Source organism: Lacerta agilis, chromosome 3, assembly GCF_009819535.1.
Source record: "Lacerta agilis isolate rLacAgi1 chromosome 3, rLacAgi1.pri, whole genome shotgun sequence".
NCBI classification, from domain to species: Eukaryota; Metazoa; Chordata; class Lepidosauria; order Squamata; family Lacertidae; genus Lacerta; species Lacerta agilis.
The window spans coordinates 22,135,024-22,279,202 of NC_046314.1; the positions used below are offsets into that span (position 1 = coordinate 22,135,024).

General features: G+C 42.4%; 3 protein-coding genes across 7 annotated transcripts in view; all 3 read right to left on the bottom strand.

The window, feature by feature from the left end:
* Positions 1-1,579: 1,579 nt before the first annotated feature.
* On the bottom strand, positions 1,580-88,582 carry ARHGEF10 (Rho guanine nucleotide exchange factor 10). Of its 4 annotated transcripts, none has more exons than XM_033143000.1 (29): positions 88,419-88,582; positions 77,598-77,692; positions 71,328-71,501; positions 69,822-70,112; positions 67,879-67,942; positions 65,381-65,460; positions 63,884-63,940; positions 60,233-60,396; positions 59,174-59,290; positions 57,504-57,618; positions 56,503-56,609; positions 54,319-54,396; positions 53,962-54,141; positions 52,160-52,276; positions 50,675-50,767; positions 49,166-49,336; positions 47,195-47,340; positions 43,513-43,685; positions 36,671-36,786; positions 34,685-34,812; positions 34,052-34,152; positions 32,719-32,840; positions 30,581-30,667; positions 28,723-28,946; positions 28,136-28,293; positions 24,290-24,432; positions 15,927-16,101; positions 4,728-4,850; positions 1,580-2,119 (listed from the first exon to the last, which is right to left on the bottom strand). In XM_033143000.1, exons 2-29 carry the CDS (start codon positions 77,635-77,637, stop codon positions 1,605-1,607), a joined length of 4,059 nt encoding a protein of 1,352 aa, XP_032998891.1. In that variant the 5' UTR covers positions 77,638-77,692; positions 88,419-88,582; the 3' UTR covers positions 1,580-1,604. The 4 variants fall into 4 exon arrangements, with proteins under 4 accessions (XP_032998891.1, XP_032998892.1, XP_032998890.1 ...); XM_033142999.1 differs by having other exon boundaries at positions 1,605-2,119; positions 88,340-88,582; XM_033143001.1 differs by lacking the exon at positions 59,174-59,290 and having other exon boundaries at positions 57,504-57,642.
* Positions 88,583-99,023: 10,441 nt separating this feature from the next.
* Positions 99,024-106,832, bottom strand: CLN8 (CLN8 transmembrane ER and ERGIC protein). The gene is made up of 2 exons (XM_033143003.1): positions 106,239-106,832; positions 99,024-99,382 (listed from the first exon to the last, which is right to left on the bottom strand). The coding sequence occupies exons 1-2, from the start codon at positions 106,779-106,781 to the stop codon at positions 99,059-99,061; spliced, it is 867 nt and encodes a 288-aa protein (XP_032998894.1). The 5' UTR covers positions 106,782-106,832; the 3' UTR covers positions 99,024-99,058.
* Positions 106,833-140,089: 33,257 nt separating this feature from the next.
* DLGAP2 (DLG associated protein 2) overlaps positions 140,090-144,179 on the bottom strand; it is a 157,999-nt gene continuing 153,909 nt past the window's right edge. For both annotated transcript variants that reach the window (XM_033143005.1, XM_033143004.1), the window contains exons 11-12: positions 144,031-144,179; positions 140,090-140,344 (exon numbers count right to left, since the gene is read on the bottom strand). The exon at positions 144,031-144,179 is cut by the window's right edge and continues 4 nt beyond it. In XM_033143005.1, coding sequence (XP_032998896.1) covers positions 140,126-140,344; positions 144,031-144,179 — 368 coding nt within the window. In that variant the 3' untranslated portion in view covers positions 140,090-140,125. The remainder of the gene's footprint in view (positions 140,345-144,030) is intronic.

Consider the following 144,179-nt stretch of genomic DNA (forward strand, 5'->3'; position numbering starts at 1 on the left):
ATGGCCCCATTATGCAGCAGTCAAGTATCAGGAGGGCTTCAAGACATCACAGAGGCCCACCACTTGTGAAACGGCTTGCAGCACTGCATACAGATGTCATGACTTCTGGACTAGAGGTTGAAAGCCCTGGTCTTGTAGATGGCTGGCTGCAAGCTGTTACCATTTCTCAACAGTCATAGCAACATCGGAGAAGGAGAAGAAGAAGAGTTTGGATTTGATATCCCGCTTTATCACTACCTGAAGGAGTCTCAAAGTGGCTAACATTCTCCTCTCCCTTCCTCCCCCACAACAAACACTCTGTGAGGTGAGTAGGGCTGAGAGACTTCAGAGAAGTGTGACTAGCCCAAGGTCACCCAGCAGCTGCATGTGAAGGAGCAGAGACGCGAACCTGGTTCACCAGATTACGAGTCTACTGCTCTTAACCACTACACCACACTGGCTCTCTGACTGCTGTGTTGCCTACACCTGAATCCCAAGTGTGCATTATTACAGCTAAATGGGAACGTAAGTTATAAAACAAAACAGGATTGTGAAACTTGCTCTAAACAAAATGACCTCCCACCCCTATTGCTTGTAAATAGAATGCTTCTTTCCATAGATATTAGGCACCGGGCTTTGCCTGTAGTCATGGCAAATGTGCACTTCAATTGATTTCAGGTCAAAGCTTGTATTAATAATGTGCACTTCTAGCAAACATTCAGGTATTTGGATAGTGCTGAACTCTACTGCTTTATGGATACATAATTATGGTATCTCATAATTTGTTTTCCTATCTACACCCCCCCCTCCCCGTTATTCATGTACAATAAAATGGAGCACATTCTACTGCCAGCAACAGAATATGCTATAAACAAGAGAGCACCAAAAACGAACTACTATCTGTACCTACTAACATCTGTGTTCATGTCATTTTCTTCTACCTATTGGCAATGACCAGTTTAAAAAAAGCAAACAAAAACCCCACACTTAAATAAGTAAAAAGGGTAAACCACGTAGTTTTATGTCTCAACATTTTCTGCAATTTTTTTTAATACTGAGCATTAAAAATAGTATTAGCTGTTTGCTTCAAAGGATATAAATCTAAATTACTATCTGACCCAATACACTTTTCTTTTCTTTTGGTCTGAAGAAATATATTACAAGTTTACCTATGCCCTCTGGAATTAAGCTAGTAGACAAAATGGAAGAGTTATATTGCTTTGTAAGAAGAAGTTAAGGAAGACCTACTGGTGGAATTCTATTTGATCCTTGCATTTCATTTAGTATTCTCTAGGATATAACTTTTGAATATAAATAATGGCATTTTTTTTGTTTTTTTAATAAAAGCTTACAACCCCTATTTCCATTAGAGTTTCCATTAAGAACTAAGCATTTTCAAGCCAAGGACATCTTATGATATTTTTAGGACCTTATTCAAGCAAGCAATCTCACCAATTTGAATGAAGCTAGTCATATGTGAGCACACCTCTGCAAAGACTGACACTTGGGCCCAGAACTCATTTTCACATGGCACTAGAAATCTATTTGGATGAAGGTTCATCATGATGAAGACACATTTGGATCTAAAGCAGACATCTTCCACAAAATCACAATGTATCGTGATGTTAGATCTTTAATAGTGGGATCTGCCAAACCATCACAGACGAAACCAGTTCATCCGGCCGCTGCTGCTTACACTTCTTGTTCACTCTTCTGTGTCCTTGTCCTCCAGAGATGACCAAGACAGATACTGCTTTTCCTTCTTTGGATCGACATTTTTTACTCTGGCTAAGAGAGACTTCTTTCAAAAGCTCATAGATAGCACTCTCCTCGGGCTTGTGCTCAGTTGTGTTTGATCCATGAGACAACGTCAGGGACCCAGAAGATGAGGACAAGTCACTTTTCTGAGCGATGGACCCTACTGAGCCTCCTAGCCAAACAGCACTGTCATTGGGGTTGCTCAAAGAAGAACTAGGTCTCTCGTTGTGAACAACGTTCTTTTGGTCCTCATCTTTCAATCCTGAACGAGGACGACTCAGGCTGTGCCTTGATTTGCTTTTGCTTCGCTTGTTGGTCACAGAGGCCATTACGAGGAACTTAACTGGGCCGTTATGTGCATGGTAAGAAACCATTCCTCTTCCTGCAGCCGGGGGAGAAAAACAACAACAACACCTTCATTTTAAAAAAGAGCAATTCTCATTATCTTGACCTTAATTTCACCAGCCATTCAGCCCTTAGAACAATTTTTTTAATGGTTCTCTGCACACCACAGAACAAAAACCTTGCCAAGTCATAACATTTGCATGTTGTTAAGTCAACATGAGTTTGGTGACTACTTACTTTGCAACTGCACAACATTTACTGGGGGGAACTCAATGTGATGCTCCTGTATCACATGGTAAACTCACCTAAAATGTTATAGGAGAGACCTTACTACAGGGAAGATATATATACAGCTGCTTGCCAATGACGTAGCGCGAGGGGCATAGGGGCGGTTGCCCCAGGGGCGAATCATTAGGGGTGCAAAAATTCAACATCTGGTGCTGCCTTAATACAGCTGTGTACTTCCGTTAGTGGGATCCATTGAAAATGGCTTCTCCATGAGAACCAGGAAGTGACCTCTTCAGACAACAGAGCAGCTCTTGTTTTCTGAACTCTGTGGCTGCGATCTCCTGGCAGTTGAATGTGCATGCGTACTTCATCCTTTTCCATTCCGCCCATCTACCCCCTCTGCATGGCGTCAGGCACTGGCAACCCATGCTATGCCACTGCTGGTCTTTGCTACCTTCTGTTGGGTCCACCTCTACTCATTGATTCAAGCTGCCTACAAACAGATACGTGCAGGTCTCTTTCCATCTTGCTGAGCAATATGATGACCCTGTGCTCCCAAGTACCTTCTCCCTTCCATCATTTCCCCCCTGATGTTACCCTTCCTGCTTGATTACCTAGGCCTGGATCTATATATGCAAAAAAAATAAAAACAAAAAAATAAAACAGTAAAGCAACATAAACAATTGATCATCCGCTGCAGTCCGAAATGGTACAGTCCATTCTGCTACATAGGCCTGGGGTTTCCTGAAGTCTTTTGATTGTTCTCCAAAGCCTTGCCCTCTCTCCCAAGATTAAGACAGGTGAACAAGACTAAACCTTCACAGAATCACAGAGTGGTAGAGTTAGAAGGGACCCCCCCCCCCGAGGGTCATCTAGTCCAACCCCCTTCAATGCAAGAATCTCAACACACTGTCTGTCTGTCTGTCTGTCTGTCTGTCTCTCTCTCTCTCTCTCTCCCCCCCCCCCACCATCTACTTTGAAATCGTACCAGACCCTGCTTGGCTTTATGAATATGCCAGCAGTTTTGCTTTTTCTTGTTGCTGCACAAAATGTTTTCAGAAGCAGCCTATTATATATACTGGAGTTACCTTATGATTCTAGAACAAATCAGCAAAATTGAGGACATGCAGAGCTGAAGTTGACGTACAGTTCATGCTTTGTTCTCTTGTTTTCACAACAGCATGAGTAAGGGAATCAGCTGACTTGTTTTGGTTGGCATTTGCACTATCTTAACATTACTAGCTATCTCCACAATCCGCTGCCAAAGACCCTTTTTTCCAATTAAGCTTAATACTCCACTCTTGTTGCACATATACATATTGCCTTGCTGAAATAGATAACATATTTTACTGGGGAGGCCAGATGAAAGCGTCAAACATCCAAGATCCTTAAGTGCAGTGACATTTATTCTGTAGAGTGTCCAGCTGTTATAGTTTACTGGAGTTAAGAAGAGGGGATTTTAAACCACAGGGCATTTTTCTTTACTTGTTAACATATGGATTGGCTGCTAAAAGTAGTTGATCAGTTATAACAAGAGAATAACATGTAGGGGGCAGGGGGAAGTCAGCTGCAAAACATAAAGTATCAATGCATTAGGGTTATTTGGATTTCAAAGAATACAACGGCTGTTAAGCGCAGCCTTCAAATTCAGCACATCTTACTCATGTTCAATTACCAATAGGTTCTTGGAGTTTCATATAGTGTAGATGTATTTATAATTTATTTTTACACCAGATACTCAGTTCGAAAGCTGCTGCAGAAGCCACACAATGTTCTCTAGTGCTTCAGTGTAAGTCATGCATGCATGTGAGAATAGCTTCCAAAGCATACCGTAGTTTTTGCTCCATAAGACGCACTTTTTTTTCCTCCTAAAATGTAAGGGGAAATATCTGTGTGTCTTATGGAGCGAATGGTGGTCCCTGGAGCCGAATTGCCCAGGGGCCAAAAGAGGATCATGCTTTTTATTTTACAAAGAGAAAAGGGGGTGTTGAAAGGACCCCACTCAGCAGCTGATCAGCAAGAGATCAGGAGAGAGATAAGAGTCCTGGCTCCCTTTCAGCCCCGCCCGCTTGCCCAGGCCTCCATTGTTGAATGTGCTGCAGAGGGAGGTTGTTTGTTTCCCCAGCAACATGTGACTGGCTGATTAGATTATCTGTCTGGAAACTGTAGAAAAGGCTCCCTTTCCTTTAGAAGCTGCAGAAATGTGAGTTGTAGTTATCCAACGTTTTAGATCAAATCTCCATTCAGTCATGAAGATCACTGGCTGACCTGGGGCTTATCACCTTCCCTCAGTTTAGCCAACCTCACAGTGTTGTTGTGAGGGTAAACTAGGGGAGAACCATGTTTGTCACCTTGAGCTGCTTGCAGGAAAACACAGGATAAAAATGTAATATTAATAATAATGTCATTTTACTTACCAGTTACTTTTGGAATTCCTTGCAAACGAGGAACCGGGAGTGCTACTATTATCCCAAGATTTGTCCCAACCAATAACAAGCCATGACAAACCAGAAGGCTGGTCACAGAAACACGCTGCTGCCCTAAAAGGTTGAGAAGGTATCGAATTACTCCAAAAGCAAGATATTGCATTTATTTACTTATCTATAAATTAAAATATATTTAAGGACAACAGCCCCTTCTAAGGTGGGTGAGAAGATAAAGATTACGTAGCAGAATACCTTAAATGAATAAAACCAGCAGCAAACAAGGAAACAATCCATTATAAAATTGAGCTTGCTGTAAACAAAACATTAAAAAACCCCACCCTGCTTTATTAAAACAAGGCATTTTGGTTTGTTATAAAAATGAATCAACATTGCAGGTTACAGACTTGGCATGTGAAAAAGGCTTGTGTAGCCTTTTCAGCCACTCAATATTTGTCAGATCTAAATTATCTATATTTCCAAGGTGTCATCCCATTGTAACTTACGTGGAAGCAGAACAAACAAGGTTTTTACAAATGCAGCTAAAAGGAAGAGGGTGTGTTGTAATAGATTTAATGCACCTTTTTAAATCTGCATGCTGCTTACTTTTCTTACATATTGTCTACTGTCCTAGGATAACTAGCAATAGACACAGCATTTGGTGGAGCTACTGTTTCCTACTTGGACCCAATTTCCCACATTCTTAGCATTATTCCATGGAGGAGAGTGTGGACAAGTTCCTTCAGATTACTATATGGGTAAAATGGTTAATCCAGACAACTTTAAGAATATAACTAGTTATAGACATGTGCATGGTTATTTAGAAGTTAAACCCTACTACTGAGTTTTGTAACTGATAGGTTGTATCTGGATTGCAGAGCTGCATTGCTTCTAAAAACACACTTGTTCACCTGCTCCATTCCAACACTTTACTTTTTATACCTGCACCCAAGGCAGCCTACCATAGCACTCCTCCAATTGCACACACCCCTAGATGCTTTTTAGATATTTGGCAGAAATCTAGGTTTCTGCTGAATGGTTACTTTGGCCCTTAGGCACCCACTTGGTGTCCACCAAGGCAGGGCTGTCTTAAGCATATGCGGCGCCGGGGTGCAAAGATCTGCCCAGCACCCCTCCCCCCAGTCCCAGGCACGCAGGAGGGCAGAGCCGGCTGCCTGCCTCAGCTTTTCGCTGGTTCAGTCGCCCCCGAACTCACGGCACAGTGCTACCCACAGCAGAAAAGCTCCAACCGACGGACGGGCTCTTCCCTGGACTCAACTCTCGGCCTGGTGGCCCTGAAAGCCCGGATCCTGGGTGCCCCGCACCCCTATGGGTAAGACAGCCCTGCACCAAGGCCCCTTCCTGACCCTCCAAATTGTCTGTTTTCAGCCCTGTGAAATGGGTATTTTGTCATGCCCATGACAATGTCTCAAGGTTTCCACATGTCCCCAGGCCCCAAAAGTGTAGTAGAACCTACCTTATACTAACTTTCAAGCTTTGTCACAAATGAAGACCTAGCAAGTGTGTGCTCTCTTCTCTTTGTCCAGAACTTCTAGTTCAGACTAAGACGATCCCAACCTAAGCAATCCTTTTCCCCTCATCAGATTCATAGGGTTCTCCACCCAAGTTTATTCGTTGCACAATGAAGCAATTGTGTAAATGCATAGTTCACAGTAGTATAATTCAAATGAAGTCCTTTTTTAAAAAAAAAAAATGAGATATATCCTTACCCATGCATATTCAGCTACTTTAGAAGGAGATGTATTTTTAACCCTTCCCTTCCTTAACCTGCAAATGTGTTTTGCATGATGTTGTGCAAAACAATTTGTGTAAAACTACTTATTGCTGCTCCAATCTTTCCCAATTCGTCCTCATATCTCATTTTGTTTTGTATTTAAAGGGAAATTACTGGTGCATCTCTTAAGGATGAATATCAAAACAATAAAATATTAATGAAAGGGATAATGCTGGCTCTCTCTGGTGCAGAATGCCTGAATGCTCCATCAGAATGAATCAGAGGGGGTAGCCTTGAATGAATCTGAAAAGTCTTGCCTTCTAGCCAAAAGGTGAATGACACTAAGTTGATCACAGCTGGAAAGAAGAGGAAAGTGGAAGGCATCTGTCAGGTTGAAGCCATTAGACCTCCCAAATATTGCCAGAAGCCCCAGCCTAGAGTTGTTTTTAAATGTCAAAATAAATAAACACAAATTATAATATATTATATATAATATAATTCTTAAGAAACAAAATACTTACACAGTGTTAATGCCTGGTACAACCTGTTCCCCACCCCCCTCCACTAAAAAACCCCAAACCACACTGAATGTCATTATTCTCTTGGCATGTAAATGCTTATCTAATCACTCAAAGAGGTATGAAGAGGGTGGGGCAGAGACAGGCGAGATGAAGGAACCTCAGATTGCTTGGGAAGAAATTGTGGGAAGCAGAAAGCTGGGGGGAGGTGGGGAATTTTAATCCTTGCAACTGCCTCATGGGGCAAGATCTACTGGGAACAGTTGCTGTGCTCAGTAGGCCTGAACTGCTCTGTTTCTCCGAATAAGGAGTTAACATCACTGACAGCTTGTGAGTTATTGGTGACTTGCTCACTATACCCACCCCGACATAGTGATGGTAGCTAGGATGTCAAACCAATCGTTTTCAAAGCAAACTTCATAGCTCCTACTTTTACTGCCAGTGAGCTGCTTTGTTGTAAAATTAAATGCTACTGCACGACCCTTTTGACCACGACAAGGAAGCCAAACGATTGTACAAGTGATACTAGGAAATAAATTACCTGGTCACACAATTTTTCCGCCTGAGCCATGGCCAAAGTGCTGAATCTGGTTGTATTGCCTGATAGGATTGGAAAGATTCATGGAGGACAAGGCTCTCAATGGCTACTACCCATGATGGCTTTGTTCTACCATCATTGTTGTTGTTGTTCAGTCGTTCAGTCGTGTCCGACTCTTCGTGACCCCATGGACCAGAGCACGCCAGGCACGCCTATCCTCCACTGCCTCCCGCAGTTTGGCCAAACTCATGCCAGTCTCTTCGAGAACACTGTCCAACCATCTCACCCTCTGCCATCCCCTTCTCCTTGTGCCCTCCATCTTTCCCAACATCAGGGTCTTTTCCAGGGAGTCTTCTCTTCTCATGAGGTGGCCAAAGTACTGGAGCCTCAACTTCAGGATCTGTCCTTCCAGTGAGCACTCAGGGCTCTACCAAGTACCAATTGCTGGGGATTCTGCTTATGGGATTCTTATAGGCTTCTGACCAGCCACTGTGAGAAAAGAATGCTGGACTGCATGGGCCTTTAGTCTCATGCAACAGGGCTCTTATGACTTATTAGGCAAAACAAAATCGAAAATTCTTTCTAGTAGCACCTTAGAGACCAACTGAGTTTGTTCCTGGTATGAGCTTTCGTGTGCATGCACACTTCTTCAGATACACTGAAACAGAAGTCACCAGATCCTTAAATATAGTGGGGGAGTGGGGAGGGGTATTACTCAGAAGGGTGGTGGGAATGGGTGATAATGACTTATTAGGGTTGCCATGGCGAGGGGCAGAGGATGCGGTGGCTACAATAAATCCTTGCAAAACGTTTTTGGTGGGAATGAGGCTGCAACAACTAATCAGAGAAGTGTGAAAGATGTGCTTTACCAGCTTCCAGTGACAAAACACACACACAGAAACCAGTTATACAAAAATTCATCTTATGATTGTCTGTCATCTGCCTACAGCGTTTTGAAAATATGTGTGGATATGTTGTTACGCCCTATTGCTGATCTTCAGCACTTTGACAGCATTAACATGATGGAGACAGGGCAAGAACTAAGTCCCAGCATGGCACAGCAGTGCTTCAGAAATGTCTAACTGCTGGCTTGCACCACTGAAACAACATTGTTTCCGCATGTGAAGATTGCAAGTGATTATCCAGGAATTTAACATCTTGAATGCAGAAGGAAATAAACAATCGGAGGTGAGGTCAAACGGAAATCCTCTGCTCTTGAAGCAATGGAACAACTGGGAAATGAGGAAACACCTGTTTGGGGATGTGAACTTCCAACACAATATAAAATCATCATAGGATGGCAGATGTGCAACATGATTTGTCTGTACTTCTCCATATTAAGTGCATATGGTCAGAGAGTGAGAAGCTTTTCAAATTATCGTTCTATTTGCATTTCTCAAAAATGGTTCCTGATCAATTCAGTTTATGATCATCATCAGCTCATAATGAGCTCCCTTTGGGATAAATTTATCCAACACAGGACTTGGGCAATTAACAATTGTTGCAAAACTCAACCCTACAACAAATTATTCATGTTACATTGCTTCAAATAATGGAGCTGATATCAAGAGGATAAGAATGTAATTTTTTACTCAGCAGGTCCATTGACATAAAGGTGGACATGGGCAAAACTATGCACATACATGATCTCAATTTGGAATTTTCAAAAACTGAAAAACTGTCACTTAGAGCTATATAAAAAGCACCCTTTCCAAATGAGACTCTTTGCTACTATAATTTATATAAATAAACTGAACGCTAATCAATTATTCAAAATGCTTCACATGCATAATCTCAGTAACCCTTTACAATACCAGATTTGCAAGAAGAATCCTTACAGACAAACAGAACTGCAGAAATGTTAACAAAGAAATCGACAAAAATCTGAACCAGGCTCTCCCTGGTGCACAACGCACTGCATAAGCTACTGTGCTGCATCACCTGGCATGCCATTCATTGACACCTAGGTTTAAAGTCTCTTTCGTGGATCACTGCCTTGTCATGTATAGCTAAAGCTATGGTTTTCCCAGTAGTGATGTATGGAAGTGAGAGCTGGACCATAAAGAAGGCTGATCGCCAAAGAATTGATGCTTTTGAATTATGGTGCTGGAGGAGACTCTTGAGAGTCCCATGGACTGCAAGAAGATCAAACCTATCCATTATGAAGGAAATCAGCCCCGAGTGCTCACTAGAAGGACAGATCCTGAAGTTGAGGCTCCAATACTTTGGCTACCTCATGAGAAGAGAAGACTCCCTGGAAAAGACCCTGATGTTGGGAAAGACTGAAGGCACAAGGAGAAGGGGATGACAGAGGATGAGATGGCTGGACAGTGTTGTCAAAGCTACTAACATGAGTCTGACCAAACTGCAGGAGGCAGTGGAAGACAGGAGTGGCTGGCATGCTCTGGTCCATGGGGTCACAAAGAGTTGAACATGACTAAACAACAACAACAACAATGAAGGTTTAAAGTTGAACTTTTCCTTCAGTGATAAACTTAGAGAGAGAACTGCACAGTATCAGCCTAGTTCCAAAAAGTATTTGAAGGACAATCTTAGGGCACTTCCAAATTGTCTGTTCTTGCTGTTTGATTCTTCTCACTGAAGGAAACTCTTGGACTTTGCAAATCACATGTCTGTATGTTTCATAACTGTCTAAAATCTACCCTCCTATTTAGTCATTCTTCCATTAATGAAGGCATTTTAATCTTCTGGCAGAGTTAGGGCATATTGCAATGATGTTATTGTTGTACTACTCTCCCTCTGAGGAAATGGTACACTTTCCTGTCCCCCTTCAGTTTGCAGGAAACACATGTCATACAACAAGGTAAATAATGGAAATTGCTTTGTTACATAGCTAAGCTGTCATCAGTTGTTAAAAGGAACAAATCAAGAATTTCTTCAGAGTCAGCGGAATTGTTCTCAAAGGATTATGTTTTATCAAATCCCATGTAAGCACTGGGGAAAACGTTAGCTTTAGGATATGACATGATGAATAAAAATACCATTTACTGAAAAATAAAACATTACATTGAAATGTAAAAAGCCCAGAGTTCATGGCAACATGGGCTTTATAACAAAACTCCTATAATTAAACTTGGGCTCTTCAAATCAGTGCAACAGGCATGAGTGAAAAGGAGTAAGATTTACTGTTCCAAAATCTATAGTTAAGCATCCCTGATTCTTCCGAATATCTTAAAACTCCACACTGGTGCACCTTGCTATCTGCAGCTCAGCTGAGGATAAACGGCAGCTCAAACGAAAATTCATGAAACTGCTCCAGTTATTCAAGGAGAAATGGGGTAGGGTTGCCGAGTTTTATGTAAAATTATGTCAACTCAAGAGCACTAGAGGCCAAGGAAAAGTCCAAAAAGAAAGTGGTGATTCCGTGGTATGGCTGGAGTTAAGCAGGTCTCACCCTATAAATTGCCTGGCTGAGAAGCCACCTGGAATCCATTTGTAAGCCAGTGTGTAATTATTTGAAGGAAGAGCAAGGGCACAGGTGTGACGAATAAAGAAACTCAAGTATACCACGGCCAGGTTTACGTGACTGCTTGCCCCCTTCCTTTGGTGTTTCCCCAAGAGAGAAGTAAGAATCTGTTACAGTTTAAGGATCTCTTGCTTTAGAGCTTTAGTTTAGAGGGAATTAGGCAGAAATGAGGTTCTAACCCACCACTCACCCTGTTGCACAAAAGCAAAATGTAAGCTGTATGGGTTATTTTAAAATTTTCTATTCATTCATTTAGATGCTAACAGCCATCGCACTCCACCCCTGGACACAGGTCTGCTTTTGCCAGATGCTACCTCAATGAAATATTCTCCACCTGCAGAGCAACAGGCATTTACGACAATAAAAAACTAAGCTCACAGACACTGCTGCCGCTGCATGTTTCTCTCACAATATAGGAGGATATTGGTGACACGTTTACAGCTATAATTTTTAGCCTGTTGGCTACACTAGCTGGAGGTTTACAAATATATTACCAAACAGATAATCTGATGAGCACAGTGTCTCCCAAACTTGGGTCTCCAGCTGTTTTTGGACTATAATTCCCTTCATCCCTAGCTAGCAAGATCAGCGGTCAGGGATGATAGGAATTGTAGTCCAAAAACAGCTGGAGACCCAAGTTTGTGAAACGCTGTGCTAGTGAAACAGAGCATGCCACCACTTGCATAGAGAGCTAAACTAACCCGATGGGGCAACTGTTTGCCCTGCTCACATATAAACACAGGGACGGAGTGGGTTCTCAAATTTTCAGTGAAAATGAACATGCCAGTAGGACAGAGCAAAATCTACCATCTCTCCCAACCTTCCTGCAGTAGCCTTGTTGCTTTAGGTCAAGGGTGGTTTATCTTGAGGCCCTCCAGATGTTGTTGGATTAACTGCCACCACCCATTGCTGATGGGAACTGTAAATTCAACAACATCTGGAGGGCCTCAAGATTAGCCACCCCTTGCTTCAAACAGTTCTTTCTCGCCCCAGTTCAGATACTGGAAATGAGTCCAGTTCAGAGGAACTTGGTTAAAGCAACAGAGAAAAAGCAGACTAAAGTGGGAGAGGGAAGAAGAGTTTGCTCTCCTTTCCCTAGTGCTCCTTTGAATGCAAAAATTGTAAAATCAAAATCAAAAATCAAAACTCCATTCTATATGAACAGGAAAGGCATGTGCATAAAATGAATGCAAGTATCACATTAGGAGCAAAGATTACTTCGAAGCACCTGTTTTGCATTATTGACCCTGCTCAGGCGTTCAGAGGGAGAAGCAACTGACCAAACTGGAAGGACTAAGTTTATTTTAACATGGGTTCTCACCTAAAAATACAAAGCTGGATCTTCTTAATCCCGTCGGACATCCCCTATGGAGTGGGAGTGGGGAGTGCCAGTCCCAAGGCCTCTCCATCTTGGCTTTTGGGACTCTTCCCCAAGCCACCCCACACTGCCCTCACCAGATCTCCTTTGTTCCCTTCCTGGAGTGTTTTTGCCTGGCTGGAACGTGGCCTTGAACTGCACTGATGGCTTTTGTTTGATCAAATGAATTAATAATAATAATAATAATAATAATAATAATAATAATAATAATAATAATTGTACCCCGCTCATCTGCCTTGGTTTCCCCAGCCACTCTGGACGGCTTCCAGCAAAATATATTAAAATAAATAATTCAACAAATATTAAAAGCTTCCCTAAACAGGGCTGCCCTCAGATGTCTTCTAAAAGTCAGATAGTTGTTTATTTCCTTGACATCTGATGGGAGGGCGTTCCACAGGACAGGTGCCACTACCGAGAAGGCCCTCTGCCTGATTCCCTGTACTTGGCTTCTCGCAGTGAGGGAACCACCAGAAGGCCCTCGGCACTGGACCTCAGTGTCCGGGCAGAAAAACTGGGTTTTCCGCGGTGATGTGTAGGAACCTATGGAGGAATGAGGTTTCCTATACAAAAGGGAAGAATCACATTGACTGCTCTTCCAACTTTTGCTTCTAGACATGCCCACCAGTGGTATGAAGACCCCCAGAAGACAATAATGCAAAGGGTTTCCCCGCACCCCTTTATAGAAGGTTTAAACTCTTTGGAAGAATTGAGGGATATCTTGCTGCTTTTTAATACAGACTACAACTACAGAAGATGAGTATCACCACTAAATTTTACCGTTCCAACACATAACAGCCATCTATTTCTCAAAGTGAGCAACATACATTTATAACACTAGCCTGTAAATAGGATGGGTAGTTTTTTCCCCTTCCCCATCCTTGCAAGTTGAGGCTATAGGAGATGTCCGATTTCTGCACTGTTCTAGCCCAGGGATTTTTAAAGTGCGGTCCGTGACACATGCATGTCAAGCAGTGCCCTCCTGCTGCTACCTAGCAACAGCTCCCCTCCCCTCTGCGTGTTCAGTACAGCGACAGAGTATTGAAGGAACAAGAGTTTTAATTTAGAAGCCTTTCAGGCAGACTTTAATATGATGGTCGTAATATAAGGGGATGTGGGACCCATAAAAGAAAAATGGAATATCGGTCTGCAGTATAGGAGGTGTGTTTTTTAAATTTTTAAAAAAGGTGTGCTACTAGGAAAACCATTTCAGTTCAAAAAGCTGGAGGGGCACAATTAAGAGTCCTTGTTTTTGGCCCGTTTCTTTCTTTGCCCCCTTTCCTCAAGGTAAGTTATAACCAACAAGCCCATTAACGGCACAATAATTATTTCAGATATAAATAGTCTAAAGTGAAAGAGAAGGAATAAGAAAAGGAATCACCAGGCAGCTGGTTAATTTGGGTTCATAGTCACTCCTGTGTTGCTGCAATCTGACTCAAAGTATTGATTTATTCTGACATCAGTTTTGCGCCTCCCCTCCCCAATATTTTCTGTAAATTCTTTAAAAGGATTTCGTTCTCAGAAGTTTTCCTTCCGCACTTTCATTTTCAGTCTGAAACTCTCTTGTGTGTTTGTGCATACATGCACATCATTATCCTGTTGCTTTATGAAACTGACCTTCTGCTAAAGTAGTCCCAGTCATAGCTCAGCATTAGCAAATAAAATATTATGTACAAAATACCATGTACATAGGGTCCCTGACAGAGTGATAAACACCGACACAAAAAAAGCAATACCCAGTTTACTCATTTTAAATGTTACAATTCTTCCTTTTCTCAAGTATAACACATTTGTCTCAAGCATCAATCGCAATTCTAAGAACTCTATTGAAACTTGGGCTGTTCATTTATAAGGAGAGGAAAAATTCTTCAGATAAAGTAAAGGCAGCTGAAATGCTATGGTAATGACACCAGGGCACACACACACATATATAATTAACTCAAGCTCTTCAACAGAAAAGCACAGTTTACATCATATTGTTTTATTTCCATGGCAATTGCAGCTAAGACTAAATATTTTCCAGTTAGCTTTCCCCCCCTCCATTAAAAAAACACAAAATAGTTACTACCAAGCATAGAAGGTGGTGGTGGGGAATACAGTTTGTCCCTAACACTACAAAACATTGATTCATTTTCCATAATGGTAGCAAAATGAATGGAAAGCTTTTCTGAACTCAGGACAAGCTAATGTGTGAGTATGAAATAAAATTAGGCATGGCTATTAGAAAAACTGGGGGGACCCCAAACATACATTTATTAAATTCAAAACACAGGGCATTTTGGAGCTAATAAAACTATAGATGAGACAGGAGGGCTGGCAATGGATGGGGATATTTGAGACTAGTTAAAAGCAAAATCCACACCCAGGTCCTTACTACCCACTTTCACATTTACAGGAAAAGGACAAACTTAGGAATTGCTTTGAAAATGTCTGTCTGTTTCCAGGTCATTCTATTTATTTATCTCCCACCTTCCTCCCATGGCAGGACTCAGGGTGTCTCACAGCATAAATTAAAATGGATAAAACTAAAACACACGATATAAATAGAAAGATTTAAAAAGCAATTAACCAAGTAGCCCTATTAAAAATAACACTAAAGACTCTTAAATATAAAAACAAAAAATAAACAAATTGCAGGCTGTTCACTGTAATCAAGCTGTGCAAATTTGCATTTAACGAACAACTGAATGTAAATTCCCCTAAAGATTGAGTTTTGCTAAAAGGGGTAGCGGGGAGGGGCAAAACCATCTAACAATCGTAAATAAGGGCATAGTAGGGACGCAGGTGGCACTGTGGTCTAAACCACTCAGCCTCTTGGGCTTGCCGATTGGAAGGTTGGTGGTTCAAATCCCCACGATGGAGTGAGCTCCCGTTGCTCTGTCCTAGCTTCTGCCAACCTAGCAGTTCGAAAGCACACCAGTGCAAGTAGATGAATAGGTACTGCTGTGGCGGGAAGGTAAACGGCGTTTCCATGCGCTCTGGCTTCCACCCTGGTGTTCCATTGTGCCAGAAGTGGTTTAGTCATGCTGGCCACATGACCGGGAAAGCTGTCTGTGGACAAACACCAGCTCCCTCGGAGATGAGTGCTGCAACCCAAAGTTGAATTTGGCTGGACTTAACTGTCCAGGGATCCTTTACCTTAAAGGGCTTAGTAACCACATTTTGGGCAAAGATATTGGGGTGACTTCTTCTACAGCTTGCTTCATAGTTATAGGCACATCTTAAATATAAGCAATTGCTTAAAAACGAGTATAGCAGGGGCCAGGCAGACATGAAAAATGGCTTTTCATCTTCAAATACCAACTTTTCTTGGCTGTGCACAAATTTGTTTTCTTTTAAAGCTATGCAAGATATGGACAAAAAGCTGGAATACTATGCAATTATGTTGACACCCCCCCCCCCAGTTATTGTGACTCACATATTGTGATTATGCAAAGTTCCTATTTAGCTGCCATGCCTGTGAAGCACTGGAACACTGAAAAAGTTCCACAACTTGAACAAAAGCGGACACCCTTAAATAAATGTATAAAACGCTGTTACCTGACAACATATTGTGAACCAGGGTAGCGACATTCACATCCTGGAGGTGCTTAAGGGTTTCGGTGTGGAAAAGGCGAAGCGTAGATCCCGATGTGAAGGCAATCCAGATCCCAACTCCTGCGACAGCCATATGAGAAATCACCATCCCTTCCTCTTGATGGGCTTCAAAGTGGCACTGAGTAATAGACAGAAGTAACTCAAAGTAACACAGCAGAACAAAAAACACCTGCAATCTATAGTTGTCATTGATGATGATTAGCCGGCTCTTCACCCTAAGGTTCCAGGGCAGGTTACCATAATTAAAACAATTAAAGGTTGGTTGTTTTCTCAGGGTAAACCAGGTACCCACTGTAAGCTGTGCTAAGTATTAAACTCTCTCTCTTGTTCCTACAACATACATACATACATACATACATACATGTATGGATGGAAAACTCATGATGGTTAGGAAACTCCAAATGCTTGACACTGTATTTTAACACTGGGATTCAGATGTTCCTATTATAGAAGAAAAACAACAGCACCCAACTCCCAAATACAAGGGTGTGTCTTAAGGTGTCACTCTGTTGACGGCAAGGCTACTGTCAGCAGAGAAGTGAGAGAAGCAAATTTCAAAACCTTCTCCTTCCTCTTGGAGTCTTTGCAAGTTCCTTAAATATGCACTATGAGGTCCTCTAATCCTTCCCTGTGAGCAGGATTTTTGGGGCAGTAGGGGGCAGCATATTTGAGAGGGGTGCCAAAAACCGCTTGCCTCCCTGCTCAATTGGCAGAAGCCTTGTCACCAGCTAAGTGACACAGCTACAACCCACAGAACATATCAATCACCAAATTCAACAACAGAAGGAATAGAGTAATCAAGGGTGGGGGAGTAGGTCTTCAAGACTCTCCTAAGTACTTGAAGGACTGGGTCTTGTCAGAGAATAGTTGGTAATGTGTCCCAGAGCGATGGGGCCTTTACAGAAAAGGTCTTCTCCTTTACACCCACAACAATTGACTGTTGTTCACCCTGGCATTCAAAAATCCAGATTTCCTCAAAATTTAACCAGAGTGGAACCAATTGGATGACAGAATCCTGGAACAATGATGGATCGGAACTCTGTTCACCCTAGGGATTTTAACGAGTTATAGGAAGAATAGTCTTGTTCCATTAAACTTCACAGATTTCAGCCCAACCAAGACAAGGAATGTTGACATACTGGTTCAAATATCTGCATGTAATATGTTCTATTTGAAGATATTCTGAACTCATTCGGATAAGCAAAATAGCTTATGTTGCAGATGCCTCTTGGAAAAGGATAAATTGTGACAGTTCCAGTTATATTATTCTGCAAAAACACAGCTCTGGATCCTCTCCTTCAAATATATGGGAACAGATGGCATTACCCAAGTAAAGAACAAGACTAGGAAGGGGGAGGAGGGAATATATGGCCAAGAAAGACTGTGTTAATTTTGGCAAATCAATTGACTCACATCAATCATGAGAAAGTTCAGATCAGTCAGGAACCAAAATATTCTGTTTTTAAATCTAAAGTTACGAAAGGCAATTATTAACAGCATTTTTTTTTTTACTTAACTCTATATTAAAAGGTGGGTGAAAAATTGAGCTGTACAGGAAAAAATACAAATGATGATATTAGGGATAAATCAAATATTTCAAAGTGGGTTATTTGAGGATCACTGGTTGCTGTGATACATATCATTATGTGACACCATGAAGCACTGTTGCTTTCTTTATGATTAGGATAGATTAGAGAACATTATGAATATTAGTAATTTCAAAGCTGATCTTCCAGCAGGAGGAGAAGGAAAGAGGTTGCTAGGTGCCCCTTTAAAAAAAAAGATTAAAATACTCAGAAGAGAATCAAGCAAATGCAACACTAATTTAAAAGTTTTATATCACTTGCATGCTGTGCTTCGTAGGTTTTTAAAAAGTAACAGCCGTGAAACGGATCAAAATAAAACGGGAATGCATAAATAAAACTCAAAGCCAAGTAGGCTGTTTTACTAACACATTAAATCTGCAATCTTACAAACTTGGAAGTCCCATTGAACTTAGTGCTATTTTCAGTGCATTCCCTACACATGTCTACTGAGAAGTAAGTATTGACAAACTCAAAAGCGCACACACAAAACACAAACTATGAAAGCAGCTGAAAGTAGACATTGAAAGTAGGCATTGAAAATGTATTTATTTTAAAAGGGTGCAATGTACTTTTCCTATACTCAGAGCAGATTCCTTCAAAACATTAACTCAAGATAAAATGTATTAACGCAAAATAAACAATGAAAAACCTGCAAATGCAAATCAAAGAATTAAAACTCATACAATCAAGTGCCTTTAGAAATGGGAAGATTTTATATTGTACGCAGAAGGAAGCAGCTGTGGGCTCACCGAGAAGAGTGCTGTTATTGCTCCAATGCTGTAGAGCTAAGCCCTGTTCCTTGCACCTGGTGCCCTCCTGTTGCAGAGCAAGACCATCAGTTAAACAGTGATTGAGTGAAGGCTCATACAGAGAGCATGGGTCTCCAAGGTGTGTGCATGTTTCAGGCCTTGAGGTTGTCAGGGAACTGTCCCCAGCGCAGCGCAAGGTGGTGGAAGGGCTCTCGGGATGCTACAGAGAGCCCCGGCCCCACCTGACCAGCAGCACCTCCTCTGGCAGCGGAGGGAGCAGCGAGGCTTCCAGCGGGGAGGGGCATGGTCCAGCAGCCAGAAGGGGTTTGTCACCCCTGATTTACAGAGCTACACTTCCTTCATCTTCACAATTTAATGGGGGGGGGGCGCACTTTCTATATAGTCCCATGTGGAAACCCTATAGTTGCACAAGCACTGATATATATGCAATGAAAAGTATCAGAGGTTCACAATGGCTTAAGAGACATTGCCTACTGAAAGGGGCAAGAATTACCCCAGCAAAATGATTAAGGGTAAAGAGAGAATAAGTGGTTTTTGTTATCAGCTGTGGGCTGGGACGAAGGAGCTAATAATGTACTGAGCTGAGAAAGTTTGCATTTTGCTTCCACTCGTGACAAGAGCTTAGAATACTGTAATCAGGAGGAAGACTAGGTAGATAGCCCTCCCCCTCCCCATTCTATGTTCTAAAAGTCAGGAATGGGACTAGAATTGTAGACATTTTCTTTCTTATTTTTGGTGGCTGGTGGCCTCTTATCTCACCCACCCGCTGGAATGCGTTCCCTGCTAATGTCCCCTGTGACATGAACACAGCCCACAAACCCTGCAACTATAATTTCATCCTTCTTAATTAGGGAATGATTAATTGGGGGTGGATGCCATAGTTCCCAAAGGATATTTGTGTTACAAGTTTGGAGTTATTATAAGAATGTTACCTGGTACAAAGTACAACCCATTCCCTCCCAGCCTGCCCTCACAATCTAAGTTCTCTTCCCTTTGACCCTGATGCAGAATAAGACACTCAACCCAGCACTTGACTCAGACTGAAGGTGGGGGAAGGAGGCCAGCTGTTACTTTATATAGGAATCCCTTGTGGCTGGGTGGGGGCTTCTGACAAATTGGTTAGGATCCACACCCTTACTGTTGCAACATCTATTAGAACAGGGTTTCTCAAACCTGGATTTCCAGCTGGGTTTGGACTACAATTCCCATCATCCCTGACCACTGGCCCTACTAGCTAGAGATGGTGGAAGTTGTAGTCCAAAAACAGCTGGAGACCCAAGTTTGGGAAACCCTGGGTTAGAGGAAGGGTTATATGTTTCTATTATGAATTCTTATTAATTACCTGCCAATAGAAAGTAGTAGACTAGTTCCCAGTTGTTGTTTTTTTTAATGTATTTGTCCCTTAGATGGTTAAACATTAGGTTTCTGGAGTGAAGAAGGAAGAATCCATTCTGTTGTTACAGCAGCTAACATTTTCCAGAAGTGCTTCTCTTACCACATTCTGTATTTGCCAGCTAATTCATTATACTTCCAGACAATGTGTGCTTCACTGTTGAAACTGATGCGAGACAAAAGGCCATGATCATACTTTATGTAGGCGGCAAGTCAATTAATTGTGGAGGGTGCCCCCCCCCATTTCTCATGACTTATATTATTGGCTTTGGTCACTGCTTACTCCCACATCACACACTCCAGCGTCTATCTCCGACACATGTCATTCTGCCTTGCATTACTGGGATGTCCTTGGCCTCAGTAGGTGGGCTGTGCTAGCCTGCTATTTCCTAGGTTATCATTAGCACAGGTTTATTGAAAGGAACTGTGCTATTTGGAAAAAAAAAATGTCAATATTTTAAAAAAGAAGTTACCCTTTCCCAAATAGTATAGGATGACGTGCACCATTTCAGCTATGCATACCATTCAGACCAGAGTTCCAAAGACCTTTTAAAAGCAGTTCACCAGTTCATAGTACAACATAAAAAATAGCACATGCACATCAACAAATAGTGCTACTAAGGCAGAAAAAGACAGTGCTGAACACCATCTCTCAGTTGGTACCATTCTTGAATCCAAGCTGCCACAGAAACTAACAGCCAGTTTCCAGGATTTATACTGGAAGTATCATTACTACATTACCAAAGAGTATCATTATTACATTACTACATTACCAAACCATAGTCATTAAAAAAACAAAAACAAACAAACAACAACTAACTAGAAGCTGTGTCAAAAGCACTCTGACTGGAGAAACAATGGGTATCCCCTTTAAGGCCAGCCTTGCAAATTAGTGTCAGTCACCCAACCTCTTCCCAGTGTCTCTCTTTTCCATTTTGCCGTTACTTCTGTGTATGAAGTTGTGCTCTCTTTCGCCTTTCAGAGCAAAGACACCCAAAGCTACCATAGTGCTCTACTGTTTCCTCTGCCAGGGGAGAAACAACAACAAATGCAATTCAGTACAGTGGCACCTTGGTTTGCAACTGTTTTGGATTACAACCACGTCAAACCTGGAAGTGCATGTCCCTTTTTTTGGATTACAACCAATTTTTAATTTTTGATTACAACCAATTTTTTTTTTGGGGGGGAGGCCGCATTGGCGAAAGTGCGCCTTGGATTACATCCTGTTTTGGTTCACAACCGGACCTCTGGAACAGATTATGGTTGTAAACCAACGTACCACTGTACTATGGTTTGCTACCCATTGCCATTCGTAGAATGATAGATCTGGAAGAGATCCTGAGAGCCATCCAGCCCAATCCCCTGTAATGCACAAATCTTTTGTCAAGCATGGGGCTCGAATCCACGACCCTGAGATTATGAGTTTCATGCTCTACTGACGGTCCTCTTCCAGAAGAGAAAGAAGAGAACATGCACATGTCTAGCAATTGCCCTCCAACCATTTCCCCATCTCTCTAATGGGGAAAAAAATAAAATACATTGCAGTCTTTGCTACTCTCAGCAAAACGAATCCACCCTAGCATTCTTCCAGTGGCCTCAGCAATCCATTGCATCTTCAATTTTCTCCTCCCCAAAGGAGGCCTGTATTTCTTTTCTCAAGCTCCAACTCTATGGCAACACTAGATCTACATCACACATTTTTCGGAGCCACAGCCAAATCTTTCAACATAGTGGTGCCTGTGATGGCCCACCACTGTTACAACAGCACATCACATAGTTTGCATCTTTCTCTCCCCCCCCCCACTTACACCCAGTACAAACCCTTTTGTGCTTCAGGCCTAAAGAGCTGTGCCAAAAACTGAACCGTGCTTTCTCAGGCATAGCAAGTTCTGTATAATGGGCACCATTGTTCAGGAGAAGTGACTGACTTTTAACTACTCAGGAGAAAGAGAGAATGAGCAGCATTTAGGCATCCTACCAAGGAACACAGGGTATTTCTTGTTTATCTAGCGTGTTTCGGATGGCTTTGTTAGGTTTTAAAATGAAGTTGTCATGTATTTCATCCACACAAAAAACACTGAACAGTAGGATTGTTTTACATCTCCACTGAGGCACTTTTCTCCCCTGAACACTGAAAGGAAGATCCGTTTCATGAATACTGAGCTTTCTGTGCACCAGACACCTATGAGATGGGACCTGAGACAATTCTGAAGCAGCAGCTTGTTAAGCAGGAAAGCAGCCATGCCAAACATGCATGAGAGGCAAGTAATCAAAGGCACCCTAAAACCCAATAATGCTTTTGTGAAATCCACTAGTTATTAAGCAACTCTCTTTTGCGGCAGCTAGCCTGGTGACTGGGAGTGGCCGCCGAGACCATATAACACCGGTCCTGATCTACATTGGCTCCCAGTATGTTTCCGAACACAATTCTAAGTGTTGGTGCTGACCTTTAAAGCCCTAAACAGCCTCGGCCCAGTATACCTGGAGTGACTCCACCCCCATTGTTCAGCCCAGACACTAAGGTCCAGCGCCGAGGGCCTTCTGGCGGTTCCCTCACTGCAATAAGTGAGGTTGGAGGGAAGCAGGCAGAGGGTCTTCTCAGTAGTAGCGCCCACCCTGTGGAACACCCTCCCATCAGATGTCAAGGAAATAAACAACTACCTGACTTTTAGAAGACATCTGAAGTTTTTAATGTTTGGTGTTTTATTGTGTTTTTAATATTCTGTTGGGAGCCCCCCAGAGCAGCTGGGGAAACTCAGCCAGATGGGCGGGGTATGATGATAATTATAATTATTATATCATCATCATCATCATCTTTTGGAAGGGCAAACACTTCACAATTGATGGAATTTCAATAATGCAACAGTATTAGCACCCTAATTCTATGCACTGCTCTGCTTGCATAGCAACATCTAGGAATAAGTCCTGGACTCCGGTTCTGGCTGGGGCACTACTATAACTTCTAGATTGACACTGGGAGCTGGTACTGATGAAGGTTCTGCAGCAATCACAGAAATGGAGGTGGATGTTTGCCCTGTCCAAGAAACAGCAAAGTGTTATCATGTTCAGGGCAGCTGGGCTTGCTTCTTCCTATTCCAGCCACAATATTCGTGTCCATGCTTTGTGATGAGCCACCCTTTCAAGCTCATTTGAATGACAGTGCCTTTGTTTGCAGAAAAGAATACTGAGGATTCCCTCTCTTGCCAAGGATAGCCCTTATGAGAGCTACAACGTACTGGGGCAGGGTAGGGTGGCCAGAACTGCAATTGCTAAATAAAACACATAGACACACACATTATAACCACAATGTTATAGACTGGCATGCAGCTTCCAAGAGAGCTTAGACCAAAAAGGTTCACTTAAGTTCAGCTTGTGATGAGGCTTCCAAAAGGAGGCTTCCAAGTGTCCTAAACGCACAGCAAGGAACGAACAATGGGTAGGAAGCCACAGAGATGGCGCTGCATCTCGGCTTGAAAATATTTAACACGTGAGAAAGACATTAAGTAGCATTTATTATGGAGACAAGAGTGGCTGAGCTGCAGACCAGGAAGGCAGTCTTTTGTCAATATTATTAACTGGCAATTGATCCTGAGTGTGCTTGTTGTCAGGGGCAACGCAAGCCATATTTATTTGATGGGGACTTTAGCATCAGGCAAGGATGCTGGCACCTGAAGTGGTCTTTCGAAGGGTTAACAGCTCACAGGGAGGTAGGCAGCTGAAGACAGCAGTTGTCAGCCTCAATTGACTTCTGTTTTACATAATTCTCTCCAAAAATTCTCAAGAGTGCAGTTGGGTTCTGGACTTCTAGCCACAATACTCTTTGTATATTAATAATATTGTCTTCCTGTTCTTCCCAACACCCTGCAAGTATGATTGAAGTTTGAATTTTTAATGTTTAGACAGAAGGGACAGCATACACACGTCAAGTGGTTTTAATGCTAAAAGTGCTGTATCTAAAGCTGTCAGGGCAAAAAAAAGGAAGAGTAGAGATTTCTACTGGATTTGAAGTTGTTTGAAAAACAGGCCATAGCTTTGCTAAAAAAAAAAAAAAGCCCTGGGGTATCTGATGGCCGGGGTGGAGGGTGAGTTCTCCAAAGCAGGGCTACGGTTTGGAAAAAAACAAGAGAGATACCAAATACAAAGATGACAAACTGTGGAGAAGCCATTAACAAAAAACTAATGGCTAGTGCTTCATCCACATTCAGCAGGTGAGAAGTGCGAATTCAAAGAAGGATAGACACGGGAGCCCTACTTTAATCATGGATGGTTCGTGCTGGCATCCAGCTCGCTTGCCTCTGCTCCCTAAGTGTTTAGACTGTTGTCAGGAGGAACAGCAAGCATAATAAGCCTTCTGCTTGAACAACCTTAAAGCGCAATGACTCATTTATAGCCTGAGCTATGATGCAGTGGGAACAAACCAGATCACCATATTTTCTGCAGGTGTTAAGCTGACCTGAAATGAAATGTACATAGTTCATGTAGAAAACAGGGCTATATGAAACATTTTTTTTTTAAAAAAAAAGGCATAATTGGAAGGGTTTTTTTTTTTTTTTTTTACCTCTACAGTATGAGTTTCGGTATTGATTATAAAAATTTGTCCGCCAGAAGCAGCCCAGATGGTTTCTTCCATGACAAGGAGACTTCTTACTGGAAGGACACCCAACTTTACTACTTTCTGAGGTTCTGAGTTCCAAGCTCCATCTTTAGCAAGAAGAGACGAGAGAGAGAGAGAGAGAGAGAGAGAGAGAGAGAGAGAGAGAGAGAGAGAGATGGCTGTCAATGGATGCCCAGGGAGATCATGAGACACCTATTTTCATATATAACATGATGCAGTCCTCCTTGCCCAGAATGCATTCTATTCTTTTCCTTCCCCTGTCCTGCTGTAGCCTCTATTCAAACGAGTTTTGTGAGGCTTTTGTACTGCTTCAAAAACCTCTTTGACCAAAAGACCACAGCTGGGCAGGAGGGAAAAACCCAAAAAACTCGAAGGCATCGAGCCACAGACAACAATGTCAATACCATGCAAGGAACACAGGAAGCTCCCTTATGCTGAGTCAGATCCATCTAACTTAGCATTGTCTGCACTAAATGGCAGTGGTTCTCCGGGGTTTCAGGCAGGCAACCCCCCCCCCCCATACTTAGAGATGCTGGGGATTGAGCCATTTGCATGCAAACCATCTGTGTTATAATCCTCTCAAACAGTGGTCTACATACAATACACTACAATTGCTGCAACAGGCCGAAAAGATCATTATTAAGTGGTTCGCTAAGACTCTCAGCAGTTTTCAACTGCACCAACAGCGGGGTGGAGTTTGGGAACCACTACAATACTGGTCTTTGAATTCCGGGGTGGGGCGTGGGGTGGGTGTCTATTGTAGGACCCACGTCAAGATGGAAGCAACATGAGAGCATTTCCTCCTGAAAATCACTAGGGGTGGAAGAAAGAGAGAAGGGCCTTTGCATTACAAGAAAATACCCAAGTTGTTGCTGTGCACCGCAGCTCTAATCCTAATGTTCGGTTTTCTAGAGAATGGCACTGCTCCACTAATTGGCCTTCCTTCCTTTGAACATTTGGCAGCTCTTTTTTGAGAAACACTCACAGCTGGCAAGAAAAAAAAGGGGGCTTGAATAATATATAGGTTAATTCTTTGACATTCATTCACGATTTTTTTGTCATATACTCGGTTTAATTAAATATGATGTGTCCCCTTCCCTTGCCAGTTTGCCTCGCTTCTGCTTTGATTTAGCTAAAACTAACATTCATCTTTGGGTCTGATAGCTTTTCCTCGCAAGCTCCACCACTGGTATTTCGCCAAAACAACCCTGCAAATAGGGCTTGTTAATTGAGTTGTGCAATGAGGCATAAACATTTGTACATCGCATTGTCATGAACAGTGACTACTGACCACATTTTTTTAAATGCCAGGGCAGTGAGATTTAAAACATGCACCAATGGTTGGAAGCGCCTTGTGTTTTCACTTATGAGTGAGAAGCAGCTTTCCATGAGCTTTTCACTAAGTTCCCACTACAGAAGAAACAATCCACTGTTTAGCGGCTTGTCTCTTGAATAGGCTTAGCTGCTTAACTTTAATCAAAGTTATCAAAGGATGTTTGGCTGCAGGTGTTCTCATCTACACTTTTTGGGATCATAACCTTTTAGTAGGAACATCCTAGAAAACTCTGTGCTGGGGGGGAAAAGACAGCGTTTTTTTTGTATATAAAATGAGATTTCAATGAAAGAAAATGTTTGCCTCCATAGATTTAATTTTTCCACTTAGGGCAAAATTTCCCCCCTATGTTGAGGGCCAAAGCCTCTGATGAACAGGAGAAGTAGGGCTTTAGAAAGATGGTGGGATCAATACTCCAGGATCAAACATAGGGGCCCCTTTACTTTTGGACTTAACTTCTGAGTGTCAGTGGCAAAAGAAGCAAACTTTCTGCATTGAACATGGAAGATTTGTTGCTTGTTCTTGTCAAGATAGTTGGGCAGAGAGTTAATGTTTGGCCAAAGCCCGGATAGATTATTTCTTCTTGAAACATAGAAACAGATGATCATACAGCACAATCACACAGATTCCTCTACAGCAGCGATGTCCAACCGACAGGTAGATCCCTGGATGATTGTGGTCTCTGAATCGATTGCTTCATAAAAAAATCTTTGGAATGAAAGTATCAGCCCTTCACTGCCCTTCCCACAAAAAAGCAAAAAAGCTCAACAACTGTGGCCTCTCCCCCCCCCCCCTAAAAAAAGCTGAATAACACTGGTCTCTCCCCCTAAAAAAAAAAAAAAAAGCTCCAGAACTTTGGGTCTTCCTCCCCTAAAAAAGCCCAGCAACTTTGGTCAATCCAATGGGTCGATCACTGCCAGTTTTTTTTTTTTTTTGTGGGAGTAGATTGCAGTCTTTTGGGAGTTGGATGTCCCTGCTGTATAGTGTTTCAAGAAAGAACACTATCCTACATTATATACCCAACAAAGTAGCTTTATTTCATTTTCTACCTCATTTATATTTGCAACACCGTGAACTGTTGACGAACTGAATGAACAGTTCAAGTTTTACTATTCAAGTGGTGCATTCTGGATCCCCTGTTAATAAACAACTTGTGCCAATCATTATTGGTTCAAATTCTCTGCCCTATTACTCTTTAGCCTAGATTTATATTTCCAGCGAAATAGGTCAGCACTTAAAAAAAAAAAAAGTCCCTTTCAGGGATGATTGGAAAAACAGCTTGAGCTGTACGAAGATCATAGTTACAAAAAAAGAAAACAAATGCTTGCTGGGGGGGATGGGGACCTTGATATGACTGGGCATGCTTTTTATTAGGTACAGAAAAGTGCCAAAATCACAGCAGATTTTAAATGAAGAGAGAGCAACCTAAGTCAGAGAGGCCTACAAATAAGGCTGCCACTGCAAGGGATGCACTTTGAGCTCTCTGCTTAATATATGCATTCCACCAAATCATACTAGGGTATGTGCTACAGCCAGAGGCCAGCAGTTCTGTTGCTGCCAACTCTTCCTGATGGGCAATGGAGCACTCTGCAGCCAGCTACCTGAAACAAAAGGAAGGTTGCAGAACTTTTATATTTCATGCTGGGCTGTGGGGTGCTTCCTTTTACGGGGTTGCAAAAAAGGGACGTGGGTGGCGCTGTGGTCTAAACCACTGAGCCTCTTGGGCTTGCCAATCGGAAGATCAGCAGCTCAAATCCCCGCGATGGAGTGAGCTCCGGTTGCTCTGTCCCAGCTCCTGCCAACCTGGCAGTTCGAAAGTGCACCAGTGCAAGTAGATAAATAGGTACCGCTGCGGCGGGAAGGTAAACAGCGTTTTTGTGTGCTCTGTTTTCCGTCACAGTGTTCCGTTGCGCCAGAAGCAGTTTAGTCATGCTGGCCACATGACCCAGAAAGCTGTCTGCGGACAAATGCCGGCTCCCTCGGCCTGAAAGCGAGATGAGCGGCGCAACCCCATAGTCACCTTTGACTGGACTTAACTGTCCAGGAGTCCTTTACTTTACTTTTTATTAAGGCATAAAAAGGCAGGGTGGTAGTGGCAGTGCAGGGCAAGCAAACCAAGAGAACAGGCAAGGAAAGGACCATCACAGGTCACTTACTTTGCTCCCACTACCACTGCCTCCTCCTGGCATCCTGCAACAGCCCCTCTTCTCGTTCCTTAACAGAAGGAAGAATACATGGCAGCAATCAACAAGCCACTCAGAGGTTCTAGCACATCACAGCATCCAATCTGCTGATGGGCTATAGCCACACACCTATTTTTATTTTATTTTATGTTTAATGACAGCTCAAATTGCTCCAAGTACATATTTAGCAAAAGCAAAAAACAAATCAATGAAATCCTGATTTTTGGCAAAAGATTCCAAAGGCATTGAAGGCGTTATATAGAATTTCTGTACCTTCCAGCTTTGTGTAGATGGCAATGTTACCATTGACAAGGCCAGCAAACAAATGGTGAGTCTTGTACACGAGGCTCATGACAGTAGATTTCTCAGGAGCAAAGAAATGTTGAAGTCGCACCTTTTTTGAGCCTTGACTACTTTTGTAAACAGAGATGCTATTGAGAAGCAAGGGGTGGGGGAGAAAGCATGCTTTAATGTAAGTTTATATTTTTAAGGTATCCTGGCAACTCTTAGAAAAAGAAGAAGAAAAATGCATTCAACAACAAAACTAGACATGTAATATAAGTATGTGATGCGACACAATTGGGCTATGCATCTCCCCACCCTACTTCATGCCATTTGTGGGCAGGAAAACAGTGCAATAGTCTCATGCCTCATGTTGTTTATATTAGATGTTACAAGATGAACAGACTACTGTATAGTGACATGGAGCAAAGCAGGCTGGTGAATTTTATAATACGCCAATTGGCTTTAGATTAGTCAAAGCACAACGCAAACCACACACACACACACACCTTCTACTGTAAGACAATATGATATTAAATAAAGCATTCAAATCAATGAACTAAAAACACGAAAAGCACCTTCCTTCTTCCATGCCAAGGCAAATGGTGGGCACACTGGAGGGCTTCGTCGGCGTATCTTCTGGCTCAGAAGGCATATTTGAGTCTTTGCGTTTCTCGCCTTCTGGAATGTAGACCATGCAGAGAATCCGCGATTCCACATTGAAACATTCAATAACTTTTGGACTGGAGTTTTGGAATGATACGATGGCAATTTGGCCCATTTGGTTAGTACAACTGCCAATCTGAGTTTGGAAGAAAAGATTATTGTACTTTTGTAAGCAAGATCCCTGTTAACAAAAAAATGTATGCAGGGCGAAACTAATTAAAGAAAGCTTCATCAAGGTTTAAACAGTGAAATGAAGTTTTTCTGGCAACTCAAAGCTTAGAGAGAGGGGGGGGGAAGACAGCAAGCATATTATACTGAATGAAAATACTGAGGACAGGAAGGGGGAATTCAGTTTTATTCATAACAGATGAACTGGGAGCTGAGATTGTCTGTTACAGTTGTTGTTGAAGGGTGCTATATGACTTTTAAGATCTTATTTGTACAAATAAATCTTCACTGAGTGATACTTAGAACCTCTATTTTTTAAGTCTCTGTATCTAAAAATAATTTTATTATAAGTTATGTTGGCTATAAGTCGCTGCTAGGGATGAAAGGATCTGTCAGTTTCGGTTCTCATTTTGCCATCTTCAATTCAGTTCTCCACATTTTGCAGTAATCTGCAGATTTGTTTATTTTTTTAAAAAAAGCCATCAAGGAAATTCATCAGCGTTTTAGAGCAAATTTCTTCTACCACATTTTACATGCAGCTTTTTTTCCTAATGTGCACATTGTTTCAAGTGACTTCCCCTAATATAATGCATACTTGCATGTTATTTTCACTATCTTCATTTTAATGCAAATCGATCCCTAATATGTGCAATTTTGTAAACAGTAGCTGGACAACTGAATTGCAAAATTCAGAGTAGTGAGAATTTCGAAGGATAGCTCTGTTTTCAGTTTGCATACAGTTTCAGAAAGCGCAAATTTGGCGTACTGAACCAAATTTCTCCTCCATCTCTAGTCACTGCAAATAAACAGCACTATGGATGAGCAGGTTTTGAGAGAAGTGCCTTAAGCATCTTCCCACACTGATCCTACCAAAACATATAAAATACATATTGAATGACCAAGACATGTGCCCACGATCATTTCTGCTTTGGAAAGTTGCTCCTCTTAAGTCCTTCCAGTCACCAAAAGCTCAAACTTGAACAAACTTTGGAGGACAAAGTTTTGAGAGTAAATGGAGTAAATGAATTCACTGCTCCTCAAGGCCATAAGACCCTCAGCTACCAGAGTTTAGAAGAGCCAGAAAACCCAATAACTAAATGTTTTCTTGAACTGTTAATTAGCAAGTAGGTAGACAAGATGCTGGAAGATCACAGGCTTCTTTTTTCACTTTAAAGCAGCTGCGGTGTATGTGAGAGAGATAAAAATTGGACTGGCGGAGCGGGTGCTTAAAACTTTCCCACCTTATGCCATTTCCCCCAGCCTTGTTCCTCAAGGTGAAAACTTATAGTATGATCTGCCTCACAGGACCAAGAAAAACTCTGGGGGGTGTGTGTGTGTTAATCAGGAAAATGGCTCAGGCAAAAAGGATCAAGCAACTCTTCCTCCAGCTAATTCACAGGCTAATCCTCCTTTCCACGACTGCTTTGATCTTATAAAAAGCAGAAGAAGATTTGATCAATAAACTCCCAGCGTCTCATCTAGCATGTCCTAATTATGATCAACTTCCTTAGTTACAAAATCTGGCATGACTACTGAAATAAACAAATATTCCTGTTTGGTTCCCCCCCCCAACCCCCATCATTGGGCCTTTCAAGAACTTACCCACAGAAAACCATGCTCTACAGCAAGAGAATCTGGATCAGTTTCCTCCCCCGAGTATGGTTCAGGATTGTAAGCAGCACATTCCACCTTAAAACACATTAAAATTTGTTAGTGCAAGTCATCTAGTCTTCTTAGTGTCAAAATAAGTCTGAAATTTAGTGGCAGCAGTGCATCAAATGCAATGGGCTTCTTGAGGAGCAGTAAAACAACACTTTTTATTTGTTTGTGACATATGGCCCATTTCGCATGCAACATACCGTATTTTTCGCTCCATAAGACACACTTTTTTCCTCCTAAAAAGTAAGGGGAAATATCTGTGCGTCTTATGGAGTGAATGGTGGTCCCTGGAGCTGAATTGCCCAGGGGCCAAAAGAGGATCATGCTTTTTATTTTACAAAGAGAAAAGGGGGTGTTGAAAGGACCCCACTCAGCAGCTGATCATCAAGAAATCGGGAGAGAGATAAGAGTCCTGGCTCCCTTTCAGCCCCGCCCTCCTTTGTTGAATGTGCTGCAGAGGGAGGTTGATTGTTTCCCCAATCAGTGACTGGCTGATTAGATTATCTGTCTGGAAACTGTAGAAAGGGCTCCCTTTCCTTTAGAAGCTGCAGAAATGTGAGTTGAACCCCATAAAACAGACCTTTTCCTCTTTGCTTTTCCCCCTTTGCAAAAGGAGCTTTGCTTTCCCCCTTTGCAAAAAACAACTGCAAAACTTTTAGCTGATCCTCAAAAAACAGGGTTTTTCCCTTTGCAAAAAAAGCTGCAAAACTTTTAGCTGATCCTCAAAAAACCAGGGCTTTTCCCTTTGCAAAAAAAGCTGCAAAACTTTTAGCTGATCCTCAAAAAAACCAGGGCTTTTAGAGGAGGAAAACCAGAAAAAAAAATCCCCTTGTTTCCTCCTCTAAAAACGAGGTGCGCCCAATGGTCTGGTGTGCCCTATGGAGTGAAAAATACGGCTTGAACCTAATAATAATAATAATAATAATAATAATAATAATAGCCTGCAAGAATCAGCAGAAGTGGCTTAAAATGGGCTGGGGTGCATTCAGAAACGGGGATTATTGTGTTCCTTTTCCTGATTATAATGCCAATGCTTCTATCTTAGATGCTAATCTTCCTTTTACACTGCATTGCCTGCTGCATTATGGAACTGTGACTTTATCATCGATATACCACCATGTCACACTTAAATTTTAAATGGTTGGGTAAGAACTGCACGCTCGAATACCACCTGCAATTTAATCAGGGGAAGTTACAATGCGAACTTTCAGGTTTATAGGGTTGCAAACAAATTCTTTTCCCGAAAACAAACAACATGGAAATGAGAGCTAAACGTCCACTAGATTCCACTAGTTTTCCAGAATCGGCTTTCATGTCATATGAAAAATAATATAAAATGTGGAAATGTCATGAAAACGGCATAAAGTGCTGTCTAAAAACAGCCTTGGATTCCTACAAAGTGTGGTCCATATTTCTTCTGTTTCATATCTATATGTCAGGTGCCTAGAAAATAGTTATAGTTGCAGACAAGAGCAACATACATAGAAGAGTAAATGAGTGAGAATTAACAGGCATAAGCTATTGGCATATAAACTCTATAACATTAGGTAAAGGTAAAGGGACCCCTGACCATTAGGTCCAGTCGTGTCTGACTCTGGGGTTGTGGCGCTCATGTCGCATTACTGGCCGAGGGAGCCGGCGTACAGCTTCCGGGTCATATGGCCAGCATGACAAAGCCGCTTCTGGCGAACCGGAGCAGTGCACGGAAACGCCGTTTACCTTCCCGCTGGAGCAGCACCTATTTATCTACTTGTACTTTTGACGTGCTTTCGAACTGCTAGGTGGGCAGGAGCTGGGACCAAGCAACGGGAGCTCACCCATCGCGGGGATTTGAACCACCGACCTTCTGATCAGCAAGCCCTAGGCAGTGTGTTTTAACCCACAGCACCACCTGCGTCCCGATTCTATAACATTAGGTTGGCTCAAAAATGGAACATGTCACATGGTAATTCAACTGAGGTATTTTTCACTTCACCTCAGTGAGAAACACATTAGCCCATACCCATAAAAGCAAAAGGCAGATCATGCCTTTGCATGCTTCAGTCAACATAATATCTCCTTAGCAAACAACGGTGACTCACCTTAAACTCCTGTTGTTTGGCCATCATCACAGGCATATGCTTCACAAGCAGAGGATGCTTCTCTTTTTTTATCTGATTCCCGTCATCGTCTATGCAGAACCAGCCCAGCAGATTCTCCTCAGCTATGACAGCAAAACGAGGTGGGGGGAATCAACACCTTTTTATTTAGTAAACTAGTCCGGTATGTAAAGCTTTTCTAAAATCAGTGTCTATGGACAAGGTGATAAACAAACCTATTGGGGTTTGTTTGTTTTTTAAATGATTTACCCATACCGACACAAAGGAGGTCCAGAATACTGAGATAAACATGGTGGAATGTCCCATGTTGCATTGCTTCATTAGGGTAACAGTAGTTATCACAAAGGGTTTTTAATAGGGGTAGGGAAGCTGTAGCCTTCCAGAAATTGCTGGGCAGGGCTGATGGGAGTGAAGGCCAACATGGCCAATGGGCGTTGTCAGGGATGATGAGATTCATCACTCAGCTCCATCTGGAGGGAGCTACATGTTCCTCACCTCTTAGTTTAAAGGGTAAGCAAGAGTACCAGGATATATTTTCAGAAACCTGTTAAGCCAGAGAGTCCAACCAGCAGGAGTTAAATGGGCAGAAATTATCAAATACAGAATGACTGGTTAGCCTTGTGTTAGTGAGGAAGCATGCATGATCACGTATAAAATGTAACTACCCCTACGCCATGGAAAATTAAAAAGAATCGGTGGGTTGAATTACAACAGTGTTGCAGTTCACTAGTAAAAAATAATAATAATGCAATAGACACTTTCCAGTCATCTTTAGCTTCATATGTGTATTTGGCTAAAATCTACATCACCTCTGGGTTAAGTTTGTAGTGCTTGACAATTTTAATGCGTTAAAATCATTAACAAGGTAAAATACTTGGGCTGAAATCCTGTGGTTCATGGCAAGATATCAACGGCCAATCATAGGTTTCAGATCTCCCTTCCTGAGGTAGAAAAGTCCAGCCTCAGGGAGGCAGATTCAGGCTTGTGAGGGCCTCACAGTTGCCATGGGAACCTCCGAAGCCCTTGCCTTAACAATATAGGCAGAGGAGAGCCACTCTTCTGTTCATCCACCATGTCCTCAGAAAGGGGGACAAACTACCCAAGCCCTGGACCTGGCATGGCTTATTTCAATGGGTGGAAATCATAAAATTGTGTGTGTGTGTTTGCACATGCAGGGAGAGGGGCATATATATCTAGTTTAAAAGACACAAATTACCACCTTCTAGCAAATATTAATTTGGAAGTTAACCAGAAGCCAACATACATATACTATTTATTATACAGCTGCTCGGAGTGTGCTAAAACTAAATCTTACCTAGAGCAAGTTTAGCCATTTGTAAATTATTGATCCAAGATTGCTTGATGGCAGGTGTAAATGTATTGAACACCGCTGTAAAGAAAGTAGGCCGTCCTGATCTGTAACGGGGGGAAGAAAAAGAAAGCAACAACTAGGTGCTTCAACCCGTTCTCTTAGTGGAAAGAAAACAAGGCTTTCTAGGTTATAAGTGTCGCATGAACTAAATTCTCACGGTTGAGTAACTTGAGATTTTATGTCAGACCTTTTTTCAACATTACCCCATTGCCCGCAGATCAGGAAAATCGGACTTGAATGGGTGGGAGAGGGGAGGTGCAGGCTGCCATTCGGATGACGACGAAGTCACATGGATGACATGAAGAACATGCACACATGGGATACATCGAGTCCACTTTAACTGCCATGCGTGTACACAGCCATGGTCTCTCCCCTACCACCAGAACCTGCGTTTCCTTCACAACCCAACTGCAGCTTGCTTCTTCCATCACAACTCTGGAGCAGCCTTCAGAAGGAAGAGAACACTCTCCCTCTCCCACGGTGCCCATTTTTGTTGAGGTCTCCAGAGAAAGAGAGGCAGCAGCTACTGCTACCCTGCAACAACGCCCTTGCAAACAGTGCTAGATCACTACTAACTTGTCCTGCTTTCCTGGAAGCTGAAGTTGAATCCTACAGCGGTCTGCAGCTCTGATTTCGTCTTCTTTTTTCAAAATAAGCTTTTGTAAACCTGAGGTCCAGTCATGTGCCACTGATTGATTTAAATTCTGATGGAAAGGGGGAAAGAAAAGAAGAACGCCAAGTTTATTTTCAGTTTATGCTTCCGGGTTTCTCTCTACCACTAGCACCCCTAGCTCAGCATGATAGACACTAGCAGCCTGAGCCACAAGAAAAGCAGCAGGACTTAATGGGTAGTTAGAACCTAAGTATGAACACCCCTAAGGAAAATATACTTGGAGGGAGCACAATTTGGAGCAGGAAACTGTCTTAGGCAACCCTTCCCTGCTTTTCTGCCTTCAACTTCTCCAGCTCCCAAATGGAACTCTTTGGAAGAGACACACATACGAGGCTCTTAATTAGTTATTTCCCCAAGGCAACAATCCTAAGTGCATCTACAATGGAAAGAAATAACCCCCCCCCCCCTCAAGTACCTAGGTAGCAAAAGCTGAGAGCAAAGCATTTCAGGGTTGGGGTCTCCAGAGAAAGATAGACAGCAAGGTGAGAGATTTCAGTATTGCCACCCACAATCCCTTGTACCACACTGTGGGAATACACTTTGTGGGTTCCTTTGAACCCGCGGTTATTTGTTTAATTTAATGATTATTTAAGCACTATTTTATGTGTACTTCCCCACAAAAGTCACACTTGGTTATCAATAAAAGGCTGCGGCTCCCCGCTTTAGGCAGATAGACAGGATTGAACAGCCGTTCAGTTAGACGTTAGTCTTATGTTATTTTGGGTTATGTTTAGTTGGGTTAAGTTCAGTTTAGTTTAAGGGTTTTTGGGGCTGAGGGTTGGATGGGTTGGAAGCGCGCGTAACTTTAGTTAGGGTCTAGCTCGCGGAAGATTTGGCGGTAAAGGTTAGATAGCCTTTAGACCTAGCATAGGTTTAGATTGCGGAAGATTTGGCGGTATAGTTTTAGTTAGCCTTAGCATCGCGGAAGATTTGGCGGCGCAGGGACTTTTAGTTTAGGGACTCTTAGAATAGCGGTAGGTCAAAGTCAGTGTAAGAGCCTATGCGGGTCAGCCAAAGCCATAAAAGAAACATCGGTGTCTGTCTTTATTGGAGAAAAGGTTTTGATTTAATTTTAAAAACCTTAGTGCTTTAACTTTGCCTTTAGTTTAGTCGCCTTTGCTTTGGTAACAGTACAGGAGGTCGCAAGTCATTTCAAGTTTAGTTTCGAGGCATCTATTCATTTCCGACTTACTCACGCACCTTCAGACTTTGAGGCTTGGCCGGTGCCCGTGCCAATACGCACGTGGAACGCTGGCCGCAGATCCCCCGGCAACTGGTGTCCCGTGTGTAGGTGGCCTAGACTTACACACGGGAAGCTCCAGCACCGAATCCCCGCACCACACCGAAACTACACCTTCCATTTTAGAAGTGATTAGGGCAGACCTGAATGGGATGGCATCGACCTGATACCATCTTGTGTAATTTGTGTCTGAGGGGAGCTTTCACAAATACACAAAGTATAACAAACAGCCAAACGAAAAAAACCAAATAAAATTTTTAACAGTCTTGGTTAAGTGCTTAAGTGGTGAGACAGTATAGTGTTTTGTATTAAAACAACTTAACTATCAATAACACCACTGACATGCACCATCATTGTATGGCAATTATTTCCTTTTTTTTTTAATGCAACTTGCAGTTTGGTGTGCTTCCATAGCAAACCAAAAGGTGAGAATATGCTACAACTCAAACTTAAGCAAAGTAAAACAAGATCAGTAAGGCATATAAAATCTGCTTACAACTTTGAAGTTAAAACATTTAACGGTAAACCAATTAATTAAGAGTATGAACAGAGTATATGTGCTTGGGCACACACTTTCACATCAAAAACTTCTTTAGCTAACAGGAAAGTTTATCTGAGAGTCAACTCAATCTTTATGAGTTATTATTACCTGGTAGTTTCCTTTAAGACTGCCTATTAGTTGACTGATTTGGCCAACTACGTTCAAATCATGTAAGAGATTCTGCAAATCGTGGTACAGCTGCCCTGGTCCCATATAAAGCTTGTCTGAAACACATTGAAAACATGCAGTTATATACATACAAGAGGACAGTATGAGTTGCCACAGCTAGTTTTATGGCCAAAGACACAAGAACAGCATCCTTTATTTCAACTTCAAAGAAGAACGGTTTAGTTCATTCGCCTTAACAAAATACAGACTTTCCTCTCAAGCTGGAAATTCCCCTGCAAAACAGACTGAGTTAAATTGGGTACCTTTTGTTTGCAATATTCTCCGCTGAAAATCAACAAGCATACTGATTAAACCACATCTGAAAATGAATGGATTAGTGGAAGAACCAGGCTACACGGATACTTACAGAAAACAACCCTGCCAATTCTTAATGCATTAAAGTACCAGCAACATTAAAATGTGAGGAGATACTGCAAGAGACTTGCAGATTAAGTTCCCATCACATGCTGCTTTTTCAACTAAACAGTGAACTGTTTCTTTGGCATCCGCCTACAGCAGAAATAGTAAGCAAAACGCTGGGTTCACACCAAATATATAAAAATAAAATTACCATAAAGTTTGACCAATAGATCAATTCACAGACAACATAGGAAGAGAAGACTTTCCTGAGAATATGCAGTATTCTTGAGATGTAACACAAAGTCAATTGTGTGCTTGAAGGTGATGTCAATCATGAATAATGCTGTGAAGGATGGTAGGGCATGATGCGACAAGGCGGCTACGGTTCTTGCAAGGGCAAGTGTGCATGTCTTGATTCTGCCTACTGAGCCATCTGCTTGTACTGTAATCAAGCAATATAACAAAACATGCAAGAACGAAGGGCTGCAAGGGTGAGGGAAAAGCTGTAAAAACCCAGATTAGGCCTACAGCTAATTTAGTACAATACAGAATTACTGTTGTGGGTGGGAGGAAAGATGCAGCTGTTCTAAATCTGTGCGACAGAGAAGGAACAGCAGCTACAGCAACTATATGTTGCTATTAAGATTTGGGCCCAAACTTTAACCCAACTAAAGTCCAAATACGGATCTTGATTTTGCCTAAATGGGAAGCTTAAGCAGCCAAAGAGTGATGAGCTGTTCAGATGAGAGGTTTGACGTATGTTCACAGCCGCTAAAGGAGGCAGAGGTTGAAACCCCACCACCCAAAATTATTTACAATACCTATATCTAGAGATATGTCAACTTCATTGGCAGACAAGCACAGGTAACTTGCTCAGAGTGTTTCAAAAGAGGAGAAAGGAGGGGGAAATTAAAGAAAAGGTACCATATAGAGATATCACTCATCCCCAAGTGGAGGGGTGGAGAGAAAGAGATATCTTCTTCTCCAGAGGGGCATTGTAGATCAGGAGTTGGTTGGGAACTGGGAGCAACTGCGACACTGCATATTTTATTTGCATTGATAATTTATTAAATCTCTACTTCTTGCAGAAGGCTGTTTGAGTGAACGCTTGGAGAGGGACACGCAAGGTTGTGTTTTCCTGAGACCCTGCCTCAAAACAAAATAAGAAAGATGGAGGTGGGGAAGGAGGACTAGGGGAAAGAGCAGGAGGGTGAAGGGAACCAATTAACCTGACTGCACTCCAGAACAATTAAACAAGGTGAAGTCTTCGGTCCTCTCTTAAAAGTTTTATTTGGGGAAGGAGGGGTTTTTCTGGATAAAATTTTTATTTTCATTTTCATTCTAAGTGTCAAAAAATATTAATACGGTTATTACTAATGTATATACAGATTTGCCAATTTGCATGCTTCTCTTCCTTCTCCCCCCCCCCCAATCAAGGCTTATCGCAAATTAGCCAAACAAGAGGATAATTCCAGCTTTTCACCTTATCAAGGATCTTCAAATACACTTTGAAAAAACACAACATTTTTTAAAAAACAAAGCCTGATGCTGCTTGTGAAAAAGAAACAAACAAAAAAATCCACCAGAGGCTTAGCCAAATAAGAAAGAAAAAGCCTTGGTGTTGATTTAGATGTTGATCACTAAACTCCTGGCTGTACAGATTCATTATTAATGTCAAAGCCAGAGATAAAGCAGCCAAGTTTTATTTATAGCTCCTGCTGCTCTACAAACTTCCTGCACATTTCTGTTATGTAAGCAAAGCTCTTCACATCTGTACCACCCCCAACAATAGTCATTTCACTTGTCGTTCACTCTGAGTTGGAACTAGCACGGTTGCCGTTTCCATGACTACCTCTAAAAGCTTCCCAATGCCACCCCCCACCCCCCACCCCACACACAACCCCCAAAACAACACTTGAACAAACAAACTGGGTGCAGGAGGAAGAGAAGACAACAGAGAGAAGAGCTGGAGTTTGCTTAGCACAGTGGTTCCAGATAAACCTATAAAACAGATTACACAATGCAAAGGGGTTCCAATTTGAACATATACATGGGATACATGTAAAAAAAAACAGGCTGGGCATCAGGGAGTGGGGCCTTATTAATTTACAGGTGCCATAGTTCAGCTTTCCTCACATTAAATACAGACATGAGCTCTGGAAGTATTTTGGCTCAACTCTCCATTTAAGAAGTAATTTCCTGATGAAGAGGATGTAAATACTTAAGGATGTTAATTCTGTATTTGCCCCTCTCTCCAAAATGCCTCTTGAACTGTTTTTACTTACCTTCTGCAATTTCTTCTCCCCTTCTTTTGACATTTAACTTCTATTTTATCCCTGCAATGGTAAAGTATGGGGGGGCCAGGGGCGGAGCAAGGGGGCGGGGGCGGGGCGGTCTGTCACGGGTACCGCCCTGGGGAGGTTGACACTCTGGGGGCAGGCCCCACCCCCGCGATTGACACCATCGGCGCGGCAACTTTTAAAAGGCTGCAACCCGCGAACAGCAGCACAGCGTCTGTGCTGCTGTTCGCCCGCTGCAGCCTTAAAATGTGGCCCGGCACGGCCTGGTGCCGGTCGGAAGGGGCACAAGCCGATCGCGCCCACCATCTTGGGTGGACTGCGCATGTCTGTAACAGAAAGAAATCCAAAAATACACAGTGGAAAACTAAACCAAAATAAAATCTTCATCACAGCATCTGTCTGCATCATTGCCACAAATGATATTGGAAGTTTAAATAATTCAGAGCAGCGCACTTGCTATCTTTGCCACATCTTTGAGTGCATATATTATTCCTGAAGAGCAACCAAAACAAGTTTAATATGTTTTTGTTATTTCCATACAGAGAGCCTATTTCAGTTAAAAAGGTGGGACGTTTGAGTTAACAAATGATTTTCCTTTTAAGGAGAAGAGGATTTAAGACATTAAGCCCTGTTCACAGCTAGTTAGGACAGTATTAATGGTTCCTACAGATTTGTGTTTTAAAAATCAAGCCAAGCCAATTTTATCACAATAATTCCTCTTGCTCTTCACAGGGATGTTGACTAGCTCAGCTTTAAGTTCTCACTTTCTGTTGAAGCCAAGCCAGCTACTTCTGAGCCCTAAGTGTGAAACCAATGTCTTTAAAAGCTACTAAACCATCCCAGGCATAAGGATGAACCAAGACGAAGCAATGAGCCTCTCCTAAATAAACCTCTATGGAAACCAATTATTTGCTTTCTGCTTTCTACTTGCTCGAAAGACATTTACATATAATTTATAATCCTTCTAATATAAACCAAACATGAGAGATAATTAGAATAGAATAGAATAGAATAGAATAGAATAGAATAGAATAGAATAGAATAGAATAGAATAATACAATACAATACAATACAATACAATACAATACAATACAATACAGTCATACCTTGGGTTATGAACGCTGCGGGTTGTTCATTTTTGGGTTTTGGAGACGCCAAACTCGGAAGTACTGTAATGGGTTACTTCCGGGTTTTGGTGCTCATGCAGAAGTGCCAAATCAGGTCACGCGCATGCACAGACGTGGCACTTCAGGCTGCGAACGCTGCGGGTTGCAAACATGCCTCCCGCACGGATCACATTCGCAACCCGAGGTATGTACAATACAATACAATATAAGACCACATGAGCTTGCCCTCCATGAGCCCCATCATTTGAAGGGCAGGACCTTTGCCCATGGTTGTACCAAAACTATTAAATTCCCTCCCTTGGGATGCCCACTTTTCCAAAAAGTGTTTGGGATTTGGATGGCTATTACGTAGCACACTTCCTCTGCTGTTTGGTTTTATTTAGTGCAAATGCCCTAAACTACAGTGCTCTAGTAGCCATGTGACCAAGCCTAGCAAGCACCTTGTATGCCAACCTGTTTTGTATGACAAGCAAGGCTGATGCCACTGTACCACCTGCATGTCATCTTAAGAGCTGCCTGGGGCTCAGAACACAAACTTCACAGCAACAGGGTCAGTTGCAGCTGTGTGAAGTAGTTCCTTCAGCCTTCTGAAGCAGTGGGATTTCAAGTAAATAAAGTGTTATTATAGGAAGCCAAAATTGCATATAGTCAAAACACATTGGGTCCAACGGTGGGTGCGATTGCCAAAGTCTTTTTTTACCTGCACGCCCACATCCCTTTCCTATTTTTTTTTCTTGCCAAGTGTGTAAAGCTGAAAGTGCAGAAGTTAAAAATGCATAAATTGCTGTATTTAAAAACAACAAAGAAATGTTATAAATAAAAAGGTATCCAGCTGGCCTCTTAAGAGCTGAATTTTTCATTCTTTATGTGATATTTACAGTATAAAAAAACCATAAAGAGGGACTCAAAATCCTCGAAACTAAAATCTGTTATCTTGCCATATCATTTGATGCAATTAACCAAAGGCAAAATGAAATGTAAAGTTGTAGAAGCCAGGCAGTGTAAGGACGGTATTGCAACAACGTCTCTCCCTACAAAGAAATGATTTTGTAGGGTTGATATTATTGAAGCGAAAATAGACAAATACTGTATGGGCGATTCAAGCCAAGGACACAAATCACCATCAATTAACCATTTGCAACAAGGTTGTTCGTTACATACTAAGGTTACTTTTATAAAAGACATAAACATATTTTTTTCCTGAGCTGTCCTAGACGAGGTAATCCTTAAGAACTTAATACTCTTAAATGCAATTAGAACAATTTCCTGTCTCCCATTCTCAGTTCAAGCTGGAGACAGTACAGAAGAGGACAAGTAAATGATGAAGCTGTTTACTTCCTTAAGAGTTAAGCCTAACAAGACGGCAAAAGTGGAGGAAAAATTCTCTTTCATAGCAACAGGTATTTAGGGTCATCCAGTGAAGCAGATCAGCAGTAAACTGGGAAAGTAATTCTTCGCACAAAAGAAAGTAATTCTTCGCACAGTCTATAATCAACTTAAGGAACTGACTATCACATGATGGAATACCATCACAACAATTTCAAATAACTTTTTAAAAAGGATTAGACAAATCTGTGGAGGCAGACAGTCATTTATATAGACCTATGAGTGCCTTTCCTTCATATCTGCTTGTTACCTTCCATTGTTGTCAGGTTAAATCACAGCTGAAAACAATGTCTCACCAGAGTTCCAGGATCACACAGACCAGGCTTCCTCAACCGCGGCCCTCCAGATGTTTTCGGCCTTCAATTCCCATGATCCCTAGCTAGCAGGACCAGTGGTCAGGGATGATGGGAATTGCAGTCTCAAAACATCTGGAGGGCTGAGTTTGAGGAAGCCTGACATAGACTCAAGTGTGAAGGTTTCCCTATCTCATATACCCACACAAATGAATGGATGTTGGGGGCAGGAAAAGTGATGCAATATCAGGGCAGGGCCAAAAGCATAACTTCCTTTCTATACATTTTGCACTTTCAATGTGAGCAATGCATGATGGGGGTTAGAAACCAAAGGGGTATCTGGTTTGAACCTCAGTGTTCCTATGAAAATCAGAAGCTGTCCGCATTAGTTAGTATTCATTTGTCAATAAACCTGGTCAGCATTTAAGAACTGTGATACAAGATGGGTTGAATTCCATGCCCAATAAGTGTGGAAAATTGGGCATGAATTCCATGCCCAATAAGTGTGGAAAATCTTTGCCTGGCTGCATTGTGGCCCACGGATTGCAGCAAAATACTGGGCATCTTCTCTGTGTGATGGCCGCATGGGAAAAAGCTGTCCCATGAGCCCTTGCTGATAATAGGTTAATAATACATTATTCAGGTGGTACAGTTGCAATTGAGAAGTCATAGGGTACGGGGCCCACTCAGTATTGTCAAATGCTTCTATGAAGCAGTGTGCACACAATGTAGACTATTTTAAACTACACCTGGAAGAGTGGATTTCATACAAGGTGCTTGGTATAATATAAAACGCATATTTGCTGTGGTAGATGTGAAGTGTTTACAGACCTCTAGATCTGTTCAACATGAATATGTCCTCATTTTTTTTAGCTCACATGAATTTTTTGAGAATCTATACCCCATCCCCATTTAACTTCTAGTCAGCTGAGATCAATGTGACCAAAGCCAAGTGCTTATTTATCCAAATAATCCATTGTCTGGAGACTGTGTTTAGTCCACTCACACTGGAACACAAATTTCAGAATATGTCAATATTACTCACTAGACATTTGCATTCACCAGTGGCTGCCAGTCCAACTTTGGCAGACTGGGTATTTGTAGTTTTCACACTAGGAGTGTTGCATAATATCAAATTACGCCAAGATGGTCACACTTTCTAAACATTAGAGCTAGGGAGCTATGCTTCCAAATATTAACATAAAAGCATAACTTATGGTTTGGTAAGACTACGTAATGACATAGAGGAAAGCACTCCACCAACTCATGAACAATGAGAAAGGAGTAGCCATAAGAAAATACTAGCTGATACTTACTTGGCTTGGCATTAACAGCAATATTCTCAGAGGTATGTTGCGGAGGGAATCTGCAGTTTTCATCTTGAGCTTCATTGCTCCCATACTCTATAACGTCGACATGCCCAAGGGGAACACTCCATTTTAGTAAGTACCTTTCGCCAGTCACAATGCCACTGTTTTCATGGGAAGAACTGAAAGGTCACAAGAGAATAATTTACAGTATGAGAGCTGTTTTAGCAGTCATTTAAATTCCAGCAGACACTTTCAACTGCATAGATAACTCCACACTGTATACACTGCTTTTAATGTCTTGTTTGTGCTCAAAGTTCACTTTGATTTTTGGTTATTGAGAGAACTGAAAATCTCGTGAAAATGTTTTGATATATTTTTCTTTATTCCCCCCCCCCTTAAAGGTGTTCCACTATTCTTAAGCTGTTTCTGCAAAAAAAAAAGTTTCCAAAGGAAAAGTTATTTTCCTAATTAAAGGATAAAATGATATCATGCAAAAGGAAAAAGCAGTTTTGCGGGCTTCCCTTCACTCTCCCCTTAGGACACAGTGCTTTGAGGAAACACCTTGTATAACTATTCTGAGACCTTGGTTACATATTGCTTTTATGCTTTGCATAGATATTTACATTAGAATATGCAGGGACTCGCCCAAGGCGTTATAATGTGCGAGGCGGACCAGCAAATAGAATCCTACCCCCCACCTCAAGTTTTTGTTTCTGACACCTGAGGCTGCAAATACAATACACTCTCTTCTTCCCTGATAATATTAATAAGTTAAGTAACTTAACTGTATGCTACACTTCAATGACACCCAAAATCAGCTGCCTGAGGCGGCAACCTTCATTCTGCCTTATGATACGGCTGGCCCTAAGAACAAGCATACGAATGAAGACTGATAGATTAAATTAAATATATATGTTCATAAAAATCCTACAAGAGGAAAAGACAGGAACACAGCAGAACAGGAGAAATATTAGAATAGCCACAACAACCCTTCATTTTTAATCACAAACACATAGCAAGACCATAAACTTTCAGATGGGAGGAGAGGAGAAAGTTGGAGAAATTATAAACCCCATTAATGATACAGCATCTAAACAACCTGTGGGCAGAGCTCTGTCCATTGGATGCTCTGTAGGAAGGAGGCAATTTTTGCTGGCTCCCCCTTCTTTCTACAGTCTCCTGTGTCTCTGAAAACAATGTGCTAGATGCTTGGAGGTGGACAACACAGCCTGCAAACAACGTTCAACTTGGCAATGAGAATGCAGCTCAGAAGTGGCAATCATCCCTTCTCCGCTGCTCTCCAGCAGGAGGTTTTGTTGAACCTCAGCCCCTTGCATTTGCAGAAGGGCAGTCTGGATGTGGTTCAATATGCTTAAAAGTTGTGCACAACACATATAACTATAAATCTTGGGTCAGAATTGCTTGCGTAAGTTGAGAAGGTTCCTTTTTCCTTCTAGCGTTTTTAAACTGGTGCTCAGAAACAGGGTAGGCCTGTTTTCTTCAATATGTCAAATTCAGAGGACATGTTGCAGTTGCCATAGGAATGCTGCAGAATAGAGCTTCTCTGTGATGAGATACCAATTCAGCCTACATCTGTAAATATGTGCCACCTACGCCCTCATGCAACACTCTCTCTCTCTCTCTCTCTCTCTCTCTCTCTCTCTCTATTCCTAGCAGCACTAGATGGGGCTTGAATAATGAACTGTGACTTGTCCACTTGTTTGTGAACAATGGGAGAAGCAAAAGGGGGAAGGTGTCCAACTGTGATCTGCAAAACATGGAGCAAAAAGATTTGCTGCATCATGGCCTAATTATATTATGCAAATAGTTTCTGCAATCCTCACTCCATTTGATCGGATTTGTAGGATGGGCATCGGTGACCTATTTTAAAAGATGGAATGTGTATAGGAAAATCTATGCCAGAGCTTGCAGTAAAGCTGTCCCGCATCTCCCACATTCAAAACACGGATCATTACAGTGTTAATATCTACAAACAAAAAGGTGCTTTGTAATCCGCACCCACAGAAAAAGCCAAATAGCTCACCGTGAGTTAGGTCTAAACAAACTCAGCATCCCTCAGAATGCTGCTGGAATGTAACTCTCATTATCTCCCAACACTCTGCAAGGGCTGATGAGAGTTTGAGTTAGAGTAAGTGGCCTCAGCCCAGTATACCTAAAGGAGTGTCTCCACCCCCATTGTTCAGCCCGGACATGAAGGTCCTCCTCTGAGGGTCTTCTGCTGGTTCTCTCACTGTGAAAAGTGAAGTTACAGGGAACCAGGCAGAGGGCCTTTTTGGTAGTGGCACCCTCCCTGTGGAACACAGGGATAAAAAAAACAACTACCTGACTTTTAGAAGACATCTGAAGGCAGCCCTCTTTAGGGAAGTTTTTAATGTTCAATATTTTATTGTGTTTTTACTATTCTGTTGGGAGCCGCCCAGAGTGGGCGGGGTATAAAAATAAATATAACAACAACAACAACAACAATCTGGAAGGCAACAGAAAGCAAGGTGATTTAGGCCAGATTCTCAAGCCAGTACCATAGTTCTAGCAGATATCCCTTGATGTTGGATACTGAACAAGAGACCTTCTGCATAAAAAGCACACACTCTCGCTGACCTGGGTCCCTTCCGATATTCACAGTATCAGCAGAACAGAAAAGTCATGTGTAACAGCTATAGCAACACAATTTCTGTTCAGCATAACTGCATCCTCTCTCCACGTTCTCAGATATCCTTTTCAGCCCTAAGGTAGCATTGCCCCTTGGCTTGGCCAGCCCACCAAGAACCACATGCAAAAGCGGGTATAGCCTCTTCAAAACCACTTAGAAATTAACAAACATGCACATCATGCAGCCCCACACATGCATGCGCGCGCACACACACACACCCTGCCTCTCCTTTTCTGCAGTGCATAGTGAATGAGTTTATAACTCTGCTCTGAGTTGACTAGAAGTCCTAGATAGATCTGACACTAACAAGCTGGCTCCCAAACAAGCCATTTAGAGGCACTTTTGCAGCCTGTTTTGGTGAATGTTTACTTAGACAGAAGTATCACTGAATTAAGTTGGGACTTACTCTCAAGTGTGCCTAAGACCACAACCGTAAAGATATCTTACTGGCCATCTTTTCCTTTACTGCCAGCACAGAACAGGGCACTCACTGTCAGGAGGGCTGCGCTGAAAGCTCCTGAAGAAAAGCAGCTCAGCAGAGAAAAGCAGCTCAGCCACCCCCAGGGCTCCAATGCTACTCCTTCCTTGCCACAATGCCAGCTACTCTTCAAGGTTCTCCACAGCTAAGGAGCAGCAACCAAGCCACTCTCCCTGCCTACCTGCCTAGAGAAGGAGGACTTGTTGCACTCTCTGTAGTTACATATTTTGGCTACTCTTCAGAAAGGTTATGAGAGATCGTATCTCTCCGAACCACAAAAATACAGGAAGCAGAAGGCACAAAGATTTCAGAGTACTGGGATAAAGAAGTGATATCCTGCTTATGGTGCCTGCCACTTGCAATGGTTTTTGAGGTGCTTTCTGATATCTGTCTTAGCTGTTTTATTTATTTCCTCAAACCCACAGAACACCTCAACATCACAATGATCAGCACAATTTTTATTTTAAAGACAAAACAGTGCTGCCAAATTACAGGAACTCCGCCACTCTCTGTTTTAGAGAATGCAGCTAGAATCTTACCGGACATTCACAGTCGCACACATCAGTACATCATTTAACATGAACAGTCGCCGTTCTTTGGTTTTCACGATTTCTCCTCTGTCGTTGTAAACAGTTTCCAGCATGTCATCAGTTCGCACGAGGCACCTGTTCCCACTGCTGAGTAACTGAAGTTTTGCAAGAGAAAGAGAGAGAGAGAGAGAAAGAAAGAGAGAGAACCTGAACGTGACTAATTCATAACACTTCTAGAACTGAATTTTTTATTTTTTGCTTTAAAAGCTTCTATGAATCAGGATCAGGCATGCACAACAGTTTTTGAAAATTTTATTAAAACCTTGACTATGTCAAAGCAAGTTCATCAACAACTCTCCTTGAATGATCACTTTGATAATGGGGTCAAGGGGTGGTGGTTGCAATTATTACTGAGTAACAATTATTTTTGTTTTGTTATAAACCAGGCACCCCCAAACTCGGCCCTCCAGTTGTTTTGGGACTACAATTCCCATCATCCCTGACCACTGGTCCTGTTAGCTAGGGGTGATGGGAGTTGTAGTCCCAAAACAGCTGGATGTTTGAGGATGCCTGCTATAGACACTCCCTCTACACCCTCCTTTTGCCTTTAGGTCAGCAACTCCAGCTCCAGAGGCCACAGCTGTTGATTCCTACTCTGATGGGGTGTTCTTAAGGCAAAAATGATACAGGCTCAATCCAGCCTTAGAAGGTGTTTTAGCATTTGAATGGAGACAGACATAGAATAAAAGAAGGGCTCATAGCACTGCACACTCATCAAAACAAACCAACCCACCAGTCTGACTCCTCCTGCTTGCTCCCTTGGTCGCACTTATTTTCTACTTAATGGAAACATTGTTGTTGTTGTTGTTGTTAGCAGTACTAGTATACAACAACAACAACATAGTTTTAATTTTTTAATTTATTTATTAAATTTATTAGTCACTTTGCCATGGAAATTCAAAGCAGCATTCCATATTTTAAGCAAAAAACTAACACATACATTTAAACCAGCAAAAACAAAACAAAAAAATCTATATTAAAGCATCGCATCCACGCATAAAGGCCGCAGATAGTTAAAAGGTAATTAAAAAATAATGTTTTTGCCTTTGTTTAAATCTTTCCCAATGGGGTAAGTGGGACTTAGAAGAAGTGCTTATTTTTTGGTGTGTTGATGTCATGCCCACTTATTTCATACTACAGTGATACCCCGGGTTATGTAAGTGATCCGTTCTGGGTCGCGGTACGTAATGTGGGCATGCGTATCACGAACGCACAAAAAAACCAAAAACCCCCGGAAGATGCACGATTTGAGTGCTTCTGCGCATGCGTGAAGTGTGCAGAACACTTCTGCACATCTGGGGGTCGCACGCACTCTGGAAACACATCCGGGTTGTGGGCGTTCGCAACTGGAACATCCGCAACATGGGGGGTACGTAAGCCGGGGTTCCACTGTAGTTTCCAACTCCATTGTTACAAAAACGAAAAAATTGTATTTGAAACACATATCCTACACAACATTAGGGGGAAAAGATTAAAAGGTGATTGCACTGGCTGGAGTTGTGCTTTCCAGTTTGCTTGAAGCAGAAATACATTTGTGCAAAGCATGTGTTGAAGATATGAGGAAGGATAAAGACAAAAAAAGTTTTTGACCTTGCTGGGTAAACATCTCCACCACAATTGCTCCCTCAAACTGCACAGTACGTTTCAGAAGATGGCTTGTCAGCATCACAGTGCTAGTGAACCAAACACATGACCTCGAAATGCCATATTCCAGCACAGGAAGGGAGGGAAAAATAGACACCCACGCTCTCAATGTGGAAGGCATCTGGTTTGTCTGATATCTACTTCCTCTATAAGAGAAATCAGGAAGGAGCAAAGGGATATCTGAAGAAGTGTGCATGCACACGAAAGCTCATACCAAGAACAAACACAGTTGGTCTCTAAGGTGCTACTGAAAAGAATTTTCTATTTTGTTCCAACCTTGTTCAGATAACGCTCATTCATGGCTTTTGCGATTTGTTTTATTTCGCAGCGCTGATCTGCATCCCTTTTCCTTTCGTTTAATTTCTCTGCCAACGTTTCAAGCTCTGTGAGGGCCATCTGTAGAGGCAGCCTGTCAGGGTGGCCTTTAGTCGTGTTCTTCAACATATCCTTAAAAGACCCCGCCAAAAAAACCCCAAATTATTATGGTTACTATTTCAGCACAAGTCAAGATTCCACCCCCACCCCCATGATCTCAGGATACCCAAGCAGTAATGTCAAGCCTTTTGCCTATTATCATCTGTAAAGTATACCTATAGCATGTGCCTGAGAATATGGTTGGCATGTCAAGAAAGATGCACACACAGAAATGTTCCCAGTACCCCAGATTTGACAAAGCTCCACCCACACCCAGGTTGTTAAAGCCTGAGATATCTTCTTACAACTCTTCTTCACATGGAGGGGTGAGGCAAGGGCCATATTTTAGCCAGATGCTAGTTTCCTATCAGTCGCTCATTAATCCATTAAAGCCTATTTCTATGTTGTGGGCTTTACATTACATTCGAATATATAGCCACAGTTGCATGTGCAAACACTAAGCCATGCAAAGGAGCAAACATGCGGGCTTCTCAGAGCAAACAATGTGGCTGCTGTGTTCCTCCTGTCCTGCTCTCGCCACTAATACTGATACTTTGGGTGCAAAATATCAGCATCTACCTGTATGTGCTGCATAAGGGGGGAAAAGAGGAAGTGTTATCAGTGGTTCCAGTCCATCAGATCATCACCTGATAGATTCTGTACTGTTGGGAAAGTTCCATATTTCCGTGGCAAGTTTTATGTTCCAAAGGATATTTTGCAACATGGCCCTACCAAATTCCATGTAGTCATGGCTCTATAATGAAAAGTGACCAACTTAGCAGTATCTTTTTGACAGAGATGGAGTTCATATGGCTCAGGCATTAGGAGGCTTAGCAGGGGGCTATTAATGCCAGCAGTGGAAGTGGGGGAGGACTGAGGAAGAAAAGCTTATGAAACTATATACTATAAGTAGGATCTGCAGCAATATGTTGCACTGAGGAGGCGTTCAGCCATTTGACTTCCATCCCATCCTCCCCTACCCCCTCCAATTTTCCTGAAGAATCTATTTGGCACTGGTGATATATTATGGGCATGTCAGATTGCAATATTATTCTTATGAATATGTACATTGCATAATTGCTTCTCAAGCTCGCAACTAGATATGGAACGGCATACAAAACAAAGCAGATGGAAAATTCAAAGTGCTCGTGAAAACCATTTGCATTTATTTGTATATGAAATTGGGCAATATTTGTGCCATTTCTTGATGAAAACATATACAGTCTCCTTGGCTTCAAAAATGCAAATGCATAGCACATTACATGGTAGAAATGTGCATTTAATTTTTACTTAGAATTACCCAAATAACATTGAGCTATGTAACCAATGAACAGCGCATGCAAGTACTTTGAATGATCAGACTACACTTGCCTGTAGCAGTAGGATGAACTGAGGAAAGCGTTGTATGGGTTTCATCATTAGGCCATAGAGTGTAATTCTATCAGGACTAGATTCTTGGCATTGCTGTAATGAGAAAGGGTCAAGTCTTTCTTTATATCAACCACTTTTTTTTTAAGGATGGTGTAAAAGTTGTATTCACTTGTAACGTAAAGATAAAGGACCTCTGGACGGTTAAGTCTAGTCAAAGGAGACTATGGGGTCGCGGTGCTCATCTCGCTTTCAGGCCGAGGGACCCAGTGTTTGTCCACAGACAGCTTTTCCAGGTCATGTGGCCAGCATAACTAAACCGCTTCTGGCACAACAGAACATCGTGACAGAAACCAGAGTGTTTACCTTCCCGCCGCAGTGGTACCTATTTATCTACTTGCACTGGCGTGCTTTCGAACTGCTAGGTTGGCAGGAACTGCGACAGAGCAACGGGAGCTCACCCCGTTGCGGGGATTCGAACCGCCGACCTTCTGATCAGCAAGCCCAATAGGCTCAATTAGGCAAATTAGCCAGTGCAAAAGATATGTACAGCTTTTGCTCCTCTCTTCCTAGAGTAGGGAAACAAATAAAGGAGTGGGTGATTTTGTGTTACATGCAAACTGGGACTTGTCATTTGTTTCTCACAAGCGAATCATGATAGGGAAGTGAAGCTTCTGATTGTGGTTTGTTTGGAGTGCTGGTTTGGAGGCAATGCTAAACCAACCATTCGATGGTTTGTTTCTCCACTCTGGGGGGGAGGGGGGACTGGTCAAGGGGACTGCACTAGCATGCAACTCATGCTCTGTCCAATGTGGCCAACTATGGTTTTTTGGCCAGCATCCTGTGTTAATGTGGCCACTGTTTGCACATTTTAACATTGTGCTTGGCTAAAAAGTAGATTTCTGCAAGTGGAAACCTACAACAAAATGTTGCAGCATGGAGTTCTCAAGTTCAGGATTCTAGCTTCTCTGTTCCATTTCCCCCTTCCATGTTCTCCCCTCACACTGTTAGCAAGCAATTTGTACCCTGTGAGTGTGCTCAGGCTTTGCACGGCTGTTTGGAAGGTTGCCCTGAGAGCCTTTTCTTAAGGAGTTTTTGTTTTTCTACAAACCTTGGAGCTCCCCTGAGCTCCCCTGAGCATGATCCCTCTTGCATGTGAATAGTACCATTTTGGCTGCACAAACAGTGGTACTTCCAGCCCAAGCTTCAGAGATAGAAGGGATAATCGTTCACTAAGCAATACTGCATAGATGGCTGGCAAATATTTTACCACTACTTATGATCAGAAGGTTGTGTATCCATAGAATTAAATTAATTGAGTCCAAAATCTGAACGCTGGTTATTCATAATTGCCCTGACAACCCATAAAACCAAACTACCAAAAATGAAGCCATCAAACTAATCTGCACAGAGTGAGATCCCTCCCTCAGTTTGTGATCTCCTATTTGCCCCAACTGCTTCAGAATTTTAAAAGCCCAATACACTCACCTTTAAAAATTCAAGGAAGGCAGGTTTAGTAGCACAAGTTTTCTTGAGAATCCCCACAGCAGTGCTAAAATTATTTACATACTCGCTGTAAGCATCCAGCACCATAGATTTAGAAAACTGAAATACATAAAAAGGAGAGTAAAGTTGGAAATCTTTTAGTTCCTTTGCATTATCTATGTCAGAGCACCAAGCTTTTATCGCTTCGCCATAGTTCAGCAACCACCCTCTTAATTCAACACTTAAGACTCACAGAAGTTATATGGCAGTTAAATCCAGATTATACTATACTTAAGGACTTTGACAATCAAAGAACAGAGTTTTGGGGAGGGAGAGGAAGTAGTTCAGTCACCGTCCAAACATTCCTAAATTCCCCCCATCTTCAGCAACTCAAAAAAACTATGCAGTAAACTAACAAACGTGTTGAAAAGCCAAAGAGGTCTGGTCAGTGCCTGGAGGGGAAACTGCCTGGGAACACTATGCACATGACTTTTGAGTTCCATGACAAAAAGTGGGATGAAAATGTAAATAAATATTGTTGTCATCTGTCTCAGGAGACCATGGGAGTAGTGCGCCTTTGGAGATGAAGTCAATCTGTTGGAAGGTTACAGTGACTGCTGTGGCTATTGAGAGCGATATGGGGGACACATGTTTTGTTGCAGCTGGGGAAGATGAAGGCATCCAGTTGTGCTCATGTGGGTGTATCAAGACATTTGCTCTTTCTGTGCTCCTCCCAGTGGTCATTTCTCCTCTGATCGCTGCTATGGATGCACAACCTGTCTGTCTGTCTCCAGGCACTACAGTCGTCTGCAAGGGATTCCCACACAGTGACGTTGATGTTGCCAGCCTTCATGTCATATGTTTGCAGACATCTTTGTAATACAGAGTTGGCCTGCCAATTGGTCTGGTGCCTGAAGCTAGCTCCCTGTAGAGCATGTCCTTGGGGATCCTGCCATCTCCCATTCTGTGCACATGACCAAGCCAGCATCATGTCATGTTGTTCTTTCAAAAGGCAGAAACCTATGCCATGAATACGTGGTTCTTCTGGGTGCACTCCTTGCCAGAAAAAGGAGCTGAGCTTTATGTCCCTGTGGGTTCTTCGTATCACATTTCAGTCCATGCCAAGAATAACTCATCCCTCCTGCCTTCCCACTCACCTAACTGGCGGCAACAGCAGCGGCTGTGACAGCAATTATACCTTTCTGGATATTTCCCAAGCCACTAAGCTGGCACCTGCTGGTATAACTACTAAAGCAGCACCCCAAATATAATGGAGCTGGGTTAATCTGTTTCCCTCCCCCCTAGGGTATCTGAGTACTTTGTATAGAAATGCAGGGAAAGCTGCATTTCTTAGGGCAGGGATAGCTAGCATGATGCCCTCTAGAAGTTGTTGGTCTACAAATCCCATCATCCCTTCCTACTGGCTATGCTAGCAGGGGCTGATGGGAGTTGGAGTCCGATAATATATGGAGGACACCAGATTGGATATCCCTGCCCTAGTGTCTCTGACATGCTGCAGCTACATACCAGAAGGTTCAAGGCAAGGACTTTCCATCTGTTGCCACTGCTAAGCAACTGAGAAGCAGGTGACAGGCCAGGCTGTGTGGACACACAGACAGTGGCTAATGGGCAACATGTTTTGACCTTCTTATGCTCTGGTTATCACAGAGGCGATGGGGATCTGCACTGAGCTTGGCACAACCACAGCTGTTTTCTAATTTTGTTGCCAAGCTCAGTCTTAAATCAAACAGGCAGCAGCAGCGGGGCAAGTTTGGCCACTTATATAACTGTGATGGTTTACGTACCGATGCAACGAAGACATCTCCAATCATCTCAACAGAATCCCACTCAGAGACACGACTGGCCAGTGCTATTTGAAACATTGAATGGCACTGAAGAATCTCCTTAATTCGGTAAAACACCATCTTCAGTTTCCTCTCGCTCAATAATTTGGGTTCCATTTCTGAAAGAGGCTTCTCGTACTGCTGATTTTTTTTTTTTAAAAAAAGGATAAAGTAGTTACAACCATAATTCAAATAAAGGTTTTTCATTATAAATAAACACATCAGTAAATCAATTACACATTTGCGACAACTTATTTCTAGCAAAAGAATTATCCATTTGCATTCAAAGTTATAAAAGGGCAAAAGGCATTGAGATACCTCCAGAATCCTTTTGAGAGCATCCACGTAGTTTTTCTCACTGTCAACCACGGCACCTAAAATATATCTTCTCACCACCTGTACAACAAAAAACACACACACAAGGAATCACACTCTGAGAACTGGGGTTAAGGAATGCTTCCAAATCTGCTCTGGAAGGTTGGGGGACCAGATCTGGAGGAGTGCAGGAGGAGTTAGTTCCATTGCACTTGCACAAGTTGATGAACTTGTGCAATAACTTAGTTGGATACAGCACTATATTTCACACAACCTTCTTGCTTGCAGTCAGAATCGCCTGATGGTAGCCTTAACCAAAAGCAATCTAACACAAATCTTTCTGCTGCAGTCCCACATACATAGCTAACTAGACCTGCTGCTTTCCTGAATTACAGTTTGTTCTCTCTGCATGGAAGAAGGCAGATGGCGGCATCAAAAATTCAGAACAGGTGGCGGTACCTATTTTAATGACCTTTTTGAATACACAATGATGTGTTCCTTGTGTGTATACACAATGATGGGGATAACCTTACAAGGTATCCCCGAGTACAGATATGTTATATGAGCACAAACCTCACTTTACCTGACTGGAGTTTCTATAAAACAAAAACAAACAAACAAACCTCATATACTGTGTACAAAAACTAAATCAGCCAAAGAAAACACACACACACTCCACTCATAAGTCTAATTGTATCAGCGTGACCAAATATTATTAACTGTTTAAATGTACACAGAAGATCAAAACCGAGTTTATTTTATTACTGTATTTGTGTCCATTTTCAACAGACAGAAGAACAGGCGTATATCTGGACTAAAAGGTTCCCCTCCCTGACTTACAGGCAATGGGTGCCAAGGTTGCAGAAACAGGCTGCATCCTTTATTTCTTTATTCAAGCTCCTTGAATTGTTTTGTTTATTTTTATTTAAGAGAAGCAGCAGTCAACATTGCCGCAATGTTTTTGTGGATTGTTTGGGTTGCTATATGTCCCCTTTTTTCCAGGACATGCCCTCTTTTTCATGGGTAGAGTCATCATAGCAATCCATAGTTGAAGTCAGCAAATGCCCGAGTAGCTTGATCAGTTTTTTAACCAACTAAATCATACTCTGAAATCAATACACATGACTACCTTAATTCCATTTATTTCAATGAGTATTCTCCAAGAGTGACTTAAGCTGGGTACAATTATTTTGAGTTCACTATGATTATATTTTTTACTGCGTACCATGGCCAATACTAATGGGAAACAAGTTAAGCATCTAACATTATTTTTAAGTTTTTTAAAAAACAGAGTATTGGTTCATCAAAGGACTAAAAATGATAAGAACCAAAATGATTAAGTGATCTAGCATTTATAGCCTTGGTAATCCGCAAAGTGCAATGACTGGTGGTTAAAAAAGGAAACAGGAATCCTATTATGCCACCCTGTGGCAAGCAGCAACATGTGCAGGTTTAAATACATTTCCCCCAAAATTGCTACCAAGCAGCAGAGCAATGATGGGAAATCTGGTTCCTCCCAGATGTTGCAAGACTTCCACCAGCCCCAGCCAGCATGGAAAACAGTCAGAGATGATGGGAATTGAGGTGTATCATCTGGAGGACCAAAGGTTAGCCACATCTGAAGTAAAAGCTTATACACAACTACCTTGCTTACCTATGGTAAGCACAGATTGAATCAAGTGAAGCTTCACTAAAGTTTTTAAAGCCAAAAATGGCTAACATAGCTATGAGTAGGTAAGCAGGGTGGCCCGTGAAGGGTTGTTGTTGTTGTTGTTGTTGTTGTTGTTGTTGTTGTGGCAAATAATTCTACGTTATGTGGAGCCTCAATAGCTTTATAGGGAGATGTTTAGGGCAAGTTACTTATGAAACCAATTTTGGCTTTCCTGTTTTTTGAACATAATTTTGCAGTACGCTATCACAGTAAATCAGCATACAGAATGTAGTAAGAATACAGTACTAACATGCTGCCTGCAAATAATTGAATAGAATCAATCGTAATTATTTATGCAATGAAGGTATATATTTTTCATTTCCCCCTTAAAAACAAAGCCAATTTAGGGGTGTTAACATGCTTGCATTTGAACCAACTTGGTTTTCACCCTCAGTTTTGTAATGAGCAAATACTGCACAACTCATTCTGCAAAGGACACAGAAAGAGGGTTCAGTTTCAACAGCCGCCACACAAACCTGTTGTTGCGATAATCCATCGGGCATCGGTGTCATGATTGCCTCCGTATGCATACAGTCTACATCAATAAACAGTTCCTCTTCTTCTAGGCAGGTTGATCTGTGGTCTATAGAAATATTTTAAAAGCTAGATTACCTTCACACATATATATTACAGATGCAGGCAATAAAAACACGTATTCTTTGGATGAGATTAACTGTAACATCTCTACATTTGCTTCAGTATTATTCCATGCAATGAACACTTCTTCTGAATAACCATCCACAATGAAAGACCTGTAGCTCGAAAAGACACTGGATGTCCAGTATGAAAGTCCATCACAGTGTGCATTCAGAAGAACCGTTCGCCCACGACTACACAGTAAGTGTAGTTATTAAGTAACATCCTGGTCATTGCACCAAGCTGCACTCGAGGCTGATTTAACGCTTACCTAAAAGTGGAGCATTAACAACAAAAAGAGGCAGAACATTTGCCTTGACTATTCATAGGTAACCCCTCTTTGTCATTGTTTTGTACTTTCTTCTTTCTCAATACACAAGAAGAACTGTGTAAGAAGATGTTCTTCAAAGGCTTCAAAGTCAACAGGGCTGTTTAGGTGACACCAGACCAATATCTACACTACTTGGCTTACAATGAATCCAATTTATTTGCACAGATCAGGGACAGGGAACCTCAGACCCACAGCCAAAGTGCAGCCCCTGGTCCTCCTGGACTATTTTTGCTTGGCTGGAATGTGCTACTCTGATAATGCCTTTTGCTTGCTGGGATGGAGAGCAGAAAGCTAGTTAGGCTTCGTGTGTGTGAACTTCTGAATATTGTGTGTCTCTGGATCATAGGCTAATGTAAGAGTCCCATCTTTTCACTCTGTGCCTGACCCCTTTAATCCTGACCCTGCCCACCAGTGGCATGAAGTGGCCCCACAACGAAGTGCAACCCTCGGGATGAGAAAGGATGATCGTACGCCTTTTTTTATTTATTTAGAGAAAGAGTTAATACACACCATGACTAACAAATGACTTCGTTCTAATGAACGACCGGCCTTTCTTCACAGCAGCTTTAGTTTTTTCTAGTCCATCTTTGGTTCCTTCCCTAGCTGCCCTCATTAGCTTTTGCATCTGCAAGACAGTATTAAACACATCCTACAAGTTCAGTGAAGAGTAAATGTGGAATTCAATGGCTTGTTAACGTTTGTAGCAGGTACTAGGGCATGCAAATAGTTGCTCTTAAAAAGAACACTGTCAAGTTGTGGAGGCCAAAGACCTTTCTAGGTGTGTGTGTGTTTTAAAAAACAACAACAACCCAGATAATCTATGTTTTATGGATTTGCTGTGGAAGCATACGTATATTCATCCATACAATATTTGTATGATGCTTATCACTTAATAGAACCTGAATAAATTCCATCCAAATTTTGTATCTAAATCCAAACACTATCTAATAAGTTAATAATGTGATGCCTTTTTCTCAGCACTCAGCTCCCTCCGTATCAAGACACGAAATCTACCAACATAAATTTAAAGACACACTCAAAATAAATGTATGGCGGAATTGTAAGACTGTGTTCCTAAAATGCTTTTAATGATTAACTCCATACTGTCAGTGGGAAAGGCAGGGCATAATGATAAACAAGCAGCATAAATTAGTATGATCCATTTCCTGCTTTACATGCAGGAGAAGAGAAGGGAAATCCACTGGTATGGTAATTTGCTTTCATGCATAGCTCACCATATATGAGAGAATTAAGGGAGGGAGCATGGATAATCCCCTTCTTGGTTGCATTTACACACAGTGACTTGTATTAATCTAACTTTCTCAAAGTAGACCCATTGAAATTAACAGATCTATACAAAATAAAATAAAAAATTCTTTCCAGTAGCACCTTAGAGACCAACTAAGTTTGTTCTTGGTATGAGCTTTTGTGTGCAAGAAGTGTGCATGCACACGAAAGCTCATACCAAGAACAAACTTAGTTGGTCTCTAAGGTGCTACTGGAAAGAATTTTTTATTTTAATTTTGTTTTGACTATAGCAGACCAACACGGCTACCCACCTGTAACTGGGGTAACAGATCTATATTAGTCATGGCTGTTAATTTCAGCGGGCATAGTCTGAGTAAAAGTTAGCTGAACACAACCCAGTTTCAGCATCTCCCTCCCTTTGTAGCAAACTATTTTCTTCCTGTCCTCAATAAAAGGGATAAAATAATGTTGTATAGTAGCAGTGCTGACATAAGCAGTTACATTATTTTAACTTAAAAAAGATAGAGCAAGCAATCCCATTTATTTCATCTTCAAAAATTCAAAAGGGCTAAGACCTATATGATCTTGTTAGAAGAAACAACCACTACAGCTGTCTTTATAGACACAATGATACATCCATATGGATCAGACTGCAACAGCAGAAGCTAAACAAACAAACAAAATCAATATGGAAAATAACTTTTGTATTTCACTTTTTAAGTGTTATAAGCAGTAGGGCAAAGGCGAGTTAGCTGGCATAGAAGTCCTTGACAATGTTCTTTTAAGGCCAGTGGGCAATGCAGACAGCACAGTTTGAATACATACTGTCCAGTTTTCCCCATCAGCTTTTGTTTATTAAAACACATGTTCATTGTGTTTGGAAGAACAATAATTTTAACATTTTAGCTTGTTACGAAAATCAACTACGCTACCTTCAGCTCATGTTTTTGCTTTAGTTGCTGAATCTCTACAGCTCCCACCGTGTTTGCCATCAAATCTTTCATCTTTTTCTCATAGTGCTCCTTTAAACGGGTTAGGTCATGAGAAAGCTATAGCATACAAAAAGATACAATCTTAAACTTTAAAGCACTTGAGCTGTAGCATGCATGCTGGCGGCCAGATAAGAAAAGGATTTTCAACCAGTAGAAAGGAAATCTATCTTTTGGTTTCAGCAGTACTTAAAAAAAAAAAAAAAACCAACTCAATAATGGGTTTGTTTCCAAGTTTGCTGTCAAGACAACTTTTCTGACTGGGTAGAACACAGAATCCTCTGATCATCTGAACCAATACAATGTCGCTAGGTTAAAGAACAACAGCAGTCCTTTGTACATTATTGCGAATATCGTAATTTAAAAAGTATGTGATGATTATAAATATCATTGTTTTTTTAAAATTTTTAAAAAATTGTCCAGTACCACCTTAGAGACCAACTAAGTTTGTTCTGGGTATAAGCTTTCGTGTGCATGCACACTTCTTTAAAAAGTTTTGCACACCCAAGCAGGTCTCATGATTTTAAGTGAAGCTTTAGGAAATCACCCTTACTTTTAGGAAATCCCCAGTCTTCCAAGTCTAGGTCTGGAAACTACCATTTATAAAGTGAGGTTTCCCCTTACTATATGCTTGGCAAAGAAAACTTAGTTTTAGATTTTTACAATGGTAGGGTGGAAAGAAATGTGTGCACCTTACATGTCTTATGAATACAAGCCACATCTCTTAAACAACACTGCTTAACGAATGCTAGTAGAGTTCTTTGTATCTATAAAAGACAAATAACCTACTTTAAAATTCCATTTGTATGCATTTATCAACTTCCTTTCTTGTCTTACTATGCCTGGATATTTCTCCTCTCTCATTTTTAAATTACTACGTATGTGGTTTGAAATCAAATGCATGAGGAAAAAAATGGACATCGTAAAGCTTGGGGGAACTACGGTGTTTGGAAGCATGTCAATAATGCGCTAGAAAAAAGGCTGCCAAAGAAAGTTACATACTTGTCTTCTGTGGTTGCCACGCAGAAAAGAACTGGGCATTCCATTCTTACACTCTGAATCGCTTTGCTCTTCATAGCTTTCAAACTCGCTTGAACTCCACCCATATTCTAGAGAGCTATTTCCACCTTCATCTCCATTTTCAACATCATCGTAAATCATCTCCTCTGCATGCATTAATACGCAAAATATAATTTTGTTAAGCTATGGAGAAGTTCAAATTCATTACAAGTTCTATGTGCCTGCTAAATACGTTGAAGAGGTAAAGCATTTCAGGGAACACCTGCACTTTTCAGTGCAGGAGTAAAGAATTAGTGAAAGGTTAAGAAATCAACACGTCTATTATCACGCCACAAAAAGGTAGAGTTTGCATTCTGTCTTGGAATATCTTTCACAATATAGGTTCTAGAGTAGCAGTGGGAGACCTCAGGTCCTATAGCGTTGGGCATAAAGGAGATACATCATTCTATTACTCCATGTTCCAGAAACTCATACCCTTTATTTATACTATATCCCAGGAATGAATAAATTTATGTTGTCTTGTCCTATTAACACACTTAATTCCTTGTGCAAAGTCCAGCTTTACAATTCACTTCTATTACTTTAAGCGAATAATTCCTTATTTAAAGGAAAGTCTACATCTTCCTTTGATAGATCAGACAATAAAAGCGGGAGGTGCCCAGTTAATCATTGTGAGGAAGCATCTGACTTTGGTCTAATTGCTGAATACACTTAATAGTGTGCCTTTTCCCCAGTTAGCAAGTACAGGTATCATACATTTGGCCATGCATATAATTTGCGATTTCAGGGGGGGAAACATAGCCTTGCTTAAATGCAAAAATCAAGTTATGGTATTGCATAGTGTGCCAAAGAATTATTCACTGGCATATGCAACTCCTTTTCCTATGCCTCCTGTTTTTGTTGTTTTTGTTTTTGTTGTTAATAATTATAACAACAACAACAACAACAACACCCTTCATCCGAAGATCACAGGGAGGTTGGCAAGTTTTATAAAATTATGTTGTTGTTCAGTCATTCAGTCGTGTCCGACTCTTCGTGACCCCATGGACCAGAGCACGCCAGGCACGCCTATCATTCACTGCCTCCCGCAGTTTGGCCAAACTCATGTTAGTAGCTTCGAGAATACTGTCCAACCATCTCATCCTTTGTCGTCCCCTTCTCCTTGTGCCCTCCATCTTTCCCAACATCAGGGTCTTTTCCAGGGAGTCTTCTCTTCTCATGAGGTGGCCAAAGTACTGGAGCCTCAACTTCAGGATCTGTCCTTCTAGTGAGCACTCAGGGCCGATTTCCTTGAGAATGGATAGGTTTGATCTTCTTGCAGTCCATGGGACTCTCAAGAGTCTCCTCCAGCACCATAATTCAAAAGCATCAATTCTTCGGCGATCAGCCTTCTTGATGGTCCAGCTCTCACTTCCGTACATTACTACTGGGAAAACCATAGCTTTAACTATACGGACCTTTGTTGGCAAGGTGATGTCTTTGCTTTTTAAGATGCTGTCTAGGTTTGTCATTGCTTTTCTCCCAAGAAGCAGGCGTCTTCTAATTTCGTGACTGCTGTCACCATCTGCAGTGATCATGGAACCCAAGAAAGTGAAATCTCTCACTGCCTCCATTTCTTCCCCTTCTATTTGCCAGGAGGTGATGGGACCAGTGGCCATGATCTTAGTTTTTTTGATGTTGAGCTTCAGACCATATTTTGCGCTTTCCTCTTTCACCCTCATTAAAAGGTTCTTCAATTCCTCCTCACTTTCTGCCATCAAGGTTGTATCATCAGCATATCTGAGGTTGTTGATATTTTTTCCGGCAATCTTAATTCCGATTTGGGATTCATCCAGCCCAGCCTTTCGCATGATGAATTCTGCATATAAGTTAAATAAGCAGGGAGACAATATACAGCCTTGTCGTACTCCTTTCCCAATTTTGAACCAATCAGTTATTCCATATCCAGTTCTAACTGTAGCTTCTTGTCCCAAATAGAGATTTCTCAGGAGACAGATGAGGTGATCCGGCACTCCCATTTCTTTAAGAACTTTCCATAGTTTGCTGTGGTCGACACAGTCAAATGCTTTTGCGTAGTCAATGAAGCAGAAGTAGATGTTTTTCTGGAACTCTCTAGCTTTCTCCATAATCCAGCGCATGTTTGCAATTTGGTCTCTGGTTCCTCTGCCCCTTCGAAATCCAGCTTGCACTTCTGGGAGTTCTCGGTCCACGTACTGCTTAAGCCTGCCTTGTAGAATTTTAAGCATAACCTTGCTAGCGTGTGAAATGAGTGCAATTGTGCGGTAGTTAGAGCATTCTTTGGCACTGCCCTTCTTTGGGATTGGGATGTAAACTGATCTTCTCCAAAATTATAGGTTTATTGAATTTATAGCTTTGCACTAAAAGGGTTCTCAAGCAATTTACAACCAAAGTAAAAAAATATAAACAAATAAAATCACATAAGAAGCTTTACACAATTTTAGAAGCAGCCACCTTTAATACCATGATATGCAACAACATTTGGGTGGCAAGTACTCTAAAAAGCAGGCTAAAATTCCAGGCTAAAAGTAGCCCAGAACAAATGTAATGTGTTGCAAGGAGATATAAAGAAATACAGAAGGAAGGTGAGATACACAATAACATTTCTGGAAAACAAGAAATGGTACATGAATACAGAGGCACACACAAAAATAGGCTGAGGCAAAACGGGAGTCAGTTTCTACAAACACTTCACATATAAGCCCTCTTTCAGTAATTTTTTTTTTTTTTGGGGGGGGGGGTAAATCAAAGGAGATGAAAATATATTCTCATTCCATCATTGTATTACTTAGCCAACCATATTTGGTTATGTGATATCACAGGAGGCAAATATATCCACTTCAGATGGAAGGCAAAGCTTCCTGATTACATTGGCAATCATAGGGTTAGGAGGTCATTATGTTCACTATATAATCCTCGACTGGCTGGGATTACATAACAACAAAGACATGGTACTTATATACAGCATTTCAGGAGAGCCTAAAGAGAGTCAGGAAGATAAATGGAAAGGGGGTGGTTCATGGGTTTTCTTGCAGAACATTCCCTGCTCCCTCTATGAACACCACCCCTGCTGTGAATAAATTCACATGTGAACTCTACATCAACCCCATAACACCCATAGCCTAAAATGGCACTGATAAACCAGGAACATCTCATATATTTTACATGCAAATGTCATTTCCAGAAGGGGCAGCTGGGAATGGTAAAGCATGAGTGGAGTTCCTCATCCCTTCTTTGTGTACCAATTCACTTCCCCAACTGACTTTTCCACCCTTCATAAGGATGATCTTTAAATCTGTAAATTGAAGCCCTTTTTCGGAGTAAGTCAAGTGAGTTTCTTCATGGAGGTTGATGGGATTTCCCTTCCATAAGGCTAAATCTGGTGCCCTCCACAGCAATAGTCTATTCTATTCTATTCTATTCTATTCTATTCTATTCTATTCTATTCTATTCCTGTGAGGTTCAAGGCAAGTAAGGGAGGATTTGGGGGGGGGGGCAGGACGGGAAAGGATTGATCATCAGCTCCCACTGGAACTTCAGATAGAATTATTGATAAATGGTACAGGGGGAAAAAATCACCAAATCTAAGCCTATGTTTTGAATTCAAACTCATACCTGGTTCTGAGTCTGAATTTTCTCTTGGCACATCATCATATATTACCTCATCTGGATCTGAAAGCAAAAAGAGATGGGAAAACCACAATATATTAGACAAACACCATTGACTTTTAGCAAGTCACACACTAAAATATTTCCAGTAGCACCTTAGAGACCAACTAAGTTTGTTCTTGGTCAAAACAAAATCGAAAATTCTTTCTAGTAGCACCTTAGAGACCACACGAAAGCTCATACCAAGAACAAACTTAGTTGGTCTCTAAGGTGCTACTGGAAGGAATCTTTTATTTTATTTTGTTTTGACTGTGGCAGACCAACACGGCTACCTACCTGTAACTGGAACTAAAATATTTGCAAAACAGGTGTGATAAAGTAAAGGTTAAGAATAAATAGTAGATGGAAGGGGTACAAATAATAGCAGTATCACCATCATCTGCAACATGCTTTTATATTTTTAGCACTGGCTGCATTTGCCAACCTTTCTCCCAAAGGATCCCAGGGTGGCAATATTAGCCATTACGTAATCCAGCTGTTGCCTAACTAGGTCCCGGGACCCATATGTAGTTCTTTTAACAGTCCAGTGGTGTTCTAGCTGCCTTGAGCCCCAGTTCTGGGGGAAAGGTGGTAAATCAAGCAAGCAAGCAATCCAACAAGGGTGTCCATGCATTTTGCCTACTCCCCAAGATGCTGGAAACTGGGCAATCTTTGTCCTGCACAATCTCTTGTTCTGCAGACATGCTGAAGATGAAAGAAAGAAAGCATCTGGCGACACCATATAGCAAAAAGGAAAGAGGCATATATGGTACGCATGAGCAAGAAGATGAAGGAGACTTGCTGGAGACACAGAGGGATCAACTAAAGTACTCATTAGTCCAGGAAGTGCAGATAAGATGTGCTAATATTACAGATCGAATTCGTCAAGCATATATGAACTGAAGGGGGCTTCTTCGGACTTGCGACAGAAAAGCAAGTCCAAAAAGCTGCAATTTTGCACAATTCCCCTGAGTTTACAGAATAAATTTGTCCTGCTAATTTCATCTTTTTTCCTTTTGTCTGGCCAACATGTGCGTGAGCTTGCATACCCAGTCGCTGATAATGAGGGAAATAAAATGAGATCGACTCTGACATAAGCAGTGTCTAGGATACTTGCAGAGCAATCATATCAGAGGAATCTAACCAGCAACATCCCTAGAAGCAGAGTAATTGTATGTGGAATTCCTGGACCGACCCTGAATAATGAAATTGGACCAGGTATCCAGAAACAAGGAGGGATTCATTCCAGACTTAAATAAAACATTCCAATATAAACAGCTATTTGAACGATAAACTGAGGCACACCAACTCATTATACAGAGCAGAGAAGTTGGACCCAATGGTTCTCCAAAGCCCCATCAGCCCCAGCAAGCATCGCCAATGGGAGTTATAATCCAACAATATTGGTGGACCACAGTTTCCCATTCCCTGATTTATAGAGGAACCATAATCACCAGTACTTACTCTCCATCCAGTCTGTGTTTGCAGGATCAGCAGCCCATTTGGCCAAGGCATTCTCATCTTTATTCCCCGGATTATCTTCACTTTAAAATAAGCACATACAAGTTATTAATTATAATAAATATTTCAGTTATTCACGGTGCAATACTATGTATGTTTGCTTTGTAATCTCAATGAAGTTCAGTGAAGCTTATTCGTAAGTAAGGGTGTATAGAAGCTGTAATGTCTGACATTCAGGGACTTGGAATGTAGTTTAAGCCTCCAACGTTATACATTTTTGTTACTGAAAACACATTCCCCACCACCACCTCCCATAAAGTAAAGGTAAAAGGTAAAGGACCCCTGGACGGTTAAGTCCAGTCAAAGGTGACTATGGTGATGCAGCGCTCATCTCGCTTCAGGCCGAGGGAGCTGGCGTTTGCCCACATACAGCTTTCCAGGTCATGTGGCCAGCATGACTAAACCGCTTCTGGCACAACGGAAACTGTGACAGAAACCAGAGCGCACAGAAGCGCTGTTTACCTTCCCACCGCGGCAGTACATATTTATTTATTTGCGCTGCCATGTTTTTGAACTGCTAGGTTGGCAGGAGCTAGGATAGAGCAACAGGAGCTCACTCCGTCATGGGGATTCGAACCGCCGACCTTCTGATTGGCAAACCCAAGAGGCTCAGTGGTTTAGACCACAGCACCACCCGCGTCCCTACCCATAAAGTAGTTCTGTGCAGCCGCTCTTCCTTAACATTCTTTCAGTTTGCTGCAGAATGAGAACTGGAAAGTGACCCCGGCTTTGCTTGAGGTTTTAATTACAAAATGCCGGGGGGGGGGGAGAGAACCAACACAGAACTAGGAGATGTTAAAAAACAAACAAACCTAAAATTTACCAAATATTGGCTCCTGTCGTGATCCTGATTTATGTGCACAGATAGTAGATAACGCCAGACTGTGCTGTAGTTTCTGCACTACTCCTACTAAATACTAGCTGGTGCTAAAATCCCCAGCCACAAATCTACCTTTCCAAGTGTGCTCAGAGAGGCTCTGTGTGGATGCCAGCAAACTAGATGCTGTCAAACACAGTCACTGAAGGTGGAAGAGACTGTACAATGCAGGAGAGGGGTGTTAACTGCATCCAGCTACATAGCAGAGGCAGAGAACCAATGGTTCTAGCAAACCACATGTACTTGATCACAATGTCTGCTGGGGCCAGGAAGCTATTTCACAGCTTGCCTATTCCAGCACCCTCCCATATCCGTAAGTGTTTCTCTCTTCCCACCATTCAGATGCAGTTTGATATGGCAATCACCTATGATATGGGTGCTTTCCCATGTAATGGGCTTCAGGTGGTGATGGGTCTGTGTACAGGTCCACCACTGCTGTTTGCTCACAATCGAGTAGCAAGAAGATGGTTTGCAGTGCTTCAGGGCAGAAACTGTAAAAGAAACATTCTACCTAGGCAATAGCTAGACTTTCTTTGTGTGTGTGTGTGTGCGTGCTTGGGCAAAGCAGCTATTGCATCACAGATATCAAGGGACTGAGTTGCCCTTTGCTCAAATATGGCTATATGGATGACTGCAGTTTGTTTCCACTAGAAGCCTAAACTTAGCAATCTGGCGTTGACAGCACTGCTCAAGAAATGATATCCCTTAATTTATCCAAAATAAATACTTTGGTTTGAAAATCACTGTCTGAGGCTCTGGCAGGGCAGCCACCGCCCAGAATGCTTGCATGCCGAGGAAGACAAACATGTCATAAAGGGAGATGGCCCAAGGATGACTTAATAAATGAGTCACAGAGACGGGCAAGTAGAAGCAAAGCTGAAGGGGAGGTAAAGCTCTGCAGAGCAGAGAAAGTTTGCGGAAGCATATGAAACTGGCTTGGCAGAGACAGCTGCTGTGGAAGGCAGCTGAACTGCAACAGAAACCATACAGAGAGAATGTAAAGCGTTCTGGTGGATCTGACCCAAATGTCCCTCCCATTTCTTACAGCGGCCAACCTGATCTCAGAACTACAGGCTTGGAAGGGACCTCAAAGGTTATCGAGCCCAAATCCTTGCCAATGCACTGGCCCCAGCATGCCTGGTTGGATGAAGCATTGCACACCAGGCTGTTCCTCTACCTGCAAATGGAGGCCACCTGGCATCATTGTGGAATTACATGATTGACAGGTGGGAAAGTCAAACTTGGCCAGTGGGGGGAGGGCGGGAGGGAAGGAAGATAAGGACCCCCACCCCTTCAGGAGAAGTAGACAACCTGCAAAATGGAGGAATGTGGAAAGGTGTCTCAAACAAGGTGAAGGAATCCACTCAATATCAGCATCTGCCTCATCAACCGTTCTTATTGAAGGAGGCTGTTATGAAACAAACATTTTGACCCTCAAACTCAAGACAAAACAAGCAATAGTCAAGGGGCATGGATACCAGCTCTTGCATCCAACACATGCACTTTACTCTTTACAGAAGGGTTTTTTTTCTTATAAACTGCAGTACCAGTATTTTGTTCTTACCCGTTCTGGGGATCCTCTGAACTCTGGGAATTATGGCAATCTTCAGCAACTATATGAACATTTGCTAAAGGAAACAGAAGTAGTAATAGGATCTCTCTCAGTAACAGCCATGTTAAAAAAAGACAACAGTTATGATTGAAACACTCGTATTACTTTGCAAAATAAAAAGCTGTCCTCTTAAATGCAACCAGTGTGGTTTAAAATAGCATTCTCTACCTTGGCATAGAGCAGGCATAGGCAAACTCAGCCCTCCTGATGTTTTGAGACTACAATTCCCATTATCCCTGACCACTGGTCCTGTTAGCTAGGGATGATGGGAGTCGTAGTCCCAAAACATCTGGAGGGCTGAGTTTGCCTATGCCTGGCATGGAGTATAGGTAAGAATTTTTTTTAAAAAAATAGAAAAGACAAACCTGTAGAGCTGCAAACCAGACCCAATATATTATATCTTCCTTGCATATGTTTTCTAACCTTTTCACTTTACTCCTCTTGTTAGCAAAAAAATTGAACAAACACTAAAGTGATCTAACTGCAGACTAGGGATAGGTAACACATTCAGAAATACACTGGCTGACAGATATGTTTGTGGCAACATATTTCAACTAGAAATATAAGGATTTAATGAAAGCCAGTACTCTTCAGAGCATTAGCAGTTATATATGTCAAAGATTTACAAATTACCCGCTGCAATTGTAGATTACTCTTGATGTTCAAAATAATCCTTGTAGGAACATAAGAACCTGCTTTATAAAGTACTGAGCCAGAACAATGGGTCTACTTTGTTCAGTACTGTCTAAAGAAGTTGACAGTTAGCTGTCCAGGATTTCATACAAGGTTCTTTCCCTGGAGATGCAGATGCTTAAACCTAGGACCTTTTGTATGCAAAGCAGATGCCCTGCCACTAGAGATGCAGGTGAAATTCATTTCAGTTCACATTTAAAAAGAAACCTACCCAATTCACATTTGCCAAAACAGTATGCAAACCAAAACACAGCATTTCTGTATTTTGCAATGTAGGTCTCCAGCCAAGTAATGTGTACAAAAATACATGTACTGGGATGAAGTTTTTATAAAAGTGGATATGTCAATAAAAACAACATACAAAATTGCATTTTTATAGGGGAAATTGCTTTGCAAAAATGGGTATATTGGGCAAAATCACCTACAAAAATGTGCACGTTAGGAGAGATTCGTACTAAGATTCTGATGAGTTTGCATGAGAACTTTTTTTTTAAAAAAAAAATGTAATCTAATGTGAGAATGTAGAGAACACAAGGTTGGGAAAAGGAAAAACTGAAACAGAAATTGGCGGATTCACCCATTCCATATGTATCACTGCACTGAGCTACAGCCGTTCCCTGTCAATGGAACCGATCCAGACAAATTGCATCTTGGATTACAGCGAGGAACGAACAATCCACTAAGTAACCCAGTGTGAAATAACCGCACAGAGGCAAAGAGAAGAACAGTGATAGAAGGCTGCAAGTTCCTTCCCTCTTATTGGGTGCAGTCGCCCATAAAGTATCATCTTGGCTGTGAGTTCTGGGGGACTTGCTCCCTGTCTTGCAGGCCTTTTTCCACCTGGCCTGGGAAGGCAGGACCCTGACTGACTCCAGCTACAAAAGCTGAGGCTGATGAACAGACTCTTAGGCTGCAGTAACTTTAGTGGGGTTGTCGAGTGTGTGTGCTGTTGCTGTTATTGATATTATTATTTTTTTGTATTTTGTTTTATATCTTATTGCGATTTATGTAGAAATTGTTCAATTTGTGTGCTTTGGTGTTTTATTTATTGCTTATGTTTGGAATTAGGTAACTTTTTGCATGTCGTCTTGAGCATGGTTTTAAACTATGGAAAGGCAGCATGCAAATAAAACTATGTATGTATGTAAAGTATCAGAACTATGATACTGCTTCATAAACGGTGCCTTCCAAAGCTACATTACCTTCTTCATCCACAGACACAGTTCGGATTATGACAGGACTGGAGTATGCTGGCAACAGCAATGGTAAGTTGGATGGTACAGCGTAACCACAGGGCACAGGAACAGAATATCCACTTGGGAGGGTAGGACTTATACTTCCATCCTGTGGGCTTGGCTCTGGTGACAATGATGGCTCCTTTTCTTGCATTGGAGAAATTGTTATGACAGAGTATGGGTTTACTCTTGGTGGGACCACCTCTGCTGAGCCTTCAGCTCCCGCCGTTTTCTCGGCTCCATCCACATTTTCATCCCCTTGAATGAAAACCGCACAAGTTGTTGTCAAAATGCAAATTCCCTTGCAGGAACCCTGTTGCGATGCTTCCCTCCCCCCTTGCGCCCTTCAGATGAATCCTCAAAACCCTTCTTAAGGAGATAATTCTGCAGCAGCCTCCAGAGGCAAGTGTGCTGAGCAGACGAAGAATGGAAGAGAGCAACTCTAAACTGCAGCCTGCCAGATGGAAGATCAAACTTTTGGTTTGGGTTATAAATTATAGTGAGCACAAACTATGGTTTGGCATGGTGGTTTGGATTCAGTTTAACAGTTCTGGCCCCTGTAAAGCCATATTCAGCCAATGACCTTCTTCCTACAGCATCCTGCCATGCCCAACCTGAGAGACTTTGGTGGAAGCCACGAGGGGGGACCTGAGCTTACTTGTGCTCCCCCCTTCTGTAAGATTATTGGTACTTTGGATGCAACCCAGTGCCTCTGCTGGCAGAGAAACTCAACCAGCTTGTGCAATGAATTGTACTAAATGATATAGGTATTATCTTGCATATGTTACATCACGCAAACATGTTAAAGAGGAGTGGAAGAAGATGAAGCAATTTCTTCTTTATATTTCCTAAACAGCATATCTATCTTTTGACATCACCTTAGGCCGGCCTTCACAGGTGTTCATTCTGCATAGAAATGACTTGAGATTGCACCTGCTGGCTCTGGTCCCATCACCACCCTCATGTAAACAGGACTCTACAACACATAGGAACTGTGTAGAATGTAGTGCTAAGGAGCTCGTTCCACCTGTGCAAGTATTTCAGAAGAACAACAGCACAATCTTCCTTCTCCTCCCACCATTTGCTGTTCTGAGGATTCTCCTGTCCCCTCCCACCCACCCACCCCCCAAAAAAACTAATTTCAGGAGGGGGAAGAGAGGGGGGAAATACCCCGTTGAATTAGCCATTCTTGCATGGGCTACCACTAGTGGGACCCATTAGCTGAATCTGGTCCATAGAAAGTCTATGTGCAATCTGTGCGCTCTTCAAGCACACTTATTGCATGTAGCCTCCTATGTAAATGACACCTTGAAGCTATGAGCTCATGGACAGTTGCCCATAGAAACTATCCCAATGTTCTTTCCATGTGCTTATTTCTACTTTGAATGAAGGTTTGCAATTCATTATTATTTTGAAAGGTAAATAAAGTATCAACAACACTCTCATCGCTTTATTAGGCATGGTCACACGTACCCGTAGAATTCACTTCTTCCTGTTCTGCGTTATTCTTCTTAGACTCTAAATTCAATGGCAAAGCAGTTTGCCTGTCTGCTTCTGGAATTTCATCTCCACTATCAAAGTCAAACTGTTCTCCTTCCTCCTCCTCTTCATCATCAGCAGTGCCGGTTGTTAGTTCGTTTTCTAAAACTTAAAAAAACCAGACTTTTTAAACAAAACAATGACCACCGCTAACTTAGGTAGAGTAGACTAGAGTCAATACAAGTAATATTGGACAAATAATTATTAAAAGACAATACAACTCTGGGACAGGGATGAGATGACTTCATCCTTCTATATTGTTGAACTTCTAGCTAACAGTGAAACATTGTCTGGAAATAAATTACAGGAAGTGTACAGAGATGTTTTAATTGCCATAATGCCCAAAGGAGGAAAAGATCCAATGTCACTATCATGATAAAGATCAATTTCACTTTTTGACAATGGTTATGACTATACTGTACAATTTTTAACAGTAGTTTAGCAAAGCTTTTGAATATGAACACATATATATATTATCATTAGTGTGGTATTCATCTAAATTTTTCCCCGAGTAGACCCACTGAAATGAATTAACATAAGTGAGGTCAATGAGCAGTGGGTCTACTCTGAATAATACTTGAATTATCACCCTAGTTTTGTGTTGTTTTTAACAGGCCAAATGAATGAGACACAATGCCAAGGTTTTACATCGGGGTTTCCAAATTCTGCTCCATGAGCTTCATTCAAATGGTCTGCAGCATTTTGTTGTTGTTCAGTCGTTCAGTCGTGTCCGACTCTTCGTGACCATGGACCAGAGCACACCAGGCATGCCTATCTTTCACTGTCTCCCGCAATTTGGCCATACTAATGCTAGTCACTTCAAGAACACTGTCCAACCATCTCATCCTCTGTCATCCCCTTCTCCTTGTGCCCTCCATCTTTCCCAATATCAGGGTCTTTTCTAGGGAGTCTTATCTTCTCATAAGGTGGCCAAAGTACTGGAGCCTCAACTTCAGGATCTGTCCTTCCAGTGAGCACTCAGGGCTGATTTCACCACATGCATAGCAGCGTTCCCTCTGCTTGATTACACCTCCAACACATTGTGGATTTTGTTTTATACATTTTGAATATTTCAAGTGGTCCATGGTGGGGAAAGCTTGGGAACCATTGTATTTGATCATGCATGTGAACTAAACAATTTTTTTTAACATCTCAGCTGGGAGTGGTGGTAGCTCAGCTACCAAGTTCCACACAAATACATATCTCATAGGACTGCTTTGTACTTCCCTAAAGTCCAACATCTTAAGAGAAGAACAGAAGATAAACACGCTATCAAAGCTTTGGGTTCTGCAATTCATCAATACTAATGTTGTCTTAAGTGTTTCAAAGTGTTTCTTAAGTTTTTCAAAAACAATCCTTTCAGTTCTCTCTTCTTCTGAACCTTGACAAAAAAAATCTATTTTCATCCCTTCAGAAGTCACTACTTTTCCTTCAAAAACTTCCATGTAAATATTTTCCTTTGGGAAGTGGAGGAAACCAGGCATATATTTAGAAACAAGATTATTTAACTTGAAGGTAAGAAGAGGTCAAGGGAAACCCACATAAATCTTAGAAAATCTAATTATTATGTAAGATTTTCTCAGACACTCTACTAGCTTGGACACGCTCTGAAAAATTCCTCTACAAAAATTCACACTACTCAACTGTTCAGACTGTCAAAGCAATAAGCTTTCTTGCTATATATTCTGTTTCCTGAACCAAGTTGACTCAGCATGCCTGTTATTGACACCTCTAATGCACTGTAAGAAAGGAAGGTCAATATTTTTCCACTTAAAAACTAAAATAATATTCATTATCTAGCTGGTGTGACATGTTAAATGGCTAAGTTTTCATGTGCGCTCTTTAAACACTCATTCATTCACTTGCCTCTGAACACAAAGCTAAATACCCTATCATTCACATCCTAAGGGGTTGAGGCGACAACCACAGAAGCTCAAAAGCAAAAAATTGCTGTTGACAGGAATGCTCATACGCTGCAACGGAGCTGAGCAAACCAGCATCAAGAGACCACAATGGAAAAGTGTTACAAGCTCTCAAGCAAATATAGAAATTCTCTGCTGCTTGCACAAGATACGTTATCTTTGTTCACTCTTCCCAAAATACCTTACACTGACAGCCTCACACCCGGCACTGCGTGAGAATTCTAAGAAAGAAAGAAAATCAGTGCCGTTTTGAAAGGTTCCATCAACTATCTTAATTCAACTTAAGGTCCAATCGTATCCCAGCAGAGACAAAAACCTGCTCCATTGTCTCAGGAACAAACCTTGCAAAAGTCTAATCCTGTGAAATGAGCTAAGGAAGATACTGGGGACTTCAACGCTCATGGAACTCTTTGACAGCTTTTCTGTGGGAGGTTGACCCATCTATTCATGTATCAACATGCAGGCTGATTCAAAAATCTTCCGCAATGGTTGAAGGCCCTGCCCATTATACCATTGGCTCAAATTTCTGAATGCAGGCACAACTGAGTAATGCAGTAACAAGGTATGTCTTGTGGTACTGGTTCCTTGTTTTCAAGGGCCTGTGGGCAAGGGGACCCCTCCCCCTATGAGTCCACCTTCTCACTATTAAGATAATCACCGCCACTGCTCTTTGCCATTTCCCTACAGCAAATGCCCACTATGTAGATCTTTGATGCCAGCTCTGCTTCCAGAATAGAGAGAATAACACCAAGCCCCTTTTTGAAGAAAGCTTACTCAAAGTCATTCAGACCACTGGAGAAAGTGTTGACATAACAGTTATCTTCAGCTCTTCTCCTTCTCTGGCCACATTGTCATGCAGCAAAGGAGAAATTGGAGCATTAAGAAGGCAGCAAGAGTGAAGTGCTCTGTTGCACAGAAGGAAAGTCACTCACTCTTTCTCTTGCTGAACACATCCCATTGGCTCTGCAATACTTTGGACTAAATCCTAGGGCTTTATAAGGATTTCTCAGAAGCGTTACATTCAGAAAGACAGTCAAGCAGCAGAACAGGCCTCAGACCATGAAAGCAGTTGTCTCATAGTTGTCTTTCCCTCTTATCGCATTTATCGTTTGTGCTTAATTTTGTGCGCGACCTCATTTATAAAGATGAAGCTTTGTTGCACCAAAGCAGCTTTTACCAAGCACAAGTAGCAACTGCGAATTTTGTGCCAACTCAATTAGAACTTTTGGAGCAGTGCAACTTTATGAGAAATCTATCCTTAATTTTACCGGGCCAATTTACATCCTTCACGCCTGCTACTGTTGGCACCTGTCTGTTACAAAAGACAATGGAGTGCACCTCTGGGGGTGAAGTCAAACCACTGCATTAGCAGCAATGGAGTGACCTCCTTTGGGTGCAAGCTTGGACAGTGTTTCATGCTTAATCCAAACAATATTCACTGCCCTGCTTGCTTTATCCATTTTCTCTGTCTGGGCCATGCTTATGTTTTCTTTGGTTTCCTTCCCAATGTGGTTAAGCTTGAAGGTGTCACTTGTCAGTAGCTTGTTATCTTTTATCATCACGGCTGCCTGATAAAAGGGGAATAACACGAGTCAATATTGTTATGAATGGATTACATCCAGATTGTAGAAATAACCTGGAGGAGATGTCAAGGTCTAGTACAAACCTTGTCCTTGTTTTAAGGGCAAATAGATTCTAGCGAAGAAACTTTTGTCAGACTTATGACACAGAGTAGGGATCAAAATTCCCTTCCATCCAAAACCACAAGGCAAGACTTTTTAAAATGTGCACTTTCAGACACAAATGTGAAAGGGCATTTAATGTAATGTGCAGTTTGGAGACATGCAGTTTTATGAACAAGTTACAATACAATTATCTATGAAGAAAAAACCCCCTAAGTTTTCCATTCTCATTCTCTGTTGAAAAGGACTAATTTTAAATACAGTATTGATTATTTACTTTCAACAAATTTATTTTTCCTGGTTGTTGCTTTTCTAAAAGGAAAGCCACAGGATCTGTCTCACTTTCTCTTCTGAAAGGCATCACTCTATTTCAGACACCAAACAAGCTATTAACAGCTTCCCAAACAAGAGACTATTGATAATTACAATTCAGATGCTGTTCTCATTCATCTCAAATCTTGGCTCCATTTTTACCACCCTTTGTAACCATCCTGCCTGTATGCTCAAACAGGCATTTCTCACAAAACAAATGCAGCACAGACAACTCATTTTACTGTGTCTGCTCCCTTTAGGCAATATTCTTACAACTTTCAAAACAAAGCTAGTCATGCAAACCTCTGCTCCTAGATAACACAGACAAAAATTTGCAAGTGCAGTCACCCTCTGATATACAAATGCTATTAATAATAATAATAATAATAATAATAATAATTTATTTACTTATTTCACCTGTTAATCACTTAATCCAAAAGCCAAAAGTCTAAGCAATTTACAAAAATTAAGAGCCAAGGCAGAACATAGAAACAGACCACACATTACAATAAGAACAAGGCACATTCTACAGATACATTGTATATGAATGTACTGTGGAAAAAAAACATTAAAGAGGTCTTTGTGTATCTTTCTTTAAATTATGTTTAATTAAACTGTAACTAACACATTTATACAAAACATCTCTCCCTCCATCTCTCCAACCCAATACCACCCCCTTTTTAGAAAATGCCAGTGAAACTTTTCAGGTTTCCTGTGCTGTTTGCCCTAAAACTACAATCCAGTGCAGCGCTATACTTTAAAGAACTATGACTGTAGCAGTACCTTTGTTGGATGTTGCAGTAGCAACAGTTGCTATCACTAGAGAATCAAAGCTGCTTTGTAAAAAAAAAAGGGGGGGGGGAGCAGTGACTTATCAGTATGGCCGTGGAAACTGTTCTCTGGCTTGCACATATGGTTCTGCTTGGTGCACATCATGTTGTTTCTCTTCAATCGTGCCCTTTGTCTTCTTGCTTCTGAGCACTCGTGTTTTGATTACACTTTGCACAAACAAGAAAGTCAGAGCCTCTCTCTTTCACTTTTAGGAAACTGGTAGCTAGGAGTCTCATAATTTTATTGCATTCGGATTTCTGCTTCTCTCCAAGGAAGTCAGAGGCGTGCATATCTTCACAATTATTCTGGGAGGTAGGTAATTGGGTTTAAAAAATAATAATCTAGCATGCTTCATTCCTAAGCCCTTGAAGTGGCTAGCGATTTCAAGACAATGGATAGGAATGAAACCAGAATGAAACATTCAATTAACACGATGTTATAGTTTTGCAATAATTATGCACCACCTCAATTTTTTTTATGAGTTGACTGTTTACAAATATTCTGATAAATGTTTTTTTTTTTAAGTTTCACCTAGTTCTGCATCTATCACATATGTATTCCTTTCTCTGGTTCCCTCTCAGCGCATATGTTTGAACTGCAGTACCTTAAGTAATCAGTATGAAAGGGTGCTGGAGGAGACTCTTGAGAGTCCTATGGACTGCAAAAAGATCAAACTTATCCATCTTTAAAGAAATCGGCTCTGAGTGCTCACTGGAAGGGAAGATCCTGAAGTTGAGGCTCTAGTACTTTGGTCACCTCATGAGAAGAGAAGACTCCCTGGAAAAGACCCTGATGTTGGGAAAGATGGAGGGCACAAGGAGAAGGGGACGACAGAGGATGAGATGGTTGGACAGTGTTCTCGAACCTACTAACATGAGTTTGGCCAAACTGTGGGAGGCAGTGAAGGATAGGGGTGCCTGGCGTGCTCTGGTCCATGGGGTCACGAAGAGTTGGCCACGACTGAACAACTGAACAACAACAATGAAAGGGTGAGACTGCAAAATATCAGCTCCATTTCAGAAAACAGGTTTGCTGCATTCTTGTCATCACAAAACTGCACATTCATATACGTAACCTTTCGGCATTTAGCGCATGCACACACACACACACACACACACACACCCAATCCCCTGTTACATTCCATAACAGGAACTGAATTCCAAGCAAAGCATAATTCATAACAAATGGGGAAACCATTAGAAGCAGTGCTTCAACTCTAAAGTCTGGCGTCAGTGAAGGAAGTCACTTGGTGGAATCTCATCATATTCAAAACACATGCTATATAAGTGGGCCCTTATGCCTATGCATTCATTGAGGGGATTGTGCAGCAAAAAGTTAATACAGGTCAAAATGTGAAAAGAACAGGCAGGCACGCAATCAGGACAAGCAGGTGGGCTTTTAAAATACAATGCAAACATTGTGATTTTCTCTTTCTTTCTTTCTTTCTTTCTTTTTACCTTCAGGTGCTGGCGGTGGAGGGAATCCTTCTGTTTCCATGTTTTTGTGTACTCTCTCTATTGTGGTTTCTTCTGAAAACACACAATAAATGATCCTGCAGTAAAACATTTTTAAAATAACAAACAGACAGACAAACAAACAAACAAACAGGTATTAATATTATTGAAATTCCCTGTTTGTCAGGTGCAACCATCCAGCTGGCACAAAGATCTGTACTCTAAGCAGCTGAAGTTGGGTAAGGGATTTCAGCTCTCCTGCCTCAATACTACCGATAGGAAGAGTTTCATAGTGCAGGTGCAAGTTGGCTGCAGTTGCTGGGAGACCTCCAGTTGTTTATACTGGCATAGATGTTACTGAATGGTGTCGATTGCTACTGTAGAGGCCTCAGCACAAATGCAGCATGGTGGTGCCCGATACCACTGGACAGCTCCACCTCAGCTCGTTGGCAACCACTCACCATCAGCACCAAACCCTCCCCTTAACCCTACATGTGCAGAGAATGGCTAGAGCTTATGTGCAATTAAGAGATTGTGATCTGCACAATTTAGCAAATGCACCTCTTTCTCTCTCTAAAAAAAAGGAGGGGACTCACAAGTACCACACGTCTACCATAAGTCTATCGTTCGCTTGCTCTGTATTTGCATGTTCTTTTAGTTGTAAAATCCTTTTAGTGGTGCAGCTTGCTACCAGACCGTTTACAATTATAAACAAGACGGCTGGGCAAGTCTTCAATTATTTCTCTCCGAGTTCCTTTTAGGGAGAAGACCAGAGCATACAAGAACCCTTCAGTGTAGTGTCAACGCTTCTTTCATTACTTTGCCAAAAAAGCTCTTTCTGACTTCAGACTCTGCATGCTAAGAATCACATGTGTGAATAGCACATAAGAAAAAGAACCTCCCTTTCAAAGTAAGTCATACAGCATGATGCCACATTAAAACAGGCCACTTCACATACTATTTTCATGTAGGAAAAAGTATGCACAGTGAAGTCTGTTTTGGTGTATTTATGTTCACGTCAGAAAGCCATAATGGTTTTCTACAGCTTCCTGCTTACATGTACAGATGGCATTTCAGATTCATGTGTGTGATCATTGCACATTAACACATGCAATGTTAAACCATAGTTAAGATAAGTACCGGTAACCCAACAACAAACCATGGCTTATTTTTGCTAAAACCATAGTTAATAAACCATGGTTAAGTGACTGGCCTAGGTTCACATGCAACACTAAATCATGATTTCTTATTAACTAAGGGTTTATTTAAACCATGATTTAATACTACTTGAAAACCAGGCCTATGTGACCATCTTGTGGGGAGAAATATTACGTGTACATAATTCTTACGCAGCAATGCAACTTCGCTAAAGTGCTGGTGTCTTTAGAAGACATCTGAAGGCAGCCCTGTATCAGGAGGTTTTTAATGCTTGATGTTCTTATTATATTTTTAGATATGCTGTAAGCCACCCAGAGTGGCTGGAAAAACTCAGTCAGATGGGCAGGGTATAAATAATATAATTATTATTATTATTATGATTATTAGTATTAGTATTATTAAGATCTAATGAGCAAGTCTGTTTTACTTTTGCATTTGCACCAGATGGCTCACATTAAATTTCTTCCTTTTGACTATTATTTCTTTCTAATAGGATATGCACAGTTGAAGTTCACAATGGAGTTTTTTTATTATTAAATATCTTCAACGTTGAATACGCTGAAAATAAAGAACCACTTGTTCTATATCGCAAGGGTGTTCAGATGCCTCTCTGCAAAGGCAGACAATGAGTTCCATCCAACCGCACTAATTTTTGCAACACTCTTACAAATCTTGAGAGAAAAGTGCTCAGTCGCCAGTTTCTTTTTAAAGTCACATAAAATGGCTCAGTGGCTCGTGTGGTTTGATACTTCACTGGAATACACACCACCAGCATCCTACAGATGCAACAAAATCAGGAGGGAGGTGGCATGTGTGAATGCTATTCTGTAGGGAAAGTATTTACTGGGGACAAAGTCCCACTTACCTGTATAGCACTGTAAATATGCTTAAGATCATGATGTTAAATTCTTCAGATTCTATTCCACTTGCTAATCCTCAAATCTCGGTCACTTGCTTGTCTACATTCCATCTATCTGGCTGGCTGCTACTGTGGGAATTCACTGGGTCCCCCCCCCCCGCCATCTTTCCCACATATCATGCCATGATCCTTTATTAATGCTGCAATCTTATCCAGTGGTACCTCTGGTTATGCACGCTTTGGGTAACGAGCTCCGCTAACCCAGAAGTAGTTTCTCCTGGTTGCGAACTTGGCCCCAGGATGCGAGCAGAAGTCGCGGGCCAGAGGCGCCATTAGCAAAAGCAAACAGTTTCAGCTTAAGAACGGACCTCCAGAAAGAATTAAGTTTGTAACCAGAGGCACCACTGTACATACTTACCTGCGAATAAGTTCCACTTAACACACAAGGAGATTTGTTAAGGGTTTAATAATATTTATTTCATTTATGCATTTTTTTTAAAAAAAAAAATCAATTTAAAAAGGGATTTAAAGTAAAGGTAAAGGGACCCCTGACCATTAGGTCCAGTCATGTCCGACTCTGGGGTTGCGGCGCTCATCTTGCATTACTGGCCGAGGGAGCCGGCGTACACCTTCCGGGTCATGTGGCCAGCATGACAAAGCTGCTTCTGGCGAACCAGAGCAGCACACGGAAACGCCATTTACCTTCCCGCCAGAGCGGTACCTATTTATCTACTTGCACTTTTGGCGTGCTTTCGAACTGCTAGGTGGGCAGGAGCTGGGACCGAGCAACAGGAGCTCACCCCATCGCGGGGATTCGAACCGCTGACCTTCTGATCAGCAAGCCCTAGGCTCTGTGGTTTAACCCATAGCACCACCCATGTCCCGTTAAAAAAGGGATTTAAAGCAGTCTATATAAAACTGCACACATCCTTTTCCATCCTTGCTTTCCATTGTGTGCTTTGCAAGTTGAAATTTCTGTGGCATCTTTTTATCCTGCCAGTCACAGCTTTCCAGCCGTCAAAGTGCTATGGCGCAGCACATGCAACATTTCAATTGCTTCAAATTCCTTCCGTTCCCTCTCCTTACCCTATTTTACAGAAGCTGGTTCTTCTCTTTAAGGTACCCATAGACCAACAGGATGGGGCATTGTTTAGGGGTTGCTGCTAATGTCAATCTCTAGTTTTGAAGATCCATAACTTTTTGCTGTTATCTTGATTACGTTCTTGCATTTTTATTGTAATGAATTATCAGTGGGCTGTTTAATTTTATTATGAAGCGATTAATATGAGATGCTTGCATTACCATATCGATCTATTTAAATTCTGTTGCAAACTTACATAAACTTTTTTTGTGAACTGTTTTGAGCATGGTCTAACATGGAAAAGCCACCATGCTGTTCAAATAAAGATGGCAGCACAATTATTTCAATAGTTACATGCAAGAAACAGAACTGCTGCATTTTAATAATTATACAATGTCTAGTGCAATTTAACACAAACCTGTGGATATATATCTACAGTATTTTACACAAATTGCCTGACTGCTTCAGATGGATCTGGGCACTTCACATCTACTTAAAAAAAATATAGCAACTGAATGAGTTCCTGTTATGAAAAATATGCTAAATATCCCATCCATAATATGGCAAGTACATGATATGAACTCAGCCAGTTCATACTACATTAGACTTTAATCTTATACTTTGGAATAAGTGATCTGTTACCACCTGAATTTCAGCGTATGCCGATTGTAATGGACATTACTATACCTCTGCTAAGTTCCCCCCCCCTATTTATCACAAATTGTTCATGAAAAATCTTTCATCACCTCTAAAAAATAGCTGAAAGGCTCTTTTTTTCCTACCACAACTAAGAAACAGAAAGCAGAACATAGCCTTGAACATTACCATAATATCCAGATGTTTGCCTCAAGAAGCAAACGCTTTGTACAATATACCAAATAACTGCAACATTTCCCTCTAAACATAGAACCTCTGTTCTATGGAGGACAGTGTTGCATGTGCCGTCACCCACATTTAGCTTTAGTTGTTCATCACAGTAGCTCAGTGTTTTTCGACCTTTTTTGGGCAAAGGCACACTTGTTTCATGAAAAAAATCACGAGGCACACCACCATTAGAAAATGTTAAAAAATTTAACTCTGTGCCTATATTGACTATATATAAAGTAATTTTTCAATTTTTCCCACAGCACACCAGGCAACATCTCGCGGCACACTAGTGTGCCGCGGAACAGTGGTTGAAAAACACTGCAGTAGCTAATATCTAGGTTCGAATCACTGTGTCAAAACTACTCACTGCTTCCCAAAGCCTTTCCATCGATGCTACGAAGGATAAAGCATTATGCTAATATGCAGACATTTCTGTGGCTGCATACTTCAACTTTGCATTATTCACATTTGTCCATTCTATAAAGGCAAGTATTTCTTACAAATCCCCAAGAATACGTTGAATAAGGCTGTCGTCCTATACTGGGCCAACATGAGAATAAACCCCGCTGAAGTCAATAGGAATTGTTTTCAAGATGACATGCACTGGAAGGCATGCTACAAGCCCACACATGGTTTAAGTCAGCTTTGTTTTAAATAAGCTCATATTAAAAGGGGGGGGCCTACAGTGGTTGACATAGTCATTCAATTTAATACTCTCCAGTATCATTTTGTTGTGTTGATTTGACTGTTCCATCAGTGCAAACATTTTTGCTTGCCAGATAGGATGATGGAACTGTCAAATTAGCAACCCCCCATGTGTTACTCTGGGGGTTCTCCCAACCTCCTATAGCAGATTTAGGTGAAGTGTGGGGATGCATGGGGGGGAGAGAAGAGAGGGGAATACCTCATTGCACTAGCATGAGTTATTTTGTTAGCTGCTGCTAGCAAAGCAGGTTAACAAAATCCAACCCCATGCTTCAAACTGTTTCTTGCTACTCAAACACTTCTCTTACATTGATCCGGTGTGAATTGATCAAGCATCCTTGTTAATGTGCACAGCGTAGACTGTGAAATCCCCAGTTCAATCGCAACATCCCCACCACATAAACAAAAGATTACTGTTTATTTATTTGAAAATTTCTATTCTTCTCACTCTGGGTGGATGGTACTGCAGAGTACCATCAAGGGTTATCAATAACCTACACGGAGTACTTTGAACTTCAGTATTTCTACTATCAGTGGATAATATGGCCTTCATCTCCCACCTCCATTTCTTTTTTTAACTTTGCAAGATATTAAAATCATTGGCTTCTATGGTTATCGCCCCTCTGTCTTCATGCAGAAACTGTATGCTGTGACATTTATTCCCAACTATTCCAGCCCAACCTTGCAAAGCATTTTCTGGTAACATGACTGCTCCCTTTCAAAATCAATATGCCTTTTGTTTAAATTGTAGAAATATTCAGGCGAAAGATAGCGCACTATAAGGGACCCTTATGTGAAAATATTCAGGAGAGAGTGTATGTTATAAGGGAAACTGTGAGCCCCAACAAAAGAACTTCAGTGAATACAGTGCAATAATTTAAAAAAAGAAAAACACTTTAGGGCACAAGGAAGTTCCTCCCACCTGCTTCCCCCCCCCAAAAAAGATACATACATCTTAAGATTCACATAGTCCCACAGATCTAGACAGGGATCAGCAAACTTTTTCAGCAGGGGGCCGGTCCACTGTCCCTCAGACCTTGTGGGAGGCCGGACTATATTTTGAAAAAAATATAAATGAACAAATTCCTATGCCCCACAAATAACCCAGAGATGCATTTTTAATAAAAGCACACATTCTACTCGTGTAAAAACACCAGGCAGGCCCCACAAATAACCCAGAGATGCATTTTAAATAAAAGAACACATTCTAGTCATGTAAAAACATGTAGATTCCTGGACCGTCTGCGGGCCGGATTTAGAAGGCGATTGGGCCGGATCTGGCCCCCGGGCCTTAGTTTGCCCACCCACTATCTAGCACAGTGTTTTTCAACCACTGTTCCGCGGCACACTAGTGTGCCGCGAGATGTTGCCTGGTGTGCCGTGGGATTGAAAAATTCAAGAGAATTACTTTATATATAGTCAATATAGGCACAGAGTTAATTTTTTTAACATTTTCTAATGGTGGTGTGCCTCGTGATTTTTTTCATGAAACAAGTGTGCCTTTGCCCAAAAAAGGTTGAAAAACACTGATCTAGCACATATCCCAAACCCACAAACTCAGACTTCAGGCCCATATAATTCAGCTCCTCACATATTCTATGGCACAAGAGCCATACTATAGATATCATCATTCATGGTTGCCATGTCTAAGGCTTAGCCACAAACATCCCTGTAACTCTAGCAATGTCTCTTGAAAGATCTCAGCCTGCAAGTCATCTGGTACCTTTCATTACTCCCCACCTAAACCTCCCCATGTCTGAAAACGCCCACCGCCCACTTACAAATTGCTACTTGCTAAGCTGCAACCCTTTCCACAGTTCTCAAGAGCCATGGAAGTTCTTGAACCCAGGCTCTGTCCTGCAGCTGCCTCAGACTCTGTACCTTCCTTCTACACACCGGAATACGCCTTTCTGTAGCTTCCCAAAGAGCCCAGGGGATTCAGTTACACTTCTATCGAACTCCTCATGCCCCTCTAAGCAACCTTGGCTGCCTTTCCAAAACCACTAGGTCTAGAGGCTGCTACTAAATCACACTGAGCAAACATGTTGGATGGTGCTCAACTAATTTATTCCATCCGGGTAAGTTAAGCATCCAAAAATATATATCAAATCTCTGCACTTTACCTACAACAGGCCAGTGGCAGTCTATGCAGCCAAGCAGGGGGACAAATGACCCAGATGGAAGGTTCTCCCTGCTGCTTACAGGGGAACGCTGAATACTGGTACATCATTTTACCTCAGCTCAGCTTGTATTACAAACCTTGGATTTCATTGAGATAACATGTTTTATCTCAAAACAAAAGACTGATTTTCCCAAATTGTAACTGGCAATTATGTAGGAAAGATTATGGACACTGACAGGTACGTCCCGTTCCCAAAAGGAACTATGGAAGCAAATGGGATTAGTGTATTAGTACTTCCTGAAATATTTTATTTATCTGAAGCAGAGCAGAGCCATCTTGGTGTCCTCCAGATGGAGGTTTGGTGCTCTCGCAACTCCCATCCGTCTCAGGCAGCACAAAAAAATGGTTAGGGATGACTGGAGTTGTTGTCTGAAAGATCTGGAAGACACCAGGCTAGGGGGTGGCTATCCCTAAACCACAGGTAAGATTAACTACAGTCTGTTCACATTTACACATAACAATTCACAATAAACTGAAAATGGAGGAAGAAGCTCCTCATCTCTTCCTTGCACTTGTACCATAGCACAGGTGTGTGTGTGTGTGTGTAGCTTGGATGCCAAAGACTCATTCACATAATGCTTAATTATGGTTCAGCATGAAGTCTTAATGCAGCCAATGTATTTGTAAGCAGAGTTTTACAACTGCATTATTATTACAATATTTGGCAAGATACCTATTAATAGTATCAGTGGACTGTACAGCACCTTTTTTTTTAAGACAATGTAGGTCATATTAGTTTGAAAGAAACAACCAGATCAGCTATATTCTGGAGGAAAGCCTGAGTAGCTATTTGTAATTCTTCTCAAATTGACCTTACATGCATTCATTTCCTAAAGTTATTTGCATCAAGATTTCAAATGGAATGGCTAAGTAATCAAAACACACTTATCTATAGTGAAAGCTAGCAGACTCCCCCACCCCCCACCCCAAATATAAATATTTATGTCTCAGGGTCATCAGTTACTGCTTAGTGTGCCAAGTGATGGGTAAATATTGGGGGGGGGGGAATGTCGCTGAACAGATTGTTCATCAGTTGTCACTTCGTCACCTTTTCAAGCATCTTTTTTCTGATCACCGTCAAAGGTGATGTAATTGGCTCCCCGTCAGCTGTGGCTATAGTACAACACACACTTCATAGTAAATTCATTAAAATCAGAGACATTACTTCTGCAAGTTGGTTCTTATCCTATACCAGCAGCTAAAGAGAAGTAGAGAGCAATGCAACACCAAGGTCACAGGATTTACATATCACAACACTATTTGCTCCCATGAAAGGAAAAATCACATCTTCTGCAACTCTGACATTACTGCTCGTGTGAATAAATTGCCCACATGAGTATTTTAAGTTCAAGTCAGCTGCCAACGTATCAAACTCAACTGAATAAGCACACCTAGGATCCAGCTGTTAGCTTCATGAAAGGTTAAAGAATGTATACTGGGCAAATAAGGTTCTGATGCTCTTAGCCTCAATTCAGTAAAGAATAGGTATGGCTGTTAGAAGGGGTCTTAAACTTAGTGGGTGGCAGGGGGGGACATAGCAAGGCTAATGAATACATTTACTTTGACTGTAGTGTCGTCCGTAGCAAAACAGAAACAATGTATGTTGAGAGAGAAGATTGAACAAAATACAGTACATAAGATGGCATGGTCTCAGTCTTCGATTTTAAAATTAACTCCACACTGCAGATCAGAAGAAAAGGAACGTGAACCCTCAGATTTATGTACATCAGAAGACACCTGTCTGGGAGTCACTTAATAATTTGTGTTACCAAACCAACATCTTGAAATGAGAAGGAAAATTCTTAGAACTGCTGCCACAGGACTTCAATAACAAACTCCTACAGAAAAGACCAATGTAGCAGCGAGCTTCTGGTAATCCTGGTTTAGCATATTAGTACAGTTCAGGGAGACATGGTAAGTTAATGAAACAGGCCCAATGAATGAATGAATGAATGAGGTGACCCATTTTCTCCATGCAATCAAGGTGAGGATCTTCTCGTGCAGACTTGGCAGTTTGTACTGGACACAGGTGAGTGACCAGTGGAAATTAATTAATTAACTTTATAGCATTTGTAGGATGCCTTTTAAGAGGAAGCACTCTCTAAATCAGCTTCCATCATAAAAAAACAATTAAAATTCAACATGTACCAAGTTATCCAACCAATAAGGTGATGTCTGTAGTTCATGTTTCAATATGCTATAGCCAGCAGCTTTTTTTGCAGACTACAAAGCAATCTTTAATCATCTCTGCAGACACAAACTGGTTACAGTTGCACAACTGACAGCAACACAGAGTGTCTTGATTCAGTTCTTGCACCTTACGTTGATACTGCTGTGCTGCAGAGGAATTCCAATTAGGTGTGTATTAATCCTATCTTAGGCAGGTTTGGCCAAACTGCGGGAGGCGGTGAAGGATAGGCGTGCCTGGCGTGCTCTGGTCCATGGGGTCACGAAGAGTCGGACACGACTGAACGACTGAACAACAACAAGGCAGGTTTACTCAACGTTAAATGGGACTTACTTATATATAAACATGCTACAAGCTATATGCATGTCTCGATTTTAATAAGATTTGGGCCACAATCTGGCATAGCTAAATACATATAAACTGACTTATTTCAATGGACTTCAGTACACCTAACTCTCGACTAGATTGCAGCCAGAGAGAAGTGTGCATGAAATTAAAATCCACATATTTAACTCAACAAGTCTGATTAAACTAAAGTTAATTGTTTTCTCCCTGACTCATTTTTTGAAGTTATTTTGTTTGTGTCACTTTACATAAACATCTTACAACATCGTAAGTCATCTATCATGTATCAAACCTCAGAAAACCCTTAAAAAGTTTCTAATGCATGCCTTGTAAAACTTCCCCGTCTGAGTAATATAGGCAATGCAGATACAGTACTTTTAAATATGAAACAGTCACATATCTTTTTCATATACTTTAACGTATTAAGCATAGATTAATATTTAATTACGCATACACGGTAGAAAAATGACAAAATCCTATGGGTGGTATTCAAGTTTCAATCAGAGTAGACCCACTGTAATTAATGGGCCTAACTTAGTCATGTTCATTAATTTCAATGGGTCTACTCTGAGTAAAACTTAATTGAATACCATCCTAATTTACTAAAAGCTCCTTATGCACAGTCTATTCCAGTCCCAATTATTCCAAGCTCTTTCTCAGTATATTGCACGATTCCTTTCCATTTATTTAAGGCTTCAAAACATCAAACCAAAATTTATACTTAAAATAAAAATAAAAATAGATCCCAGCAGTTAGCTAACAGCGTCTCTCTCTCCTCCAAGTCCATTTCTTCGCAGACCTGCTGAGCCAACAAAAAAGCCACGAAGCGCTTTGCATCTGTGCAGTGCGCAAATAGGAATTTTTTGGCCATGACACCACCGATTTCTGAATCCAGAAGAAAGCTACACACCCACTCGCAGCTTATGAATCACTACTCTCCGTGGGGGAATCCAAAAGAGGGGTGGGGTGTGAGAGGGAGGGAAAGGGAGCAGGGTGGAGAGGCTTCTTCTCCAATACAAAACAAGCCTTCCAACTTTCCTCCCTGGCAAGGAAAGAGCAGCAAGATGCAGCCATCCCCAGGGTTCTTTTTTTGGAAGGATGGGGGCACCTGCTGCCTGCCAAGGAGGATGCAGCAGTTGCACCGGAGCAGCGCTTCGGAGTCCGGACCCGTCACTGCACTGCACGAGCCCCTTTTCTTCTTCTTCCTCCCCCAGGGCGCGCGAAGAAGCCCTCTCCGCCGAGATGCCCAAAGGCGCACACAAAGAGCCTCTCTCAGGCAAAGCCTCGAAAGCCCTGCCCCTTCGACTCCTGCTTTGCTTCGACGACCAAAAAACACCCCCCTTTTATTTATTTTTTTCACCTTTCCAGTGTTTCTTTCTGCGCCTCAGGCCGGGGAGAGAGAGGGAACCAAGCGCTGCCCGCCGCCTCCTTCTCCTTACCTCACTTAGCGGGTGCCAACTAGGACGCCCCTTCGCAGAGGCGCGCGCGCGCCCGGAATATGGATACAGCATTTCCCAGCTCATCCATCCACACACACAGGATACCCAGCCTTCAAAGCTGGGAGCCGGAGCTTCCGCGTGATTGGAGGGAGCAGGCAGCAGTCGCGGCTCTCCCGTTGGCTCCCGCGGCTGCCGGTCTTTCTTTTAGTCTCTCCTCCTCCTCCTCCTCCTCCTCCTCCCGCCCCGCGTCGCTGGCGAGGGAAAGCGCCACAAACGCACAGGGAGAGAGTTGGGAAGAGCCGCCCTCCCATCGCATTCCTTGCGTTGCCCACGTGACGCGCCTATAATTGCTCTCTTTTGTACAGCTGTACGGGGTCGGGGAGCTGTCAAGAGTCGCCCAGAGACGGAGCTGGGGAGGAGAACAGGCCAGGCGCACGCACGCACTTGCGCGGATAACTCGGCTGCTGTTCCTGCAGGCAGAGGGAGGAGGAAAAAGAAGGGGGGGGAAAACAAAGCCTCCATTTTATGCGTGGAAACCCCTCGGCCAGCTCCCCGCAGCATCCCTAGGCTGTTTCTCCCCGGCAAGTTTCCTCTCCAAAGAGTGGGGCGGAAAGTTAGGGGAGTCTCTATTAGCAGATGGAGTTGCCACTTTTTTAAAAAAAACAAGATGATAAATTTAAGCGGAGAAGCTTTGGCTCAGTTGGTTTGAGAGTGTTGATGCCAGTGCCGGATTTAAGTATAAGCTTAACAAGATACAGTATAGCTTAGGGGCCCCCTTTCTTGGAGGCCCCCCAAAAAATGAAAGGGGAAAAAACTGGATGTACATTTCCAAAATATAAGATTAAATAAAATTATGTGCAAATGGCTTTAGACACCTATAAGGTCCATAAATCACCATATAGCATATATTCAACACAAAAACAGTGACAATTTGTGGTTGACAAAGGACAGCTGGACATATAAAGGGCCCCATTAGCTTAGGGCCTAAATCCGGCCCTGATTGATGCTGATCATGCCGAGGTTGCAGGCTCGATCTCCGTATGGGACAGCTTCATTTTCCTGCATTGCGCAGAATCTTAGCATTGAAAGGGACCCCAAGGGTCATCTATTCCAACCCCCTGCAATGCAGGAACCTCAGCTAAACCATCCAGGACAGATGGCCACCCAACCTCTGCTTAAAAACCTGCCAAGGAAGGAGAATCCACAACCTCCCAAGGGAGACCGTTCCACTGTCAAACAGCACTTACTGCCCGAAAGTTTATTTTGTATTTTTCGTCAGAATCCCCTTTCTTTTAACTTGAAGCCATTGGTTTGAGTCCTACCCTCTGGAGCAGGGGAAAACAAGCCTGTTTCCTCTTCCATGTGACAGCCATTGAGGTTATTGAAGATGGCTATATCATATCTCCTCTTTCCCAGGCTGAACATACCCAGCTCCTTCAAGGGCTCCTTGTAAGGATTGCTTTCCAGACCCTTGATCATCTTGGTTGCCCCCCTCTGCACACGATCCAGCTTGTCAACATCCTTCTTAAATTGTGGCTCCTTGGGGCGGCTCCTTCTGAAAATGCCTCATGTCATATTCTACACATTCCATCAGTTTGCCTCAGAACCAATGTGTTTTGGATGCTGTCTACACCTGGCTTTTTAAAAAATAAAAAATTCTGCACTGGCTCTTTAAAGACGGCACAGAAATAATCATGTTTTACTTGTGGTAAAGCTGCAGAAGCTAAGTAGGTTAAAAATAATTGCTGTGCCAAATCCTAAAAGCCCAAAGGGAAATTGAAGACTGCTTCCTATGCTGTTTTGGGGTGCTGTGTGATATTAAAATAATAACAGATTGCTATATCTCTCTCTCACCCTCCATTATGTCGGCAGGTTCTCTGCCTTTCAGAGACACACAATAAATATCCGGCAGGTGCAGCACAGCTTTCCTTATTGTTATACACCTCCATGCCGGAAAAGCTGTGCCTGCTGAATTTTTGCTTGCCACACAGCTGTTAAGGGCACAGAGCCTCTGCCCAAAAATGGGGGTAAGAGTGCCAACAGTACTTCTATTATATGGGCACAGCTGCTGAGAACTCTCTTGTCCCACCCAAAGGCTGTGCCTCCACCCTACGACAGGACTCCCTCTGATCCTGGGCCCAAGCTATTTAAAGCTTTAGTTTAAAAGGTAAATCGCCAACACTTTGAATTGTGCCCCAAGCAAACTGGTAACCAGTGCGGCTGTTGCAGTATCACTGCAACTTCAACCCAGAGGCAAACATTCATCCATTTTGGTCCAGATTGCAGCTCCTATAAACTCAGGAATCTTCAAATATAACCCCCCTGGTAGAATGCTTTGCCATTACCCAACCTGGATGTAACGAAGGTCCATTGGTCAGATCCAACCTTCTCAGGAACAGGGACAGCTAGTGCATCAGGCTTAACTGGCCAAAGGTACTCCTGACCATCACCTGTTTATCCAGGTATAAAGTCAAATCCAGGAGCACCCCGATTCTTCAAGGAAAATACATCCCCCATTCAAAACAGATTGAATCAGTGGTCCAGCTCCTTCTGGACCAAGAGCTGATATATGTTGTCTGAATTAAGACGTACTTTGTCAGCCATCATGTAGTCCGATATTACTTTCAGGCACCAATTCACAGTGCTAACAGGACATCTCCATAGCCCTAGAAGTCATCAATAAACCCCCTCAAATCCTTTGGTGATCAGCACCTTTCCTCCACAGTATTTGAGTACAATGGAGGTTGCACAAGACTAAAAGCAAGGGAACTACTAATAGGTTACACACGGTTCATGAAGCTTTGATGTGGAATTCATTCCGTTAATTTCATGCTCTGAAGTCCACACCAGATGCTTAACAAAGTCTTTGGAATGATATAGAGGGAAACGCAAAGCTTTGAATCCAGAGGCAAATTCACGAAGAAGTGACTTTTCCTTAGTCATTTTATAGAACAAGGTCTTGCTCTGTGTTCTCTGTCCTTGTTTGCTGGTAAGCGAGGAAGAATAATTGAAGCTGACAACACTTCGGACCTACCACTCTCTAATGGTTCAAATAATAAGTCGTTCCCCCACTTAAGGCATTTCAATGAAGCCATAATCCCATTCATATTTTTTTTATTTACAGGGCAATCAGAACTTATGGGAAGCCTTTGGTGCCCCATCACATCTTTATAGGGAACCAATTCAGGCTTAGGAGTAAGCATGGCTTAGATCAGAAGCACCCATTAGGGCACTTTCAGAATTGAGCTCCCACCATGTCCCTTTTTTAGGCTCCCATATTCCTATAAATAATAAATGTTGTTCTAACCGCCCCATAAAACTCCCATAGGACAGGTATCTCTTATACCCTCCAACATTTCTCTGATTAAAAGAGGGACATCCTATTATTCCATAATAAATCATCGCCATCATTTGACTGTGTTGCTCCAGCCACTCTGGGTAGATTCCAACACATATAAAAACGTAATAAAACATGAAACATTTAAAAAAAAATCCCTATCCAGGGCTGCCTTCAGATATCTTCTAAAGGTTGTATAGTTACTTATCTCCTTGGCTTGCGGGTTGCATAATTCCATACCACTCAACATTTCTCCGATGAAAATAGGGATGTCCTAAGAAAAAGTGGGACATTCTACGATGAAATCAGGAACTGGGACATCTTCTGTAAATCCAGGACTGTCCCTGGAAAATAGGGACACTTGAAGGGTCTGAATTCTTTCAAGTTGTTTTGTCACCCTACAAATTTCCCCAAGACACATGCAAAATTGTAGCTAAAATGAGTGTTGTGTGTTGTACCAGAGGAATAACTTTCATTCAACCGGAGAGAGAGAGAGTCAGATAGCAGGTGACCTTCATATACACTCTATTTATATAAAACTCTATAAATTATATATGGCTTCTCAATCAATATTAGGCTCCGTTCCAGGGATCCCCCTTCCTCAGTAGGAACAGAACAATTTCAGCGCCTGCAGTATTGATTCATTCCTTAATATCTCTTTCTCAGCATCAGCTTTTTATCCATTAAGACGGGATTTCTCCTCCCCTCCACCTCCAGAATGGGCCATTCTAAAATCACTGTTAGCAGAATCAGTTCACCATTGTTTTTTTACCACCTCTCTGGCGTTGAGATACGTGTGCGCGCATTCAAAAATTTAGGGACTTTTTCTGTTTGCACCATAGGAAGAGTTTGGGGAGATGCAACATAATTGGACATAGCCAAGTACAAATTTAAACCAGCAGGTTGACAACAGGAAGGAAGATCCCCACCATCAGGCCACTTTCCAGTAGATTACATAGAATATGCCCTATAATGCCTGATAATCTCCTTTAAGCTTTATATTAACTCTCACTTTATATTAACCCCCATCCCCACATATTATCCATTTTTAAAAGCACACTGCATTCAAAATATTGGCAGGCGTTTCTCAAATCTTGGTCTCCGGCTGTTGTTGGGACTAAATCTGCCATCATCCCTGACCACCGGTCCTGCTAGCCTGGCTTTAGTTGCGATGCTCTAGTGACCTCCTTGCTTGACTGCTACGAGGCGCTCTGCACAGACCTGCCCTTGAAGACAGTCCAAAAGCTGCCGCTAGTGCAGAATTCAGCTGTGCTTAAGATTGGCAGGTGGGGCAGTCTGATGGGACCACGTGCCACCAGTCCAGAAAGCACTGCATTGGGTGCCATTGTTGGCAGCCGTCTGCCTCGAGAGACAATGGGGGTGCACCTCCGGGAGTGAAGTCAAACTGCTGTGACCTTCCTGGGGCACAAGGCTGGTTAGTGTCTATATGGAGGTCCTGGGCTGCCCGGATGACAAGACTCACTAATGTGGTCCAAAGGGAAGCAGAGCAATACGTTTGGCACTGGCTTGGCCTGCAGGAGATGCTGGAAGGAGGCATTCAAGACGCCATCCTACTGTCTTGGGGACTCATCTCTGAATTTGTGTCCCCAAGCATTTTCTTCTCCCGCAAAGTAGCGGAGATTTAGAATCATAGTTTTCCTTATCCTAGTCGGGCTCCCTTTCCAGACTGACAAGCCCCATCTGCACCAAGTACCGGTACCTCTCTTTTTCAGCCTCTTTAAATAGAGGCCTGCTTTGTCAGTTGTGTTATTTTTATATTTTGTCATTTGCGGGCCTGGCTTCCTTTGGGAGGAAAGACGAGATAAGTATAAATGTCAATAAATGAAACAGAATTTCCAATCTGAGGTCATACATCACTGAACACCAGTTGTGAAGGGAGGTCTATTTTCTCATCATATCCTGCATCTGGGCTTCCTGGAAGTTACCTAGCCACTTTGGAAAGCAGGATGCTAGGACTGCTTTCAAAGCACCAACATTTCAATACCAACCTCATTAAGAAGAAAGCGATCTAACTGGCAAGGCCAGAGGGGAGAACCCCTTTTTCATTAGTGCACTAATAGGGAGCTTAGCACTACGACATGGATATACAAAGCATTTCAGCTGCAAACAATGTATTGCAAGGCTTGCGAAGCCGCTGTGATTTAAAGGAAGGAAGGAAGTTTTCCAAAGCCCCAAAATATACCACTAGTGCAGAGATGGAGGCGGGGAAGGAGGAATCACACAGCTTAGTATATAAAACTCTCTTTATTATACAATTAGAAACCAATTTATTTTTTAATAGGGATCACACACCAGTTGCAGGTGGCAGATGGTAACTTATGGGGGGAGGACAGAGTCTAAACCTCCTCTTTATTACAGTTCGAGAACATAAGGCAGAGAACAGTTGCCTCTGTTCAGTCCTACTGCCTCCTCCCAAGTTCAAGACTCATGTTAAACTATAAAAGTGCAAGTAGGCATGGTGTTAGCTTACATGTCTTGGTCCCATCTCTGCAGCACTGACATCGTACTGGGAAACAAACCTGCCAACGTAACAGAAATCCAAGGCATAATTGAAGAGATGGGTGGCACTTAGCCTCTCCTGAACTGCCCCATTTCCTCCTGCCAACTGCCTCTTTACGGCAATTTTGTCCTCTGTACCAATGGCCTTCCCGTTTTGCAGCCCCTCCTGCAGGGAGAAAAAAATGATTCGGAACTGCCAGGGAACATTTACGGAAAAGAACACGCATGGAGCAAAAGGAAGGATATGCTCCACTTAAAGCACGGAACCATGCGGAACCTGGTTCTGCTAAAACAAGGATCAGAATCGAAACCTGTATGTGCACAATAGGCAGCTAGCTTCCAGAAGGATCTCTGTCCTCAGACTTTTCTCCCCACGCTCACTTTTCAGTAATTTAAGACCCTTGAGAAAAAGCACACGGTTCTGCAAAGCGACGGCTGCTGCAGGTTTGCACAACTGCACCAAGGGGAAATGTTATTGAACTAGGGAGAAAATGGGCTCACTTTGGGCTGAGAGCAACATTTCGGCGGCAAGCAGAACGGATCAAGGGAATGAGGGCGTGTGAATGCAGACACCTCAGCCAAAAGTGGAAGAGGTACAGGGTTAAACTTCAAGATTTCTGCTCCTACGTATTTTGCATCACGAAAACTTTTGCCGACTTTTGATTCTGCACAACTTGAACCACGGAAGCGTCCATTTCCTAGATTTCCCACCATCTGCCCGGCTCTGTGTAAATAGGCTATGGGCCAAGTTGAATTCAGATCAGCTCTTGTCTGCAGTAAGCTCATACTGAAGATAAGCCCCTTCAGGTTTATTTCACTTACTTCCCCTTTTTAGACACAGAGAAGCTGATCTTGGGGGACACACACACACACACACAAAAAAAAAAAAAACTTCTGATCAGAAGCAGACTAGTAAAGTGAGTGAACACATCTTCCGGACCCTGTGTGTGTGTGTGTGTGTGTGTGTGTGTAATGCTGCAGCTGAAAACCACCTTGGGAGTTCCAACAAAAACAATTAGGCCAGGGTTCTGTGCCAAAATATACTTCCTAGTTCACCAGACCAGTGGTTTTCAGTGTGCTGTGGCACCCTGGGGTGCCTTGAATGATGGTCAGGGGTGCTGCGGGCAACACTGGCCTCTGTCCCTCTTTCCTTCCCTCCCTTCCTCTGAGGCCCTCTGGAGTCTCTGCCTCCCAAAGGCATGTGCAGCTGTTTGTTGCATCAGCCTTGGCTACAAGCTCCCCAGGCGATTGGTGTCTCTGGTGCTGGCCAAGGGGTGCTGGCTGCCAGGAGTTGAGGCGGCCTCAGAGTAAGCAAGCAAGCGGGTGAGGGAGCCCAGGCAGCCGGTCTGCCAGCCCTTGCTGTTGGGAATGAACAAGTCCCAGACCCCTGTGTGAGGAGGGGGGCAGCTCAGAGACCAGGGGCGGTAGCTGCGGCTGCCCAGAGGACTCCCAAGGAGAGGGGAGAGGAGAGGAGGCCGAGGAAACACTCCACAAGGGAGGGTGTTCGAAAAAGGGTGAGAGGCTGCCAGCCCTGCAAGGGGTGACACAACTGGGCTCCTGGGTCCCCACAGGAGTGCCGCAGACAAAAATGTAGTTGGTCAAGGGAGCTGTGGACTCAAAAAGGTTGCACTAGACCACTGAATGAAAGGGGGGGGGAGGAATCCTCATCCCCACAAGGTTTCAGAAGTAGATCACCTTGGTGCCTTAGACCAACCTCCCTCTCCACTGGAATAGCCCGTTTGTATAACCTTTCACACACAAATAAAAACAAGGTTACACAAAGGACACGCCGACCCCCATCCGTTCGTATCAGAGTATTTCTAAGGAGTTACAATACTTTTGGTGTTTTCAGCGTTTGCGATCCGAAACGTTCGAGTACCAAGGCGTTCGAGAACCAAGGCTCCACTGTGCTACAGTTTATGGGGAAGTGGTTCCATTTGGTCGGGTACTTTTGGATGCGTTTCATTTATCATTTGCGCCTGCTTCGTTATGTTTGCAATTGTGTAAACCTCTCCCAAGTTTTGAAAGCCGCCTCAAGCACCGTTTTAACTATGGAAAGGCGGCCTACAGATGACGATTTATGTTCGCTTTGCCTCACAGAGCACGAGAACCACCGACGAAATTATTCAGTTCCATACGTCCTGGGGTTTCATATCTTGCTATGACATTGCAACAGCGGAACGTAACAGGTGCCTTTAAACAAGAACAACAATATATTGTGTGCTGGATTCAAAGCTTCTGCTCTGATCGCGAATGGACCTTTTCAACCCTGGGAAGACTAGAGTGAACAGATGCCCCCATCTATCAATGGATGGGAAATTGCTATTAACCACCATGCTGTGAGTTTCCGAGGCTAATTTTCTATGGTTGCATTTATGCTACCAAAATGTGCTCCCTCACTGCCTGCTATTACTACTTCCAAGTAAATGCCAGGACAAATGCACAGCACTCTGGCTGTAGATTTCTCTGAACTGAACCTTCACAACTGTACATTAATGTCTATTTACCAAGGGAAGAGGAAGCAGAAGAGAGGGAGGGGGAAAAAAACACCCTGTATTTAACAGTGTCCTTCATCGTGCTAATTTTCCACCAACAGTTCCATCAGTATGCATTAGTGAATGGAAAAAATCTCGTTTCCCTTAAACCTCTGCACCATAGGTTGGAATGCAAAGCTACACAGTAGGAAGAATTATGCACTCAAAATAAATAAACACAAACTAACGAGCATGCTTGCAGTGCAATCCTGTCTACTCAGATGTTAAGTCCCACTGAGTTCAGTCAGACTTAATTCACAGGCAAGCGTAGGTAAAACTGCCTCCTTTGCCGATTGTATATATATTCTGCTTGTCAAAACAAGCGAACTATTCATTGCAATGGCCACCAGGTGTCAGCGTTCCACAACTTTCTGCTGGAATACGGATTCTTTGAACAAGTTTCCTGCAACCTTTAATAAAAAACCAAGAATGATTCACAACTTTTACACTGTGAGAAAAGTCAAAAGGACGGTGTTTTTCTTGGACCTTTCAAAAACTGTTGGTACCTTTTCAGAAGCATCTTAATACCTGACACCTGAAGGGGATAGGGTTGAGAAGGATAGAGGTCTGTTATAAACAGGATTACTGGTATATATATATCTACTGTGGTTTAAATTTATGAAGCAAAGGGCAAACACTCAGGGTCTTTTAGCAGTTAAGGCAGTACTAATTAAGTGAACCCAGTAGGGCAAGTTTGCCCCAAACTCGGCCCTCCAGATGTTTTTGGGACTACAACTCCCATCATCCCTAGTTAACAGGACCAGTGGTCAGGGATGATGGGAATTGTAGTTCCAAAAACACCCGGAGGGCTGAGTTTGGGGGTGCCTGCGCTAGAGTACAGTGGTACCTCGGGTTACATACGCTTCAAGTTAAATACTCCGCTAACCCAGAAATAACGCTTCAGGTTAAGAACTTTGCTTCAGGATAAGAACAGAAATCGTGCTCTGGTGGTGCAGCGGCAGCGGGAGGTCCCATTAGCTAAAGTGGTACTTCAGGTTAAGAACGGACCTCCGGAACGAATTAAGTACGTAACCAGAGGTACCACTGTATTCATCGCTAAATTCCTAGCAACCAGTTGGGGAGCTATTGGAAACTGGTCAAGAGGTCCAAAATATATTTTCTGACCCTATTTGTTAAATGCGACACAAGTTTTAAAAGATGAAATCTAAACCTCTCTGGGGTGCACTGGAGCTACGGATGCCTCTGAGCCTAGCTGGCCATGGCAGCAACAGAAGCAGGAGGGGTACGAAAATCAGGCCAACCCCTGCATCAGCTCCAGGCTGTCACAGCAGCAAAGACACAGATCGGGCCTGACACTGTTGCCAAATGGTGGCGAGACCAGCTCAGAAGGACTGGCTCAGCTCTGTTCCATTTGGTGGGCTTTCCACGGGCAGGGGTGCCAGCAGCGGGCATGCCTTGTGCCCTGAGCGCAGAGGGGCCTCCACTCAGGCTACCTCCCCAAAAAAGTGCAGTGTAAAATAGGGATCAGGACTGCTCTGAAAGAGGTGCCAAAGGTTTACAGCAGCCTACCCTCAGATATTTTAGATTAAAACTCTCACCATCATTTGGCAGTTGGGAACCCAAAAGATCTGGAAATCTCCAGGTTGGGGTGGAAGGCAGGTTCATGCTAAACGGAGGTGATTGTGCATCTCGGAGGCAATTAAACTCACTGCCTGTGACTGCAAGAGGCAAAAGGGGCATGTCTGTGCAAGTACGGCGCCATATGGAACGAAGCCTGTAAAACCAACCCTGACATTCTGAATCACCAAACTACCTCTGTTTTGATGATATGTCTATTCTGGAGTCGGCCAGAGTCTGGTAAGATGGGGGTGCTTCTGGAAACACCAACTGTCCCTGGTGACATTTTGGAGACAACCAGAAAAGTATTCTGGACAGTGATCTGTCCCTGGTCAGCTCTAAGAAATGGAAGGCCGGTCCCCGAAACTAGTCTGGAAAACAGCCAACTCTTCTCCTGCTTTTTCTCGTATTCAGTTACCTCTTCTACATTTCCTGCAGTATGCAGATGTGTAACACAGCTATTTAAACCAAATTTGCAACTGCCACAGTTATTTGATTAAGAATACTGATAAGAAAACTGTGGAATAGTAATAAATAGGTTTCAGATCCCTTAACTTTAAAAACAACAACAACCCCGAAGCTTCGGCAATCCTGTCTACTCGAGCTACCTCCACCTGGCCTCTTTTTTAAAAAAAAAAATCGGTTCCCGAAGAGGCCCAATGATGTCGCCGTCACAACCCTTTCTTCTGCAACACGTTCCCATTGGGTTTTGGGGACGAGCCGTTTTCCATTGTTCTATTGTCAAAGTTCCAGTCCACGGGGCAGAGGAGCTGCTGAGTCTTTTTGTATGTCCAGTAGGGGTTAAGTATTAAGGTGACGGCGCTCATCCCTGTGAACACGACAGCAAAATGCAAGAGCCCCAGGTTCTCCACAACAGCGTTCCAGTTAGAAATGCACACCCACCACATGTGGTAGGTAAGGATCATGCGGCAATGGAACATGTGGATCATCAACCACTGGTTTGCCTTCCAAAAGGAAGTGTTCGCCAAGCCGACCTGGAAGAGAAGAAAATCAAAAGTTAAGACTCTCTCTCTATATATATAATGCATATTTTTTCATGGGAGTTATATTCAGAACACATTTCACCTCAAATAACACCACCAAGAGCATGCACAAAGTTTGCCAGTACAGTGGTGCCTTGGTTCCCAAACACCGAAAACCCGGAAGTTAAGTGTCTTCGGAAGCCGAAACATCCAATGAGGATGTCGGCTATTGTTTCCGGGGCACCTGCACCAATCAGAAGCTGTGCCTTGGTTTCTGAACCTTTCGGAAGTCAAACGGACTTCCGGAATGGATTAAGTCTGGCGCTTTTGTTTTTGCTATTTATTTTGCATTTTTGTTTTTGAGCTTTTTTTTTTTTTGGTTAATTTATTTTTGTGACTGTTGTGGAACCCAGTTCAGCTACTGATTGATTGATTGTGTGACTGCGGAAATGGATAAAAGCCCCCCAACCAAACAATGACTATCATCAGGTAAGGGAGGAAAAAAAACTAATTTAAATTTTTATCATCTACAATACTGTCTTATTTATTTTATAGTACAGTACATTGATTATTGCTTTCATTTTATGGATCAATGGTCTTGTTAGATAGCAAAACTCAAGCTAATCTGCTGTTCTAGGGATTGTTTTTAAGAGTCTGGAATGGATTAATCCGTTTTGCATTACTTCCCATGGGAAAGCATGCCTTGGTTTTGGAACGCTTTGGTTTTGGAACGGACTTCCGGAACGGATTAAGTTTGAGAACCAAGGTACCATTGAATAGATATTTAGACACCAAACTTCCTGGAAGTCAATTGTTTTAAAATGCCAGGAGGCTTTTAAACGGCCATCTTCCAAGATGAAGAAACACGCTGGCATTGAAAGCAATAAGCTTGGGCAATGACTGATGACTGGAATGTGAAGATGACAGTCATCTCACAATTGGCAATACAGGTAGTTCCCAAGAGCTGATAACAAGACATACACCTTTCTCAATCAGGGTGTATGGTGCCTCTGGCGACACTGAGGACCAACAGGAGTTCCTCCTCAGTATCTTAGAAACTCTGATCTATAAGCTAGGATCCAAATGGCTCCTTAAACCAAGGATACAGTCACCAGGATAGACTGTCTAGTTGCCCATTTGGGGGAAAGGCGGCTCTAAAAACTTATTTTTCAAAGGATGGACGGACTGTGATGGATTCTCAGTTAAACGTCTGGCCAGTTCAGATAACAACCTTGAGCTCCTTAAGAGCTTTGAGAACTTAAAGAAGAAGAAGAAGAAGAAGAAGAAGAAGAAGAAGAGTTTGGATTTGATATCCCGCTTTATCACTACCCGAAGGAGTCTCAAAGCGGCTAACATTCTCCTTTCCCTTCCTCCCCCACAACAAACACTCTGTGAGGTGAGTGGGGCTGAGAGACTTCAGAGAAGTGTGACTAGCCCAAGGTCACCCAGCAGCTGCATGTGGAGGAGCGGAGACGCGAACCCGGTTCACCAGATTACGAGTCTGCCGCTCTTAACCACTACACCACACTGACTCTCAAGAAGAAGAAAAGTCACTTGATCCAGGGACAGTCCACACACACACACACACACACACGTTTGTGTGTGTGGCCTGCTCCTTCCTCTTTTTCGCGATTGTTTCATCATGTGAAAATATTATCCACAACTGTGAGGTAAGTGAAAACAAGGTGCAGCAATTCACGCTGTTCACTTCTCCTGCTCAGGCTGCACAGAAAAAGCATTTCGGGCCCAGAAATTCATTCCGGTTGTGGGGACAAAATATGAACAGGATGGGGTATTTTAGTGTGTGAAAACAGCCAAGATCCAATGATCCCCAGGCATGCATCTCCAGATGGTGGAGATGTCAGGTGCCAGGCATCTTCCTTTGGTCATAAGTGGCCGATAGTCAGGTGAAAAATGCACCTGGCTAGCTTCAAACACTGGTTTCTCGGTGGTGAAAGGATACAATGCATATGCCAAGCCATTCTCATTACGTTACAGATCTTAGGGACAACCCATAGTATTAGAAAAGAACACAGGAGAAATCCCGCACGGAGACCCAACACAGAAGTGAAACTTGAGAGCTTATAGTGAACAGCTAGCTTCCCAATGCAGGAGCCTGTTAATTGAACGTTTACTCAAAAACACAAAGAGTCAGCATTTGGGCGAGTCTGCCTTAATTAAGAAGAAGAAGAAGAAGAAGAAGAAGAGGAAGAAGAGTTTGGATTTGATATCCCACTTTATCACTACCCGAAGGAGTCTCAAAGCGGCTCACATTCTCCTTTCCCTTCCTCCCCCACAACAAACACTCTGTGAGGTGAGTGGGGCTGAGAGACTTCAGAGAAGTGTGACTAGCCCAAGGTCACCCAGCAGCTGCATGTGGAGGAGCGGGGACGCGAACCCGGTTCCCCAGATTACGAGTCTGCCACTCTTAACCACTACACCACACTGGCTCTTTATTAATTAAACTCTTTAATGTGAGCTAAAGAAAGAGCTGCTACCAGATTGTCCCTGGCTTGCATCCCTGAATATGGAATAAGCAGGTTCCATTAAACCAAGTCAAAAGAAGAAAGAAAGAAAGAAAAAGGCTTGAAACTGAAGACAAGTTTATCTCTAGAACTTTACAGAAGGAAGGTTTCTTGTTCTCTGCCACGGATGGCAAACTCTCTACATCCAAAACACAACCAGCAGGAAGACCCACAAGCCGGAAGAGGTGATGTATTTGAGAAACGCACAAAAAGGAAACAGTAACACAAACAGGACAATCGACAATGGAAGAATCGGTTACAACCAATAAGCCATTTTCAAAATATGTCACAATTATCGAAAGTCCTTGGGGAAAATATTTTGAACAAACGCCTTTGGGGAAATGTATCCAAAGTCCTCATGTGCATTTTGTATTTTGACTCAGCAGCTTTCTATCTTGTTAATAGGCTGCTGTCCAAGATGCATGTTGGATTGTTTGACTCAAATTGCATCCAGCCTTTCTTTCCAGGACAAGAAAAGAATGTCCTCCCATCATTAAGGCCCCCTTAAAAAACTAAACGAAAACACTACCCAAAATTCCTTTTCAGAGGCTGCAGGTTGCTGGAAGAGAGGAAGAAGGAAAATTTGCCTTCCATGAACTGCCTAAAGCAGGCATAGGCAAACTCGGTCCTCCAGATGTTTTGGGACTACAATTCCCATCATCCCTGACCACTGGTCCTGTTGGCTAGGGATGAGGGGAGTTGTAGTCCCAAAACATCTGGAGGGCCGAGTTTGGGGATGCCTGGCCTAAAGCTAACTTATCTTAGGATCGCTAGATAAATCCTGGCTAAAACTGGATTGCACAGGGCTGCAGGCAGGGTGGATAAAAATCAATGATTTTTTTTTAAACAAAATCAAAAAAATCAGATTTTTTAAAATTTAAATTGGATTTTTTAAAAATTTAAATTGGATTTTTTAAAATAAAATGGTTTTTGAGGAAAATATATTACCATCCAAAGGTTATTCAATCATGAAATAAAGATTAGTTTTCTAATTATGTAGAATAAGGCTGTATATGTTTCATTTTTTTGGTAAATAAATTCCATTAATCCATTCACAATGTCATTTATGCTGTTCTGGAGGTTTTTGTATGATTATTGGGCAGTTTCTCTGCCTACAAGATATTATCACAGATGCTTGGTTTACTTTTGCAGTTCTCAAAACTGAATTTGACTCAGCAGATATCACATGCCTCTTCTTCACAGCAAAAATGTTATAACATGAACAGAGTTGAGAAAAAGACCTTAATCCTATTGTTCTACAAACCTATGAATACAGAATCAACCCCTTCAGTGTTAAGTTTCAAGAAGTTCAGTGAATAGAATAGAAACAATATTTTTCTGATTGTTTGGAGTGGAATGGATCTAATAAATCTATTTAAATTGCTATTATTAAGGTAATGATTATTTTTCTCCTTCCTAAGTACAACAGAAAAGTTGTCCAAATATGAATGATTAACCTATTAAACTGGGGATAAAAAACTAATATGAAAAGTTGTTATTCTAAAAATCTTCATCTACTTGCATATTAAAGTTATACCAGCAAGAATTACCGGTAGTCTTTATGTAGAAAACTGTGATCTAAATGAAGCCTTATTGACTAGTGATTTAAATCAGTTTAATATAAATCAAATCCACCCTGGCTGCAGGTTTCAAAACTGCAGACTGTGTCTATTTCCAACAAAGCAAAATGGGTTGTTAGTACACACTTCCTCTTTATATGGTAAGATCATGCCACACTTTCTAAGCAAGTGACAACCTGACCACTTTGAAGAGTATGCAAGAGAAAGATAATGTTTAATTGTTCTTTTGACTCGAATGCTGGCGTGGTTTCTTTGTTTGTAAATAGCACCCTGTGATCAGCATGCCATTCCCTCTAATTTTTGATGGGTGGTAACACACAAAACAGTATTATTATTATTGTTTATTCAAATTATACACCGCCCTTTATCAAAAGATCTCATACATTTCCTATGAAAGAGACACAAACCTCTGATTCCCGAGTATGCTCAAGCTGCCCAATATCAAAAGCGCTAGTTGAAAAGCTGACCAAGGAATACAAGATTAATAGGTGAGAGTACTCCTGAGCAGGTGCAGAGTGCCTTTCCCCTCAAGATTAAAACCCCAAATGGAATTAATCCCAATGAAACATAGCTTCTTCCAACAGATGTTCAGTTTGTGAGCATGTTCAGAATTTTAACAAGCAGAGTCGAGAATAGTTTTAATTTGCTACCGTATTTTTCACTCCATAAGACGCACTTTTTTCCTCCTAAAAAGTAAGGGGAAATATCTGTGCATCTTATGGAGCGAATGGTGGTCCCTGGAGCTGAATTGCCCAGGGGCCAAAAGCAGATTGTGCTTTTTATTTTACAAAGAGAAAAGGGGGTGTTGAAACGACCCTGCTCAGCAGCTGATCTGCAAGAGATCGGGAGAGAGATAAGAGTCCCCAGCTCCCTTTCAGCCCCGCCCTCCATTGTTGAATGTGCTGCAGAGGGAGGTTGTTTGTTTCCCCAGGACATGTGACTGGCTGATTAGATTATCTGTCCGGGAACAGAAGAAATGTTTCCTTAAGATTTTTCAGAAATGTGAGTTGAACCCCATAAAAATGGGGCTTTTCCTCTTTGCTTTTCCCCCTTTGCAAAAGGAGCTTTGCTTTTTCCTCTTTGCAAAAAAAGCTGCAAAACTTTTAGCTGATCCTCAAAAAAACAGGGCTTTTAGAGGAGGAAAACCAGAAAAATAATTTTTTTTCTTGTTTCCTCCTCTAAAAATGAGGTGCACCCTATGGTCCGGTGTGTCCTATGGAGCGAAAAATACGGTATCTTCGTTAGCTGAGAGGACTACACTAACTGCAGCATATATTGGTTTTTAAATGGTGGCCACTTTCCACTGTTTATAGCTAATTCCATCCAGAAAGGATGCCTGAAAAGTCTAAAATGCATCTCAAACATAGGTGATATCAGCAGACCTGCTTTTTCTTCAAACCCACTGGGTTTGAAATCAACTTTAGCATGGGCGGTTTCTGTTTTTTTAATATGCAGGCAACGGGGTTCTCCTGCATGTGTAGGTCTAAAAGCATAACAGTGTGAGCTCGGTGAATATTGTAAAAATGGAAAATTTAGAGATTAATCACTCAGAAACCAAGGCTATGGTCTTTGGAAAAGGAAGGCAAGAAACACCAGACGGTTGTATGTGGCATTAACAGCTAGAATAATATATGCACAGAAATGGAAGGAAGAGAAGGTTCAGACAAAGGAGGGGCTTTTGAAAGTAATGGACTGTGCAGTTATGGCAAAGCTGACAGCGAAATTAAATAGATCAAAACGGTGAACATTTTATAGAATACTGGAGGCCTTTCATGGACTATTAAAATGTATATACTGCAGTCAAATGAAATTGTGGGCAGGATTCGAGATAAAAGCAGCGGAAGAAAAATGATAAAATAATTGCAATAGAGAAACTTTTTGTAATCGATAATGACATAATGCAGTAGAAAACGTTTGAGTAAAAACACTGTGGAGGTGAGGTTGGGATGCCAACTTTTGAAACAATGCAATTATTTTGACAGGAAGGTTATTGTGAAAATGTTTTGAGAAACCTGGTAACAAATTATGTATAAAGAAACTCCTGACAGTCAACAGATGAGCAACCAACAGATCACAGTTACAAATTCGAAAATCTAGGTTTTTGTTGTTGTTTTATTAAAAAAAAATATACACTTCTGGGAAGACTCCTAGGAAGGCCATAAAGCTTTCAGCTTTCAGTTAGAAGCTTGGGCGCCATACCAGACCTTTATCATATACAAAGGGTGGTTTTCTAAATGCCCCTGGACCTTTTAAAAATCACCACTCTCCAGAAAACATGCAAACCTGACAGTGTCCATCTGAGCAAGGTATTAAAGGCCTCATTTGCCCCCTCCAGGCCTCACCAGGCCTAGCTTCTCAGACGGAGCTGTTTTGGGGCACCACAACTCTGGCCTGCTTTGCCCCAAAGGCTTCCACCCAAAAGACAGGGCAACACAGTTTGTGATGGTGGTATTAATAGGACTGTGGTTTTAGACCAGGGGTCAGCAAACTTTTTCAGCAGGGGGCCGGTCCACTGTCCCTCAGACCTTGTGGGGGGCCGGATTATATTTTTTTTGGGGGGGAGGGGGAAATAAACAAATTTCTATGCCCCCAAATAACCCAGAGATGCATTTTAAATAAAAGCACACATTCTATTCATGTAAAAACACGCTGATTCCTGGACTGTCCGCAGGCCGGATTTAGAAGGCAATTGGGCCGAATCCGGCCCCCGGGCCATGTGTTTGCCTACCCATGTTGTAGACCTTTGCTCACCCAACATCTCACCTTTAAAAGCATCCACGATATGCAAGTGAAAGGCGTACTCATCTCCAGCAGCATTCCCATCAAGGGTATGTAGTGCCCGGACTTTATGTTGGTGACCAGGCCAAAAAAACCACCAAAGGCAAGGAAATGATGAACGACTAAGAACAAGTCAAATGTCCTGAAGACAACGTTGGAAACGTGAACAGCTACATTTTCGAGCAGGAAGAAGCCAGAGGCTATGAGGCAGTTGAACCAGCTCCACTCCTGCTGGGAGTACACCTTGTCGGCTTGAAAAACCGGATCCAGAAGCAAGGCCCACAAGCCGGCGACACAACTCTGGATGCCAAACACGCCTCGCGTAGCAGCCAGGTTCCAGAATACTTTCTCCTTCGCCGGCAACGAGCGGTAAGTGGCTATCATCCACGAAGACAGGCAGTGCGAGAGGCAGAACACTCCCAAGTAGAGGAAGAAGCCGGCCGCCACTAGCTTCAGGCGGACTTCCCACAAAACGTAATCCCACGAAAATAGGGACGAGGGTGTCGGCCCGGCAGTTTCAAGATTCATTTCTTCAGTTCACGCTGCAAAGCTGAACTTGTGAGAGTGTGTTTCCCCGCCCACCCACCCAAGAAGGGTCTGCTTAAGGATCTCGAACTTCCGCCGTTAGCTTGAGCTGTGGTCCAATACACGCTGCCATCTGCAGAGGAAAACAAAGAGGAAAGCTATAGAAAGCTATACGCATGTTTGTGTGCCAAGGCATGTGGGTACACACACACACTCATGCCTCACTAGTAGCTCTAACAATTAGAAATCAAGCGATGATGCGCGCATTAGCAATAGCAGCACAATTAACTGCTTTCTCACATTCTTTGCCCACTCCCTTCCAGGTAACATCTGGATCCATCGAGGGCAGGGCTGATGACAGGGTTTCTCGTCACTCATCATCAGGCCCTGCCAACATGGCCCCAAATCCATACGCTGGAAATGTGCAGGCTTAGAAGTTGCGACACCAACCGTATCCTATTTTACAGCATTCACCTGTAATGCAAACATACACTTCTTTTTATCTAAATCCACTGGCTGTGACGTGGCTTCCAGGAGGCAAACTGAAGAGGGAAAGGATTTAGGGGCCAAGAATCGAATCTGCTTGGTGCGGCCTATAGGTTTACTCATCAGATAAACAAACAGACGGACAACTATATCTATGGCTTTTAGAAGACATCCGAAGGCAGTGCTGTATAGAGTTTGGATTTGATATCCCGCTTTATCACTACCCTAAGGAGTCTCAAAGGGACGCGGGTGGCGCTGTGGGTTAAACCACAGAGCCTAGGGCTTGCTGATCAGAAGGTTGGCGGTTCGAATCCCCGCAACGGGGTGAGCTCCCGTTGCTCGATCCCTGCTCCTGCCCACCTAGCAGTTCGAAAGCACGTCAAAGTTCAAGTAGATAAATAGGTACCGCTCCAGCGGGAAGGTAAACGGTGTTTCCGTGCGCTGCTCTGGTTCACCAGAAGCGTCTTTGTCATGCTGGCCACATGACCCGGAAGCTGTACGCCGGCTCCCTCGGCCAATAACGCAAGATGAGCACCGCAACCCCAGTGTCGGACACAACTGGACCTAATAGTCAGGGGTCCCTTTACCTTTAAGGAGTCTCAAAGCAGCTAACATTCTCCTTTCCCTTCCTCCCCCACAACAAACACTCAGTGAGGTGAGTGGGGCTGAGAGACTTCAAAGAATTGTGTCTAGCCCAAGGTCACCCGGCAGCTGCATGTGGAGGAGGTTCACCAAATTACAAATCTACCACTGTTAACCACTATACCACACTGGCTCTCAGGGAAGTTTTTAATGTTTGATGTTTTATTGTGTTTTTTATGTTTTGCTGAAGACCGTCAGAGTGGCTGGGGCAACCCAATCAGATGGGTGGCACATAAAAAAATAAAATTATTATGATTCTTACTTGTCACTTACAGGTAAAGGGCACTGAAATATTCTTCCGCAAGGGCTTTTTACCAGTCCTTGGTGTGTGGGGGAAACTCGTTTAGCAAACTATTACATACAACCACACAAGTGTGATTCAGATTATTACATACAACCCCACAAGTGTGATTCAGATTATGGTCTTAACTGAATATAGCTTAAAATGCATCTGTATAAAAGCTCCGAGCGCCGTTTGTAACCTTCTTGAGAATTTTTTTTAACCAGTTGGCTTTCTTTCAATTGTGATTTCAGCATTTGTAAACAACTTTTACTGTGTTTGTTTAAATACCATATAGAAAACAATAGTTACCAAGTCTGACAAAAACAGAACAAAAAAAAACCCAGCTGTACTTATCTGATGAACCAGCAAAAGCAGCTATGACTACAACCAAGCAGGAAATATCTTGAACAGTTCTGCTGAAGAGTCCCTCTCCAACCCCCCAAAATCACAGAAAGTTTCAGACTATTTGTCCATTCAGCCCAGCAATTTGAGTGGCTGTCTTCCGTGAGTGGCCATGGCAGCAGTTTCACACATCCGCTGCTACCTGATCCTTTTAACCTGGAGAGGCCAGGGATCAAAGGTGGGGGTGTCTACATGCATGTGTGTTACTTGCCCATTTCCTATAATATAATCCGACAAAAGAGCACAATTCTGCCAACCTTCTTACAAATACTCCACCCTCCTCGGGACCCATGCAACTACTGCATGCCTCTTAATCATGGGCAAAGAATCCCATGCCAGCAAATGGTCACTTGTTCAGTATTTTAGTGTTTTACGACCACGATTTTACGGTTTCGTGATGATGCATTTGCCCTTAGAGAGCCTTGACATGGTTTTGTTTTGTTTTTTGAGCTGGCAGTTTATTTGGTTCCAGCCTTACTTATTTCAGGAGTCAAAACAAAATCGAAAATTCTTTCTAGTAGCACCTTAGAGACCAACTGAGTTTGTTCCTGGTATGAGCTTTCGTGTGCATGCACACTTCTTCAGATACCAAAACAAAATCGAAAATTCTTTCTAGTAGCACCTTAGAGACCAACTGAGTTTGTTCCTGGTATGAGCTTTCTGAAGTATCTGACTATCTGAAGAAGTGTGCATGCACACGAAAGCTCATACCAGGAACAAACTCAGTTGGTCTGGTCTCTAAGGTGCTACTAGAAAGAATTTTCGATTTTGTTTTGACTATGGCAGACCAACACGGCTACCCACCTGTAACTTATTTCAGGAGATGCATATTGAAATACTCTACCTAAGTGTCTTGCTTTCACGTTCTCCGGTTTCAGTTCAATTAGTCCCTTAACTATCGAGCACTTTACTCACAAGGAAGCCTTGTTAAGTTTAGGGCCCCTTACTGATTTCATAGAAGGGGAGAGAAGAGAGAGCAGGTTAAGAAAAAGAAGACAACTTCAGAAAGTTTTAGCAACACACAGCGAACAACACTAATCACAATCCATCTTCATGCTGTGTCTAGCCTGTCATTTTGATATGCCCCCCTCTCCCCGCACAAAAAAACAAACAAACCCAAGCATTGGTCTGAACTGAGAAAAAGAAACAACTTGCTGCATTTCAGGCTGCAACATGCACATGACAAACAAAGAGCATTTTACTTTTCATCAGGTTCCTGTTAATGCATGAGAACCGCCTGTCTAACAAGCAAAAATTAGACTAGGCCACGCAAAGGAACAATTATAAAAGAAAGAACGATCAGCTAAAGACAACATTATTGCAGTTTCTGGTTGTTCCACTACTCTTTCTAAAACACGCTAGCTCACAGATCCGAGAGGTCATGCGAGGTGTTGTGGTCTAAATCGCGCATCTCACCCTCCCAAACCGTCCTTCGGAGAGAAAACAAACAGAGCAAAGTTCTCGGTGGGATTTGCTTTCGAGAACAGGGCCGGCCAATAACGGTTAATCGCATCGTGCCTTCGCCTTGAATCCAAACCTCCTACTGATCCAAATTCACCCTTAGGAGGAAGGTATTAGAAAACAGAAAGGAAGGATTTTTTTTGGGGGGGGGAACCCTCAATAACAACCTTCTCTCCCCCAACCTACCAACCAGCCCCCATGAGTGCCAGCATGGCCTCGCGACCGTGGGTGCCCGGGGAAGTGGGTGCCTAGCAGCGCGCATAGCTCTGGCACCAAACTCTGTGGGTGCCCGGCCCCTTCGTGGGAAATTTTGTGGGTGCTCGGGCACCCAGATTGCCCCAGGGAGTTGGCACCTATGCCAGCCCCACCGGATCGCTGAAGTTTAGCCTACTGCAACTGATACAACAGCCCACACGATGAAACGCATCCCAAGAAGCGCCGGGTAGCTCTCATCTGGTCTGGAAACTTCGCAGTTCCAACCCCCCAACCCCCAATTTTTGCCTCCGTGTAAATAAAGTAAAATAAAATGCTACTTACTGGATCCGATGTTGCAGAGACACAGGCCTCCAGACACTTGATCTTGTTGCTGCTCCTCGCAACTGGTTCCTCTGCCCTACCCCGGGCTTCCCGTCATGCGCCTCTCGGCGAATTGGCGGACGGCGAAACCCCGGTGCGCCAGGAAACGCAGGAGGAAACGAGGCGCACGCAAAGCAGGCACGCAACTGCTTCCCCGGGTCCTGTCTCTTTCTGTGTGTGTTTGTGTGTCTGCGTGTTTTTTTTTATTATTGGGGTGGGGGGTGGAGCCCTGAAATTTGGAGCAAACCATTTTGTTCCACCGGCAGGGGGTGGAGAGGATCGAGGAGGAGGAGCGCACTGAGCCTTTGCACTGTTGGGTGGGAGAGATCCTGGCCTCCTCGCCCTCAAAGCGTAGGAAAAGCATCTAGAGGAGCTTGCAGGGAGAGGCCGCATTGCAAAATCGGAGGAGACGCGGTTTGTTGAACCAAGTGCTAGGTCCCCATGTGATGTTAGCCGCTAAATAAAGAGATTGCTTCGCAAGCGGCGCCTGACTCCCACTCACGTGACGAGTAGTTCCTCATGGCAAATAAGCCTTTTTGAAAAAGTGCTAGTATGAGCACTTGGCGTGTATGCAGCAGAATTCACTTCCAAGTAAATACAGTAGTTGCAGGATCAGATTCAGCACGGCTGTAATAATGATAATGAGGATGGATGGTGATGATTAGACTGCCCTTGTACCCGCAGGTCTCAGGGCGGTTAGAAAAATCACAGGGCGGTTATAAAACCACAATATAAAAACACAAAATACATAATAAAAACGAAAACAACCCAAACCCCTCTCCCCAACACATTTTAAAAGGGCATTGGCTACAGAGGAACATTTTTGGTGGGCTCGAAAAGGTGTATAATGAAGGCACCAGGCAAACCTCTGGAGTGAGCATTCCACAAACCGGGAGCCCCTGCAAATCCCACTAATCTGTGTGTAGGTACTTGGAACAGAAGCCCATTTGTTTTTATTCTTGGGAAGCATGTGTAGGATGGCAGCCAAGCCATATGTGTCACAGAACTCAGAGAGTCTGAAGGGACCACAAGGGTTATCTAGTCTTGCCCATCATGGGCCTCGAACCCACAATCCTGAGTTTAAGGGTCTCCTGCTCTACCTGCTGAGCTGTCGCAGGAAATAAATATCACTTAAGTTTCATGGGACTTGCTACCCAGAAAGTGAGCACAGGATTGGGCAGTCAGGTTGTTAGGGTAGTCTAAGTATCAGCTGCAATTCACTGTGTGTTTTAGAGTGAAGCTCTGCTGTGTTTAGTGTGGTTTTATTTGCAAGCATGCCTCTTACATGGGAGTAAGCCCTACTGAATTACTCATGCAGAGGATGAGCAGCACTTGCCCTACAATCCAAACATGCATACCAGAGGGGGGAAAACCCCAAGTATTAACTACTTCTCCATTAACAACGTTGCAGTGACAGTGAAAAACAGGCAATCAAAAACGAACTGACAATTAGTACATTATTTCTAATAACCAGCATGGGAATAATACAGTTTAAAATGCCACTTGAGGAGGAAAGTAACTGCGACTCAGAGATACTTTAAAATTATGGCATGTTATGTATCTGCGGCTGTTCTGCTAGCTGAAATCTTGAGACAGGTGTGCCAGTTGCACAACAGCCGACGTGTTTTGTGTAACTCATTTTCCTCCATATAATTATCGTGGGGAAGTAATAATAGTCCCCCTGCCCGCTTTGTTGTTTTTCCCATCTTGTGGCAGTGGTGAAAAGGAGTTCCGTGGGGTGCCACACTGCATGGGTTCTTATTTCCTGATCTTGTAGTTAAAAATAGGTAGTTGTAGAGCCGTTCCTTTTGGTTTCGTAAGAGGCTCCTATCTCAACAACAACAACAACAACAACAGGGTTAGCTTTTCCCGCTATGGAGATTCAATGGTGGGAAATCAATGGACCATTAAGATGAGAGGGCAACCAAGATTATCATCAGGGGTCTGGAAACCAAGCCTTATGAGGAATGGTTGAAGGAGCTGAGTATGTTTAGTCTAGAAAAGAGGAGACTGAGAGGAGATACGATAGCTGTCTTCAGATAGCTAAAGGGTTGTTGCATGGAAGATAGCACAAGTGTGGTTTTTCTTGCTCCAGAGGTGGGATCTGAACCAATGGCTTCGAGTTAAAAGAAATGAGATTCCCACTAAACATCAGGAAGCACTTTCTGACAGTAAGAGCAGTTTGACAGTGGAACGGTCTCCCTTGGGCATGGACGTGGCCAGGATATCTGTTGAGGGGACAACCAAAGTTGTTGAGCTTTTTTTAAAAAAGGAAATCCAGTTTTCCTAAATAGGACATTGTGGTTCAATGATATTTGTGGATCTAGGAGGATTTTGCCCCTGCCCTCGGGAGCTTGTGGTCTATCTTTTCCCGGAGGTTTTCAGGCAGAGGTTGGCTAGCAATCTGCCATGGATGCTTTTAGTTGAGATGAGATTCTTTCTACTCTACAATTCTATCAGAGGCACCGTGTCTCTGAATAGGAATCACCGGAGAACTAATGTGGCAGTGGGCCATATCCCTTGTGTCCTGCTTGTGGGCCTGCCAGAGGATTGTGGGAAAGAAGATGCTAGACTAGACAGACTTTTGGTCAGGTCCAAGATGACTCTTCTTCTTTTCAGTGCAACTGATGGAGTGTGTGTGTGTGTGTGTGTGTGTGTAGTCACACCTTCAGAAAGGCTCCCCTAGCCAGCCAGAAAGAGTTTGCTGGGAGTCTGTACCTTTGTGTTTCCACCTGGGGCCTGTTAAGCTTATTGGGACCATCTTAAATCCACATTAGCTGGGGGAGGGGAATTGGACTGGCATTTTGGTGCCAATGATGTTGTTTACATGCTGCAAAGAAACTTGTATGCATGCATCAATCCTGGCTGGAAGCACCCTCAGAATCTTCATATGACTTTCCGTAGCATCTTTAAAAACAATCTTTTCTCATAAGTCCCCTGCTTCCCTTTTTTTTTTTTTTGAAAAGGGCCCAAGAAGAGGCAACAAAGTACTGCCCTCTTTTACATGCCCCTTGCATTACGGTAATTTGTTCATTAAAAATCAACATGGCATATTTTCCTCCTCGGTGCTTTCTCATCTCTCTGACCTCAGCTTGGCTTGTCACTCAGGACAACTGCGCTCACAATCAGTATAAGATTAGGACATCCTGTAGTGGAAGCAGATAAGGCATAGGCTATAATGAAGATCAGGAGTGGCGCTGAATTACTGCCCGTGACTCTCTTCTGAAAAGCATTCACTGCAGAAAGTAATTGTTATGTCGTTCTAGGCGAAGACGTATCACCATACTTCCTGTGCACCAAGATCTATGCAGATAGAATAATAATGTTCTGAGGGGTGGGGTTAGCCTGTATGCCTGAGTCCTTCCTAATTTCTGGATCTGGCAAGGATTCAATTGTTGGAATAGCTAGGCCAGCTTCTTGGTAATGGCTTAAATATGGGTCATTAAGGTAACAAAGGAAGTGGCTCTGTGCCTCCCTCAACTGGCTGGTAGTTAGAAGGACAAAAACCAAAGTTGTGTTGTGTGAGAAAGAGCTAGAAGCTAGAAGAATGTATACAAATAACACAAACCGTGAGAGTATTCAATCATATATATATATACAACCGGAAGGGGATATAATCCATAACACGTACAAATGTCTCAAAACAGGCAATTAAGATTCCAAAAGTGCAATGTTACAGGTGGGTAGCCGTGTTGGTCTGCCATAGTCGAAACAAAATAGAAAATTCTTTCCAGTAGCACCTTAGAGACCAACTGAGTTTGTTCTTGGTATGAGCTTTCGTACCAAGAACAAACTCAGCACGAAACAAACTCAGCACAAAAGTTCATACCAAGAACGAACTCAATTGGTCTCTAAGGTGCTACTGGAAAGAATTTTCTATTTTGTTTCAAAAGTGCAATGTTCAATGTGCAAAAAGTTCAATGCGATAAGGTGCTCAAGTCTCTTAGGCGTCCACATCTGTTTTCCGACGGGCAGCTAGCTTACATTATCCCCGTTTCACTGTTATCGTTTCCAACCAGGAACCGTTGAGGTTTGTGAGCATTTCAGCCTTGTTAAGTTTCTATGTACGAATATTTGAAGAAGTCCGTCCCTTGAAGAAACGATAACAGTGAAACGGGGATAATGTAAGCTAGCCGCCCATCGGAAAACAGACGTGGACGCCTAAGAGACTTGAGCACCTTATCGCATTGAACTTTTTGCACATTGAACATTGCACTTTTGGAATCTTAATTGCCTCTTTTGAGACATTTGTACGTGTTATGGATTATATCCCCTCTGGTTGTGTGTGTGTGTGTGTGTATATGATTGAATACTTTCATGGTTTGTGTTATTTGTATACATCCTGCAGTTTTACCGTGTTGTCTGTTGTTTGTTGCTAGAAGCTAGAAGAAGGCAGCAGGCTGAAGCCCGTGAGGAGGAGACATGCTTGATTTCTGCTGGAACCCATGGCTTTGGCTGTGGGAGAAGCAAGACCTTATTGGGGTGCGTAGCTGTCAACTTTTCCCTTTTCTTGCGAGGAATCCTATTCAGAATAAGGGAATTTCCCTTTAAAAAAGGAAAAAGTTGACAGCTATTTTGGGGTGCTCTCTCTGTGTGTGTGTTTTTCAAATAAAATTTTTATTAGTTTCCACACACAAAAAACGAAATCATTACATTAAAGGGAAAAAAAACATAAAATAAAACATTTATAACAACTGTATACACAATCAGTATTAAATCCACATTGTGGGGTTACTTACACCCCCCCCCCCCAATTTCCCTTGTATTATCTTCACTCATGCATGTCAATAAAATATTTTATCTTTAATTACCTCCAAATTTAAACATTGTCTTTCACATTACAAGTTTGTTTGTTTTTTTAGAATCCTGCTAATGTATTAACTTGCACACATTGCTTTTGTATGCAAGGTCTTACAAATACAAATACAGAAGACCTTATTAGGTTGTTATTGCTGTGAGCACCTCCATTGTGGGCTCAGACTGTATATAAATGTAAATGAAGCATGTATCCTAAAGATATCAGTCTCTGCTGTCCCTCATTCCAAGGAAACCCAACCCTGGGTAAGTGCCTGAAATTTTGCACCGTTCAGAGTTGTCCAGAAATGTCCCTGGGACGTCCCTATTTTCATCAGAGAAATGTTAGGGGGTATGGAGATAAGTAACTATGCAACCTTTAGAAGACATCTGAAGGCAGCCCTTTATAGGGAAGTTTTTAAATTTATTATTATTATTATTATTATTATTGTTGTTGTTGTTGTTGTTGTTGTTATTGTTATTGTTATTGTTATTGTTATTGTTATTATTTTATATGTTCAAAGCCACCCAGAGTGGCTGGGGCAACCCAGTCAGATGGGTGGGGTACAAATATTATTATGGAAGGTGTCGCAGGATTGGAAGAAATTTAAGGACTATCTACATAAGTGTGTAAAATTGAACATTTGAATATTTGAGCAGAACTAACTAGAAGAATTGGCTTTAGCAGGTTAATATTAGGAAAATTGTTCAGAAGAAATTTATGATGTGAATGATTTAATGGTGCAAGAATACTTTAAGATATTGACTATAAGTGATGATTTATACTAGATTAAGTAATTTTAAAGAGTATTAAGAGATTTGGTAAATGTTATTGGAAAAAGATATAAAGCTACCTAAAGAGTATATATGATTTTAAAGGCAGTGGAGGGAACAGGGGAAGTCCCCTAACAGATAAGTCAGAAACAAGAAAAGTACAAAGATAGATGTTTGTTAAGGTTTGTATATGTTCTTTTTTATTTGTTGTTATTGTGATTATTTCTATTTTGATTATTGTTTATTATGTAATGTGTTTTTATTGTGTTTATGTAATGTTTTTCTTCTTTCTTTGTTTTTATTGTGTTTATGTAATGTTTTTCTTCTTTCTTTGTTTTATTGTAAAATAATAAAAAATCTTTTAAAAAAACAAAAAAAAACAAATATTATTATGGAATAGGACGTCCCTATTTTCATCAGAGAAATGTTGGGGTGTATGCACTCTGACTTAAACAATGTGCTCAACGACTGACCTGAACACTTTCCCCAAACAACTGGAAGTAAGTCTCATTGAATTCAGTAGGCATTCCTCCAAGGCAACATGCATACAATTGCAAGGTCATTCTGGTATCCATCACACATGACCTATTCTGTTCCCTTCTAGGTATTCTATTCACATACTAATCACCTTTCTTAAGGTGTACCGTTGTGAAAGAGCTCGGGTGTTCCTATTAAGTCACCAAGCCTTTACTCGTACAGCCAAATTAGCATTGTCAAAGCAAATATTCAACTAACTGGTTTTGTCATGGACACGTCATCGGGCTGGGTAGGTTCTGTATGTGCTACCCACCAACACACCTGTAGAAATATCAGAAATAGTATGAGTTTGTTGCAAAACTGATGAAGACATTAGCCGAATCTGTTACAGCAGGGGTAAGCAACCTTTTTCAGCCGTGGGCCGGTCCACCGTCTTTCAGACCATGTGGTGGCCGGACTATATTTTGGAGAGAAAAAAATGAATTCCTGTGCCCCACAAAGAACCCAGAGATGCATTTTAAATAAAAGCACACATTCTACTCATGTAAAAACACCAGGCAGGCTCCACAAATAACCCAGAGATGCATTTTAAATAAAAAGACGCATTCTACTCATGTAAAAACACGCTGATTCCCGGACCGTCCGCGGGCTGCATTTAGAAGACAATTGGGCCACATCTGGCCCATGGGCCTTAGGTTGCCTACCCCTGTGTTACAGCATGAAGAGGACGCCACAAACTGTACCAGCAACTCAGCAAAGGCGTTGGTAGAGCAGGAGACTCTTAATCTCAGGGTCGTGGGTTCTAGCCCCACGCTGGGCAAAAAAGATTCCTGCATTGCAGGGGGTTGGACTAGATGACCCTTGTGGCCCCTTCCAGCTCTACAATGCTATCAGTCGTATTCCTCACCAGGACCAAAAGCCTGCATGGCAGGAATGGGGAACCTGTGGACCTTGAGAAGCTGGTGGATGACAACTGTCATCCCTGATGGCATCATTGGCCATGATGGCTGATGGGAGTACCAGCATCTCTTTTTTGCTGCCCAAGGCGGACATTTTGTGCTGGCACCCATGATAGTTTTATGAATATATGAGTACTGCTACCTCGGTTTTTGTTTTTTTAAAAAATGTAAACAAAACACTGAAAACACCCAATTATATCAGTGCCTCTATTTATACACGTGTAATCTTCAGAATTCAAAAATACTTTTCAACTTTGAAACAGGCACTCCTTTTATTGAGAAACAACGCAGCTGTTAAGTCATAATTGCACCTTAGTGAAAAATCCTGAAATTCTTAAGAGATAAACCAAATCCAAGTTTATGCCAGGCCCTAGGATTACTCATGTGTTGTCATTACAATACCAGTATTACCTTCTCAACCTGTTGTAGCAACATTATAAGGCGAGGGGAATTGCGTCAGCCTAGGATTCTATCCCAAGCACTGAGGGGGAGATTTGTATCAGGATCCACAATTGGGTGAGAATTCTGCCTGTGAATATCCCTGTGAAATGAATGTGAGTTGTGAAACCATAAACTCCTCAGAGCTCTTATTTGATTCCTGCCTTCCAGATGAAGGATTTCTTTGATGTGGTAACTTTGGAGGTGGTTTATGAGAGAAACTCCCATTGCGCATCAAGAGGAAATAGTCATAGTGTGCCTCTTTTGCCTCAGAAAACATACGAGAGCAGAACCATCCTCCTCCCATCTTATGAAAACTGTGGAGGGGAGGGGTTATGACAACAACAGCAACAAACCAACATGGCGGAGGGGATCCATCAAAATCAATGTGGGTTTCTTTTCAGTGCAAATCCAGTGTGCTTTTAGAGCTGAACAAACTATGGTTTGTGAATTGCAAACCCTGATTTGATGTAAGAACAATCCGTTTTGAACTAATTAGGAAGTAGGGAGGCAAATACCGTTTTTCCAGACCCGTAAGATAGCTTATTATGCCCTTTTGTAAATATGGAACAAATGGTTTTGACTTATTATTGTCAGTTGTACCGATGTGTTTTACCTGCTTTGCTTTTTTTTGCATTATATTTTATTGCATCCATGTCATTGTATTGTTTTGGCTATTAGCCACCTTGAGCACCATGGGTGAAAAAGTAGAATACGGATCAATCAAACAACTTTTAGTAAGTGAGGTGGATCGGAGACTGAAGAGACAGCCCATGCATGTGCCTGGTAGTTGGAAGACTGGGAATGTTATACCTAAATAGACCCATTGTAACTGGTTTGGGAAACTCCAAGGTAGCGCCTGTCTTTCTTGCAGCAAGCATGTACCTGTAATGCCTATATGTTAGATACATGTGCAGCCAGCTGTGAGTAGCCTGACTGAGCCAGCATGTCTAGAAATATATTAGCATATAATATGCACATGAACATTTAAAGGTGTGTGTCATATGCTACTTACAGGAAGTACTATCACCCTGTTGTTTTCCAGAGCAACTGTGAAGAGTGGATCAGCCTTAATTTCCTGTGTGGTGAATCTGCCCTTCCAAGAATTAGGTCACAGTTTGTTGTTTTGTAATATAATCACCCTTCACAGCTCATTATAAATGCTAATTAGTGCAAGGTCCATACACATGAATTACAGACTTTGTGGAATGACATAACAACTCTCCGACGTTTCCTTTCCGTGAGCAGACGTTTATGACTGACCTGAATCTGGGGGGATACACCATAGCACTTTCAACTGTTCAAACGGCTCCACACACATTGGGCAGTAGTAATCCTTTTTTTTAAAAAAAATTGTAACTTTTATATACCGCTTGATTGTAAGGCGAAAAACCTCAAGGGGATTTGCAAGAAGACTGAAACAATAAAAGTATCCATAAGAACAGTTAAAAACAGCTCTGTAAGGTAGGTCACTATTATCATCATCCCTGAGTATTGCTAGGAAATTGCTAGGATGTGGGTGGCGCTGTGGTCTAAACCACTGAGCCTCTTGGGCTTGCTGATCAGAAGGTCAGTGGTTCGAATCCCCGTGATGGGGTGAGCTCCCGTTGCTCTGTCCCGGCTTCTGCCAACCTAGCATTTCGAAAGCACGCCAGTGCAAGTAGATAAATAGGTACCGCTGTGGCAGGATGGTAAACGGTGTTTCCGTGCGCTCTGGTTTCCGTCACGGTGTCCCATTGCACCAGAAGTGGTTTAGTCATGCTGGCCACATGAACCAGAAAGCTGTCTGTGGACAAACGCCGGCTCCCTCGGCCTGAAAGCGAGATGAGTGCTGTACCCCATAGTCACCTTTGACTGGACTTAACCGCCTAGAGGTCATTTACCCTTTACTCTTTTTATTGCTAGGAAAGTTGCAGGGCCTTTCCAAAGTTGCATGCCCATCAGCAAAGACACCACACTTCTTAGTGCCACCCAGAAAGTAAGCATCCTAATATATTAGGCTGAAGTCATAAATTGTGAACTTGACAAACACGTTTAGGATCTAGTTTTGCCAGGCAATGTCTTCCCCAGGGATTATTTCATTTTGTTACAAATCACAAACTCTGTGCCAAGCCATAAATTCCTACTTTGATAAGAATCTTTTTTGCGCATATCCACAACTCAGCTTTCCCATTTGTCTCAGCAGCAACTCTCAGGATATATTTATTTATTTTGCAAACATTTCAATTACTTTGAATTAAAAAGTCTAACTTCTTGCCTCCGTAATGCAGAGGTAGCCATCAGTACTTTATTCAGGTGTGGCAGCTGTTGAATGATCAACACTTAATAGATCAATTAAGGCCTAACTGTTTGTTTTGATTTGCAAAAATGATGTGCTTCAAATGCGTTTGTAACACAGTCCTAAGCTGACCTTAATGGGACTCAGTGCAGATGCTATGTATAGGATTGCAACTTGCTGTTGCACCTTGGAATAAGCCCCATTCAACCCTGCAGGAATCTTGTCCATGTAAACATGCATTGTTAATCTTTCTCTCTCTCGCTTTCCAGTTAAGGTGAAATACAACCTCCCCTCCAATACATATGGATTTAAGTGGGAGGTGCAAAAGAATTGTTAGCATGATAATCAGTTCATTTGATTTACTGTATATACTTGAGTATAAGCCTAGTTTTTCAGCACATTTTTTGTGCTGAAAAAGCTGCCCTCGGCTTATACTCGAGTGAGGCGGGCGGTGGGGGCGGCAAGAAAGAAGCCCTTTCTCTCCGCTCATGCCGCCGCCACCCGCTCACCCCAGTCAACCATTCCTTAAGAAGTGTACAAGAACGGCGGTTCTTTACTCTCCCCAGGCAGCTTGTTCCATTCCTGAACTGCTCACATAAATGCAAACTTTAGACCCCAGAAGGCAGAAAGCCTATCAGTTAAGGAAGTATTAAAACGCCACAGGTGCTCACTTTCCCTGGCTCCTGCTTAAACAGGACAGGATCCCAGCCTTCTCTGTATAACACAAGGGAACATTGCGCTGTGGGTTAAACCACAGAGCCCTAGGGCTTGCTGATCAGAAGAATGGTGGTTCGAAACCCTGCGACGGGGTGAGCTCCACAGCAGCAAAGGAGGAAGAGGAAGGAGCAGCCCGAAGGGCTGCTTTCGGGCTGCTTGTTCCTCCTCCTCTACCACAGCGGCAAAGGTGAACCGGCTTATACTTGAGTCAATAAGCTTTCCCAGGTTTTTGTAGGGAAATTAGGTGCCTCGGCTTATATTTGGGTCGACTTATACTCGAGTATATACGGTATGTGTAGCACAAGAGTTTTTGGACTACAGTTCCTATCATCCCTGACCACTGGTCCTGCTAGCTAGAGATGATGAGAGTTGTAATCCAAAAACAGCTGGAGACCCAAGTTTGGGAAACCCTGCTGTACATCATGGCATCAGTGTAGCTGACATAATTTGTTTTTTAAATATGAGCTAATATTTGGCCCTGGTACTAGTCCTTGATGGAATTAGTCCCTGGTACCAGGTCCAAAGATTAGTAGCAATCACATAGGGATGTGACCTTCAAGGTATGAGTAACTATCCTGCTTTCCTAGTACTTAATGTAAAGATCAGCACAGTAATCTTGTGTTACTATCAAAGTATGATTATCACCACCTATAAAAAAGGATGAGTCCCACATAGATAAGCCGCTCCTCCTCCGAAGGTGAGGTCAAGGTTTGAAAACATGCAGATAACAAGTTAGTCATATCTTGGTAGGGCCATGTGCTCTCAACTTCAAAGCTAATGAAGCAAACAGAATTTTTGAACAGACAGGAACTTGCAGGAAATAAACAGTGGTAAGAAGGAAGAAAGGTTAACAGTCATTCAGGAAGACCCCTCCCCTCTCCATAGGGAATCGTTGCCCCCAAATTGGTTGTGTAGCTCACAAGATCCAATGGGATCCTCTCTTTGCTCCTCAGATATCTCCAGGGCCATTTCCTATGCTTTGCTGCACCACAGACCAAGGAATGGTTAAGAGCAGTGCTTTGGACGCAGGGATATGCACACACCTAAACATTCTGTGAATCTAAGTTTGGCCTCAAGGGGCAGTATTTCAATAAGAGAAGGAAAATGAGAGTACCCCCAAACATTTTTTTTTAAATAGAAAAAAGCACCGGGTAAGAGATTCCTGTTGTCTGGCCAGTATAGACTTTCTGTACCATTAGGGAATATATATAATGAAGGCCTCATTATATATATTTTTGGTGCCAGGCGAACATTCCTCTTCAACCAGGCTTTCTACAGCCTTTTAAATATGTCTGTGGGAATGGGGGGTTGTTGTTTTGCTGTTTTGTTTTTTCCCTGATTTACCATACCCTCCAACATTTTTCCCCAGTGGAAAATAGGGACACCCCACTTCATAATGATAATTTTACTATTTATACCCAACACATCTTACTAGGTTGCCCCAGCCAAGCCACTCTGGGAAGCTTCCAACATATATAATAACGTAATAAAACATTAGACATTTAAAAAAACCGTCCCTATACAGGATTGCTTCAGTTGGCCTGGGAGGTCAAATAACTCCATACCCTCCAACATTTCTCCAATGAAAATAGGTAAAGGTAAAGGTAAAGGGACCCCTGACCATTAGGTTCAGTCGTGTCCGACTCTAGGGTTGTGGCACTCATCTTGCGTTACTGGCTGAGGGAGCCGGCATACAGCTTCTGGGTCATGTGGCCAGCATGACAAAGCCGCTTCTGGGGAACCAGAGCACCGCACAGAAACGCCGTTTACCTTCCCGCTGGAGCGGTACCTATTTATCTACTTGCACTTTGACGTGCTTTCGAACTGCTAGGTGGGCAGGAGCTGGGACCGAGCAACGGGAGCTCACCCCGTCGCGGGGATTCGAACCGCCGACCTTCTGACCAGCAAGCCCTAGGCTCTGTGGTTTAACCCACAGCGCCACCCGCGTTCTGCTGATGGAAATAGGGAAATCCAATGAAATGATGGAAATAGGGACACCCAGTGAAAATAGGGACATCGTATGGCAAAATTGGGACATTCCAGGATCAAATCCAGAAACCAGAATGGCTTCTATAAATCAGAGATGTCCCTGGAGAATAGGGAAAATTAGGAGTAGCCTGGTTTTCTTGTTTTTATCCTGTATTTTATTCTGTGACTTATCCTGGGAGCTTACGACGAAGGGCAGCATATAAATCCGATAAAAAATGAAATGAAATGAAATAATAATTAGGCTTTCTTCTCTTGTCTTGCTTTAGTCTGGGTCCTGTAGCAAATTGTCACACTCACTCTTCAGACATGGGTCATTGGGGACTCTTTTACTCTTTACGATCAAGGTGTGCTTGTGCCGTGTGATTTGCTTCCTGGAGCAGCACTCATATCCTCTGTCTCTTTCAGTTCATGTAATAAGCCAACCTTCCTTTGTTTCCTCATGTGTGCAACATATATTCCTAGCAGGCACGTACCGACTCCAGCAATAGACCCCATTCCTCACAGAGTGTCAGGGGCTGGGAAGAGGAAGAATGGTGGAGACTGCCTCCCCATCCTGACCCTTCCAGGGAGGAGGAAGAGGAAAACAGTATAGATTTACAAAAGGGGTTTGAGGGAGGTCACAGCTCAGAGTTGGGAAATTGTGGGAGAGCTAGAGCAGCTGGCTGACATGTTGTCATTAGAAAGCATTCCTGACCCTCCATCTCCCAGAACCTGGCAAGCCTTAAAAGTAGGAGAGCAGAGAGCTCAGAGGGCACTTAGTGGCACCCGTAGAGGGGGCGTTGCTGTTGACGAATGAGGAGGTGGGAGAGATGGGGGGGGTGGAGATTCACTCGGGACAACACCATTATCCTAAGAGGCTGGGTTCTATAGCATCTCTCTGTAAAGTCTGAAATAAAAATGGAATGTAAGAAAAATCCATTTCACGTGTGCAGTCCTTTATATACATTGTTGTTCCAGACCTGGTGTGCCAGAAGAGTTAATTGCTACCTTCCACTGCTCAGTTCTTTGCAGTGCTAATCTGGATGGTACAAAGTCACATTCCATTCCTTCCGCTGACCATCGATTACCGTACAAGCTGCGGCCATATATAACTCATAGAGTGCATATCCAGTCTCCGTCATTAAAATTTCGCTTTAGAGTTCTTCCTTGGCACACAGTTAAAAACAAGAGAGCCAGTGTGGTGTAGTGGTTTAGAGAGGTAGACTCGTAATCTGGTGAACCGGGTTCGCGTCTCCGCTCCTCCACATGCAGCTGCTGGGTGACCTTGGGCCAGTCACACTTCTCTGAAGTCTCTCAGCCCCACTCACCTCACAGAGTGTTTGTTGTGGGGGAGGAAGGGAAAGGAGAATGTTAGCCGCTTTGAGACTCCTTCGGGTAGTGATAAAGCGGGATATCAAATCCAAACGCTGCTTCTTCTTCTTCTTCTTCTTCTTCTTCTTCTTCTTCTTCTTCTTCTTCTTCTTCTTCTTCTTCTCCTCTCTAATTCGGCCTCTCCGCCAAACCTGCTCGGCCGCAGTTCATTCTTTTTTCACTGCACTAACAGCATTCCTAGTCCAGTCCGGGAATAACTTTAAATAAAGTCCATTCAGCCTCGGTCATGGTCTAGGGGGGAGGGCATAGTAAAACCTTGTTAAATCCCTTGTTGAGCAAAAATCAGAAGCCCCCCCCCCCTTTCTGAGGTAACAAACAGAGTAACGTAACAGCGGCTACGCGTGTCTCTTTCTCCTGCAAAATGAAAGAGACGTGTGTAGCCACTGCTATATTTTGCAATTCTTACGCACCAGGTGAGAGCTGCCTTCTTTGCTTCCCCTGCTACACCTCCCCCAGCGTGTAAAAGAAAAATGCAGATATATTGGGGGGGGGGAATTAAAGCAAATTGTGAACTGGCCCAGCACTCCAACTGATTCATGTCTCAGTTCGTAAAGTAGCTGTGAGTGAGATACTTGCTCTATTGCAGGAATGGTAAAGGAAACTGGCATTCAGGTGATACCGAGATGATGTAGAGAGAGAGACAGCTCTACAATTTGGTGTTTATCAAGCAGAAACATCTCAAAAGGAACCCTAAACCTAGTAAGCATGGAGTTTTTAACATCTGCCTCTAATTTATTTGAAAAAAGGTTTTGGCATCTCCTCTTATTTTCCATGGCCAGAAAGGAAGGAATCGATGTCAAAATGAAAGTTCTGGTGTCACAATTGGCGTCCGATGGGACTAGAAACATCCCCAATGGCAAATGCTCCAACAACATGCAGATATTACTTCAGTTATTTCAGATGGGAGGGTCAGGAGGGTTTGCATTGTCTGTCAACGTCATCTGACTTAGGTGGATCCAATTTATGTGTTTGGACGCAGGTAGATAAAACGATTATGAAGTTATACTGTAGCATGTAGTTCCAGCTACAGGTAGGTAGCCGTGTTGGTCTGCCATAGTCAAAACGAAATATAAAATCAAAAAATCCTTCCAGTAGCACCTTAGAGACCAACTAAGTTTGTTCTTGGTATGAGCTTTCGTGCGCATGCACATGAAACCTCATACCAAGAACAAACATAGTTGGTCTCTAAGGTGCTACTGGAAGGATTTTTTGATTTTATATTTTGTAGCATGTAGCATGTAGTGTTCCAGAGGCTCCCTCTGCTGGTGACTCGTATTCACAGCAGCTAATTGAGTTAGCTGGCTGAATTTGAAGGCTGCATTGCAAGGTCTCCAAGTTACAGTACCTACTTCATTGACCTTTTAAAGACCTACCCATTCATTTCATTGCAATGAGCTAGTTTATGCACACACTTCTTTCTCTCCATTGTAGTGGATGGGGAAACACAGGACTTCTGGATATGCATTCTCTACCTTGCTACCGTAGCAACATCGTCGTTTCAGGCTATTACTCTTTTTTAAAAATCCATTTAGGAGGATTTTAGGAAAGGAATACCCTTGGGTAAACTGTGTTAACTTACAGTTCCTCCTTCTGGTTACAATAAAGGAGAGTGCTCCTTTTATAGCTTATGTGTTTTGAAATCACAGATACTCTCACAAGCTATCACTCGTTTCACAAAACAATTGCAACATTGAGATTTCAGCAGTTTCACTTCCTTCCTTGGTTGCCTAAATTGCCTTGTTAAAAATAAAAAGGGGGATTATTTGCTTAGTTCATATTTCTGGTTCATATTCCTTTGTAAATATCTTATTTATTTCATTACACCCTGCCTTTCTCTGAGTGCAGGGCCCAAGGGCAGGGGGTCGGAACATGAACTGAAAACAGAGGCAGCTAAAAACACACAAATCAGTTATAAATATTTAAAAAGAACTAATAAGTTAGCAAGTTAAAAACAGCACTGAATCAAAACAACTTGTAACTATTTAAAAGCACAACAAGAAGAGAAGAAGTTACAACACCCACCAGTCAAAATCTCTGCTGCAATAGCCATTTAGTGACCAACGACGCATTTAAATAAAAAAGGTCTTTGCCTGCTGACTTATTCCACTGTGCAAGCAATATATAAACTTAGTTTAAATATTGTTTTTTTAAAAAAAATGGGACAAAATGATCATAAATAAATAAATAGCAAAAATAATTTTTAAATACAGGAAGCACACCCTTCTGATTTTACTACTTAAACAAATATTTCTTACAATTGGCATTCCAGTTGTTAAAAAAAAGGCTGTGTTCATGCTCCCATTTACTGCTCTTGCAGTGTTACATTTTTAATCCATGTTTACTTGGCACTGTCCAAAACGCATATCTATCCTGTGCTTTGTTGTAAGAGACTATAGCTTGAGGCACTGTTTGCGTGGACAGGCGGAGTCCCCCAAACCCCAGGCGACCCCTGAGCGGAATAATGACACAAGACAACGTGCTATGGGATTAAAATTGGCCACAACTTTATTAAGATTCAGATGTAAGGAGAACTTGGCTCAGGCTTATCCTTCCCAGCCCCCCAGCCGGGGATCTGGGAGACACCAGGGTTATCCAAGAATGTGTGGGGAGCCCCCCCCCCGTTCACCGCACCACTGGTGGGGGAGAGCAATGACAACCTCTCGGCGTATGGCCAATGCTACCCCCCAAGACCCCTTTAACAGGGAACCCTGGTATCGCCACTGCACTGGGGGCGTGGAGTCACCGCCCCACGCCCCCCCCCATTTAGGAAGATGACTAAAGGATTCCGCCCAACGCCTCAAACCACCAAAGTTGTGACGTTTTGCTACTGGAAAGGCGAAACCTGCCAATGCAGGGGAATTCCTTTCCGGCCCTTCAACAGCGGCCTTGACATAGCAGCGCCTGCGTACCTGTGGAGAAGAGGTTAACCTGCAAAAATAAGCATTAATTGAGGGAGTGGAGGGTGGGAGAAGCTCTGGAGCCCGAATGCTGCTTCCCAGGTAGGCTACACCTTCTATTGTGGGGGCTGGGTGGTCCCTCCCCTTACCTGGCCAATCCCTTGGCAACGCCTCCCCAGGCGGGATTGGGCGGTTAGCTGAGGTAGGCGGAGACCCCAGGTATCCCGGCCTGGGGGAAGGCGACGCCAGCCCAAACTACCAGGAGTCGCACTGGAATCCAGGGGGCTGCACGCGACCACGCAAACGTCTCCCCCCATTTAATGTGGGGAACGGTCATTCTCCAAACCAGCTTGACACCAATCAAAGCCCTTAAGCTTAAGCCATTCCAAACTGGTCTTTAGCCAAGGTGTGAACACTTTTGCATAGAGAAGCGGTTCCCAAACTGGGAGATCTTCATCCAGGCAGTCCACATTAAATATTCAAATTGACTTTTCATTGTATTTTTACTGCTTCTTCCATTTCCTGCAGCAGGGAAATAGCGATGTTACTATTTTTTCTAGGATTTATTTATTTTTTTTAAAAAGCCCTTCTGTTTGGTGGAAGAGTTAGAGCACTTCCAAATTCATTCATAGAAGAAGAAAAAAGCACGGACCGTCAAGGCTGTTTCCCAGCCAAAGAAGGCACACGGCAGATAGTTGAGCATTTATTTGTCAAAATTAACACTTATACAGCTTTGGATACTACTCACAGCAATCTAGCGACTAGGCAGCTGTTCCCCTGCTCTATGGAACATTTGCAGCAACTGTACATAAACAACAGTCTACGTACCTTTCCCGATGGGCTGTGTGCACGCAGCCAGAGACTGCTCCTGTGTGGAAACTTTCTCTGTGCATCCCCTTTCCATTCCTTCCCAATTCTGGGCAGTGCTATTTTTCTAGAAAGAAAAAAAAAGAGGTGCCGGAACGCACCACGAACACCCCCTTCATTCTCTTAGCATGGCAAGGGCACCCAGCTGAGAGGTACCAGAACTGAGTTCCTGTGAGTTCCCCCTGGAAAAAAAGCCCATGTTCTTAGGGACACTGGTGCAGGAGAAGGTGGTGAAGCATATAACAACAACAACAACAACAACAACAACAACAACAACAACATCTATACCACACCCTGCCTGACCTGCCTCTCCATCCTCCTCCTCTGACCCATCTTGAGCTCCACCCTCCAGCTCTGAAGCTTCCCGACTCTGATTCTTGCTTCCCGGCTGGTTCCCCACCCCCCAACAGACCACTGTCAGACTCCGCCCCCCCTGCCCTGGGTGCCCACTCGTCAGTGGTTTGCCAGTCCCTGACATGGATATTTACAGCTTACATGGCACAGAAATTAAAAAAAAAACATTTACTGGGGTATTGTCAGGGGCTGGACAGAGGAGGAATGAGCCTTCCAGAGAAGAGGAAGACAGTACAGTTGTTTGTGGGAGGTCACAGCTTAGAGGTAGTATGAGGGGCAAAGTTGGGAAATAATGGGAGAGGAGGAGGAGGCAGAGCTGGAGCAGCTGGCTGACGCGTTATCACTAGAAAGCGTCCCAGACCCCCCCTCCCAGAACTCGGTGAGCCTTGAAAGTAGGAGAGCAAAGGGTTCAGAGACAGATGGCCACCGTAAGGTGGGTGGTGCTGTTGACAAATGAGGAAGGAAGGTGTGTGTGTGGAGATTTACTTGGAGCAACACCATTACTCCAAGAGGCCGCATTTCTAAGCCTCTCTCTCTGTGAATATTGAAAAAAACAACATTGGTAAGAACTTTCCTGGTCTTATCCATTCCTGGCAGCCTATTGTGGTTTCCCAGCTCCAAATGTCCCTGTGGTGGGGCATTCAGACTGCTGGCTGCTTACACTAGAACTGAATTCAGCTCAGGGAAGCGTAGACCCTCCAAGTGTCCTAATTTTCCAGGGATGGCCCTGATATAGAGAAGCTGTCCCAGTTTCTGATTTGATCCTGGAATGTCTCGCTTTTCCTTAGGATGTCCCTATTTTCACTGGAGAAATGTTGGAGGGTATGCAGTTATCTGACCCCTAAGCTTTCTGAAGGCAATCCTGCATAGGGATGTTTTTATAAACAGTGGTACCTTGGTTCTTGAACTTAATCCGTTCCAGGAGTCCGTTTGAACTCCCGAAACCGTTTGAAAACCAAGGTGTGGCTTCCAATTGGCTGCAGGAGCTCCGATTGGCTGCAGGCTGTTTGTGTGTGCGGCGGGGGGTGGGGTGGTGGCAATTGAGGGGAGGAGATAGGGAGAATATGGGAAAGTCTTGCTATGGGAGCAGAAATCTGCCTATGCAAAATTGGAGTTCACCCTAGATACGTACGTGAGACTTTATATCTGATTCACGAGCTGTCAGAATAGCTTCTAATTTCTGGTTATTGCATTGTTCTCCACGGACAGAGGCTGTGTTAATAAAGATCAGAGCCAGTTTTCTCAAAAAATTTAATTGCAGAATTATTTACAGGAGATGATCATAAACAATACAGGAACTAATTGATAGAGGCAGCTTCAGAAAAGAGCCAGGGGGGTTGGAGTGGGTGGGGTGGGGTGTGGGAAAAGAGTAACGCACATTTTGTTTTTCTCCTTACAATTAGCTGAAGGCAAATAGAGGATCATGAAAAGGAGCAACTCAAGAATAAAACAATTTGGCAAAGATGTCCAAAACAAACAAACAAACAACATTTTTGGTAAATAAGGTATTACTGAGAAGCAAGAAATTATTGGAGCAATGAAACATCATACTGTACATTCAGTTTAGGTATCCTGCATGCTACTTAACAGAACTTCTCAAAAGAACCATAAAAGCATGAGAAAGAGAATTACATAAAATAGTTTTTAACTCTAGTGAAGTGTAGATTTATACAGATGGCAAATATTTGGCACTCAGTTCATCCTCATTGTTGATATTTCTTATGTGTCTATATATATATTTATATCTTTTATATATAATCATATATATATATATATATATATATATATATATATATATATATAATTCCTTAACGATAAACTAAAGAGCTAGTTTCCTGTTTCTAACATTCCTTGAAATTCTATAGGAGGCATTTAATTTAGTCCTCAGGCCACACTTGAATATTTTGGCACGTTTACATACTAGGTGAACCTATGAGTTTATTTTGGTACAGAAGAAGACTGTACAGCAATAGTGGCTTTTTTGTTTCTGTTTTGTTTTTTTTACAGGAAAGAACCATTCTAGAGTAGTATTATTTGCACTGTTTCAAAGGGATTCCTGGAAGAAGAAGAAAATCAATGGATGGAATGGATGGAATAATGTGCACATGCCGAGCCCTTTGAAAGTGAAATGAAGAAAAAGATTAAACCTCAGAGGTAAAATCAATGCAGAAATACGAACGGAGATTGCACAAGTCGTTATGAACTAAGAGGCGGTGGAGGGAAAGGAATACACAGGTACAGAGTACCTGTGAATTTATGATAAATCAGAAAATCTCCACCCCCATTTGTTAACAACAGCTCAAGGCTATGTATACTCAGACAGACATGGATAGCTCAGTTGGCTAGAGCATGGTGCTGATAACACCAAGGTTGCAGGTTCGATCCCCGCATGGGACAGCTGCATATTCCTGCATTGCATGGGATTGGACAAGATGATAATTTACAATTCAACAATTCTAGGATAAGTCCCACTATGTCCAGTGGGGTCTACTCTCAGTTAACGGCGCATAGGGTTGCAGCCGAAGTGTAGAATACATTATGGCTGCAATCCTATGCACACTTACCCAGGAGTAAGACACATCAAACACAACAGGACTTACCCCTCAGTAGACAATTGCACTGTAAGGCTGCAATCCCATACCCACTGAACTCTGTGGGGGCTTACATCTGAGTAGACATTCTTAGAATTAAAGAGTTTTGCCAAATTAAGGGAGTTTTGCAAAATGCACAGTCCAATTTCATCATTGGAAGTAAGGCTGCATTTGGTTATGAAAACAGGTGCTTTTTTGATCTATCTAAACTGAAAACAAACAAATGGAGACCCCATTTGGTATCGAGCATGTCCTAGACAATATTCCCATGTCACCAAACAAAGACTTGTCTGGCTTCCATTCTTTGTCTCATGTCAAGTCTGCTAGCTTTTGGCTAGTATCAGGGCCGGTGCTATCCTGAGGCAAGCAATCGCCTCAGGTGGAAGGTGTGGGGTAGAGGATTAGGGTGGTGTTCAACCCTGTTTGACTTCAAGTAGATCCTCTGAAATAAACGAACATAACTGAGATAGGGCCATTAATTTCAGTGGGTTTGCTCTAGCCAAAACTTAGCTAAATACCATCTTTAATACTCCCCGGCTGCCACCTCAGACACTCATGCCTCTGACTGCTTGACTTTCTACTGCCACTGCTACCTACCCTCCCTCCTTCTGAGGCTCCTGCGGCCTCCTCCCAGCCGTCACCTCCCTTTCCCCATTTGCCACGGCGGCTACAAATTCTGCTTTAGTTAGAGTTGGAATTTCGCCGCTTTCAATTAAATCTAAAAGAGCATTTCCACCCCCACGGAGGCAAAGCAGTAACCGTGCAGGCATCCTCCTGGCTATGCTGCCCAAAATACCTCGCTCAGGGCGAGGTAGACAGGAAGGGGGAGCCCCATATGAGAAACTGCTGGTGCAGCTGTCACCGTTGATGAGAAAAAAACCCAAAGGGAGAGAATGTGCTGGTTTGCGGCAGCCGAAAAGCGTTTAGTCGGGTGCCTCAGTGCCTTGTGTTGAACCTATGGAACCTTCCAGCTTTTACACCAGGACAAATAGACTTAATGTTGAACATCTGTGTATGTCAGACCCCTCAAAGTGTCCCTATTTTCCAGGGACACCCCTGATTTAGAGAAGCAATCCTGGTTTCTGGTTTGACCCCAGAATGTCCTGCTTTTCCTGACGATGCTCCTATTTTCATTGGAGAAATATTGGAAGGTATGGAGTTATCTGACCCCCTGAGCCGTCTGAAGGCAATCCTGTATAGAGAACTTTTTAATACATATATATTGGAAGCTGCCCAGAGTGGCTGGGACAACCCAGTAAGATGTGTGGGGGTATAAACAGTAAAATTATCATCACGGACTGGGACGCTCCTCCTTTCATCAGAGAAATGTTAGAGGGTATGGGGTGTCAGTGGCAAAAGTGGCAACTGGGCATCTACTGTAGCTGCCATTGGAAAGGGGGGCAAACTCCTAAACCATTTGCCTTACATCCCCATTAAATGATTCAGTAGCAGGGACAGGTTGCAACAGAAATAAAAGAGAGGGAACTACATTCATCTTTGCTGCATCTGTGAATATCACCCCTCCCCCGATTTTTAAATTAATCACTTTTCCATGTGCAAGCTCCCACTTTGCCATTCATCTTATTATCTAATGTAACATACTCTCTCTCTCTCTCTCTCTCTCTCTCTCTCTCTCTCTCTCTCTCTCTCTCTCTCATATATATATATATATATATATGAGAAAAGTTCCTCCATTTGGCCTTCAAGCCAGGGAAATGTTTGCTACTTATTAAATTTTCAACCGGCTTATAATATACCTTGCCGAGTACCTCAGTCCCCAAAGGGAGAGTCTCATGTGTGAAAACAATCTCCCTAACATAGTTTTCTCACAGATACTCCGTTTGAAATCAGCCTCATTATCCTTTAGAAAGCCCCCTTTTTTTGCCACACAGGGCTTTCTGAGAAGCAGCAGCTGGTTCCTAGGGGTGAACCAATACATTTTGCTTCCTGAGGCAGAGTTCAATTGGCTCCCTTTCCAGACTACACAAGGCAAGTCAAGATATTTTGGCACCTGCTGCAGAAAACTCCGCAACCGCCTGTCCCCCACCCTCCCTGGCAGTAAACATGAAACAAATAACCAACAATTTGCTGTCCTTTCAGGACACACAAAAACCAGCTGCCCGAGGCAGGAGGAGCCCGTCTCTAGTTGGTGGTAGAGAAGAATATGCACTATAAAGAAATGAATGCAAGAAGGAAAAGAAATATTAGCACAAGTTCAAGAAATGAAAAAAACAAACAAGAAAGGCAAGAAAAGAGAGAAAAGGACTGTGGATAAAACACTATGGTATCAATACCCCCTCCTTCTACCAAAATTCAATATATCCCTAACTGCGTGAGAGATGAAAAGCATGCAGACTACTGCCCAAACCATTTATCGGGCTCAGAAGAAGCGCCCAACACCAGGCACTAAATCTGGCACCAGGAACCAGCTGGGGCAATTGTTGGGCCCACATGCTTAGGCATAGGCAAGGCCTATCAGGTCTGCCACCTGCCCTACAACTATCTCGTTGCACTGTTGCCCCAACACTTAACTGCCTGGCAGCACTGTGACACTTTTGGAAGGGAGCTTTATGCTCTGATATGCTCTGGGGAGCTGCCACCTCACTTTGCCCCCAAATGCAAGATGGCGGCTATCTGGCACCAGTTGGAGCTGAGAGCCGCACAAAAGCACTGCCACCAGGCGAGGTAAACACATCGGGGGATGGGTCGGTATGCAGAGGGCTCTAGAGGGCGCCACAGCTGCAGTGCCTTGGGGGCACTGGTGGCAGCAAGCGGTGGCCCAGGTCCCACTGAGGCTCAGTACAGACCCTGCCTGGGGCTATAATTTGTCAGCCACGGACGGTGCCAATCATTTGTACAGGGGGAGGAAGCAAAGGACAAATCCAGCCCTCTGATTTCTCTTCCTGCCCATCACAGAACTCTGACTTGGACCACTGAATTGGATTTGAAGCCTAAGAACTAACTCTGTGCACATGCCAATCTTCTCGTAGCCAGGATACACATGCAGGTGCTTGCTGCCATGAGCAGATAGAGGTCCCTGGCTGGATGAGAGCGAGGAAGAAAAGAAAACGGGGAAAGACAGTAAAAAAAAAAACCTTTCTGAAGGCTTAGGCACTTTGAACTCATTCCAGCACAATGCAATCATACCTAAATCCCGTCGAAAGCAATGGGATTGAATTGAAGGGCAGGGTGAAGTTTGGATTTGATATCCCGCTTCATCACTACCCGAAGGAGTCTCAAAGCGGCTAACATTCTCCTTTCCCTTCCTCCCCCACAACAAACACTCTGTGAGGTGAGTGGGGCTGAGAGACTTCAAAGAAGTGTGACTAGCCCAAGGTCACCCAGCAGCTGCATGTGGAGGAGAGGAGGCACGAACCTGGTTCCCCAGATTACGAGTCTACCGCTCTTAACAACTACACCACACCATAACTGCTCAGGATCCTGGGGGACGGCATAGTGTTGTGTGGGAATGTGTGCCACAAGCGACTCGTGTCCCTGCACTGTGCAATGTTTCAGGACAGCGGGGAAAGAACACCTTTTCCTTTTCCCGTTCTCCATATTCCTGCCCTCCCTATAGCTTTAAACTCTCAGATTCATGGCATCCCCAAACCTAAGCCTTTAGCGCTATATAGAACATTGGGGGGGGGGAACAGTGATCCTCATTCCCTTCCCCTTTCCTGTAAGTCCCTGTCCCCCTGAGGCCTGAGCTATAAGGCTCATATGGCAGGTTGGATGGAGTGAGAAAAGAGAGGATGTTTTCTCACCCTTTGACTAGAATGAGCAAGCCCATGGATGACAGCTTGCCTGGGGCCACTTCAATGGGCACATATCTGCATATACAGGTGAAACTCGAAAAATTAGAATATTGTGGAAAGGTTCATTTCTTTCAGTAATTCAACTTAAAAGGTGAAACTAATATATGAGATAGACTCATGACATCCAAAGCGAGATATGTCAAGCCTTTATTTGTTGTAATTGTGATGATTATGGCGTACAGCTGATGAGAACCCCAAATTAACAATCTCAACTTTGGGGTTTTCATCAGCTGTGCACCATAATCATCACAATTATAACAAACAAAGGCTTGACATATCTCGCTTTGCATGTCATGAGTCTATCTCATATATTAAACTCCAGTAGCTAATGAAAACAATTGCTTACATAAATGGACTTTTCAATGATATTCTAATTTTTCGAGTTTCACCTGTACAGTGGTACCTCTGTTTACGTACTTAATTCATTCCGGAGGTCCGTTCTTAACCTGAAACTGTTCTTAACCTGAAGCACCACTTTAGCTAATGGGACCTTCCGCTGCTGCCTGCGCCGCCACCATGAGATTTCTGTTCTTATCCCGAAGCAAAGTTCTTAACCTTAAGCGTTATTTCTGGGTTAGCGGAGTATGTAACCTGAAGCGTATGTAACCTAAAGTGTATGTATCCCGAGGTACCACTGCATAGCACTATGAATGATAAAACAGCAACTTCCACAAGCCAAAGCATTTCCTGTGGTAGCATCTTCTACATGAAAGCTACATCTTTCCTCTGAATTACTTTAGCCGATTCTCAAGAATTCAGTCCACGAGAACCATCATGCGCTTTGTTTCTGAGGACCCAGCTTGGAAGTTACAAGACACAGTTTTTGGTTTTACACTCAACAACTTATCTATCCTTGCACTTTTATTCAATAAAGGCCATTCTGACCACCAATCGAGTAGCAAACTACCAAAACATGTGTATTTGAAGGGTGGGCATATCTCTCTCAATGATAAAAGAAATAAATGAAGATGACTACATATGGTTGACATACAATGGAATGCAAATGATACAAACTGCAAGCCAGAACACTGGGAAAAGCAAGTCTAGAATATTTTCTAGCTTAGCCCAAAATAATTTGTTCCATACCGCCTGCGACTAAGCATGTTTACTCAGAGGTAAGTCATGGTTTTCCCTATGCGACTTATTCACAGGTGTGTGTGCTCAGACCACAGCTTTGTAGTGTAATTCCTATTACTCAGAAGTAAGTCTCATTGCATCAATGGGACTAATTTCCATTTGTTTATTTAGGCACTGTAATCCTATGCGCACTTACCTGGGAGGAAGCTGCATTGGACATATACATAAGTTTGTGCTATTAGTCAAATGTAATAACCTCACAGACTATGAAAGAGCAACTAGGCTGTAGTCCTACACCCACTTGCTTGGGAGTAAATCCCCTTGAATTCAAGGCGATTTGCTTCTGAGTAGACATGCACAGGACTGAGCTGTTAGCCTGTCTACCTAATATTAGTTTGTAAACCCTAATTCTCAAAACGGGAACCTCACCCCGTCTTGAAGAAGGAACTGAAAATTGTACATTTTCAACACTGCTGCAGTACGCAGTTACATTTCATACCTCTATTCATACAACAGACTTCAGCTCTAGTAATGTTCTCTATGTAATCTTCGCCATTTCTTCTAGACTGGGGCTGCTTGACTTGCAATGCTACGACAATCATCAATTTCAGCATCCCACCACCCAACAAATTAAAAGTATGACACACGAGAAAGCATGGCTTATGACCTGCCATTATTCATTTCATCTTTTCTGTACAAAATGAAATGGATATATATTGCACTTAAAAACTTTACTTGTGAACAGGTAACATTTCATCAGAATCGGCAGAAGGCATCTGGTTTACAATTGAAAAAATTCTTCTTTGGAACAGAAGTGGAACAAACAGAGGGCAGGGGGCACACAGAGGCAAAGGGTTCCATTCAGCATCATTGCATGGACAACGTGCAAAATTAGCATCTCACTTAACAATGGCCTCATTTACCTTTTATGAGTTGTGCCTTCCTTACTAATAAAATTATATATATATATATATATATATATATATATATATATATATATACACACACACACACACATACACACATACATATATTAAAAACATGGCATTAAAATAAATAAGGAAATAAATAAGAATGCTTCAAATCAAAGGTTGCGCCTGCACTGGAAATTAGCTTCCCTTTAAAGAGGTTTCCGTGAATAAATAGAGATAGGGCCAAAATGCATTTCATGTCAATTGAGTGTGATCTTGCATGTGCACTCGTGCTTCTTTGCTGTTTCCGTGTTTGTTCAGAGTTCTGTGAGTTGGTGTGCACTTTTTGGAGGCAAAGGAAAAAATGCCTGGCTGATAATGTACAAGCCACAGGAACATTCCAGTGCAGATTCACCTTTGCAGCGCAAATCCCCTGAGCATAAGCTCCTGCAAAATGAGTTCGGATTGAATGAGGTTTCATGTGCAAATAATATTTGACGAATTAGACGGTACACTTAATAAGTGTGGACTCTTTAAAAACTGTTTAGCTTTGCATGTAGTATATGCGGTAGGGGGAATCAAATGCAGATTACCTTATTACCACCAGGCCCTGATTTACATAGGATTACTCAAAGGAGAAAAGCACATGTGATTTGGCAACATCTGCTTAAAAAAATGAGATAAAAACATACCCATAGGCATAATAGGGAAGTGGTGGGACAAGGAAGAAACAAGCAAGATATTTTTCAAATCTGCTGTCTCTAAGAAATGCATACTCCGTTCCTTTACTTTCATGTAAATACTTCTAAATAGCAGTTCAACTTGAAACAAAACATCATTTTTTAATTTGCCTAGACCTGCAAATATGCTTGCATTGGAAACAAAACAATAAGCAGCATTAATATTGTATACTACCCATAAATTGATGTACAGAAACTCTTTGAATGCTCTAGGGAAGGGGATATCCTAATCTTTACAGAAGAATAGTTTAGGATTGTTATTGTTATTAATATTTTTTATTTTTTTGCATTTTTAGTGATATACATTCCTCTTGGTTTTTTGCTTCCAAATTCAGTTTTAAGGCTATTTGGTAAAATCTACATAAGAGATCAGGCTCAATTAACAGTGTTCTCTCCTTTCTCAAACATTCAAATCTAAAGATTCATATCTCGAAGCTAAACATGCTTATATCAGCTTTGCCCTAAAATAAGAACGCATGCGTAACAAAACACATTGGAGGAAAAGGGAGGGGGGGATGAGAAAACCCATTTTCAGATCTGCTTTAACCTCCTATAACTTCTAGCATTTTCAAACTGAAGGGCTTTGCAAAGTTACATATTTAAAGTGCTCATCAAAGTGAAAAACCAAAGTGCTGTAGTATAGTTTAAGTAGCTGTTCTGCCTATGGCTAATAAATACATATTGTTCAAATAAAACCGCTAACAGAATTTTGTCTCATGGATTTCATTCAGTTTTGATAATTTTTAAAATATATTACATAATCCTTATTTCAGGATCTGTGGGATATGTTTTCTTGCGTCTTCACCTGAAAACATTTTTTTTTTAAAAAACCACACACCTAGGATCCTAACCTTTGAGAAGGTAATTACATTAGATTAAATCTATTATAGTGTTTATTTCGTTCCAGAACATTTTTCCCCCTATCTTGTGCCTTGGTGTTTATCAAGGGCTTGGAGAACAAACTTCTTTTCTTACATTCCATACCTAGAAGTCATTTCATTCCTGAAATGGCATTCTTTAAGTCTGAAACAATCAAGACACTTTTCCTTATGTTTATTTAAAAAAAAAAAAACTAATACTGCATAGGGTGGGAAAAAGAATTCTGGAAAAAAATACAAACATAAGCCACAGTTCACCTTTTCACCTTAAGATTACCATTTAAACTGAGATATACTTACCACTCACATTCATATTTTCTTAAACTGGTTACAACATCACAACTGGCATTTTTAACAAGCAAAGGTTTTTTTTTTTAAATTTTGTTTTAAAGGATACCCTGAAAACTCAATTGATATAGCATTTTGAGACTTCAAATATTACACGTTATGTAGCATCGCTTTTGAATTTTTAAAGAAATCATGTTTGCAAACGAAATAGATACAACATATTTTTTTTTAAAAAAAACCTGTTTAAAATGTAGTGAATGTTCCAAAGGAGTTAAAATCGAACTTTTCACATCTTGCTGCAGAAGATCTAAACTCTTAAGGCTTCCCTCTTCCCTGTTTTTAATTACTCAAGTCCCACTCTTTTTGCATTTCTCCTTCTGACTTCGGGACGCTTCTCCAAGTGGATATTTCTCTCTAGGCTGGACTTCCCCAATATGAAAATATTTCCATGCTTCTTTGTTCCTGATGAACGTTGGAGGTTAATGGCTGGATATCCCTGTTCATCTCCAAAAAAAAAAAACTCAACTCAATATGAGATGATAGGCCTACTGTTATTTTGCAGTAACAAAGATGAGCAGAATGGAAGAGCACATGGGCAGAAATTTTAGCCAGATACAAGGCAAGGGACTAGGAGAGGAGAGAGAGATGGGTTCTTTCTTTCTTTCTTTCTTTCTTTCTTTCTTTCTTTCTTTCTTTCTCTTGACATTTGTAGCACCTTCTACTTGGAATAGCTAATGCCTCTGGTGAATGGTGAGATGCACCCAATTGAAAGTCTGTTATTCTTATCCCTAGATATCACATAATTTATAAAAATATAAATAACCAAAAAAAAGTAAGCTGGGTTCCATCTCAAGAGGTGTTTCTAGTTGTCCTCTGAGAACATATTGGATAAGTAAGGTCTCAAGAAGCCCTATCCTTTGGAGCTGATTGTTCAGTCTGATAATAAATACCAAGGGAAGGAAAGGAAAGGAAAGGAAAGGAAAGGAAAGGAAAGGAAAGGAAAGGAAAGGAAGGGAAAGGAAAGGAAAGGAGAGAGAAATGGAGAGAAAAGAACAGCAGTTCTTGCAAGAGGCTCAGCAAATTCTGAGGAAATCGAAAGCATTCCGCTGTGCTCGTAGCACAAAGGAGACGACACCAAGGATCATTCAGTAGGGGAAATTGTGACCAAAGGCAGGGGGGAAATGAGCAGGGAAGAGACAAACTGTACAAGCGTTTTGCTTTCATTTTGTCTTTTTTTTTTTAAAAAAAAAAAAGATGGAGAAACTATGCAGTGTTCTAGTCCTCAAAGCCTTGTTTGGGCCTCTGGGATATAGATCTCGATGCTGTCTGCACGCTCTGTGGCTGAATTCTGCCGGAAAGAGGCCGCTCGCTTTGCAGCCATGAGCCGCCTCCGGGCTTCTTGGCGCTGTCTGTCAGGCAGGTCTAGAGACTTCTCTCGCGTGATAGGGAATTTTCCTTTGGGGGGCTTCTTTGGTACTGGAGGAGGAACCTTTCTTTCTTCCTAGAATGAGCATTGAAAAAGAAGAACGAGAATAAAAGGAAGTGAACAAAGAAGCCAAAGAACATCAAGCGCTACTGTAGAGCAAGTTCCGACATTTGCTAATGCTTCTGTGTGAAATGTTACATGTCCGATGCGGTTGCATGGAAGAAGTTGTTGTTGTTGTTTGTGGTGGTGGTGGTGGTGTGTGTCTATATCTATCTATCTATCTATCTATCTATCTATCTATCTATCTATCTATCTATCTATGAGATATGCAGTGTCCAGACTCTATATTTAAAAAATATTTTACTTTCATAAACACAGTGCTTTTTTTCCCCTAAGAAAATGTTTAGGGGTACTCTCATTTTGACTCAAGAAAATCACCATTTTATAGTTCAAAATGGGAAAAATAAATACAGTAAATGGACAAAAGTACAAAGATTCACAAAATGTTTAGGGGTACCCCCTGCGTACCCCCAGAAAAAAACACTGCATAAACATAAAATTTAGAAGAATATATTTACAATCTCATGCTCAGGTTTCTCCCTATTAATGTTTAGGGATATCCTTTGTTTCACTTCAGACAGATCACACTAACACACACTGTTGTCAGCTGTATCCTGAGAAACCTCTCTCAGCAGCCATTTTCCACACACAGAGAGAGAGAGAGAGAGAGAGAGAGAGAGAGAGAGAGAGAGAGAGAGAGCAGAAGCAACAAAAAGTTAAAAAACGACAGTTACTGGAGTAACAGTCACAACAGAATGGAACACCTCTCTCCTGTGACTCGCAGTCAGCCAATCACATGAGAGCTACTGCCAAACCTCATGCTAAAAATAAACAACAATTCAACATAAGCAAACATTCCCATTCAAGGAAATTAAACCATTATCCTTAACAGAAGTAACATCCGATGAGCTCCATTCTGGGTCATAAGTGCTGTTTCCCTGTGGAGAACAGCCATTGGGTGCATGGAAGCTGAATCATGTATGATCAAAGCATACACCAATGTTTCCCTTGTTGTCAACCCCCGGCCCTACATAAATATAAGCTGCAGAATGTTTTCTTTTCTATTTGTGAACATGCTCGTCGCAAGTAAATCCAAAAATGGCATCCATTATTAAACCCATGGAAACCCCCAAAGAGATTTCATTAATGCTGGCAACCTTGCTGGATCAATTTGTGTTTACTTTTCTTGGAAGCAGAGTGGAATACTTATTTTCCACAAGGTCCACTTGCAACCCTATTAAAAATTGCTGAAGCTTGTTCAGTCTTTTGGAAACAGAGGGTGCTATTGATTTCAATCAGAGAGAGTGTGTTTTAAGCACATTTTAACTCTCCCACTGAAATCAATAGGACTCAGAAGTGCCTCCTTTTGACTGGATGGCACCCAATCTTCTTCCCTACACGGAATTACATATTCTCAAGTTGAGGGAGTGGTGGAAAGACTATCTAAAGGACTTGCTTTTTAATTTGACCCATTATACTTTGTTTGGCTTCTGATAAATATGGGATTGTAGCTGTGTGCTCATCTCTATTCTCTTCTCTGCATTAAGACTCTTAACATTAGTTATTGTCAGGCACACCCTAGCATAAGAACATAATGTGAGCCTATGACCAGGAAAACGGCCCATCTAGTCTTGCATCCTGTTTCCACAGTGGCCAACCAGATGCCTGTGGGAAACCGGCAAGCAGGACTAGAGTGCAAGCACAGTCTGCACACCTGCAACTCCCAGCAGTGGTGTAGCATGGGAGGGGGTGCACAGGGGCAGTTGCCCCAGGTGCAAAATTGTTAGGGGTGCAAAATTTCAACACCCAGTGCTGCCTCAATACAGCTGTGCACTTCCGTTGTTGGTCTCCGTTGAAAATGGCTTCTCCATGCAAACCGGGAAGTGACCTCTTCAGACAACAGAACAGCTCTTCTTTTCTTATCTCTGCAGCTGCAACCTCCTGGGTGACGTGGATGCCTTAGGCAGTTCAATGCACATGCGTACCTGGTCTGTTTCCCTTCCCTCCCTCTGCACAGCCCTGGGCACTGGCAACCCACACTATGCCACTGATTCCCAGCAAGTGGAATTCAGGAACATACTGCTTCTGGCAGTAGATGTAGAACATAGTCATCATGATTAGTAGCTAGTAGCAATTCCAGATTAAGTCCTTGCTTTATCAAAATATTCCATCCTATGTCAGGATTTCCCCATTGCATTTGGCTACAAGTGCAGCTCAACTTTTCTGCAGCTCTGTTCATCTCTATTAGATTACTCTTACTTGTACTGCTACCTGTGTAATGTTCAATGTCTTTGAGTTTCTTCAGCAAACAATGGAAAGCTCCCAAGCTATATATAAGAATATAAGAAGAACCCTGCTGGATCAGATGAATGCCTGTCTACTCCAGTTTGCCACAGTGACCAAACACCATAGGCTTCTCATATGTGCCTGCAAGCAAAACATGAGGGTAGGATCACTCTCCCACTGTTGTTTCCAGCAATTGGTATTCAGAGGTAAATTGCCTCCATGATTTTCCAATATATAGCCAGCATGACTAGTAGTCGATGACCAACCACCTAAGAAGATGAGGAGCTTGCTTTGGTTACTGGGAGTTTGGATGGACGCCATGAGTCACCTTGCATCAGTATCTGTGTATTATTATTATTATTTAATTCTGATCTGTTGCTCTGTACTCTCTCTGTTTTTTTGTGCGTCTTGAGCCCCTCTGTATAAAAAGGCTGCTTTGTGTTTCTCCATTTACTAGAATAGGGAAGCAAAAACCTAGCATAACTTTCCCCCCTCCTGGCCAAAGTGGATGAAATGAACAATCCTTCTAAAGCCCCTTGTGTTCAGCTTCTCTCTCTCTCTCTCTCTCTCTCTCTCTCTCTCTCTCTCTCTCTCTCTCTCTGTGTGTGTGTGTGTGTGTGTGTGTTGTGTGTAAAAAAGTTTCCTCCCCCCCCCTCCAGGTTTGGGAGATATCCTGATACGCCTCCAAACTACCCATAGCCCTACTGACATTGTTTCCAGGGATAGGAACACCAGATTCCAGCCTCAGAGAGGAAGACCTGATGCTTCTAGTGAGCCATAGGATTGCTGGGTCTACAAAGAATGCGGCACCTATCTATAGTATAGTCGAGGATAGGATTAGGACCAACACAATTTGGGCAGTAGATGTCATGTGCGCTTCCTCCTGTGCAGCCACCCCTCAAAATTAATCTTGCAGAATCAAAGACTCAAAGCATCATTTAGACCAAATAAACTACAGTTTTGTCAACATTAGGAATTGCCCATTAATGGAGAGTGGGCAAGCATTGCTGATCCATATTTTACTCTATTTACTCGAGTCTAATGCGCCATCGAATCTAATGGGCAACTCAATTTTCAGAACCTTGAAACCAAAAAAAGTATTTGCTGGCAAATGTAAATGTGCCATCGAATCTAATGCACACCTTAATTTTTCGCAATGTGCCATCGAATCTAATGCACACCTTTATTTTTTGACAAAAAAGGTGATTCTAGTAGATATGGTATTTTATTTATTTATTTATTTATTATTTTACTGCTGGAACTCCCCCACCCACCCACTAAAGTACACTGTGAAATAACTGGCTGAACTGGGAATAAATTCAAACGTGAAAGATCAATGAGATGTTAGTAACACAAGAAGGTTGCACATGTCAGTGCCAATTGAAAAGGAGCTCATCTGCACATATTTTGCTTACCTTCCTTTCAGGTGATTCTATTATTTTCCATTCATTCAGTTTCAGCTGGTGTAGTTCATCAAACTTCATACTGACATCTTCAATTGAAAGCTGTAACAAGTCCCAGAATCCTGCTAGATCCTGCGAAGTCGGCCGTGGCATTGCACTGG

Excerpts from the sequence above, each read along its gene's own strand:
- ARHGEF10 (XM_033143000.1), bottom strand. The coding sequence starts at position 77,637 with ATGGAAACAGAAGGATTCCCTCCACCGCCAGCACCTGAAG. Across the intron at positions 30,668-32,718 it reads CCAAACAACAGGAGTTTAAG|GTGGAATGTGCTGCTTACAA; the intron begins GTGAGTCACCGT and ends ATGTGTTTTAAG. Across the intron at positions 16,102-24,289 it reads CCGAAACTCATACTGTAGAG|TGCCACTTTGAAGCCCATCA; the intron begins GTAAAAAAAAAA and ends TCTATTACTCAG.
- CLN8 (XM_033143003.1), bottom strand. The coding sequence starts at position 106,781 with ATGAATCTTGAAACTGCCGGGCCGACACCCTCGTCCCTATTTTCGTGG. Across the intron at positions 99,383-106,238 it reads TATCGTGGATGCTTTTAAAG|GTCGGCTTGGCGAACACTTC; the intron begins GTGAGATGTTGG and ends CTTCTCTTCCAG.